Source organism: Impatiens glandulifera, chromosome 3 (genome assembly GCF_907164915.1).
Source record: "Impatiens glandulifera chromosome 3, dImpGla2.1, whole genome shotgun sequence".
Lineage (NCBI taxonomy): Eukaryota > Viridiplantae > Streptophyta > Magnoliopsida > Ericales > Balsaminaceae > Impatiens > Impatiens glandulifera.
Genome location: NC_061864.1, coordinates 54,230,110 through 54,374,288, shown reverse-complemented (window position 1 = coordinate 54,374,288; position 144,179 = coordinate 54,230,110). Strand labels below are relative to the sequence as shown.

The window sequence follows — 144,179 nt, the reverse complement described above, 5'->3', positions numbered from 1 at the left end:
TCTCAACCAATGTTTTGTTCATCCGCTCTGCTAAGCCATTCAACTGTGGTGTCTTTGGAGGAGTCTTTTGATGCCGAATACCATGCTCTCTACAGTAAGCATCAAATGGTCCAATGTATTCACCTCCATTGTCTGTCCGAATAAACTTGAGCTTTTTTCCAGTCTCTCTCTCAACTGAGGCATGAAACTGTTTAAACACATCTAAAACTTGATCTTTAGACTTCAAAGTATACAACCATACCTTCCGGGAGTGGTCATCAATGAATGTGACAAAATATGAGCAACCACCAAGTGTTTTTGTCTTCATAGGACCACAAACATCGGAATGAACAAGATCAAGTATGATCTCTCTTCTGTAGGGAGGATGGCTCTTGAAGGAAACTCTGTTTTGTTTACCTGCAAGACAATGAGAATACCCCTTCAACTGGACATCATTTACACCTGATAACACTTCCTTCTTTGACAATAAAGTCATGCCTTTTTCACTCATATGACCAAGTCTCTTATGCCATATCTCAGTCATGTCATCATTCTCCACAACATTAACAATTCTCTTGGAGATCTTCGGTTGTACCACATACAACTTTGAGCACCTTTTACCTCTTGCCACGATCAAAGAACCACGAGTGAGTTTCCATAAACCATTACCAAAGTAATTGTTGTACCCATCATCATCAAGTAAACCTATAGAAATCAAATTTAATCTCATATCCGAGACATGTTTTACATTTTGTAAAACCAACTTCATCCCAGTATCAAATTTCAAGCAGACTTCTCCAATGCCAACAACCTTTGATAGCTCACTATTACCCATCTCGATATCCCCAAAATCACCTAGAGTGTAAGATGAATAAAAATCTCTCTATGATGTAACATGACACGAAGCTCCACTGTCAATAACCCAACTCGCCTCATCATGTGCAAAGTTCACCAAATTATCATCACAACAAATAAAGAAATCATTAGTGATAGTATTCACTTCAACCTTGTCACCGCCATCATCATCTTTCCTTTGATTGTTGTTTGGTTGTTGTAGTTTTTCTTCTTGTTCTCTTTCTTTGCCTATATACATAACTTTATTGTGTGCCCCTTTTTACCATAATAGTAACACTCAACATTAGCATACTTCCCTTTACCGGAGCTGCTAGTACCACGCTGATTTCCTTTATTACCCGGACCTCTACTCTGACTTCTCCCCCGCTTTTCAAAGACCAAGATATCTGATTGTGAAGAGGAACACTATGGCTTTCTTCTCATCTCTTCATTCATAACACTACCCTTAGCCAATTCCATGGTGATAATACCATCCGGTGTAGAGTTGGACAAGGATGCCTTAAATGTCTCCCAAGAATCCGATAATGTACCAAGTAGCCATAGACCTTGAATCTCATCATCAAACTTGATATCCATTCCTGAAAGTTGATTCACAATGCCCTGAAATGCATTTAAGTGATATGTAACAGGAGTGCCATCTTTGTACTGTAACTTGATCAATTGCTTAATCAAGAACAATTTATTGTTCCCAGTTTTCCGAGCATACAACTGTTCAAGCTTGTTCCACAAAGTACGAGCATGTGTCTCCCCAATAATATGATTCAGCACATTATCCTCCACCCATTGCCGAATATATCCACAAATCTGTCTATGCAAAATAGTCCTTTCTGCATCAGTTTTATTCTCAGGTTTATTAGTAGCAAAAACAGGTAAGTAATAATCTGTTACGATTCACGAATAAGAAAGCGCACCCTCCTCGGTCCTATGGTGCATTCAGGCCAGCTTTGTGTTCTGTTTAATAATTCATCTTTTATCTTCTCTTATATTTCTTTAAAACCAAATTCTGTTATTTTGTAAGTTGTTATAACAAGTTGTAACCGACTCTTGGGTAATTCAACATCTTTAAATGCTGATGCCCACCCCACTTTTTGGGGCTATGAATTGAATCTTTTGAAAGTTGGCTCTAAGTTATTCTACCGGTCTTTGACCCCTATCTTGGACTACTAGGTGTAATCTAGTAATATTTCTCTTCTCACCTTCGGCTATTCTCTCCTTAACCTCGAATTCTCTTCTCATTCAATGTTCGCTGCGTTTGAGTATTGAATTCCACCATCGGTCCCGATCATCAAGAACCCGTTTCTTGAATTAAAAAACTCGAAAGACTCAATTATAGTTTAAAGCTTAACATAATCTTTCACATATAGGAGATCTTCCATTTTTGCCTTCCAAACATGATAATTAGAACCATTCAAATTAATCATCCTACTTTTATTAGTTTCCATCGTTCAAACAGTTCAATTCACGAATAAGCAACCAAGGCTCTGATACCACTTTGATGGAAATGCACCACAACGGTAAACAACAAAATGCGGAATTTATCATTCGTTTGGCAACACTTTCCAAACCATTTAAACCTGTGAGGAAGCTAACAAATAGGTATACAAAATTCAATCAACACAGCCCTAAAACAGTGAGTAACACACCAAGCAAGCACACACAAACAACACAGAATTTTAACGTGGAAAACCCCTCAATGGGTAAAACCACGGGATACCTAGTGCCGCTTAAAATCCACTATTACCAGCAAGAGAGCAATACAAAAGTCTTCTCTAGACAATACTAGAGGCATTTAAATTCATAATACCCTTGGAAACATGCACATCAAGGATATATAAACAACAAAGAACAAGAAAGGAAAAATATTAATAAAAATAACTACTACTGTTGCGGCAACTAAACCCCGACCTGCAGACCTCAGAATCCGATCTCCACCGTCCAGAATGTTGGCCCAAAAGTTGTGAATCTGCTGTCCAAAAATTAGGACGATCCAACGGTGCAAACTCCGGCACTCATCAAAACATTAAGGCTGCTGGAACTTGAAGTTTTTCCCTCTTTTCTTTCTTGATTTTTTCTCTCTTTCTTTTGCTCTTATTTCTTGCAAAAGAAGCTTTCTCCCTTTTATATTGCTCTCAAATAAGTGAATTAAGTGGGGCCCAAAATGAGCCTATTTGCTGGGCTTTTCCTCATGGACTAAGGAACACAAAAACCCAACACTTATTTAGGACCATGACCTCATGGAATAGTTCAAAAATTGATTGAATTTGTGATAATCGTCGGTCTGAAGTTAGTGAATGGGCTGGAAATATTCTTGAGGATGTACAGGTGATAAGTCCAGTAATGATAAACATAAAAGTAGGGTTGGGCTTCAACAGGTTCTGGTCGGAAATAATTTGACCGAGTTACTTACTAGCCAGCGTCATACTCCTAGTCCTAAATCTGTAGGGTCTAAATCTGATCGGTCTAAAAGGGCTATTTCTGGGTCGGCTATCTCCATAACAGCTATTGTTGGTTTCTCTAGTTCAGTTGGGTCTGAATATATTGAGTCTGGGGCTGCAGGTTATGGTCCAGATCGGTCTAAATTGGTTGTTTCTAGGTTGATAGTTCCAATGGCAGATTTGGTTGGTGTCTCTGGTTCAATAGTGTTTGATTTCGCAGAATCTGGTTGGTCTTTATTGGAAGATATGTTTAGCACTATTGTTTTTGGGTTAGCAGTCTCCAAAGCATTTTTGGCTGGTTTTTCTAGTTTAGTGGGTCCTGATTATGTTGGGTCTGATGGGTCCGATAGGTCTAAAAGGGAAGATTCTGGGCTAGTTGTTTCTTTGGCTATTTTGGCTGGTTTTTTTGGTTCATTTTGGGTTGAAATTTTAGGGTCTGGATCTGATGAAACCAAGTTGGCTGATTCTGGGTTGACTACCTCCAAAGCTCAGCGGTACCTTGTGATGATAATCCTGGGTTGGCTAGGATTTGTGACACAGTTATCAAAAGAAGACAGGGTCAAATTCCTAGAAATTTGATTGATGGTCGTGAGCACTTTGCTGTTAGTTTGATGAGTGAAAATTCATACAATTCTAATAGGACTGACTCTATTTCCACAAGCAACCTTAACCATGACATGAATCAATCTGTGGCTATTGAAGATAGCCAAGATAGTGAAGCCTATGAGTTTTCTGAAGATGAAGGTAGCGTTAAATATCATCATGGAATGCTAGGACAGCTTGCTAATCATGATGATAATGAAGTGGTAACTCGGCTTTGGATAGAAGACTATTGTGGAGTTGTTTGAAGGCTAGAATTGATGATGAAGACCCATGGGCTGTTTTGGGGGATTCTAATGTTAATAGGGTCGAGAATGAGAGGAGTCTGGAATCTAACTTCACCCAAGACATGATAGACTTTAATGAGTGTATTCATGATATTGGCTGTGTTCAACCGACTAATTCTGGCAACTTTTTTACTTGGTCTTCGATGAGTGGTGATGAGCATATCAGAATGAGCATAATTGATAGGGGCCTTATTAATGCGGTTTGGGCAACTAAATATCCGAAAATCCACAAAATAGAGCAATATAGTGGCGAAGATATAGGACTCCAGATACAGAAAGAAGGCAAGTGGGTAGGTAGTTGAGCATGAGAAGTAATAATGATATAAATGTCGTACACTATACGCGCATATAAGAGAATATGCATAACCAACAACAATAACACAACCAGCGAGTTTTCTGTAAGGAAAGTAGGTATCATTTTTCATGCTACAACAGCAGCAACACGACAACAATCAACAAAGAGCGAGACAAAATTGATAAACTCAGAAACATAGAAAGGCTTTTAACCCAAGAGTGTCATGAACATATGTCTACAGCAGTCATTTACTAATAACAAATTGAAATTAACCTAAAATGATCTAAATTAACTTATGTCTTTATTGTAAAACCTCAATGTATTCATTATGTTCATCACATAAAGTCATTTCAACATTGTTATGTTGTTGTACATAATAATTTCAGTAATAAAAAAAACATAATATACAAAATTAAGGAAAATTTATCTCAAACTACTAAAGATATACAAAATAATAGTTTAATTCATATGTTAAACACCTAAAAGTCAGATAAGATCTATGCGGGAGAAATGAAATCACTTTGGTAAAGTTCATGTCGTTACTCTTGAAAGCATTTTTAATTGCTTTTTCTACACTTTTCTCTTCACTCTATATAACTATAAGATAATCAAAGAAACAAATAAACAAATGAGAAATGAAAAGAATGTGATTATGAACAACTGAACAGATCGGAACAAACAATAATGAATTTTCTTTTTACCTCGGATTTGACATTTCTGACAAATATTTGTTGTCCGTTCTTCTCACTCTTATGAAATATGAATATATAAAAATTAGTAAAGTTTTTGAATGTATAAAAGGTGTGCAAAAATTTTGTTTTTATTTTTAGTCATAAGTGGCAAATAAGGGTTGTCAAAATAGGGAAATTTGATCAAATAACCTCAAAGATGAGGCTATTTGATCTGATGGTAATTTGTTAATTTTATTGCGCCTGTGGTGATTTTATTTTTTTGGACGATTTTGTCCTTGTCGCGAAACGCTAAGTGACTTAGCGTTTCGCGAAGTGACGATATGTGAAATGTCCAGATTACCCTTACTATTTAATATAACCTCCGTACTTTTTTTTCATTTCTTTTCTTCTCCTTCTCTCTCTTCCCGCTCTTCTCCTCCTTCTCTCTAAACTCCGGCGGCGGCGAACTTGTCGGAGATCTCGGCGGCGACGGTTCGTTCGAAATCCACTATGAGCTCCACAACGAGCACGAGCACTGTTCCAATAGGTATGTCTATAAGCATGTTTTATTGATGTTTGGTTTTTGAGATTGATTAGGGTTTACTTCCCGTTTCGCTAAGTGCCTAGCGATTCGCGAAGGCCTTCCCGTTTCGCTAAGTGCCTAACGATTCGCGAAGGCCTTCCCGTTTTGCGAATGCCTTTCCGTTTCGCTAAGTGCCTAGCGATTCGCGAAATGTTAATTATCTGTCTCTAAATCAAATCATGTTTTTTTATTGCAGTTGAAGTTTTCGTTTTCTATAATGGAGAGTGGAAACTTGATGCTGATAGAATACTGTTAGATAAATTCATACCGGTTCAAATAAACCTAACTTAAACAAACTCCCTATGCAGGAACAAGGAACCGGACCGGATGAATGAGAAAACCAACTGAAGTAACCGAACCGGTCAAGCTACCAAACCGATCGAGTATACTTAGAACGTGACCGAACAAAGGAAGGATCGGCCAAAGCTCAAAACCGGAACCATCAAACAGCCGATCAATCCACAAGACAAGAATAACCGGAAGAAGTCCGGTTACCTTACTATCAAAAGACATTCGGCCAAGTCAAGTGGCCAACCTAGGCCAAGTCAAGTGGCCGACCTGTACAAGAAAGACACTTTGGGCATCTATTGAGAATGATACCAAAGGAACAGACTGAATACTTCCATATCCATGCAAGTCTGAGGAAAGACTGTAGGCTGCAGAAAACAGTACTACCGGATCCTTCTACTTCGGGATAAGTCAGAAAGGAGATCTTCAAAGTACAGACAACTGTCGAAACAGACAGTGCCTACATTGAGTAAAAGACAAACCCGGCAGGTTTGCTTTACAGACCGGCAGGTCTGAAACATGACACCAGGTCTGAGATTGACCGTCAGGTCTGAGGAGACGACCGCAGGTCTAAGACACTGAATCACTGCACCTCTGATCAGCCAATCAGATTCAAGGCAGTGAAATATGACCGTTGGCATATTTCACCTATAAAAGGAGGCAGTTGAAGAAGAGTAAATGCAGTCACTTGGGACACAAAAAGCGTGATATACAGACACAAGTGACATCAAGGAGACAAAAGGCATTTACTACAAGTGATAACAGTGTGCTATTCTAGAAAGCCTAAGTGTTGAGAGCTTAAGTGTGATTACAATTTCGGTGTAAATTGTACGAGTGTTATCGAGCAGGAAATAAGTCTCGATCGGATTGTATTTGTATTCCTTAGTGAATATCCTTCTCGCGGTTTCGAGAGGAAGGGGTGACGTAGGAGTTTCATCTCCGAACATCCACAAAATCTGTTGTGTTATTTACTTTCTGCAGGCTCTGTTACATAACCGACTAATCTAACAATACCACTCCAAACCGAATCTACATTAACCATACCGAGTATCCAGATTGCCGAAACCGACCCACCATTCTTCAAATCTCCATAATCCGAAACCGATTCCGCCTATCATACAAGCATACCGCTTCAACCTGAAAGCAAACCTCTTCCGCTCTTGAACCTAGTTCAAGGGTTTGTGACAGGTTGTGTAGTATTGAAACCCCGGTGTTAATCTCTAACAGGATTAACCACCACCCTACGAGTGTGAACCGCTAACCGGTCCAACCCCCGGTCCACCAGCGGCGATCTAGATCCTAACAATTGGTATCAGAGCAGTTAGTTTCAATACTCAAGCAAGCATGTATCAAGATAGGCCTCCAATGCTAGAAGGTGATGACTTTGCCAACTGGAAGGCACGCATGCACCTACATCTAGTCACCTTGGATGATGAAATGGAATCCATTCTAACCGAAGGACCGATATTCATTGATAAAGATAGAAAAGAATGGACGGCTGAAGATAGAAGAAGAAACAATCTGGACAACCATGCAAGAAACCGGATCTCCAACAGCGTGGACAGAAACACATATTGCAAGATCAGAGACTGCCAAACCGCGAAGGAGACATGGAACACGGTTATCCAGATCTTTGAGGGAAATGAAAGAACAAAGGAGAACAAAATAATGGTGGCCACACAGAGGTTTGAGAGCATCAAAATGAAACCAGGAGAAACTATGAAGGAATACAGTGACCGGTTCACTGGTGTGTTAGATGAATTATCAAATCTGGGCAAGAAGTACGACAACAAAGAGGTCATTATGAAGGTTTTAAGATCTCTCCCAAGTGCTTGGGACATAAAGACAATGGTCATGAGAGAATCAAAGAGCCTACGTAAGATGAAACTATACGACGTATTCGAAGATCTTAAGGCATATGAGTTCGAAATGAATTCCAGAACTGAAGAGGAAGTCTCGGCCTCAACATCAACTAGAGCACTGATTACATCTACGGAACCGGCTGCACCTGCTCCTGCCCCTATACCTACACCTGCACCGATACCGACTCCTGCACCTGCACCGATCAGAACCGCCGAACAGTTTACTGAGGACGCCATGGCAATGCTTGCACAGAAGTTTGGGAGGTTCATGAATAGAAGCCAACCTACGAACAACTACTATGGTGACAAATCCAATGTAAGATGCTATAACTGTAACTGTTTGGGACATTTTAAGTGGGAATGCAGGAAACCAAGGAGAGATACCCAGAAACCGGACTACCAAAACAACCGGAACAACTACCAACGAATCGGTGAAGGGAGTGGTAATAACCGGAATAACTATCAACAAGTCGAAGGGAGTGAGATACCGAAAGCACTGATAGACGACGATGGAGGAAGTCTATGGGCTCACAGTGACAGTGACGATGACCTCACATGTCTCATGGCAAATGAAGAACAGGTATTCGATTCTCCTTGTGAAGAATTCACTAAAGATGAGTTATACAATGCATTGAATGACATGGTAGAAGAATATAAGAACCTACTGACCATGTTACCTAAGCAACTCAACTTTAGAACTGAACCTATAGTACCTATCCCAGTAGAACCAGAGGTACCCATCATAACCGAACCAGAGGTCATTGATACCCACACTTTAGAAACCGAATTAGACTCTAAGATCGAACAACCTAGTGAACCGACTAGAGAACTAACCGAGAAAGAGAATGCCCGATTTCAATATACGATGGCCGCCTATAGGAGATCTAGCGATATAGTAAAGAATTTGAATAAAGAATACAGGCATCCTCGTTGTAAGAATGGCCTAGGATACACAGAGAATAGATCTAAAGACCGAAAACCCATATGGAAAGCAAAGCTTACAAAAGAAAACCTTCCCTTTGTAAAATTCCTTAAGAGCACCTGTACAGCTGAAGAAGAGGAAACCGCATATTATAGGGAAGAAAAGCTAAAATACGATTATGTTGACCCAACCGACTCATGGCTTGACCTTGAGAAAAGGAAAGCAGAAATCCTCAAATATAAGAAAGATTTTCCTGAGCCACGTAGGTCAAACTATAGATCATCAAACCAAAGACCATCACCATTTAGGTCATCTGTAGGGAAACCGAAATACACCAGACCAAGTGTCAAAAGGACATTTAAAACTTTAGCAAAGAAGACCGTCCGAGTTATCAAAGTCTGGATACCTAAGGGACTAATCGCGTGTGGACCCAAGTAAATGTGGGTACCAAATAGTTGTAAATATGTACATTTTGCAGGACCCAAAGAAACGGCTAGGAAACTCCGAATGGTTCTTGGACAGCGGTTGCTCCAGACACATGACCGGAAATAGCAATCTGCTAACCGACATTAGATCAGCAACCGGTGCTCTAATCACTTTCGGTGACAACTCTAAAGGTAAAACCGTGGGCAAGGGTAAGATTGTCCATGACAACCTAACTATTGATAATGTACTTCTCGTTGAAAACTTACGTTTTAATCTACTTAGCATTAGTCAGATGTGTGATGCTGGATACACGGTAGAATTCCTTAAACATGCATGCTTAGTTAAGAACTCTCAAGGCATAGTCCTACTAACCGGAAATAGGATAGGTAACATCTACAAGGTAGACTGGAAAACTAGAGTAGAACATCCTATATGCATGATAGCTAAGACTGATCAAACCTGGCTATGGCACAAAAGACTAAACCATCTAAACATGAAAACCTTAAACTACATTCGTGGTAAGAAATTAGTTGAAGGCATCCCGGATATAGTATTTAACCAGGATAAGGTTTGTTCAGCATGCCAAATGGGTAAACAAACTAGGTCATCGTTTAAAAGCAAAGGAAATATCCAATCTAGCCGATGTCTAGATCTTCTTCACATGGATTTATTTGGACCAATTCAGGTCATAAGCCTAGGAGGTATGCTTTACACCATGGTAGTCATTGATGATTACTCTAGATATACATGGGTAATATTCTTACCATCTAAACGTGAAACGGTATCAAACCTGATCACCCTTCTTAAGCGTTTGCAAAATGAGAAATCAACTCGCATTAACAGCATTCGAAGCGATAGAGGTACCGAATTTACTAATAGCACATTAACTGCATATCTTGATGAATCCGGTATTAGACACGAGTTGTCTAGTGCTAGGACTCCTCAACAAAATGGCCTGGCCGAGAGAAGAAACCAGACTCTCAAGGAAGCCGCACGGTCCATGATAGCCGACTCCGGCATTGCTCAGAAATTTTGGGCTGAGGCTATCAACACTACATGCCATACACAAAACCGGTCATTGATAAACAAATTTCACAATAAAACACCATATGAGGTCTATTTTAACAGAGTTCCTAAACTTAAATACCTCAGGATTTTCGGTTGTAAATGTTATATTCATATGAATGGTAAAACCCAACTCACCGTTTTTGATGCAAAGACCGATACCGGCATTATGCTAGGATACTCGTCAGTAAGTAAAGCATATAGAGTATATAATAATAGAACTGCAACCATGGAAGAAACAATACACGTTGTTTTCGATGAATCGGTTGAAAGCAATACTGCTTCATGCTTTGATCTACACAACAGATTGGTAAATAACGATATCCATTCTGACAGTGAAGAAGAGACCCCGGTCTTCAGGCGATTTGTCCATGACCTAATGGGTAATATTGATACCCAGCCGGATCAAGCTGTTTCACAACAGGAAGCTGACACTTCGGTCCAACCCGAGGAAGCCGGTCGGTCTGACAATGTTGCTCAGCCTACCGACATGTCTAGCCTTGATCAAATAAACGGTAATTTGGTAGACATTCCTGAGCTGAATCTCAGAAGAAACAGTAAACATCCTCCTGAGCAAATTATAGGTGACCCTTCAAAACCTGTTCGAACTAGGGGTCAACTTCTGGAAGGATATTTCAACTCTGCTTTCATATCCCAGATTGAACCGAAAAGAATAGATGAAGCATTGTCAGATCCGGATTGGATCTTGGGAATGCAAGAAGAACTAAACCAGTTCGAGAGTAGTAAGGTCTGGTACCTAGTTCCTAGACCGAAGGATCAATCGGTCATAGGAACAAGATGGGTATTCAGAAACAAACTCAATGAGGACGGTTTGGTCACGAGGAACAAAGCCAGATTAGTGGCTCAAGGTTACAAACAGGAAGAAGGCATTGATTTTGAAGAGTCATTTGCTCCTGTAGCCAGGATTGAAGCCATTAGGATTTTTCTTGCTTTTGCCGCTTTCAAAAATTTCAAAGTTTTTCAAATGGATGTTAAAAGTGCATTCTTGAACGGTGACCTACGTGAGGAAGTGTACGTTGAACAACCACCCGGTTTTAAGAACGCTGCACTTCCAAATCATGTATACCGGCTGAACAAAGCTTTATACGGTCTAAAGCAAGCACCTAGGGCCTGGTATGATACACTGACCGCATTTCTATTGGAACATGATTTCACCATCGGTTCAGTGGATAAAACTTTGTTCAAATTTGAAAAGAAGGAACATATCCTACTTGTTCAAATCTATGTAGACGACATCATTTTTGGCTCAACCGATCCTAAATTATGTGATAAGTTCTCAAAAATGATGACTGACAAGTTTGAAATGAGTATGATGCGAGAATTAAGTTTCTTCCTAGGTCTTCAGATTAAACAACTCAAGGAAGGAACCTTCATAAGCCAACCTAAGTACACCAAGGAGCTAATAAAGAAGTTCGGGATGGACACCTGCTCCTCGGCGGCTACTCCAATGAGCTCATCAGTTAAGCTGGATAGGGATGATGAAGGCCAATCGGTAGATCAGATTGCATACCGGGGCATGATCGGTTCTCTACTATACCTAACAGCGAGTAGACCGGACATCCTGTTCGCAGTCGGTGTGTGTGAGAGATTTCAAGCAAATCCCAAACAATCCCACTACACAGCCGCAAAGAGGATACTGAAGTATCTAAAGGGCACTCCTGATGTCGGTCTGTGGTACCCAAAGGACTCATCATTCAATCTAACAAGTTACTCAGACGCAGACTATGCAGGTTGTAAAATTGACAGAAAGAGCACCAGCGGAACATGTCAGTTCCTTGGTGACCGGCTTGTTTCATGGCATAGCAAGAAGCAGACATCGGTGGCCACGTCCACTGCAGAAGCTGAATACTTGGCGGCCGGAAGTTGCTGTTCTCAACTTCTCTGGATCCAACAGCAGCTGAAGGACTTCGGTATCATAGCCGAAGAGTCCCCGATCTTCTGTGACAACACAAGTGCCATAGCGATTACCTACAACCCAGTTCTCCACTCTAGAACCAAGCACATCGACATAAGGCATCATTTCATTCGAGAGCATGTCACGCTGAAGCATATCCGGCTGGAATACGTACCGACCGATCAACAAGTAGCCGATATCTTCACGAAGCCTCTACAGGAAGCTAAGTTCTCTCAATTCAGACTTACTCTCGGCTTAACCGACATTAGTCAGATCCTTCCTAAGGATGCCTAAAAGGAAAACCGGCTTCGACAGATAAAACAGGTAGTTCCTCCTAAGCTGTTGATGTTTGAATTCTCAAGATGCCTATGGAAGAACCGCCCAGCCCATCAGACAGAGTAAATCGACCGGCTACTTGGTGGAAACGCCAACTAACCGCACCGGTTCGGAAGCAGGTCATCCTAGATTATTTGAACTTCACAGATGTGGAACAACTACCAATGTTTGTAGATATCTGTTCTGAAGTGTTGCCTTTTAAAGAAAACTGGTCGCGCCTAAAAAGACGTGAAGATCTTCTGATATCTTTCACGGTTCAGGCCTATGACCGACACCTAGACTGCAAACATGCCTATTTTCATGCAAAATCTTTTATCCTGCAGTTAATACATGTCATTCCATTTAATGCCTGGACAATAGGTTAGCCCCTAAACTAGTATTTAAGAGAGGCTAACACTCACCACAAAACTCACAAGTCACAAGAACACCCTCTCACTAAGGCAACCTAACCATGTCTCAATTCCCAAACATCCTCCAAGTCGACTTTGAATCTTGTACTGGTACCGAACACTATGAAGTGTATCGGATGATCAAGAAACTGGAAGACACTGGCCTCCAGTATTTTCTGGATGACAAGCAAAATATCTACCCTGAATCCGTTATGGAATTCTACTATAATGCCAGGGTATTCCGGGGGACACCTCATTTTGAGACCCACATCCAATCAAAGGTTGGGGGTATAATTTTCGATTTCACCGAGCAGGACTTTGCTCGGTGCTTCAGTCTGCCTAAGCGAGGGATCACAGATCTCAACCCCCCTGCAGACATTAAGGCTGAGGTCTCCCTCGCCTTTGCCCGGTCGGATGAGCCTGTTAATGATCATGGCTCTAAGTCTCTCTTGAGGGCTGAGTATCAGCTCCTCAATGATGTAATAGGAAGGGGGATCTTTGGAAGAGATGTCACCAACACTTATTGCGTGGCGAGTTTCAACATGATGGCGGCCATCATTACCGGCACGCCGGTAAATTGGTCCCGGGTGCTGTTCGACACCTTAGCTTGGATGATTAACATCCAGTCAGTCGGTCTTATTCCCCAAATAAGCACCCTTCTGGTGGAACTTGGTGTTCCAACTTGTCCTGGCGAGGGTTTGAACCAGGCCCAGGTGTTAACCAGAGAGATGACCGATTCTTTCTATAGTCGGTTTGAAAGAGAATGGAGGAGGAGAAACTTCAACCCCCCTCGTGATGTGAACTCAGGCTCTCGCTAAGTCACTTCTTCTAGCATCCGGTCGTTTTGCTTCATGCACCGGATGTACTCTTAGCCAACTCAAATTTGACCATATCGGCTTCATCCATGTCTACTTCAGTTTTATTTATGTCTACTTCATCTTTCGCATATGTCATTTTCGGCATTGTCTCTACCATCGTCGGTTTCTATCTAATCAATATCAATTACGTGTTAAATGCATTTAATGAGATAATCCCAATTAATGCAATTAATGAGACAACTCCCAACCACCCGCATAATTAATTTCCAACTAATCTGGTTACTTTCCAACAAACAATTACCTCGGGCTTTGCAAACCGCCGTTTCCCCATGCGCCTTGAAAAGAGAAAGATTCTTTTCATTAATAAAACAAAACTGACCATCAATGCCCAGATTTTCCCTCCAAAACCGATCCTATATAAGGAGCCATCCTCTTCTCATTCTATCACATCCAAAAGTACAAATTCACTTGTATTCCCCTTGAATCTCTCTCTCTCTATACCATAATCATGCCGAGCCGAACATTGGGAAACTTTCTAAGTGTCGATTTCGACTCATGTCTGGCAGAATGGGACTATGATCACCCAAAGAAACACATGTTTGAAAGCCTAATAGTTACCGGTCTCCAATCCTTCCTTAACGAATCCGGTCCTATACTGACTGAGGATGTCAAGGAATTCTTCAGAAATGCCATCAACTGGGGAGATCGCATTGTCACAACTGTACGGAATCACACCTTCCGGCTTGATGAAGCCGAATTTGCCACCCTCTTCAATCTGCCCAAAGAAGGGTCGTCTGATTTTCCGGCCTTTGAGGGAACTGATGCGTACTACTATGGGTTCCGCTGCTCTACAACCTTTGATACGGTAGAACCCCATGGGTTAAAAACCCGTCTCGGTCGTAGTACTCAGCTACTTCTTGAGATTGTCACTCGGTCCATTCTGTGCCAATCTCTGAATCAGCGGTATTCAAAGAATACCTACAATATCATGACCCACATCTACCACCACTCGCCCATCAATTGGGCAGCGGTCCTCTTTCAAATCTTGAGGAAAATGGTGCGGACCAAGAAAGGACTCGGCTTTGCACCTCACCTCAGCAAGTTCATTCTCAAGTACCGGCCAGATTTTGGACCGGGCACACCGGCATCCGCCTCAAACATTCTTGATAAAGATGCGGTGGTGGACAAGTACTCCAAAATGGTGTGTACTGCTTAAATGTCTATCTTTTGTATCATTCTATCGGTTTCTATTCTAATAAAATATCGTTTCAGTTTCAATAACCGTCTCTTTTTTTCTTTTTGCACACCTATCTAAGTAACCGACTTAACCTCGTTCTTATTCGGTATCATAAAATCTACTTAAAACTGTTAAACACCGATCAATCAAAATCTGAATAGAACTAGAAACCGATCAATCATTCGGTCGCATAGAAAAGAATGTGTCATCCATGACATAGACAAAATTTTGGAGGGAAATCTCCCGCTCAAAGTAGCCGCCCACCGTTTCGTACGTAACCGCCTAGTCTGGCGTCTTTTCGCTTTGGAGGGAAAAACTCCCGCCCATTCTTGATGGGACGGTTGGGTTTCCAAACCGTGCCTATAAAAGGGGGCCTTCGGTCATATTTTTCATTCTCACGCAAATTCACTTTCTCTCTCTAAACTTCCTAAACTCTCTGAAGCCGATTTCTCTCAATTCTTTAAAATCTTCATCATGGGTCGTGATTCGGCGTTGTTCAAACTATACTCCCAAGTGGACTTCGAGGAGATTCGGCAGAATGGAACGACCGAGGCAAAGGAAGTCATTGACCGGCTGGTTAAAACCGGTCTGGAATACTTTCTAGACGGTCCTCACGTAATCTACAGAGAAGCGGTCGAAGAATTCTTCAACACCGCAATCATCTCCTACGACAGGATCATCGCAACGGTTTGCGGTTCCCAAATCGAGATCACCGAAGCAGTGGTGGCCGAGAGTTTGCGTCTCCCAACTACCGGCGAGGACGCAATGGCAGAGATGGACGATGACACTTTTAAGACGGCTTGCCGCCTCTTATCGGCAACCAATAAGCCGGTCACTACATCCGGAAAGAAACAGATGCTGAAACCGGAGTATATCCCGGCGTGTGACGTCTTTGCCAGGGGAATACTGGCAAGGGGAGGAAATTTCAGCAACCTCACCAGAGACAAAATCAAAATGATTTTCGGTCTGATGGAAGGAAAGGAGGTCAACTGGGCAAGATCAGTGTTCAGCAACCTCATGGAAATGGTAAGACCGGATTCAGCCAGGTCGTGGGGGTATGCCGTGCAACTCGGTAAGATCTTCTTACACTTGAACCTCAACGTCGGTCCCGGTGTTGGGCTAATAAGACGCTGCATCATTCGATCGAGGCAATTTCTTCCAAGAACGCAGTCGGCCTCCAGTTCCACAGGTGGCCGAAAGAAGACAGCCGCAAAGAAAGATGCCTCGGCAAAAGCAAAGACCGGAGAAAAGAGGAAAGAAAAGATAACCTTCGAAGACCCACCGCAACAATCGGAAGATGAGGAGTGGGCTCCTGAGGAAACCGACACGGAGTGGACCGAAGATAGAACGGTCCATGAAGACGATCATTTGGCTAGAAGTCCAAACGATGCCGAACAAAGCATCGATCCTGAGATCACCGAGGGTGAAGAAGGGATTGATACAGGAGCTGATGAAGGCTGCAATAGGGAGGAAGCCGATGAGGCCGAGGCCGAAAGATTGGCCCAGAATATCTTTCGGGGCATTCACAACCGAAACGAGGACGTTATAGACTTGTATTTGGAGTGGCATGAGCACCGGTTCAGTACAAAATACAAGGATATCCTACCGCACCTCCCGCAACAGAAATGCTTAAAGAGATTGGAGGAAGTAGAGGACATGATCCTACGTCTCACAAGATCCAATACAATTGAGGAAGTACAATGCCGAACCTGTCTTTTGATACCGAGAAGCCACCTTCGGAAACTAAGAAGGCGCATCCGAAAAATTACAGAGGAGTATACCGAAGGAGGATCGGTGTCTACCGTAGCGCCGCGAGTTTTAGCAAAGCTCGAAAAAGGCAAACTGGAAATACGTCAAGAGATAGAGCGGCTAGAAGCAATATGCAATCAAAAACAAGTTCCGGTATATACCGCTCCGGTCATCGAAGAATTTCCAATTGACTGGGCAACACCCTCCAGAGAGGATACTCAAACACCAAGGGATGTTGAGGTACCGATGCCAGAAGATGTTGAGGTACCGACTTCAAAAATTATTGAAGAACAAATTTTAGAAGATGTCGAAGTACCGATCCTGGAAGATGCGGTATTGAACTTGGAGGATGCGGCAACATTGGAACCTCCTAATGAGAATGCTGCACTAATGGACTCCGGTGAGAGAGCCGATCCTGATCCAACCGAGCAATCAACTCCACCACCGGAAGCCGCTGCTTCGGTCCCTTCCACAGAGCAGATTGAAGACCGGATTGAAAAGTTTGAAGCATCTGTTTCGGGGAGGATTGATGACCAACTTCAGAAGTTTGAAATGTCCTTATCGGGGCAGATTGAAGACCGGCTTCAGAAGTTTGAGGCATCAATATCGGAGCAGATTGATGACCGAGTCCTTGAACATGAAGTGTCCAAGTTTCAACCGCTCAAGAATAGATGCGAGACCGTATTCGATTCGGCCCTGCAGTTCACCGACGCGACAAGGCAGCTTCTGGATCAACATCAAGCACGCCTAGCAGAACTCAGCACCGGATTGTGGGAAGAGGCCGGTGAGCGAGAAAATTGTGCTCAAAGAACCGCAGCCCTAGAAGGTATGACCTCGGAGTTAAAGAAGGATCTCGAACGGGTCGACACGACAATCGACCGGGTCTCGGTGCTGGAAAAGACTAATGAGAATCTCGTGGCCGAGGTAAAGGCGCTCACCGAACAGATGGCCGAAATCCTGAAAGCTAAGGAAAACGCGGATGCCGCGGCTCTAGAGGCTGATGCCCAAATAGCTAAAAGGGTTCAGGATGAGCTAAACGCCGAAGCCAGCAAAGATAAAGAGGCGCCGCGAGCGTCTCAGCTGACCGAAGCAGAAGTAGAGGCCGAAAGAATACGAAGGGCCGAGATCCTATATCCGGGGTATGCTGCGCAAGTGGCCAGTCAGGCTGCGGAAGATGCCGCACGACTAGACAGGGAAGCACGAAGGCTGGCAGGCTATGCAAAAGAAAACGAGAAGAAAAAGAAAGCATCCGCCTCCACTTCCCCACCGAAGAAGAGAAAGAGGCCGGCTACTAAGAAAGTTCGGATTGTGGAGATGCTCAATGAAATCTCTGAACCGGTCACCACGGGTACTTCGCAGCAAGCCGACCCAGTCGAGGACGAAGTCGAAGAACATCTGCGGTCCCGATCTAAAAGACCACGATCCTCCCAGCAGACAAGGCAACCGCAACCGCCACCGCAACCGAAGAAAAAGAAGAGTGCCTATGAATTCACGGACTCGGAATAGGGACTATCTTTCTTTTTCTTATTTGTCTTAGTACTTATGCTTTGTCTTTTCCGGTTTCTCTATAAATATATATAGAAAGTTATTTTTGAATACCGGCCTTACTTTGCATTTCTACTTGGTTTTGATAATTTTAAATAAAATAATCAAAAAAAGGGAGAAATTGTTAGATAAAAGATAGAGATTCTTCCAAAACCCCTCCCTCAAAATTTTTCGAAAAATTCTCTAAGTCTTCTTTTTCAAAAACTGGCCAAACAAAACAACCGGCCTACGGTTGCAAAACTACTTGGTTTTGATAATTTTAAATAAAATAATCAAAAAGGGAGAAATTGTTAGATAAATTCATACCGGTTCAAATAAACCTAACTTAAACAAACTCCCTATGCAGGAACAAGGAACCGGACCGGATGAATGAGAAAACCAACTGAAGTAACCGAACCGGTCAAGCTACCAAACCGATCGAGTATACTTAGAACGTGACCGAACAAAGGAAGGATCGGCCAAAGCTCAAAACCGGAACCATCAAACAGCCGATCAATCCACAAGACAAGAATAACCGGAAGAAGTCCGGTTACCTTACTATCAAAAGACATTCGGCCAAGTCAAGTGGCCAACCTAGGCCAAGTCAAGTGGCCGACCTGTACAAGAAAGACACTTTGGGCATCTGTTGAGAATGATACCAAAGGAACAGACTGAATACTTCCATATCCATGCAAGTCTGAGGAAAGACTGTAGGCTGCAGAAAACAGTACTACCGGATCCTTCTACTTCGGGATAAGTCAGAAAGGAGATCTTCAAAGTACAGACAACTGTCGAAACAGACAGTGCCTACATTGAGTAAAAGACAAACCCGGCAGGTTTGCTTTACAGACCGGCAGGTCTGAAACATGACACCAGGTCTGAGATTGACCGTCAGGTCTGAGGAGACGACCGCAGGTCTGAGACACTGAATCACTGCACCTCTGATCAGCCAATCAGATTCAAGGCAGTGAAATATGACCGTTGGCATATTTCACCTATAAAAGGAGGCAGTTGAAGAAGAGTAAATGCAGTCACTTGGGACACAAAAAGCGTGATATACAGACACAAGTGACATCAAGGAGACAAAAGGCATTTACTACAAGTGATAACAGTGTGCTATTCTAGAAAGCCTAAGTGTTGAGAGCTTAAGTGTGATTACAATTTCGGTGTAAATTGTACGAGTGTTATCGAGCAGGAAATAAGTCTCGATCGGATTGTATTTGTATTCCTTAGTGAATATCCTTCTCGCGGTTTCGAGAGGAAGGGGTGACGTAGGAGTTTCATCTCCGAACATCCACAAAATCTGTTGTGTTATTTACTTTCTGCAGGCTCTGTTACATAACCGACTAATCTAACAATACCACTCCAAACCGAATCTACATTAACCATACCGAGTATCCAGATTGCCGAAACCGACCCACCATTCTTCAAATCTCCATCATCCGAAACCGATTCCGCCTATCATACAAGCATACCGCTTCAACCTGAAAGCAAACCTCTTCCGCTCTTGAACCTAGTTCAAGGGTTTGTGACAGGTTGTGTAGTATTGAAACCCCGGTGTTAATCTCTAACAGGATTAACCACCACCCTACGAGTGTGAACCGCTAACCGGTCCAACCCCCGGTCCACCAGCGGCGATCTAGATCCTAACAAATACTGTATTTTGATGCATCTTTAATCAAAACATTTGATTTACCCCAAAGTACTCGTTATGCTGAATTACTTGATATACTCTACGATAGACTTAATGTGCAGATATCAACATACGATTTAGTGCTCCAAGTGAAGTATGATATTCCGAATATCAGAAATCCAAAACCTGTTTTTATTGATAATGATGGGGATTTGAACACATATTTATCACGCTTGATTTTGGGTCGAACAGTGTCACCATTGTGTGTATCTATAGTGGAGAAGTCAACATTTACTAAAGAAAAGATACCACTACTTACATACCCAACTCAAGAAAGTATACTACAACCACAACTTACTCAAAAATTTGTTCCACCTGTTGTACCCTCGGAATTCTTTGTTGAAAGTCAAAATGAAGCCGGAGAAACCTCTTTGCCTCACATCCCACTTACTCAGGACTTGCATGTTAATAGTGGTGAAAAAGCATCAATACCTATACAACCAAGTGCAAGAAGATCATCATTGGGTACACCAACTAGTGCAAGAAAGGCATCAATGGGTACACCAACTAGTGCAAGAAGATCATCAATGGGTACACCATCTAGTGCAAGACGATCTTCAATGGGTACACCATCGACAGACCCGACAGACACATCACCGCCAGACCCCACATTTGCGATGGCATTAACTAGTGAAATCGTATTGGAAGCCGGTTCGTTGTTTGAAAATAAAAAAGAACTTCAACTTGCTCTATATAAATATGCGATGACCAATCATTTTGAATTCAAAGTGGAGAAGTCAAGAAAAAATCTTTGGGAACTCAAATGTTTGGATGAGACATGCAAGTGGAGCTTGCGGGCTGTGAAAGGTAAGTTTTCTGAGATGTTTGAGATCTGGAAATTTGAGCAACAACACTCATGCTCAGTTTTGTCGAGGCCAAGAAAAAAATGCAAACACCAGCATGGGTTATTGGGCAGTGCGTGAAGAGAAAGTACATGGACCATCATCATAACCACTTGCCTAAGAAAATAATTGAAGACATGCAGACAACTTATGGGATATTTTTGACTTATAATAAGGCATGGAGGGCAAGGGAAAATGCTTTAATAGATGTGCGAGGAACGGTAGAGGATTCCTATGGAATACTGTCATCATACCTTTACATGTTGGAGAAGTGTAATCCTGGTACCATAACCGACATACAGACAGACGAGCTCGACCACTTCAAGTATATGTTCATGTCCCTAAGCCTCTCAATTAGGGGTTTCAAATCTTTTTGCCGTCCTGTATTATGTGTTGATGCTAGTTTTCTTAAGCACAATGTGGGTGGTCAATTATTGGTGGCTATTGCATTGGATGCGAATGAGCAACTATATCTTGTCGCATTCGACGTTGTTGATTCAGAGAATAATAACTCCTAGACTTATTTCATGCAAAAACTGAGAGACGCAATTGGATTAGTTGATGATCTCATCTTCGTATCCGACAGACACCCAAGCATCGCTAATGCCTTGTGTGCTGTTTTCCCAGAAGTAGACCACGGTGCGTGCACATATCACATAAAAATGAATATTGTGGCCAAATTCAAAAGTGATAAGTGTCATGCGGAGTTTGATTCGGCTTCAAGGGCGTACACTATCCACGAATTTAATCGGTGGTTTGACAAGATCAAGGTTAAAGATCACATGATTGCTGCCTATTTGAAAGAAATTGGGTTCCAAAGATGGAGTAGAGCATTTTTTCCCGGTAAGCGATACAATCAACTCACAAGCAATTATGCTGAGAGTTTCAATAGTCAGAGCAGGGAAGCCAGAAAGTATCCCATTTCAGAAATGGCTGAGTATTTAAGATTCACAATACAACATTGGTTTAACGATAGAAGAGAAAGAGCGTCTAATCACGAAGAAGTTTTATCTCCAAATTATGAGAAGGTGTTACGTGAGGAATTCGAGAAGGCCAGATTCTATACAGTCCAATCGCTTAACCGATTCGAGTTTTATGTGCATGACAATCAGTCCCATTTCAAAGTCAATTTGAAAGACATGAACTGCACTTGTAGAGTATTTGAAGTTTCGGGTCTTCCTTGTACGCATGCAATGACTGCTGCCCGTAGTCGGAATTTGGTTTCTTATGACTTCTGTTCAAGGTATTAATATTTAGCTCACGTGTTCATTCTGTTTAACCAATTAATAATTCTTTATATTTTCCCTGCACACAGGTATTACACAACTGAGTGTTGGATAAATTCATATGCCGAGACATGTTATCCTCCCGGTGATGAAGAAAATTGGGATGTTCCCGAACATATCAAGCAACGTTCGTGTCTTAAACCAAATGTGAAGGTTAAGAAAGGCAGGCCACAAACAAAGCGTAGGTCATCCCAGGGTGAGGTCCGTAAGGTCCCGAAACGATGCAGCTCATGTGCTGGGCTTGGACATAATAGGGCAACATGCAAAGCAGTGATGTCTGCACCATCTACTGCAAGAGCTTCATCATCTAAGCAGCATGACTCATCATCTCAACAATATGAACCTTTAGCTTGATAGATACTATGTTGTAATATATGTTGTTAATTGAACTATGGTACTAGTAAGATACTATGCGTAAGATACTATGTTGTTAATTCATGTTTAAAGTTTATGTTGTATGTTCTAGTAGTAGTATATGAGTAGGGAAACGATGAGTAATAATTTAGCGAAACGGGAGGTACTTAGCGAAACGGGAGGTACTTAGCGAAACGGGAGGTACTTAGCGAATCGGGAGGTACTTAGCGAAACAAAGAGTACTTAGCGAAACGAGAGGTACTTAGCGAATCGAAGAGTACTAACTTAGCGAAACGAAGAGTACTAACTTAGCGAAACGATGATCCTAACTTAGCGAAACGAAGAGTCAATTCGAGGTTATCTTTTTTGTACGTTGAAGGGTCAATTTAAGGGTTACACTTGTTTTTTACGTTGAAGGTTTTCTGCAATTCAAGTTCAAAATAATTTATCATCCAACTTCCAAAATATTCATCAAGGTTTACAATACATCAAAATAAGTTATCCAATTTACACAATTTACTTCAAAATAATGTTTACACTAAGGTTCGATAATCTGATAGAATAACCTGACCGCCATCTTCTGCCTAAAAAACTCCATGTTTTCTGAGGTCACATTGTGCACGGCTTGATTAGCGGTCAAGTGTTCCATATACATTAGCGTGAAGACCCCACAGTCCCCGCTCTCTGTTGCCCGTGGGACTTCTCCAACCTTAGCTGCAGCGGTTTTCACTTTGGGGTGTGGTAACCGTTTGTAAGTCATTGGTTGGATGGGGCCTTCGAAGTTGAATTTAGGATACCTTACCCTCTCACCAGGAGTGATTGTCTTTGCGAATATATGTGGAATCATGTCGCAGAAGGGTTTCAAATAAGGATCCAGATTCTTATAAAGATAGGCATCACAGTCGTACACGTCAATGCGGTACTTTTGAAGACGTGCTACACACAAAATCCAGTGTTTCTGGTTAATGTTCACAGGCATGTAGACATCGTCAATTGTTGACCATTCTGGCATATATCTATGTGGTGATGCCATGTAATAGTCTTTGAATTCGGCGACTGAATAGTTAGCAGGATCCTTAATAAAAGTCATGTGCTCTCGCCTGATTCTGTCCGAAAATAAGCAATCCCCAATTGCCACATGTGAATTTTTATATGTCTTGGGATAGTAGGAAATCCTTTTCTGCAAAAGATGGCAGAATGCATCGATTTCCTGCACAATGGGAGTATACAACATACATTCAGTATATATCAAACAACATTGACTAAGTACTTAGCGAAACGGGAGGTACTTAGCGATTCGATAAGTACATAGCGAAACGAAAGGTACTTAGCGAATCGATAAGTACTTGGCGAACAAGAGGTACTTAACGAATCGATAAGTACTTGGCGAAACGAGATGTACTTAGCGAATCGATAAGTACTTGGCGAAACGATGAGTATTAATGAATAATGAATTGATTTGCACGACTTATAGTGTCTTCAAGCCATGTCAACCTTGTTATAACTCTAACAAACACATCCTTCTTTGCTTAGCAAGTATGTACATCCGTTGTCAAATTATCGGTTTCTGGATCAACCAACCACGCTTTTATCAGAGATTTTCTGCAAATATGAACAAATAACAAATAATAACCTAACGAAATGCTCAAACATTAACCAATATGAACCATTTACCTCGAAGACCTGCATACCCTAAACCCTAGAATCGGAAACCTGCATGCAAAATAGATTTAAGGTTAGATCTTGTAAATCCGCAATAGATAAAAACATAAATGAATTAGTTAGGTTAGAATATCTTGTAAATTTGCATGCAAAACATAAATGAAACTCCGTCGTCGTCGCCGCCGGCCGTGAAATGAAGGAGAGAAATGGAAAAGAGAGAGAAAGAAAAATAAGGAAATAAAAATATTTGAGTATTTATACAAACCCCTAATCCACTTCGCAAAACGCTAACTTAGCGTTTCGCAATAAGGGAAAAATCGTATTAAAAAAAATAGAGCACCATGAGCGCAAAAAAAATAACAAATTACTAACAGATAAAATAACCCAATCTTTAAGGTCATTTCGTCAAATTTCCCGTCAAAATATGTTTTTATTGTAGTGTTGTGAGGATAGGATAGAAAATAAGAAATGCATCTCGGGACAATTTGAGAAATATTTTAAGATGGCTAAAATTATGGCATGAAGGAGGTTTTGGGAGTTCCTCAAGGATGTGCTCTCCAATCTAATCTGGTCCAGTCCTTTAAAAATCCCACTTATTTCGGTTCATTCGAATTCCACTCAATCGACTTTTTAACATCTACATGCTGCTCAATTTGAGTAATGTTTTTTTCTCTCTTTCTAATTAAAGCAAACAACTTATTAGTTCAAAATTTTGTTAAAATAAGTCTTGAAAAAGTTTTATATAAAATAGAAAAAGATAATAATAAAGATAATTATAAGTAATTATTTTATTTTTTAAAGTAATTATTTTATTTTTTTAACTGTAAAAAAATAATCATTTTAAAAGTTAGATATACTTGATATTTGGAAAATTTATAGTAATATTATAAAAGTAAAATAATTTAGTTACCTATATTTTGAAGTTCATATCATCTATAATATGAAGAAATCATAACATTGCTGAGTAGAAGAAAGTGAGGAAGGAACACTAAGCAGTATTGATATGTCTTCGTTCATGAAGTATTCCTGCAAATAGATTATTAAGCAAATCATAATAAATATTCAAAGTGATTAAGAAATTAAATAAAAAAATGAATTTAATTCAGATTGTTACGAAACCTGAAAAACTGAGGAAAAAGAAAGGATTGTTAGAGAAGGAAACCTTAGGAATTGGAATTATATAGAGAGAGAAATGTTAGAGCCTGTTTGATTTTGGTTTTGATGCTGTTGTTTGTTTGGATTCAAATTTTAAATAATTTAGTTATTTAAGAATTAAAGATGGATCAATATTAAAAAGTATTAATATATAATACTAAAATAAAAAATATTTATATGTATTTTTGTAGGAAGAGAGTGATATAATATATAAAATAATGTTTTGTTAATTAATTCAAATTAATTAATTTCGGATTAATTTGATATTTTTTTATAAAAACTCAATAATTTATCTTATTTCAATCATTTCATTAAAATACCAGAAATACCCTATATATATTTAAATTTTATTATTAATTAAATTATTGTTTATCATATTAATTATTTCAATTTATAAAAAACATATTTTATTTGTATAATAATTTTGATAAATTTATTTAATAATCACTAAAATAGTTTAAATGATAAAAATATTTCTTCATCAACAAAAAAAAAATATTAATTGAATTCTCACGGAGTCTTAAATTTATATTTTAAAAAAATAAAACTATAATTACATCAAAATAAAATATATTATATACTAAATAAAAAAATATAATTTAATAAAAATAAAATTATAATATGTAATTAAGTGATTTAATAATTAAATTATTTAGGATAAAGATATATTTTAAAAAATATTAAAAACCTTCTAATCAAATACATTCAAATCAAATAATTTTATATTTAATCTGTAGAAATTATTTGTTATATTTATTTTATAAATATAATTTTAGAAAAAATATGATTGAAATGGGGAATTTGAGAGAGGTTATAGAAGAGATAATTATTTGACATAAATTTATTATAAAAAAAAATTCTCCCTTAAATAAAATATCACTCTTCTTTCTTTTTTTTCATATTTTTACATTTTTTTCAATACTTCTAATTCTTTCTCAAATTTTTTCTCCTAATACTTAATTTAAATTATAAAAGTTTAGTAATTAATTGATTTTTTTTTATAAAAATATTAATTGATAAAAGTAGTTTAGGTTTAAATAATTATATAATTTTGTATTAAATACGGTAAAGTATTATAAATAATTAAAAAATTTCAGACCTAAAAACTAATAAATAATTGCGCTGGTTTAATCTGTACGTTTTAATATGATTTTGAAGAATTTTTTATAAACACAACAATCACTTTATATATTTAATTACAATTTTTTTTATTAAAATATCAAAATTATTTTTTATTAATAAATTAAAAATGAAATAATATCTCTTATAAATAGAATTAAACTAGTCTAAACTAAAAAAATATATATAATGCTTTCTATAATAATTAACAATAAACTAATCATTACTTTATTTTATTCATATAATGTTTTACTGCTACTATTTTATTGAATTTATTTAAAAATTTCTCTGTTTTTTAAAAATCATTATTGGTGCTCTTCTTACACTCATGTAGAGTAATAATGATATACTGTATGAAATGAAAGGTCACATGGATAAAGCCCTGCTTGGTTAAAATTATTTGAGAATTATGTATCGTTCATATATTTTCTAATCAATCAAAAATATTTTCAATTTTTAAAATAAAAAATTTATATTATAAATTTATAAAATTTACTTCGAATAATTCATTTTCATTAATCTAAAACAACAAATTATTTATAAATAACTCACTACTAACTAAGATGAACCGGTCGGTCTGGTTTATGAGACGTCCTAGAAGGTCATTCTTTTGATTATTTGAATAAACAAATTGTATTCATTATAGAAGTTTTTAATTATTATTAATGTATAAACTTATCATTAACTCGGTCGGTCTGATAATATTAAACTCGTATATTTAAAAATAATGTGATTCATAATAATTATATTAAATTATTTAAATAATTCTAACCAAACGAGCCTTAACTATATTAGACATCTTTCTTTTTCCTTTCCCGTGACCTGACCGACCACCTGCTCCTCTGACAACCTGTCTTGACCATATTCTGCCATCCTGACCATCCATTCTATTATAATCCTACGGTCTTGTTATCTATCATGTTGCTTTTCCTTTTTGAGTTATTAAAAATTATTTATTTGAATAAATATAATAATTATTTTATAAATGATATATAAAAATATTTGTTTATAATAAAAATAATTAATTAAAGAAAACACGCCTTGACCCATATTCTGCCATCCTGACCATCTATTCTAATTCCAATCCTACGGTCTTGTTATCTATCATGTTGCTTTTGCTTTTTGAGTTATTAAAAACATAATTGTTTTTATAAATATATTAATTATTTTATAAATGATATACAAAAATAATATTTGTTTATTATTCAAAAAAAAAAAAATTTAATTAATGAGAAGATGTATAATTAGATAATGAGACTAATACATAATATCTTTAATCAATAAGGCTAAAGAAATACCAAAATAAAGCGTTTAAATATAAAAAATTGAGGCTTGTTCGGATATCACTTCCTCTCTCGTACCCTCGCTTAAAAAAAACTATTTGAGCTTGTTTCTATTTCAAATAAAAATTTAATTATTATAATATTTTAATATTTAATTTTTTTTTTAAAATATAGATACAATAATATTTCGATTAATAATTAAATTATTTAATAATTAAAAAAATAATATTTGATAAAAATATTTATTTATTTTTGTAAATATTAAAAAAAATAAACATGAAACCAGCTTGGAAAAAGATATATATTATAAATTTAAAATTATTTCAAATAATATCTGTGAGTTAATTATTTATCTTATTTGAACCGTATGAAAAAGAAATTTAATATTAAATGTTATTAAATTTGTTAATATATAATTAATTAAAATATATTTTTAAACATTATAATTTGTTAATATATAATTAATTAAAGTATATTTAAAAATATTAATTTATATAAATTATTATTTTAATAAAATATTTAAAATAAAAATAATTTGTATATTATTTTTTACTGCAAGACCACTTCTCAACAGTAATAAGAAATGAGAATATTACAGATAAAATAAAAGTAAGAAATGACCGTCCATTCTAATTCCAATCCTACGGTCTTGTTATCTATCATGTTGCTTTTCCTTTTGGAGTTATTAAAATAAATTGTTATTTGAATAAATATAATCATTTATTTTATAAATGATTTTATAAAATATTTGTTTATGATTAAAAAAAATTAATTAATGAGAAGATGTATAAATTAATATATAATGATAAAAATAAACAGTTTAATTATAGAGAATTAAGACAGTTTTGAGTTCGGTTACTAAGATGTTGAGATTAACTTATATTTTATATATTTTTTAATCAATTAAAAATATCCTTATTTATTTTTTAAATAAATATTTTATGGTAACTAGTTACACGATGACTACAGAAAATACACTTCAACCGGCTATAATTTGGAATTGTCTTTTTCCTCTAAATTGATAGTAAGCTCTTATTTTATTCCCTTCAAAACAAATAATAATACAAAAAAATTAAATCTATAAATTTAAATGAAATTTCACTGATTTATTTGGAGTATGTATTATGTTTAGAAGCATCATTAATTTATTCCTATTTTGATATATATATATATATATATATATATTTAAGGATAATGTTTTTATTTTATTTTTCCTTTTTAAAATAAGTTTGATATTTTAATTTATTATTTTTAATATATTATTATTTAAATATATATATATATATATAATTATTATAAATATAAGTTATAAAATAAAATTTATATAAAATAAATTCTTAATCTTTTATTTCATCCCTCCTTTTTGAGTATTGAGAAATAAACAATAAAAATATAAATTAGAATGTTAATCAACTAACCAATCTAATATAAAAGTTAATTGTTAACTATTTTAGAGATACTCAATAAAAAAAAATAACAAGTTCTTCATAATAATCTATCAAAAAAAAACAACAACGAGTGATATAATAAATATTCAATTAAATATATTCATAAATACTTACTAAATATTTTAAATTATATTTTCACACAAACTTTTATTTTCACAACTACTCAGTCCAACTTTTATTGTGATATATTTTCAAAACATTTTTTTTTTATTATTATAAGTGGTAAATTTAATTTTTGTTTAGTGTTATACATAATGGACTTTGCAACAGTAAAACTATGGATCTTCTTCGAAATTAAACCTGTAACAAATCAGTTTCCAAATCGACTATGACGATAAACAGATTACAAAGACTGAAATAGCACAAATCAAATAAATGACAACACAATATACGTGGTTCGATCAAAATTGACATACATCCACAGGAGGGATAAATTTCACTAAATCAAAGAAATGTCAATAGTAGAAACTTAAATGCCCTGTTCTCAAATGAAAGAAGTGATTACACTATGAATGATTGGACTACTCCACAATCAAAAGCTCCCCCAATCTTTCTCTCTGGATCAGCCAAAGAACAAGAAGAAGAAGAAAACCAGAAAAACCTTAGATCTGTAATTCACTCTCTCTCAACCTTACTGTGTTATGAGAAAATACCCAAAAAAAGTATTTATACGCTAACCCGTTTTCATAACAGAAAACCCTGACCCGTTTACCCGGAATTTAAAAAACCCGTCCGCAATGGCAAGGAACACCTCAACAATTCTCCCCCTTCCGAGCCATGGGAGAATGTTGCTATAAACATTCATCATCGTGACGCTTCTACCAGAACCATTCCGGCTTTGGCACAACATATCTCATGCTTGCCTCTTGGCAAACTTCTTTGTCATCATATCTGACCCGTTCTCATCTATATGCAATTTCTCTAAGTATAACTCCTTCTTCTCGAGCACTTCACGGATCCAATGGTACCTTCTTTGGATGTGTTTTGAACGTGAATGGAAACTTGGATTCTTGCTCACATGTATAACACTTTGTGAGTCACTAAACACCACAAACCTGTCTTGTGCAATGCTTATTTCTTTTAACAATTCTTTCATCCATCTCATTTCCTTACAACATTCAGTAATGGCAATATATTCAACTTATGTAGTAGACAAAGCAACACATTTCTGTAGATGAGACTTCCATGATACAGCTCCTCCTTTAAAGGTAAACAAATATCCTGAAGTTGATCTCATAGTGTCAATATCACCACTCATATCTGAATCAGAAAAACCTTTCAACATGTGGCTTTCCAGTACCATAACACAAAGCGTATTTGGAGGTCCCTCGAAGATATTTCATTAGCCACTTAACCGTTTCCCAGTGTGTCTTACCGGGATTTGAAAGGAAACGACTAAGTACTCCAACCGCATGAGCTATATCCGGTCTTGTACAGACCATTGCATACATCAAACTGTCTATTGCTGAAGCATATGGAGCACTGCACATTTCTTGTCTTTCCTCTTCATCCTTGGGAGACATTGTCTTGTTTATTTTCAAGTGTGTAGCCAATGGACAAGCAAATGGTTTTGCCTTGTCCATACAGAATCATTTTAAAATTTTCTCAATATCTCTCTCTTGAGACAACCATAGCCTTTTCTTCACCCGATCACGAATGACCTGCATTCCAAGAATTTGTCTTGCTTGACCCAAGTCTTTCATCTCAAAAGACTTAGCAAAATCCTTTTTCAACTTGGAAATCTTGAGTTTGTCTCTCTTAACAATCAGCATGTCATCAACATATAGGAGAAGTATAATAAAATCATTAGAAGCAAACTTTTGTACAAAGACACAGTGATCTGTAGACGTGTTCATGTACCCATGGATGATCATGAACGACTCAAACTTAAGATACCACTGCCTTGGTGCTTGCTTCAAACTGTACAGACTTTTGACAAGTTTGCACACCTTGATTTCCTCACCTTTCTTATTATAACCTTCAAGTTGCTCCATATAAACATCTTCATCCAAATCACCATGGAGAAATGCAGTCTTGACATCAAGCTGTTCAACCTCAAGATCCATACAAGCAGCTAGACTTAACACCACCCGGATAGAAGTTATCTTCACTACCGGTGAGAAAATCTCATCATAATCGATTCCATGCCTCTGGCCAAAACCTTTGACAACCAGCCTAGCCTTGTATCTTGTCTTGCTATAATCACCTTCTTGCTTGATCTTGTACACCCATTTATTTTGTAATACTTTTATGTTCTTTGGTCTTTCAACTAGTTCATATGTGCCATTTTTCAGCAATGACTTCATCTCTTCATCCATGACAGTTAGTCATTCTTCCTTATGAGCATCCTCAAGAGCCTGCTTATAGCATATAGGTTCCCCACAATCAGTTAAAAGGACATACTCAGTAGCAGGGTACTTAGAACTTGATCTTTTCTCCCTAGTACACCTCCTAAGTACCTCTATTTGTTGATTTTCATCTTCTTGTTGAACTTCAAAATCAACCTCAATATTATCACCAAGATCAGTTGTTGTATCATTTCCATGGCCTACAGCTTGACCCTGAGGAACATCATCATCACTATCTGAGTCTGAAGCTACATGTGGCCTTGTCTCCTCAACATCATGAGGCAGCTCAAGACTAGAAATGTCACGTATATATGCATCAAGCTTTTCACCATCTTCAAAATTCTCAATAGTCTGATCTTCAAGGAATACTACATCTCGGCTTCTCAAAACATTCTTGTCAACTGGGTCATAACACATGTATCCCCACTTTTCATCACCATAACCCAAAAATGTGCATTGTATGGTTTTTGCATCTAACTTAGATCTCTCATCTTTTGGAACATGCACAAAAGCTCTCCAACCAAAAAACACGTAAATAGTCATAATTAACATCTTTACCTGACCAGATGCTTTCTGCACACTTATTATTCAATGGCTTGGAGGGAGAACGATTGATCACATACACTGCAGTGCTCATGGCTTCATCCCAGAAATGCTTAGCCAACTTGGCATGGGAGAGCATACTCCTCATCCATTCCAACATTGTTCTGTTCATCCTCTCTGCCACACCATTTTGTTGTGGTGTCTTGGGCACAGTCTGTTCATGTCGAATACCTTTCTCTTTGCAATAATCATCAAATGAGCCTATGTACTCTCCCCCATTATATGACCCCGTCCTCATCAATTTTCTTCCCGTCTTTCTTTCAACCAGCTTGTGAAAAACCTCAAACTTTGATGCAACCTCATCCTTGGACTCTATAGCATAGGCCCAAACTTTCCTAGATGAATCATCTATGAAGGTTACAAAATAGGAAGCACCACCTATGGATTTAATCTTCATAGGACCACAAACATCTGTATGGACCAGTTCAAGGACATTCTTTTTCAGTTCCACTTTTGACTTACTGAAAGAGACTCTGTTTTGCTTACCCTTCAAGCAATGCTCACAATTTTCAAGATGAGTATCCTTGAGATTCAGCAACTCATTCCTCTTGATCAAAATATTCAGCCCATTTTCATTAATGTGACCTAGTCTCTTGTGCCACAACTCAGAGGATGACTCCATCAAAACAGAATATATTGTATCATAGACAGTTTTCAAATTTGTCTTGTATAAGGAACAACATTTCTTACCTCGTGCAACAACCAATGAACTCTTGCTTAACTTCCATGCTCCACCACTGAAAACATTATGGCAACCTCCATCATCGAGCTTACCTGCTGAAATCAAATACATTCTCAAATCAGAAACATGTCTTACATCTCTCAATGTCAGGAAACAACCCATGTTTGTCTCGATTCTAACATCACCAAGGCCAACTATCTTGGACACACCACTATTACCCATGTGAACCTCACCATAATCACCAGCTTTGTAGGACTGGAAGTAACCTTTGTGTGGAGTAATATGTAATGAGCCACATGTGTCAACAATCCATGTTGTTTCATTTGAAGATGTGCTAAGACAGGAGTCTTGACAGTTAAAAGCATATGTTAGTTCACCATCTGAAGCATAAGCAGATGTATCTGCACTCTGTTCTTTCTTTTCTCTAGGCTTCACCGTACCCTTCGCTTTATCATTTTTAAATTTCCAGCACTCGTTTTTCTAGTGACCCATTTGCCATAGTAATGGCAAGCACCATCCTTCTTTAGAGCTCTAGACTTGCTTCTAGACTTGCCCTTGCTCGAACCACTTATATTATTCTTTGATCTTCCTCTATCAGTCACCAACATATCAGACTTAGAGGGTTTATCCCCCTTTCGATTCTCCTCATCAATTAAGGAACTGGTGACAAATTCCATGTTGACTTTACCATTTGGTGCTGAGTTACTGAGAGTGATAATAAGTGTCTCTCAATTTGTAGACAAAGATCCAAGGACTAAAAGTGCTTGCACCTCATCATCAAAGTTTATCTTCATACTACTCAGCTGATTCAAAATATTTTAAAACTCATTCAAGTGCTCAACAATTGATTTATTATCAATATACTTCATATTCACCAACCTTTGTACCAGTACTGCTTTATTCTCTACTTACCTCCCAGCATAGAGAGCTTCATGTTTGCTCCACACACCATACGTCGTAGTCTCGTTCTCAACATGGTGCACAACATTTACACCAACCCAGGAACGAATAAAGCTGCAGACCTTTCTATTTGTCTTTTTCCAATCAGTCTCTTTTGTAGTCTTAGGTCTAACACCCTCATTTTCAATTGCTTCATTCAAATTATCTGAAACTAACAGATCAATAATCATCAATTTCCATTGCCTGTAGTTTGTACCATTCAGACTCACCATATAAGGTCTAGATTTCCCCATTATTACTGCCTTAACAACTGACAAAAACCACAGCAAAGAAACCAGTTGATCTCCTCTTTGAATTTCGTCAAGTAACCAGCAGAGCACTCTGCTCCAATGTTAAAATAGATAATCAATCAATACTGCTCTGATACCACTGTTGGGTTTTGCAACAATAAAACTACGAATTTTCTTAAAAATCAAATCTGTAATAAATCGGTTTCCAAATCGTCTATGACGACAAACAGATTACCAAGAAATGAAATAGCACAAAGAAATAACAACGCAATATACGTGTTTCGGTCAAAATCGACCTACGTCCACGGGAGGAATAAGTTTCACTAAATCAAAGAAATATCAATAGTAGAAACTTCCATGCTCTGCTCTCAAATGAAAGAAGTGGTTACACTAAGAATGATTGGATTACTCCACAATCAAAAGCTCCCCCAATCTTTCTCTCTGGATCAGCCAAAGAACAAGAAGAAGAAGGAAACCAGAAAACTCTAGATTTGTAATTCACTCTCTCTCAACCTTACTGTGTAATGAGAAAAATACCCAAAAGAAGTATTTATACTCTAACCCGTTTACATAAAAGAAAACCCTGACCCGTTTACCCGGAATTAAAACTTGCTCGCAATGACAAGGAACACCTCAACAATACGTGCATTCATTTAGACAACAAAACTGCAATGCATATAACACAGATTATATTTCATTAATGAAGAAAGTATATTGATATGCAATGCATATAACACGAAATTTGATATTTCATTAATGAACAAAGTATATTGATATTATTGTATATTTGTTTCTAATTTACAAAATGCATATATATTTATCAAAAACACTTGAAGTCAAACAATTTTAAAATTTGAGATTCAAGTTATTCTTACAAGATTAGGGAAGTGAAGAAATAATTGATGAATATTAATCTTTAACTTATAATAGTTAAATATATTGTTTATAATAGTTAATTAAATACCAAGTGTTGTTAAGAATAGTTAATTAACTGTTTAAAGATTTGAAATAAACTAAGAATTCAAAAACTTAAATAAGATAGTTGAGAATTATATACTTAATTCAACTTTGTTTATGCACCTAAATTTTAAATTGAGAAATTTGAATGTTATCAACATTAAGCTTAATGAAGTTACTCCTCTTTCGAGTAATAAAGAACTTTCCCCAATTATATGTTTTGTACTTTGGAGGATTTTCTTCCGATATCATCTCATCTAGTGGTTCCACCATTACATGGTGTCCCGGATGGAAGAAAAACGGCATTGAGAACCTCTCCTTCTCCGTGTTTACCGTCACCCTGTGTTCAACACTCTCGTATTTGTGGTTGCTCCAAACCTCATGAATCAAATTATAATCAAATTCTAAGCGGAGACACACCCATTTAAATTTATTCTTACATTCTTATTTGTATTTACTTACTTGAAGAACATCACCAATGTTGATAATGTAAGCATCCACATCAGACTTCACACGGATCCACTCACCGTCGGTCTTACGTTTGACTTCCAATCCTTGGACCTCATCTTGAGCAAGGATGGTCAATGCTCCACTATCCTTGTGTCGACCTATGCCAAGAGCTTGGTCGGGAAATGGACAAGGAGGGTAGTGGTTCAACCTGATATAGCTTGTCTGTTTCTCGCTAAAGAATTCATTCAATCTATCTTTTGCCAAACCCAAGCTCAAACTAATTAGCTCCAATAGTTTATAGGCTAACTTCTCTACTTCTTCTGCATATTCTTCAAATATTTTCCTTGAAGTACATATTAAGATATATAAACAACATACAACATTAATTACATTGAAAAGAATACAACATTAAATAGTTTCAATGATTAATTTTTTTTTAATGTTCTATGGAATGATATTATAATATTAATAGTAGTTTAAACACAAAAGCAGAATAATAATAATGGTGAAGAGAAATTAAATAAATTAATAAAAATCAACGAGACGTAAATCATTCAAAAGGGCAAGAAGATTTCCGACTGATATATCGATTTCTTAGATCAAACCTCGTATAATCTCAAGATAGTAACATTGTGAAAGATTCGCAATGAACGTTTAAGATGGTTGAAAGTTTTACAATCACTCTCTAATCAAATTATTCATCAGAAAATAATAAGGATATAACTCAAATATCAAATTATTCATCAGAAAATAATAAGGATATAACTCAAATATAGCAACATCAATTAATGTTTCCTAACACACAAATAGTTTTTGACATAACCCAATGTAATGCTCTACAGAAAACTACAAATACCGTCAACACCCATATTATGTAAAAAAAATATATAAGGGTCCTCTTCACCTTTTTGAGACACAAACTAACCAAAACAAACCATTTATGCATTGCATTCAATGATTACTTTTTTAGTTTTAACTTTAAAATATGATGGGTATCATTGACCATTTCAATTCAACTCATTCTTAGATCAACTATATACTACTCTGTGACTCAAGTAGTAAGAGTAGTTCGACACCTAGTACATCTTAAAATGAATTGGGATAAAAAAGAAACATACATTCTAAAAGCACATATATATTTGATTCTATTTATTTGCTTAATATTTGTTTTTAATATATACCTGAAATTGGGAGGTTGTTGAGGCCAACGATTGACAAGATGAATGAAATTAGAATCATTAGGGATGATGGTTGGTTCCTTGGTAGTGAAATCAAACACTTCTTTCCAATCTCTAACATTCTTTGTTAACTCTGCATCGTAATACCCCTGAGGATTCAATTCGTCTCTTTTCACCTTCAATTTCTCCTCTTTCGATAGATTGAAGAATTCCCTCGATGCCCATTCAAGCTTTCTGCGTGTTTCCGCCGGTACACCGTGGTTTATCACCTGAAAAAATCCCCACTTTTCACTCGCTTCGCCGATCGCCGCCACAAGAGCTTCGGTCGGAGAATTCGCCGGAGAGAGATCGATGATGGGTATGCCTTGGGCTTCGATTGGGGCGAGGTTTGGTCTGTGTTCGATTGATTGAATGAATGATGGATCAACTACTTCTCCCATGGCTCTGTTTTTTAGTTTTTCTTCTTTAAATTTCAATGATCTCTAGATGTAGAAATAGAGAAGCTAGAGAGGATTATTATTATTATAAGTGCATTGAATCTGGACATTAAATGTTTTATATGTTTGTGTTTTGATAACTTTTGGCGACTCTGAATCAACATTTTAGTGAGAGCTAAAAATATAATAATAATAAAACATTATAAATGGTGGTAGAATGGATTTATTATTTGATTCAGATTTAAAAAGGGACAACTCGATGAAACAAGAGAAAACTAATATTTTATAGAGTACAAAATTATTACTAGATTTTATATGTTGTTAGTTGTTACCATTTAAAAACGACAAGAAAATAAACTCAATATAAGGAATTAAAGACTCGCCCTATGTTTATTACTATTGTTACTCAATTTCAGAGTTATTTTTTTTTATTATTGTTCCTATTCGGTTTTCAAGAATTTCCGCAAAACACGGTTTATATCATATTTTTTAAAATAATACAAATAAATGATAAAAAATTATATAAACAATTTTTTTAATATAATATATTGTAATATATTGAAAAATTATATTATTATAAAGAAATACTTAAAAAATTAGATTATAAATATATTAAAGGTGTTATATATATATATTTAATTTTGTTTATTAGTGTTTGAGGATCGAGATACCATCACAAACCATACTAGTTAAACCAAATAAAAATGATTATTTGAATAAAGTTTAGAATTATAATAATAAGAATCCTTTATGATTACAATACTAGTAAGATATTATGTATATCAAACTTTCTTTATGACAATCCAATCCTCATAAAATATTATTTGTGTCAACTTGATTTAATTCATGTTATTAATTCAAAGTAACATGAGACTATATTTCAATCAAATATGATACTATGAAAAGAAAGTAAGATAGTTCAAAATTGGAATCAAATTAAAAAATTGGAATTAGTAATTCAGAGTAAGTTATTTCGTTTTGATTTTGGTTGGGTGAAGTTTAAATTTGTTTTTAAATAGGATTGAATTTAGTTTGAATGGAATAAAAATTATTCAAAATTCTTAAATAAATATATTTTATCTCGGTCTAAACAATAATATATTTTATCTCCTTATGAAATTGAATAAATAATAATCTAATTTTATTTTATTTTATTTTTTTTTATTTATTTATTTTTTTTTTTTAGTGAAAGTGATTTGAGTTTAAGCGGAATCATAATTGTAGAGGATTATATTAGTTTTCCTTTATTAAAAAAAAATAATCTAATTTTTGGATTTGTAAGGAAATGTACTACAATTTTTTGTTTTTTAATTTTACCTATATTACTAGATAATGTGTATAATAGTAACAAAAACATAAATAAAATAAAGGACACAATAAATTTAGTTCAAATGAAAATAACAAATAATATGATTTGAGTCTTGAATAAATTTAATTTTAATTAAATATTAATTGATTAAAATTTACTAAATTTATTCATTTTACCCCTAAAAAAGCTTATAGGCAGAAAAATAGCAACATGGGTCAATATTTTTTTTTTTCATTTTTGTCAAAATTCAAAATAAATGTCTACAAAAATTGATTAATTCTTTATATTTAGTTTGATCTAAACAATAATTCCACTTAAAAAAAGATTATCTAATGAAATCATATATTTTATACCAAATAAAAATAATAATATTTCTATTTTTTACGTTGTAATTGTAATAAAATATTCATTTTCAAATAATCTCAATATATTACACTAAATATCCAAATATGTTAATATCTTATTTTTCAAATGGGTTTTTATTGTTTACCTAGACAAGTTTAATTTAAGATTTTGTTGTAGATAGGGGTAAACAATGTTCCAGAACCCCAACCGAACACCATTTGTTTTGTATTCATACAAGTAATGTAATTGAGGTTTAATTAATTAGTGATCATTTTATTCATTTATTTCCTTCTTCTACTTTTGATATATATATATATATATATATATATATATATATATATATATATATATATATATATATATATATATATATATATATATATATATATATATATCACATGTTTTTGCTAAAGTAGAGGAGGGAAATAAATTATTTGAAAATCTCTTAATATTACCCAAATGAAAATACCGAAAGACCAAGATTTATCATGCTTGTGCAAGTAGGTTCTAAAATGACTTTTTTAGTTTTTTTTGAGTTTACGTAAACTCATCCAAGTATCCCCGCGACCACAATCCAACCTGCAAACACATATCATTAGTATACCCTATTTAATCCAGTATAATACCATAATTAATCAAGTCAAACAATACCACTGATATCTTAATTATACTTAACAAATCAAATAGATCCATCAAATTAAATCAAACCTTAGAATCATCATAAATAAAGCAATCAGATTCAAAATCAAAATTCTATACTCAACAAGTCAAACATATTCAACAAATTAAATCAAACCCTAGAATCATCATAAATGAAACAATCAGATTCAAAATCAAAATCAAACACTAATTAATCAATCTGATTGAAAATCTAAGCTAAATGCTAAAAAATTATAACATAAATCTAAGATAAATCTAACTATAATATACTAAACTAGCCTTACAGCAGCGACGTTGAAGAGGAGGAAACGACGACATGAAGCAGCGGCGCGAGGAGCTCGAAGAGGCGACGGCGAGAGGAGATTGACGCCGGTCGGTTGGCGTCGATGGTGAGAGGAGATCGGCGTCGGTGCATCGTCGGTCGTCAATCGCTTGTAGAGAGCTCAGGAGAAGAGAGGGAGGCGCAATCGGGTAATAAGGGAAGAAAGGGTTTCAATATAAATTATAAAGGTTCTAACCGAGAGGTTTACAATTCTCTCGTTTTTGACCTCATTCAATGCTTAGAATTATTTTCGTGTGTTTTGGGATGAAGTCAATAACGAGAGATTCATATAAATCTCTTGCTATTGACCTCATCCAACACTTATAATTATTTTCGTGTTTTGGAATGAGGTCTCTCGGTAAAAATTCTTATTAACAAAAGTTTTAGAAACCTATTAGATTTTTTTTATTAACGAGTTCGATTTCATCTGGAAGCGCTATAAGTTTAAGCGGGAGGTCATGGCTGTGGAGGTGTCATGCTAGCTCTTATTTATTAAAAAAATCTTATTAACGAAAGGTTTCTTCCTGTCGGAACTTTTACCGACAAATATATATCTGTCGGCATAAATTACATTTTTACTAGTGTATATTTTCCAGATTTTATCTAACATAAATACCTACAGTTTTTGTATATTTTATCTAACATAAATATCTAACATTTTTACTAGTGTATATTTTACAGATTTTTACTAGTGTATATTTTCCAGATTGGAATAATTGATGCAGTTTTTACAATTATGAGTTATTTATTTATAATGTCAAATATAGTTTTTAAAAATTAACATTAATAAATTATTTGTTGCCGAAAAATGTTACAAATCGACAAAAAAATATTTTAATGTATACAGAGTATTTGAATTTTCAAATTCTTCTAACTTTCAAATTTAAGTCATATTATTTAAGATATATTATTTAAGATAGAAGGGTTTGGACGTAACTAATATGAATTTAACTAATTTATTGTTTTCTTTTAAATTTTTATTAAAAAAGGTTATCCTACTTAATTTCACTAACTAAGTAAAAAGTGAATCTCACTATAGGAACAATTAAACTAGGTAAATTTTTTTTTATAAAATACATTAATATAACTTGTTTTGAGGGAGTAATAACCCAAATTTATGAAAAAACGTCAAATAGTTGAATCATTGTGTTTAAAGAAAACGACAAAAATTAATGATTAATTTGATACGTGAGAATGAATATAACAATCTCGTTAGAGTTTATGATCAAACAACAAAATAATTGAATTGTAACATTACGAAAAAACGATAAAAATATATTATTTTGTTTTTAAACGTTATTATAAATGAATTGAATTATTATATAAATAGTTATTTCTATTTTGTAATAAATTTTGTACTCTAATTTATTATTTTTCTATTGTTGGTCATGTTGTAACTAACGAGAATGTTTTGAATAAGTTTGTTTTCGGATATAAGGGAGCTTTTATTAATAAGTAAATAAATTATTCAAATACTTATCATTTCTGAATTATTCTTTTTTTATATATTAAAAAGCAAAAATAGGATTATTGTTAGGTGGAGTGATAGGAAAGGATTTTAGGAGAAAGAATAGGGAGAAATGACATGTCACTAGGTGTGAGCAAACGGGTAAACCCAACCCATATTCAACCCAAATTAAATTTACCCAACCCATAATTCAACCCATATTATTTACTAATATGAGTTAGGTATGGGTTGGGTTGAGTATGGGTTGGATAACCCAAATTATTTTATTTTTATTTTTTTATTTAACATGTATTTGATTCATTTAACACATTTTTATTCGTTTAACACGTTTTTGAAATGTTTAACACGTTTTCCATATTTTTCATGTTTTGACACGTTTTAAAATGTTTAACACGTTTTTCACGTTTTTGACATGTTTAATACGTTTTTCACACGTTTAACACGTTTTTGGTACGTTTAACACATTTTGACACGTTGAACACGTTTTTCATATTTTTGGCATGTTTAACATGTTTTTAACATATTTAACACGTTTTTCACGATTATGACACATTTAACACATTTTGACACGTTTTTCACATTTTCGGGCACGTTTTGACATATTTAACATATTTTTCATATTTTTGACACGTTGAACATGTTTTCACATATTTTTCACGTTTTTAGCACGTTTAACACGTTTTGACACATTTTTCACGTTTTCGACACGTTTAATACGTTTTCATACGTTTAACACGTTTTTGATATGTTTTTCACGCTTTTGACACGTTTAATACGTTTTTCACATGTTTAACACGTTTTGACACGTTTAACATGTTTTTGGCATGTTTAACACATTTTGACACGTTGGATATTATTTTCATGTTTTGACATGTTTAACATGTTTTTGACACGTTTGACACGTTTTTCACGATTATGACACATTTTCACGTTTTTGGCACGTTTTGACATGTTTAACATGTTTTTCATATTTTTGACATGTTGAACACATTTTCACATATTTATCACGTTTTTGGCACGTTTAACACGTTTTGACACGTTTCACACGTTTTCTACATTTTTGACATGTGACGTTTAACTTGTTTTTGACACGTTTTTCACGTTTTCGACACGTTTAATACGTTTTTGACACGTTTAACACGTTTTTGACACGTTTAACATATTTTGACATGTTTAACATGTTTTTGGCACGTTTAACACATTTTGACACACTGAACACTGTTTTCATATTTTGATATGTTTAACACGTTTAACACATTTTTCACGATTACAACACATTTAACACATTTTGACATATTTTCCACGTTTTTGGCACGTTTTAACACGTTTTAACACATTTAACATGTTTTTCATATTTTGACATGTTGAACACGTTTTCACATGTTTTCCACGTTTTTGGCACATTTAACATGTTTTTCATATTTTGACATGTTGAACACGTTTTCACATGTGTTTCACATTTTTAGCACGTTTAACACGTTTTGACACGTTTTCCACGTTTTTTGCACATTTTGACATGTTTAACACGTTTTGACACGTTTAACATGTTTCTAACATTTTAACATGTTTAATATGTTTTTCACATATTTGACGTGTCAAAACATGAAAAACGTGTTAAACGTGCCAAAAACGTGAAAAACGTGTTAAAACTTATCAAAATATGTTAACGTGCAAAAAAACATATTAAACATGTAAAAAATATGTTAAACGTGTTAAAATGTCAAAACGTGAAAACGTACCAAAACTTGTTAAATTAACTAAAAATGTGTTAAATGAGCCAAAACGTGTTAAACGTGTTGAACATGTCAAAAACGTGTTAAACGTGCTAAAAATGTGAAAAAAATCTGTCAAATATATCAAAAACGTGTTAAACATGACAAAAACATGAAAAACATGTTAAACGTATGAAAAACGTGTTAAACGTGTGAAAACGTGTTAAACATATCAAAAACGTGTTAAAATATCAAAACATATTAAACGTGCCAAAAACGTGAAAAACGTGTTAAACTTATCAATAACATATTATGTATATTAAAAATGTGTTAAACGTGCCAAAAACGTAAAAAAAAATGTGTTAAACTTGTCAAAAACGCGATAAACGTATTAAACATGTCAAAAACGTGAAAAACGTGTTATTAGTGTGAAAACGTGTTAAACATGTCAAAAACGTGAAAAACGTGTTAAACATGTCAAAAACGTGTTAAACGTGTGAAAAATGTGTTGTAAGTGTGAAAACGTGTTAACAATATTAAAAACGTGTTAAACGTGTGGAAAACGTGTTAAACGTATGAAAAATGTGTTAAACATGTCAAAAACGTGTTCGATTTTAAGTTGGAAGATGATTAGTTTATATTTGATTAATAATAGAGAAATAAATTAAATTTATATAATTTGGGTAATTTGGGTAACCCCCTAACCCAACAACTCATACTCAACCCAACCCATATTCAACCCAACCCATATTAACCAACCCAAATTAATATTTTGGGTTTGGGTTAGGGTTGGGTTTGGGTAAACCCAAATTATGCTCACCCCTACATGTCACCACATCATTGGCTAGAAAAAGGATAAGAGCGTTAATAAGGGGAGGTAAAATAATAAGGGAAAAAATGAGGGAATGATATGGCAGTCTAGGTGGCCATACACCTCAGCAGATGACTCATCTACTCACTCTTCAGTTTAATTAAATTAATAATAATAATAAATAAAGAAGAAAAGAAAGAACCGAACCAAAGAAAAAAATAAACCAACAACTTTCCATCAAATTTACTGTTTATTTATTCCATAATGAAAATCTAAATCTTGGGGAATAAGATACTCGTCGTCATTGTCGTTATTCTTGCATCTCAGATCTAGCTCAGTATCCCGATTTATATTCCTCCGATATAGGTCGCTCAGTATCCCGGTTTATATTCCTTCAATCTAGGTCGATTAGCTTATTCTAGTGCCATCTTTCGCCCTTTCTTCGTCGCCTGTACAAACCTTTCAATATGTAGTATAGATCTCAATTATGCATTGTACTCTTGGATTTTATTATATTCCTTTCCTTTTATGTTTATGGTAATATGCATTTTCGTAACAACACCCGATCGTTTTCGATGATTTGTACGATTGGATCCCACATCCAAATGTTAATGTAGAGAACTTTATCTCCGAGGTTACGATACACGTTCAAAACTGTTCATTCTTTGTCACTCTCACAAGAAACAACTTAAATGTTTTTTCTTTCGTCAAATTGATAATGAAATTTCTTCATTTACTATAGATATGGGATGTGGATCAAAGGATTCAAATTAATACATTATTATAGAATGACAAAAAGTTCAAAGTATTTTAGTGCGGAGCAAAGGGACTTTTTATTGCCATTTTTTTCTAGGAGATGAGATTAACTGTAATTTCTAACCCAACACAAAATAGGGACATGGAAAATATGAATATACTAGTTGGAAGCTTATTGAAAAATATAGGTGAACCTGGTTCAGAAATCAGTTTATGTTTGCATCTATCACTTATGATGAGTTATGGAATTGTAGTGGATGAAGATAATATTTTCTCTATTCTCAAAAACAACGATTATGATCTGTTTCGATTATTACATCTTTCTCAAAGCTATAAAATGAGAGAATGAAACCTTAGAAGTAACATTAAGTAAAATTTTCAATATTTTAGTAGGAAGAAATAAATTATTATGGGTTGAGCTGATATTTGACATATTACGTGTATTTATTAACAAGCACCACTATGTGGTATTATTTAGTTAGTGGCAAAATGTTGTAATTGATTGGCAAAGATGGGGAAGGAAAGTTTTTTTCAAATAGTTTAAAGATGTTATACATGAAGTGACAGTTATGCTCTGAAAGCACCTAAATATGGAGCTTAAAGCTCTCATGATGATGATGATCGTGTAGCTAATATAATAAAACACTTTGGATGGGAATAAGAAGAAGAATAAACAAAAAGAATGATATGATTATCTTACTCTTAAAAAAGAGATTATATGATTCAATCCTTGATTTCAATTCTTTCTTCTTCATGTTAAGTTGTTGTTATCTAAAGAATATTCTCAACAAAGTCAGTCTTTTTATTGTAATACTTTTCATTCATTTTGTGTCTAAAATAGCACAATTAATAGCTTATAATTTTATTATTTATTTATGGTTATGACTTATATCTTTGTAGAGTTCTATAATTTAAATACAGGTCTTGAATTGGAATTCATATATTGAAGTCTTAGGTTTGAGTATGAGATCAACTATCTCCTAATGGTTAGAAATACATATAAGATTCAGTATAGTCTTGGTGAATTGTTTTTATAACAAATTGATTGTTAGATAATATTTAAGAGAGAATAAAGAAATTACACAGAATATTGAAAAAAAATATACACTCCAATTCATCATAGAATTTTGTAAAAAATCAACCTTAATTTGAATTGAACCCATTCTAAAATGTAGCTTTACAAGTTAAAATAAAAATACTTCAAATATTGTATTTTACATGCATCATACCATCAATATTAAATATATTATAACAATGGAACAATAACAAACTATTATATTTCATCATGTAAGGTCTAGAAATTGTGCTTTTTTCATCATTTTTTGAATTTCGGAGAGGTCAAAATTATATTATACAATTACGAAGTTGCAAAACTTCTCAAAATACCTCTCACACATAGATAGACAAAAGTATAATCTTATCACACAGCTACTACCCTTACACTTTCTATCCAGCATTTCTTAACTTGAATTAACAGACATAGAAATTAGGAGAGATGACAACCAAGTTCTTTCTTTAAATCACTTAGACTTTCATTTCTTTGAATGAATAATCCCACACATCTTGATCCAACAGCATCCACTATTACTATTATATAATTCTTTTAACCACAACAAACATTTCCTCAAGCACCACTCATAAATAACCCTACAAGTATCAGGTCAAATATCATAGAACGATAGATCATTCATTAAGTTATAATCTAGAGCTTTTAAAAGTTAATTGTTAGTTTTACCTCATGGATAATAAAAAAATGCTTTAGAAGTAATGACTTATGAGAAGAAAACCACAAGCATATTTCAATTACAAAAAATACCAATATATCATATCAATACAACAAAATACTCTAAAAGCCATATGAGAATCACATACTTTTCTACAAGCGTTCAAAAGACTTGAAGTTCCAACATTTGGTAGGCCAACTATTGCTATCTACAACATGAAGCAAGTTTACATATCAAAATTTAATGTTATCTAAAGAATATGCTCAACAAAGTCAGTCTTAAAATTATAAACATTATTTATATGAAGCAACTATAGGTTGCATTTATACTATAAACTTTCAGACATCCATATTTGGTGTCAATCCCATCAATGAAAATAATACATTAAAATTGAAGCTTAAAAACTATAAAATACATATTTAAGAAAAGGTTGAATGGTAACCTAGTTCGACAAACCTTAAGTGCGTAGCGTAGTCACACATCACTACTGTGACATTGCAATTAACACATCAAAACTCAAAAATAGATTGCAGAATCAATTCTAACAATCAAGACTCTGGGAACTTAAGATGCTTTCGGGTATTATTGTATGTTCCTATACACGTCATTCTTGGGAATATTTCCCAGTATTGCACTTCGAGGTTTTGTTACTTGTAACATGATCTTGGCAAATGATATTGTTATTTGTTCATGTATTTCTTTATTAGTATAGATGAGTGATTTGTGAAATCAGCTAATTAACTTTAAAATTGTTTGTTGATTGAGAGAATAAACCTTGTTTAGCTATTGCAGCAGTTTCAGTTCATTGTGAATATTGTAAATAAGAACTTCCAGCTTGCATTGTCTGATGTGATGAATGATGTAGATAAAAACCTTCGTATCGCTTGATGTGGGGCTGCCATCTGTCACAAAATTAGGTAAGTTAGATATTTAAAAACTTTTTATGAAGTTTAAATAGAAAATATTTATGAATAAGTGTTGTAAACATTTCAAAATCTTTATTGTTGATACATATATTGGTGATTATTGGGTAGACAGTGTTGTTGACTATTGTGGCTGAAATATATTTTGGATACATTTTACATCTTACCCTTTTTCAAGATTATGTCGCTTCTTTTTTTACAATCTCTCAACTTTTGACTGTTTTCTTTTTATTGGTGGACGTCCACGAGACCTTACTTTCAATGGACTATATAATTTCTTCTTCCCAACCATTGACTCCATATGTGCTATATTCTAACTTTGATCAACACCCAATGATAAAATAAGGTTATTATCCATTAGCCTCTTTTTTAATTCTTCCAATGTTTGTGTCACAACGAAGTAACTCTTATCATCTTTTGACCCAAGATCTAAGACTTAATGTAACAATAGTTGAATATTGTTTTTTCTTTGTCTTTCTTCCTTATTACAACATGAGTCATCATAAATATTGGTCATTCCTTGATAGCTACGCTTGATGTTTTTCCTCCATTGATGTAAAATATACTTTCCAAGAATTGTATGGACATCTAATTGGAACAAAACAGAAATCAAATGCCTGCACAAAATTCCTGGAAACTCAAAGAGATGACACAAGCACTTCATCTCACATTGTGACTCACTATAGTATACCTAAAAGGTAATGTCTATTTTATTATTTTCATCTTTCCCAAATACCTTTTCTACCACATTAAATACATAAGTTGAGCCATCTTGCTTCACTAATGAAGTGTTACAACATAAAGCCTCTCATTTCATTCTGGAACATCTTAAAGATCTTATTTGTGTACACAACTTGAAACTGCTTCTCAATTGGATGAACATTAATGGTTGAAAAATAATAATTAAAAGACGTTAAGTCTGAATTAGTTTCCTTTTCAATCTTACTTTTCATGGCACTATCATATTGTTCAACAAATTTTTTAAATGTTGTCTTCGAATGCACATAATCATCAAAAAATGAATTCATACTTTCACTTCTTCGACTAGTTGATATCCCAGCCCAAATTTATCTTTCATAAAAGCAGGCAACCACTTATGAAGAATCTTATACAAAGAATTCAACCAATCATTTTCCTCCAAATTAAATTCATCAATAAATCTCTTCCACTTACTATCACATTCTTCAGTTGTCAATGAATTATACACAATATTTTTCAAGTTCTTCTTTATTAATTTGTAAGTAGCATAACTACTAAATTTGACTGTAATTTTTTTGTGATATGCCAAAGACATAAATGATGATGAGAATTTGGAAATACTTCACCAATTGCAATTTCCATGGCTTTGCATTAATCAGTAATAATACTTTGTGGAGCTCGGCCTCCCATGCATGTCAACCAAGTTTTAAATAACCAGATAAAAGTTTCAAAATCTTCTTTAGAAATCAAACCACAACCAAACATCACAGACTCACCATGGTGATTTACTCCAACAAACGGAGCAAACGACATATCATAAGAATTAGTCAAATAAATAGTATCAAATGTAACAACATCATAAAAATACTCATACGCAGCTCTACATCTTCCATCAGCCTAAAATATATTTTTATACGACCAATGTCATCTACATCAATCATATAAAAGAAATTTTCATTCCTACTTTACATACGACAAAAGTAATTATTTAGAGCTTCTGCGTCACCATTCCCATGTCTTAGTCGTCGTGCCACAACCACATAGTTCCAAAATTTTCTCTCATCAAACGACAAATTTTCAAAGCCACCAGCTTCAACAACAAATGATTTAAAATTTTTACTCAAAGTAATTCCATCTTGATCATTCAACTCTAATTTTCTCTTTGTTTGAGAATCTAACATTTGTAACATCTGAAATGTCGTGACTTTGTTGGACTTAATACATGATTATGTTCAAGTTGCATACTTGTAATTTAAAATAATCCATCATTCTTAACTGTAATATTAATCTTTGATTTGCAACTCGTTTTACTAGAAAGTCTATGATTAAAAGCATTATTTCCTCTAGAAACAAGTTTACCTTCTTTGACGAATCCAAAACATAAATACTTCGGGTGTCCGTCATCTCCTTTTTTAGAACTCTGCTTTTTAATACCAAAACCAATATCTTGGGCATATGACCGATAAAAAGCACGAACTTCTTCTTCAGATGAAAAAAATATTCCCAATTGTGTTATATTAACACTTTTGGAGGATGACGAATCACACAACAATTGCAACCCACTTGAATTGTCATTTGTTTCCTACGTCATAGTTTTCAGATCTTCAATTCAATCAATGTATTGTTTCTCCATAAAAATGATATAAACTTATTTTACATGATTGATATAATAGAACTTTCATGATTGATATAAATTAACTCAAACTACACTTATACAAACAAATTTTGCAAAAAGTTTGACCTTACATATCAATAAACATAAATAATATATAATATTGTCACATAAATGTTGACATATTACCATAAACATAAGACTAAGTATTGAAAAGAACGCACATGCGACGGAGAAAGGGCGGGAGGTGAACCTAGAATAAGCTTATAGGCATTAGGTTTTAGAGCTTCCGTCTTATTCACCTCCATTGACATTTACAATCCATATTCAGATAAAAGAGTTCATAACATCCAAAGCTACCATTAATAATTTGAGATAAGGACTAAATATTAAACTGAAACGCACTTGTTATAGAGAAAAGGCGGAAGGTGGCCCTAGAATAAACTTATAGGAGGCGGAAGCCTATCTTCATTTCATTTAAGATTCAGAGTGAATATCAACCTGGATATTGACCGATCTAGATCGAAAGAATATAAATTGAGATACTGAGCGACCTAGATTTGAGGTGTAAGAACAACGACAATGACGAGAATCTCATTCTCTAAGATTTAGGGTTTCATATATTAAGAAACCAACAGTAAAATTTAGGATTTAGGATTAGAAGGAAAGTTTCTGATTCTTGGGTTCTTATTTGCTTCGTTTGGTTCTCTAAAATTTAGGATTTAGGATTAGAAGAGAGAAAAAAATTGTTATTTTTTAGTCAATCAACGTCACGTAATTTCCTCTAAAATTCTCCCTCTCAATCATTTCTCTATTGCTAATATGTCAAAGAGAAAGAAGTGTCACTACTTGTTGGTAACTCTCCTACTGTTTTGACTTCTCCCAAAGCAAGTTCAATTGTTATCTTAATATATATATATATATATATATATAAAATATAATATGATGCTTAATTTCAAAGTGTCCGGATTGCCGGGTCGAGATCTGTGGTTAATTTAGATATATATGTGAGAGTAAATGAATATTTGTATCGTATTGTAAGTTGACTCGCCCATAAACTTAAAATACTTAAAAATAAAATAAAAATGTTATATGTATGTTTTGAACTTGTAATACAACAAAACAAGTACAAACCTTTAACTAAGTTTCATTGAATGTAGTTTGTTGAGGGTTAATAGACCGATATCAATTGAAATTTGTTAAAAAAAATATGAATCAAATATTTGATTGACCAAAGTGAAAGTGTAAGGTCACGAGTTTAGAGGTTTAATTCAGAAAAAATATGATGAAATATATAAAAAGATAAATTATTTTACCAAGTGAGTAAAATGTAGAATGAAAATGTTTTATTTTTATTTTAATATTTTATCCGTGATTTATTAAATTTTTTAAAAATGAAATACATATTATTTTATTGTTTAAATATTTTTATCCATATGTACTCCTAGTTTATTTAATAAAAATAATATATTTCTTATTTAAGATAATCCATAAATAAATCATGACACAGTATTATAAAATATAATTATTTAATAAAATATCAAGATTTTATTTATGTTTGTTGGGTCAAATATGATTTTGAGCCCATAGAATAGAAGGCCTTAGGCAACCCAGGCTTAAATTAGGGTTTCATGTTCTATTTAAGCAACCCGCTTCATAATTCTTATTCATCCAAAGTCGGTCCATCGTATATCCTTAAGTTAGGTTTTATCTCAATTACAATGAATCGTTTTCGTTCTTCCCTCGTATCTAATGCCTTCTTTTCGTCTATTCGAATCCATGTTCTTCAAGTAAATGTAGGTTTTCTTAATTTCTTCAATCTGCTTGTTTTCTTGTCAATTTCGAACCAGCTGATGAGGAAACAAAACTGCAACAATATGATGGAATATTTCCATGATTCACCTTATATTTAAATCTCTGATGGTTCGAATTTACTTGAGAAAACAATTTTTTATCTCAATTTATTTTTATTTGAATTCGAGATATGATGAGTATTCATTGGTCCGTGTTTCTGATTCACCGTGACAGAAAATCCTATTCCAATCTCTGATCTCCATTCTTTTTTCTTTGATTTGATTTTCTTATATGATCTGATTTTCATAATTCATTGACTTGTATTCATAAATTCTTATTTTGAATATTAACTTTTAGATGTTCTCTTTGGCTGTGATTCTTTTAACTATCATTTTTGGTTCAATGATTGCTTGCCCTTCTTTATTGGGGGTAATATACGCTATTCCGATTATTACATGACCGGATAATCTTCATGAATGAGAGTCAAACTTTATTTATTAATTATTTTGTTTATAGTAGTTTTAATTTAATCTTTATTTGGCTTCTGCAGTGATGAATTACGAATTATATTCACATTTCAGACTTCAGAGATTTGTAAAAAAATCAATGAGAATGAAAATTCAGTTTTCTGAGCAGATTTTTTAATTTGAATTTCTTTGATATACATTTTTACTTTTTAGGCTTGATGTTACTAACAATTTCTACGTCTGTTCTCATTTTGGATGATGAAGAAGTTTGTATTTGACACCATAAATAATGCAATTCAAGGAGTATTGAAATAATGTTGTTATATTCTTGTATCTTATAAAATTTTTATATTAAAAACACTTATTAAACTAAATATCTAAGAACCGGTGGTGACTTATAGACAGAGAATTAGAAGAACTCCGGGCCTTGGTGGCATGAAGAACCGTAGAACTCTGATCCTTGGTGGCATGAAGAACTGTAGTGACTCTAGATAGACTTTGATTGTCAAAAATTTGTTGACAAGTTTCATCCCATTGGAATTTTTGATCATTTTTCAGTAGCTTGAAAAGAGGATCACAAGTGAGAGTCAGTTTACTAACAAATCGACTAATGTACTAGATTTTGTCGGGAAAGCCTCAGATTTCTCTCATTTTGAGGCGCAAATATAACCGTAATTGCCTCGATTTTGGAGAGATCGATCTCTATTCCACGTTAGATAATGAGGAATCCTAACATTTTTACCGACGATGAATCCAAAAGCACACTTATTTGGATTTAATCGAAGCTAGTCTGCAAAAATTTGTTTAAGTTGGGCATATGACTCTGGCGATCTTTAGATTTCACGTTATGTCGTCAATGTAGACTTCCACTTCCTTGTGGATCAATGAATGCAAGATCATATTGACTACTCTTTGGTAAGTAGTCTCGACAATTTTGAGACCGAAGGGCATTGACTCCAAAGTAAAATGTGTGTACCTCTGTGATAAAGTTGGTTTCTCTTTGTCTTCTTCAGCAATCAAGATTTGGTTATATCCTAAAAATTCATCCATGAAAGACAACAATTGATTTCCACTGCCGTGATTGACCATAATGTAATGCGAGATAAATGAAAGTTATCTTTAGGACTGACTTTGTTCAGATCGTGGTAGTCTACACGCACGAGCATCCTTTCGTCTTTTCTTTAAGACAGTAATCACATTGGCTATCCATGTGGGATAGTCCATAGTTTCGAAGAATTTTTGTTTTCAATTGATTATAAATTTCCTCTTTAATCTTGGCAACAACTATTTTTATTCGTCTTAACTTATGTTTGATGGGCTTGGCCTCTGGATAGAGGGGAATTTGATGTCGAACGATAGCATGATCTACTCCAGGCATATCTTTATAAGACCATGCGAAAACGTCTTTGTTGGCTTTTAATAATTCTACTATTTCATGACATTCGTTCTCACTCACGCTTTGTCCAATTAATATAATTTGAGGATCATCAGCCGTATTGAGTTGTATCTCAATCGTTGTTTAAGCAGCGGAAATGATTTCGTCCTCATATTACAAAAAGTTTTTTATTTCGAAATTAATATCAAATTGAAAAGAAACATCATTATCATCTGACATATATTTGAAATTGTACTATGCTATTTTATTGGACGCTTTATTACAAAAAGACGAAGACATCCCATCAGGATTGTCTTTACAGACTTCTTTATTTATTACAACATCATACACTATTTCATAGTCCAAAAGGGATATGATGTTGTTATCAACTCTAAGGTTGATTTCAGATGTTTTACTAGTTGCTAGTAGGTTTGTGGAGTTTATCTTACAAGAGCCTTCATTATTCAAGTATTTCTCCGTTATAGAGAGATCGTATCTAACCAGCTTTTCTAGAGTTGCGTGCTAATAAACAGTCATTTTCTTAATAATGTTAACAAATTAATTATGATTAAAAGAACAATCTAAAAAGATTTTGAAACCTAGAGAGCGGGTTTGTAAAACTTGATTGAAGAATGGTTTGGAGAAATCAAAACATAGTGTGATATCCCCTAGTCGCACAAATTGTACATTTAGGGTTGAAGGAATAAGTATATATTACTTAGATATTTTACCTTTCTTAAATTCTTCATACCTTGTCGGAGTATAACTGATATCGATATCGAAGTTGTCTAAGTCATAATAAGACCAATGAAAAGAAGTCATGCTAGTAGCGTTTGGTCATATACCCGTTCTTGAGAAATATCCCATTTTCTGCACTAGACACATGGAGATAACACTATATGGAGTAAAATCAGGAGTGTCAGATGAATCATGGCCTTGCCTAAATATATGACAGATATCGAAGTCACTTAACTCAATCTCAAGTTTAGTGGAGTGAGTTGAACCGATAACATTTGTGACGTAGTTATCACCTCTTATGGTGATGAGTTTACCATTAGGCGTCAACCATATTTTCTGATGTAGGGTAGAGGCCAAAACCTTAGCCTGATGTAACCAAGGTCGAACCAAGATTAGGTTGTGTTGGGTCAAATTATTTTGACTAAGTGTTGAAATAATTTAACAACTGAGATTTTGATGATGAAATGACTTATGAGTTTTGATGCAGGTGTATTGAAACAATATTTCATAAGACTTGGCTCTAATAAGGGTCATTAGACCGATTTTGGCATTCAATGCATAGAATTAGACGTACAGTCTAACTCATCGGAGTTAGACGTGTAGTCTAATGAATTCATAGAATTAGACGTACAGTTTAACTCATCGGAGTTAGACGTGTAGTCTAATGAATGTAAAGAATTAGACGTAAGTCTAATTAATACACGGAATTAGACGTAAGTCTAATGTGTTCGAAATTAGACGTACCGTCTAACTCAACGGAGTTAGACGTGTAATCTAATTGACTTGTAATTAGACGGATGGTCTAATAGATGTTCGGAATTAGACGTACAGTCTAACTCACCAGAGTTAGACGTGTAGTCTAATATATTTACAATTAGACGGATAGTCTAATTTGTTCGGAATTAGACGTGTAGTCTAATTAATGAAAGTTAGACGCGCGTCTAATGGTTATTGGATAATTAGACGTGTAGTCTAATTAATAAAAGTTAGACGTGCGTCTAACTCCTTCAGACAACTCTGAGGTAGAACCGGAATTAGACGTGCAGTCTAACTCAGTGGAGTTAGACGTGCAGTCTAATGGTTATTTGGAAAATTAGACGTGTAGTGTAATTAATGAAAGTTAGACGTGCATCTAACAACTTCAGACAAGTCAGAGGTAGAACCGGAATTAGACGTGCAGTCTAACTCAGTGGAGTTAGACGTGCAGTCTAATGGTTATTAGATAATTAGACGTGTAGTCTAATTAATGAAAGTTAGACGTGCGTCTAACTCTTTCAGATAAGTCTGAGATAGAACCGGAATTAGACGTGCAGTCTAACTCAGTGGAGTTAGACATGCAGTCTAATGTTTATTGGATAATTAGACGTGTAGTCTAATTAATGAAAGTTAGACGTGCGTCTAACTCCTTCAGACAAGTCTGAGGTAGAACCGGAATTAGACGTACAGTCTAACTCAGTGGAGTTAGACGTGCAGTCTAATGATTATTATAATTAGACGTAAGTCTAATTCTATTAGACCAGGCGGTCTAATAGACGCTATTATTAAAAGGAGATGTGTGATTTCATTAGACTGATTTTACAATCCGTCTAACTAAAATACGTCTAATGCTTTGTTTAAGCAGTATGTTTGAAGCTAGCATTTCTCCTACCCACATGCTATAGCTGTACCATACTCCTGCTCCACTTTCTAGTGAAGATTAGTACAACAACTATATGCAACCAACCAAGGAATGCCACGTAAGAGAATTTTCCTCACATTACTTGTTTTACAGGTACATCCTTGATGGAATATTCGACGCACTACCAGTGATGTATGACTACGATCTTTGTGCTCAGAACCTGCTGTGTACAATGGAGGCTTTCCCATGGAAGAGTGTCACGTATCATTCTAAAATATTCGATCGTTAGTTCCTGCTCAGTATTTAACAAATCTAAAGGACAACGGACAATCGGTCTTACGAATTTGCCTTAGACAACAAACAAGCAATCTGATTTTGCAGAGAGAGAAACTACTCAATCATCTTATTTACTGAATTCATACTGTGAAACTTGGCTCTTGATGTTCTGTGCAGATCTCTCGATGACAGTATGTTCAACTACATTATCGAATGCGATACTGCCAAAGAGGTCTGGGACAGACTCACTCAATTGGCTTAAGAATAAGCTAGAAGCAGCTATCAAGTCTGGCAATCTAAAACCTGACTCTAAGTCAAGGAGTTTTAAAAAAAAATATTCTTCAAAAGTTAAAGAATCAGTGGCTAGCAGGAAGTCATCTGCTAAGTCAAAATCTTATGCATTAATCACAACACAAAATGAGAAGTCAATCAGAATAACTCAGATATGGATTCCTAAGGGACTAATTGATCGAGGACCCAATTAAGTATGGGTACCAAAATGTGTAAATAGTTTTTTTTGTAGGTGATGTAGGAGGATTGTAGGAAGGAAGCTAGAAGAGTACTCTTCTGAGTACACAGCCTGGAAGATCAACAATGGCATTTGCCATTCTAGAAGAATAAATGTTTTTTCATTGTTTTTATTTGTTAAAAATATTTTTGGTCTTTGGACCACAAAAATTATTTACTACATTCTTATGTCCATATACATACTGAGAAGGAAAATTACTTTGGAAGTAAAGATACTCTCCAGACGAATATCCTTAATCGATCTAATTAGACAAGGGTGTCTAAAAGAAACAGTGTGTACTTAGACGTATTTTGCTCAAAATCCATTCATCTAAGTCTACATGTTGAGGTGTTATATCTATGCAATTAGACGGACACGTCTAATAGACGTTAGACGTTTTTACGTCACGAGCAAGAGGATGCTCACGTCTAATCAAACACACGTCTAACACGTGGTGTTTATGCGGAATTAGATGTACACGTCTAATAGACATTAGACGGATTTTTATAACACGGAATTAGACGTATGAGTCTAATAGACTCATCCGTCTAATAGATGTTTTGTTATATAGATTTTTGGAGTAAGAAAAACGTCTAACTACGTGCCGATTAGACTAATCAAGAACAGCTGTCCCACGATTGAGAGTTATTTACTTTTCCCGCTCAAAATATCAAACAGTCATCTCTTATTAACATGAAGACACGTGTCTCTAAAGTTTAGAGAAAATGACTGATATACCCTCATTTTTAATAATGACTTCTTAAAAAAGGACGTCTAACACTTATTAATGGGCCATACCCTTAAGAAGAGACGGTTATTCTGTGTTTCCCTCTTCTGTCTATATAAGGATATTAGTGCATGAGTTTGAAAGCTTTCAATCCCTCGAAATCCTTAAGAACCCTAGCTCTCTTTGCATTTCTCTCACTAAATCTCTCTAAAATCTTGTGTCGTTTCATATTCGTTTGAAAATGGTGAAGAAAATCACTCTGGGTCACTGTACTTTGCATGTGGACTTTCTATCTGTATACACGTTCGATCAACCGGAGGTGGTGGAGATGTTCCAAACCCTAGAATATTCTGGATTAAGAAAGTATCTAGGCGGACCGTTCATATTCTACGAAAACGAAGTTCGCGAGTTCTTCAAAACGACAACTATGGTGGGTGAATCCATTGTAGCAACCGTCAACGGAATGGAGTTCTCATTCGATGAAGCAGTTTATGCGGAGTTCTTTAAACTTTCAACGGAGGGGCACTTATTCGACCTTATTCTTTCTTCAGAAATCATGGAGGAGATGAAGAGAACCTTTTCTGCCGATGGTTCGATAATCCATGTAAATGGACTCAAGAAGACGTTCAAACCGCATTTCATTCTACTGAACGACGTGGTGGCAAAGGCACTACAAGGGCAATCTGGCTCTTTACATCTCTATAGTCAAGACCGTTTTGACTATATGTGTGCTATTTCAAAGGGAATCCAGGTAAACTGGGTTCATACCCTTTTCCAAAACTTGTGCTTTTCTATCTGTCAGACGAACAAGGAAAGCATAACGTTTGCGGCTCAACTGAGTCATCTATTGAAGCATTTGGGGGTTCCTGTTGGTGAACCTGTGCAGATCAACTCTCCAAGAGTATATACTGCCCTTATAGTGGCTAACACACTAATGAGGTTGAAGAACAACCTTGAATTTGCATCTGGTGCTTCTAGTTACCAAACCGGTGGAAAGCCTTCTACCCGATCCAAGCCTTCTACTTCTGTTATGTCAACAGGGGCAAAGAGAACGAAAACGGTGAATGAGTCAGAGGTCAGTTCCTCCAGTCTGAAGAGTCCAAACAAGAAGGACTCTAAATCTGTCGATTCAAGGTTAAGGCAAGGTCTAGGCGTACTTGCTGCAACTCCGATGTCCTCATTATCCACTCCCTCAACCATTTTGAGGAAACATTCGAGATCCCATGTCTTAAAGGAGAAGAAGACGAAGGCGCCCCACGCATCTAAATCTGTAAAGGTAAAGTCTTCCAAATCTTTGGCCGCTGTGCCTAAGTTTAATGTTCCCGTAGTGGAACAAGCTGAATCTATATTTTCTTCCTTAAGGGAATGTGCTGAAGGGCCTGATGTTGAGTCAGCCGGTCCAAATGATGAAACTGTTGACAGGATTGAGTCTCCTGTTGTTCAAACTGATCTAGTAGCTGTCGGTGCTACAGAGTCATCTCAACTAGATCAAGGTGCTGCTCTTACCCTTGTTGCTAGTCAGTCTGCTGAATGAGAAGTTTCCGTTCCAGTTCCTAAAGATTCATTGGTAGCTGAGAAAGTTGTTCGTATGGAGCTTCCTGCTGAGCTCTATAAGAAACCTCAATCTACGTTTGAACTAATGCGTTCCAGAAGACAGACAGGTGGAATCGTGATCGGTGAACCGAGACCTACTCCAAAACCCGTAGAGGTTGTTGGAAAAGGCAAGAAAATTGCAACTCAAGCTCCTGAAAAGGTATCGGAGGCAACAAGGATTGTTGACCTCATTTTAGAGCAAGTTAAAGTTATTACAGCTGAGAAACTGGAGATTTATGAATCTTGGTCCATGGAGAGACTGTCATCCAAGTATAATGAATCTTTGTCAAACTCTGCTATAACGAAAGAATGGAAGAAGCGGGTGGCAAACAAAAAGAAAGTTCTGAAATGGGCAAGAACTTCAGAGGTTGCTGAGGCTCTTAAGAGAAAAGATTTAGTGGAAGCTTGTCTGTATGAAAAAGCTCTTTTCCCAATCTTCGAAGCCAGAAAGGCTAACTTCAATCCTGCTGAGAAAGGATCTGAAGTGGAAATTAAGGTTTTGAAGAAGCTAAACGATATCTTGGACAGTTACGTCTCTGTAGCTTCTCGACACATTTATGGCGCCGATTGCTCTGGCGCAGAACCTCTCAATGATGATGAAGCTATGGATATTCCAAACGCTGAGAATGATGCTGATGAGCTAGATGCTGCTCTCTTGATCAAATTCGGGAATCTTTCTGCCGAAGAGAGACGCATTCTAGATCAACCTATTCAATAGATTCCGAATAAAGAAGAAGAAGAAGTGATTGTCCAAGAGCCTGAACAAGCTCTTGAGATAAATGAAGAAGAAGTTCTTATAGAAGATGTGATTAAGGAGGCTATTCAAGCTCCTATTGAAGAAAATGAGATGATAACCCCTATTGCAAGAACAGAGGTTGTTCAAGAGAAAGTTGCCGAGGTTACTCAGCCAGAAACTGTCAGGTCTGAGGGGGAACCCTCCAAAGAAAAGAATGTTGAAGAAGGGAGTTCCTCATCTGAGGAGGAACAGGATCAAAATACTACATATAAGAAGCCCCGTCTATTTCCCGACACCATTGTGGGAAATGTTCATGAAAATATCAACATTCCTCTTCACTACACTAGAAATCTGTATGAGAGATTTCAGAGAGCTAAAGAAGAAATTGAAGAGACAGAGCGAGATGAAGCTGCTAGGAAAGCCGAAATGAATCAACCGGAGAAATCATTGCAGATTCACACTAACTTTGAGCCAATTCAGAGCATGACAGCAGAGTCGGAAGAGATTTCATCACATGAAGAATCTTCTGCTGGAGGAAACAAGATGTTAAAATCTATGAGGTCTATGCTCTCATCGATTCAGAAGAACATGACACAGGCCATGAACTCGAAGGAAGAAGAAAGAGAGGGCTTTAGCAATATTATCAAGGTCCTTACTGAATTGGACAACACTTTGAAGAAGAACACATATGAGAGTCATGTCGCAAATCTAAACTTCTCAAAGTTTGAAAAACAACTCTTTAGCCGTCAAACTGAATTACTGGACATTGAAAGGCAATTGAATGATGAACGTCACAAGGAGACCTTAGAAGAATTTTGTCTAGTGAAGAATCAGATGGTGGAAATTCAGGGATGTTTGAGTAGAAATGACAATGAACAACAAGAGTTTCCTGACTCCATTGCAAGGAAGTTTCAAGCAAAGGAGGACGCAAAGGCCAATGCTGAATGTGCTCAACCTCGACCAGATCAAGGTGAGTTAAGTATAAGAAACGATGGTGTGTCAACCGGCACAAGATCCAAGCGATCTCCAAACACTGATGACAATCCTAGGCCAACCAAGAGAGGTGTAGGTCGAAGCGGTGGTGAGCGTGGAGGTCGAAGTGGTGGTGGCCGGAGTAGGCTATCCAATGTTGATCAAGGTGGACATGCCAGTGGTGGTGAACGCGGTGGAAGATCAAGTGGAGGCAGTCGTGGTGGTCGCGGCTATCCTCCTTATCTCAACATGCTTCCCGGTCAAGAAATGAGTCCAACCGATCATCGAGTTAAAAGGGAAGAACAATGATCTCTTTTCTTCTACTTTATTTAACTCTATCAAACAATATTTCTTTGATGGTTTTTCGAATACTGGTTTTAGATGTATGATGTAAGTGAACAAGGGTTTTGTTTATTTATATGATGAATGCATGTTTTGGTATATGTATGCAGGTTTCCAATTTCTTCATCAAAAAGGGGGAAATATTTAGGTCAAATTATTTTGACTAAGTGTTGAAATAATTTAACCACTGAGATTTTGATGATGAAATGACTTATGAGTTTTGATGCAGGTGTATTGAAACAATATTTCATAAGACTTGACTCTAATGAGGGTCATTAGACCGATTTGGGCATTCAATGCATAGAATTAGACGTACAGTCTAACTCATCGGAGTTAGACGTGTAGTCTAATGAATGCATAGAATTAAACGTATAGTCTAACTCATCGTAGTTAGACGTGTAGTCTAATGAATGCATAGAATTAGACGTACAGTCTAACTCATCAGAGTTAAACGTATAGTCTAATGAATGTAAAGAATTAGACGTAAGTATAATGAATACACGGAATTAGACGTTAGTCTAATGTGTTCGAAATTAGACGTACCGTCTAACTCACCGAAGTTAGACGTGTAGTCTAATAGACTTGTAATTAGACGGATAATCTAATAGATATTCGGAATTAGACGTACAGTCTAACTCACCAGAGTTAGACGTGTAGTCTAATATATTTACAATTGGATGGATAGTCTAATTTGTTCGGAATTAGACGTGTAGTATAATTAATGAAAGTTAGACGTGCGTCTAACTCCTTCAAACAAGTTTGAGGTAGAACCGGAATTAGACGTGCAATCTAACTCAGTGGAGTTAGACATGCAGTCTAATGGTTATTGAATAATTAGACGTGTAGTCTAATTAATGAAAGTTAGACGTGCGTCTAACTCCTTTAGACAAGTCTGAGGTAGAACCAGAATTAGACGTGCAATCTAACTCAGTGGAGTTAAACGTGTAGTCTAATGGTTATTGGATAATTAGATGTGTAGTCTAATTAATGAAAGTTAGACGTGTGTCTAACTCTTTTAGACAAGTCTGAGGTAGAACCAGAATTAGACGTGCAGTCTAACTCAGTGGAGTTAGACGTACAGTTTAATGGTTATTGGATAATTAGACGTGTAGTCTAATTAATGAAAGTTAGACGTGCGTCTAACTCCTTCAGACAAGTCTGAGGTAGAACCGGAATTAGACGTGTAGTCTAACTCAGTGGAGTTAGACGTGCAGTCTAATAGTTATTGGATAATTAGACGTGTAGTCTAATTAATGAAAGTTAGACGTGCGTCTAACTCCTTCAGACAAGTCTGAGGTATAACCGGAATTTGACGTGTAGTCTAACTTAGTGGAGTTAGACGTGCAGTCTAATGGTTATTGTAATTAGACGTAAGTCTAATTCTATTAGACCAGACGGTCTAATAGACGTTATTATTAAAAGGAGATGTGTGATTTCATTAGACTGATTTTACAATCCGTCTAACTGAAATACGTCTAATGCTTAGTTTATGCAGTATGCTTAAAGCTAGCATTTCTCCTATCCACGTGTTATAGCTGTACCCTACTCCTGCTCCACTTTCTAGTGAAGATTAGTACAACAGCTATATGCAACCAACCAAGGAATGCCACGTAAGAGAATTTCCCTCACATTACTTGTTTTGCAGGTATATCCCTGATAGAATATTCGGCGCACTACCAGTGATGTACGATCACGATCATTGTGCTTAGAACCTGCTGTGTACAATGGAGGTTTTCCAATGAAAGAGTGCCACGTATCATTCTAAAATATTCGACCGTTAGCTCCTGCTCAGTATTTAACAAATCTAAAGGACAACGGACAATCGGTCTTACGAATTTGCCTTAGACAACGAACAAGCAATCTGATTTTGCAGAGAGAGAAACTACTCAATCATCTTTCTTATTGAATTCATACTGTGAAGCTGCTTTCTGATTGTACTGTGTGTGAATCAAGAGAGAGCTAGAATCAAAACACCTTTAGCTGTGTGATATTCTTCATCTTGTAATTGAACAGAAAGTGTTTTGTTCAATAGTGAGCTAAGTGTGTGTAAACTGTATTTGATTCGAATCATATTATAGTGAATCCTTCCGGTGGTTGGAAGAAGGGGTGACGTAGGAGAGTTTCTCCGAATATCCATAAACAAATTGCTGTGTTATTTCATTTCTGTCATCTTTTCATATTTAATCTTGTGCTTCAAACCCAATTAAACAATTCCGCCTTGAATCTGTTTCAAGTGTTTATAAGTGTTTGCGTAGAATAGAAAGCGAATTAAATCCCTAACATGATTTCTTTCAAACCTTTTTCATAAGCCTTCATCCTTAGCCAGACCCCCGTCTCTATCGATAAAACCGATCCTATCAATTATTTTGTGACGTACTTATCACCTCTTATGGTGATGAGTTTACCGTTAGGCGTGAACCATATTTTCTGATGTAGGGTAGAGGCCAAAACCTTAGTCTGATGTAACCAAGGTCAACCCAAGATTAGGTTGTATGACGATCGCATATTGATTACGTAGAATTCTAACTCAAAAGGTGTTTCGGCTACGTAAATCGTTGTTCGGAAGCTACCCATAATCTCTCGAAGAGAATTAGCAAAACTTTGGACGCACAAGTCTGAGGGAAGAACTTTATCTGTAGAAATGTTCATTTCTTGGAAAGTCTTCCATGGACATATGTTCAATGTTGAACCATTGTCGATTGGAGTCATTGGAATGACTTTATTAGCCAATTTTACATAAATATAAAATGCTTTAACATGGGTTTCGTTAGGAACAAGTAGATCTTTATTATCAAAACCTATCATGTTGATTTGAAGAGTTGCCGAAATGTTTCCAACCAACTATTTAGGAGTCGTGTTGGATGGTACACTAGCCTAGCTTAGTTCGTTTAGAACAACCTGCATGCGTTCGATAGAATAAATCAGGATTTCCCAATTAGAAATGTTGACATTTGTCTTCTTAAGTTGAGGAAGAAGAGTATCGCTTGGGTTTTGAGCTCGGGGTTCGTTTTCCCTCCTTGGGTCATTAGATGGTCCAAGAAGGTTAGCCACAAGGGTTTTTTTCATGAAACTGAGTTGGAAGTCAGATCCACTTTGAGTTGCTAAGACTTTATGCACACCTCTTCTTGGAGAATTAGTGTTAGGATTATCGGAAATCCACCAACTTCGAAATACTAATGGTGGAGGTGAGACTTTCGATCCTTCTTTTTAGGCCATGGATTAACTATATTAACTTCAAGATTGTTAACAGGTTTATCCACAAAGATCATATTTACCTGATGATCAGGCAATGTATTATTTGTGATGTCAAGTTTAGAGATGATCTTTTGATCGATCATATATTGGCACTAATGCTTAAGGAAACTACAATTATCAGTAGAGTAACATTTCATTTGATGGTATGCACACCATGCAATTTCAAATTTTCTAAAGAACTCTTTACCTTCTCGAGGAGTCAAAGGTTTGATCAGGTTCATTTGTTGGAGGAGAGTAAGAGCTTAACTTAGGGTCATTCCAAAATCATCAAAAATTCTAAGAGATCTTGGGACCCTTGGAATTGGCGGTTAAAATGTCATCGGGACATTTGTTTTAGACACCACTAGTTTGCTTGGACTTTACTTAGGAGAGGCTGGAGCTTGCCAAGCAACCGCAACTTGGAGGACTTCGGCTTTGTCCATCCTCTGAGGTCGAGCAGGAGCAACATACGTCTTCACGGTTTTACCATCCTTTCTTTCCTTATCAAAGACTTCATCGAGGTTATTGCCCGTTTTGAGGAGCTTCTTCATGTTTTGGAAAGTTTTGGCGGCGAATCCAATAGAATGTCGACTTTTAATATTATCCAAAATTATGTCGATTTGTCTTTGTTTGCTAGGTAAAGAATTAATTTCTTCAGCAAAAACTTTCCACCTTTTGATGAAGACCGTGAATTTCTCTCTCTCGCCTTGCTTCACATTCTTAAGATTCTTATCGGGTCGTTCTAAGATGAGATGCATGTTGAAACGTTCTATGAAGGCTGTTGCGAGTTCTTCGATAGTTTGAATATACACTATCTTCTTTTGGTGATACCAACACAGGGTCGCACCATTTAAATATTGTGGAAATAGATGGAGGATAGTTGGTTATCCCAAGTATAAAGGTATCATAGCCATCATGTATATTTGAAAGAAAGCAGAAGGGTCACTCTTACTTACCTACATACTTTCACAAAGAGGGCAGTTTTAATATCGCCAACTATTCAGTTACTTTCTGGAGAGTAGCATTTACTTCAGTAAACTCAGATGGAGCTATTGTATCCTTATGACACATTAGAGTTCCTTCGGTCATTACTTGGTGTATAAAACATCCATCTCTTGGATCTCTTCTTCGTGGGGCCGTACCGTCTTGTTGCATAAGACTGTGATTATGAAGAGAGAAATAAAAGATTTTACATATATATATATATAATGATACTTGATTTCAAAGTGTTCGGATTGCCCGATCGAGAGTTGTGGTCAATTTGGATATATATATGTGAGAGTAAATAAATACTTGAGTCGAATTGTGTGTTAACCCGTCCATAAATTTAAAACGGTTAAAAATAAAATAAAAAATGATATATGTATGTTTTGAACTTGTAACGTAACAAAATAAGTACAACATTTTAACCAAGTTTGATTAGAATATGGTTTGCTGAGAGATAATATGCTGATATCAATTGAAAGTTGTTAAAAAATAAGAAACAAATATTTGATTGAACAAAGTGTGAGGTCATGATGTTAAATGTTAAAAATATGAATCAAATATTTGATTTACCAAAGTAAAAGTGTAAGTTCAGAAAAAATATGTGATGAAATATATTAGAAAATAAAGTTGTTTTACCGAAATAAATTAAATATGGAATAAGAGTATTTTATTTTTTATTTTAATATATTATTCGTGATTTATTAAGAATTTTAAAAATTAAATACATATTATTATTTTATTTATTTATATTTTTATACTTATGCATCCTAGTTTATTTAATAAAAATAATATATTTCTTATTTAAGATAATCCATAAATAAATCATGACATAGTATTATAAAATATGATAATGAAATAAAATATCAAGATTTTATTTATGCTTGTCGGGTCAAATATCATTTTGAGCCCATAGAAGGCCTTAGGCAACCCTGGCTTAAATTAGGGTTTCATGTTCTATTTAAGCAACCCGTTTCATAATTCTTATTCATCCAAAGCCGGTCCATCAGGGTTTAACTCAATTACAATGAATCGTTTTCGTTCTTCCCTCATATCTAATGCCTTCTTTTCGTCTATTTGAATCCATGTTCTTCAAGTAAATGTAAGTTTTCTTTCTTCAATCTGCTTGTTTTCATGTCAATTTCGAACCAGCTGATGAGGAAACAAAACTGCAACAATATGATGGAATATTTCCATGATTCACCTTATATTTAAGTCTCTGATGGTTCGAATCTACTTGAGAAAACAATTTTTTATCTCAATTTATTTTATTTGAATTCGAGATATGATGAGTATTCATTGGTCCGTGTTTCTGATTCACCGTGACAGAAAATCCTATTCCAATCTCTGATCTCCATTCTGTTTTTCTTTGATTTCATTTGATTTGCTTATCTGATTTCCATAATTCATTGATGTGTATTCATAAATTCTTATTTTGATTATTAACTTTTTAGATATGATGAGTATTCTCTTTGGCTGTGTCTTTTTATTAATTTTGAATTATAAAAATATCATTTTTGGTTCAATGATTGCTTCCCTTCTTTACTGGGGGTAATATACGTTATTCCGATTATTACATGACTGGATAATCTTCATGATTGAGAGTCAAACTTTATTTATTATTTATTTTGTTTATAGTAGTTTTAATTTAATCTTTATTTGTATTCTGCATTGATGAATTAAGAATTATATTCACATGTCAGACTTCAGAGATTTGTAAAAAATCAATGAGAATGAAAATTCATTTTTCTGAGCAGAAATTTTATTTATGTGAATTTCTTTGATATACATTTTTATTTTTTATACATTTAATATTTATGTGGTTTGTTTTTACTAACCATTTCTATGTCATTTTAGATAAATCAGATCTTCAACCTTCCCCTATTCCTAACAAATCAGAACTCAACTTTATTATTTTATTATTAAATTAAACAGCAGCTCAAAAAGAAAAGATACCTGTAATTTGGATTTATGTTCGGGGGTCAATGGGAAGTGCAAATTAGTGAAAGTGAAGCTTCTTTCACTTCATTCTGTTTACATTAGCAGAAAAGAAAACACACAATTTTGTTTTTACATGAGTTTTTCCATTAGTTACTTCATTTGATTCTTAATTAATATGAAGCTTGTTTCAGTTGACTCATACTCCTCTCATAAAATAAAACATATTAAAGATTTTATATTATACATAATTATATATTAAATATAGTTATATATAAAATCATATTTATTATTTTATTTATGATTTATTATATTAATTTGTATTAATTAAAGCATACATAATTACTTTGTCACATATTTACACCCTTCATCCAAGCATCCCTTCCTTTTTGCACACAAAACTATAATTATTCTTCTGATCATGATCATATCTATTAATTGTTGTGAGGCTGGGTATATATATTTTGGAAAATTGTCTGGAACCATGAGTCGATGACTAACATTAGTTAGACTTTGTTGGTTTAGAGTTCGGTTGGGAGGTTAGAGGTGATTTCGACGAAGGATTTTGACTGAAAAGTTTTGCAGGAGATGAGAGGAGGGATGGGGATGAAACGGGGTTATGGGAAGGATAAGGGTTGTTTTTTCTTATGTCAAACATGTTAATATGACTTTTACAACATGTCAAAATTGTAACTCCGTTAGAGATTTCTGTCAACTTGAATAAAATTGGCACATTTAAACAAGTTCATATATAAAAATAGAATTTTAATACTTAATGGGTATATTTGACACCTTTCTTCAACTTCATGCTTAAAAGTGACATTATCCCATATTTTATTTCTATAAATTTTTAGTTATTTTATGATAAAAATTTATTTGTGATATATATAAATTAATTTGTATAAATTATTTATAATTTATATATATATATATATAACAAAATATTTTTAAATATTTTAATGATTTTGTTTAAATTATTTTATAATATATATATATATATAACAACATATTAGAAAATTTCTATTTAAAATATTTAAATAAATTTGTAAAACAAAATATTTAAATGAATTTATTTTAATTATTTTATATTTTATATAATTATATATTAAATATATATAAACGTTAATGTGAAAACATTTATACGTTTATGTAAATAAATTATCTTTATGTAAATCTGCAATAGAATAAAAAAAAGATGAAACAAGCGTTGGTGAGGATTACTTCATAAGGTATTTAAAACACTTAAATGAGTGAAACAAACATTACATATTGAGACTTCCTTCTCTAAGTATTTACATAGCTCAAAAGAGTGACACAAGCGTTAATGGTAAGACATGGTAACACTTGCTTCACTAGGTATTTACAGCACTGGTAAGAGTAAAAACAAACGCTACATAGTGAAGAAACCTTCATTAGGTATATACATTAATCAATCACTCATTTATGCTTGCTTTATTTTTATTTACATTGTTAACAAAAGTGAAACAAGCTTCATTGAAATAATAATTTAAATAAATAAAAAAATTCTTATTGTACACCCATTATTCATTTTCTCTCATCGATTTTTCAAACCCTAGAACGAATCTTCTACTCTACAATCTTTATACTCAACAAATCAAATAGATTCATCAAATTAAATCAAACCCTAGAATCATCATAAATAAAACAATCAGATTCAAAATCAAAATTTTATACTCAACAAGTCAAACATATTTATCAAATTAAATCAAACCCTAGAATCATCATAAATGAAACAATCCGATTCAAAATCAAAATCAAACCCTAATTACTCAATCAGATTGAAAATCTAACATAAATGCTAACAAAATATAACATAAATCTAACAAAATCTAGCATAAATCTAACCATAATATAAACTAAACTAACCTTGTAGAAGTGAGGTTGAAGAGGAGGAAATAACGAAGAGGCGGCGACGAGAAGAGATTGGCGTTGGTCAGTTGGCGTCGACGGTGAGAGAAGATCGGCATCGATGCATCATCGGTCGTCAATCACCTATAGAGAGCTCGGGAGAAGAAACGGAGGCAAAATCGGGTAATCGGGGAAGAAAGGGTTTCAATATATATTATAATGGTTCTTAACGAGAGGTTTACAATTCTCTCGCTATTGACCTCATCCAACAATTAGAATTATTTTCGTGTTTTGGGATAAAGTCAATAACAAGAGATTTATATAAATCTCTCGCTATTGACCTCATCCGACACCTAGAATTATTTTTCGTGTTTTTGGGATGAGGTCTCTCGGTAAAAATTCTTATTAACGAGTTCGATTTCATCTAAAAGCGCTTTAAGTTTAAATGGGGTTCATGGCTGTAGGGTGTAATGTTAGCTCGTTAGCTCTCCTTTAATTAAAAAAAAATCTTATTAACAAAAGGTTTCTTCCTATCGGAACCTTTACCGATATATATATATATATATCGGTAAAAATTACATTTTTACTAGTGTATATTTTCCGGATTTTATCTTACATGAAAATACCTTGTTATTGGAATAATTGATATAGTTTTACAATTATGAGTTATTTCACTACAATGTCAAATATAGTTTTTAAAAAATAACATTAATAAATTATTTTTTTGCAGAAAAATGTTGCAAATCGACAATTTTTTTTGTAATGTGTAAGGAGTATTTGAATCTTCAAATTCTTTCAACTTTCAAATTTAAGTCACGTTATTTAAGATGTAATGGTTTGGACGTAACTAATATGAATTTAACTAATTTGTTATTTTCTTTCAAATTTTTATAAAAAAAAAGGTTATCTTAGTTACACTAACTAAGTAAAAAGTGAATCTCACCATATGAACAATTAAACTAGGTAAATTGTTTTTATAAAATACATTAATATAACTTGTCTTGAGGGAGTAATAACCAAAATTTATGAAAAACTTCAAATAGCTGAATCATTGTGTTCAGAGAAAATGACAAAAATTAATGATTCATTTGATAGGTGAAAATGAATATCACAATCTCATTAGAGTTTATGATCAAACCACAAAACAATTGAACTATAACATTACGAAAAAACGACAAAAATATATTATTTTGTTTTTAAACGTTATTATAAATAAATTGAATTATTATATAAATAGTTATTTCTATTTAGTAACAAAATTTGTGCTCTAATTTGTTATTTTTCTATTGTTGGGTCATGTTGTAACGAATGACAATGTTTTGAATAAGTTTGTTTAAATTAATGTTTATGTATTTTTCTTGTTGAATTTTAAGTAGAAAATTGTAATGGTTTTGTTTTTGGATATAAGGTAGCTTTTATTAATAAGTAAATAAATTATTCAAATACTAATCACTTCTGAATTATTCTTTTTTATATATATTAAAGAGAAAAAATAATATTATTGTTAAGTGGAGTGATAGTGGAAGGGAATTTGGGAGAGAGAATGACATGTCACCATATCACTTGCTAGAAAAATGATAAGAGCATTGATAGAAGAGGTAAAATAGTAAGAGAAAAAATGAAGAAATGATATGGCAGTCTAGGTGGCCATAAACCTCAGCATATGACTCATCTACTCACTCTTTAGTTTAATTATAATAATAATAATAAATGATGAAGAAAAGAAAGAACCGAACCAAAGAAAAAAAGAAAACAACAATTTTCCTTTAAATTTACTGTTTGTTTCTTCCATAATAAACACCTAAATCTTAGGGAGATACTCGTCTTCATTGTCGTTGTTCTTGCATATCAGATCTAGCTCAATATCTCGATTTATATATTTTGATCTAGGTCGTTCAGTATCCCGGTTTATATTCCTCCGATCTAGGTCACTTAGCTTATTCTAGGGCCATCTTTCGCCTTTTCTCTGTCGTATGTGCAAACCTTTCAATACCTAGTCTAATTCTCAATTATGCATTGTACTCTTGGATGTTATTATATTCCTTTCCTTTTATGTTTATGATAATATGCATTTTCGTAACAACACTCGGTCGTTTTCAATGATTTGTACGATTGGATTAGAGATGGCAATGGGTACCCGTATACCCGATATCCATGGGTACCCGATGGTCAGGTTCGGGTTTGGGTATTTCAAATTGGGGTCGAGGATGGGGAGTGAAAATGATTACCCGCTTGGGTTTGGGGTTGGAGACAGGTAGTGTGCAAAATCCAAACCCGATAACCGATACCCAAAATATTAGTATTATATATATTAAAATTTTAAATGACTTTTCAAATTTTACATTAATACCATCATTACAAAATTACATTAAATATATTAATTAATTAGTTATACCAACACTCAACCACCCACTCCACCACGTCATCATTAATTTAATTTATATTCCCCATGACTCTTAATCTTTCATTTCTTTAATAACAAATATTTTCGCTCTCTATTCACTTCTTATTTCAAAATTAACATCTCTTTTATCTTTCTTTTGTTTCAATATTTTCTCTAATTTTTGTTAAACTTCTCTCTATTTCTTATTGAAGTTCATGTATGTATATTGTTCAACTTCTACAATATAACTATACAAATAAGTAATATTTTTATATGTGTTTTTAATATTTTGTATTTAATATATTTAGAAAATAATAAATAAAAATTCATATTTTAATCGGGTAATGAGGTACCCGTCGGATATCGGATACCCGACGAATCGGGGATGGGGATATAAATAGATATACTCGTCGGGTTCGGGGTCGGGGATGGGTAATAAAATAAGAATCGGGTTCAGAGATGAGTACTTCACTACCTGGCGGGTAGGGTACCCATTTCCATCCCTAAATTGGATCCCACATTCAAACACTCATATAGAGAACTTTATCTCCGATGTTACGATACTCGTTCAAAACTATTCATTCTTTGTCACTCTTGCAAGAAACAACTGAAATGTGTGTTTATTTCGTTAAATTGATAATGAAATTTCTTCATTTACTATAGATATGGGATGTGGATCAAAGGATTCAAAGAAATGCATTATTGTAGAATGACAAAAAGTTTAGAGTATTCTAGTGCGGAGCATAAGGGACTTTTGATTGCCATTTATTTCTTGGAGATGAGATCAACTGTAATTTTTAACCCAACACAGAATAGGGACATATAAAATATGAATAGACTAGTTGGAAGCTTATTGAAGAATATAGGTGAACCTGGTTCAGAAATCGGTTTATGTTTGCATCTATCACTTATGATGAGTTATGGAACTATAGTGGATGAAGATGATAGTTTCTTTATTCTCATAAACAACGATTATGATCTATTTCGATTATTACGTCTTTCTCAAAGCTATAAAATGTGAGAATAAAACCTTAGAAGTAATATTAGGTAAAATTACCAATATTTTAGTAGGTAGAAGTAATTATTATGGGTTGAGATGATATTTGACATATTACATGTATTTAATAACATGCACCACTATCTGGTATTGATTAGTTAGTGACAAAATGATGTAACTGACAAAGATGGGGCAGAAAAGTTTTGTTTCAAAGAGTTGAAAGATGTTATACATGAAGTGAAATTTATGCTCTGAAAGCACCTATATATGGAGTTTAAAGCTCTCATGATGATGATGATCGTGTAGCTAATAGAATAAAAAACTTTGGATGGGAAGAAGAAGAAGAAACAAGAAGAATGATATGATTATCTTACTATTAAAAAAGAGATTATATGATTTAATCCTTGATTTCTAATCTTTCTTCTTCATGTTAAGTTGTTGTTATCTAAAGAATATTCTCAACAAAGTCAGTCTTTTATTGTAATACTTCTAATTCATATTTTGTCTAAAATAGCACAATTAATAACTTACAGCTTTATTATTTATTTATGGTTATAACTTATATCTTGATAGAGTGCTATAATTTAAATACAGGTCTTGAATTGGAATTCATATATTGAAGTCTTAGGTTTGAGTATGAGATCAACTATCTTCTAATAGTCAGAAATACATATAAAATTCAGTATAGTCTTGGTGAATTATTTTCATAACAAATTGATTGTTAGATAATATTCAAGAGAATAAAGAAATGACACAGGATATTGAAAAACAATTACACTCCAATTCATCATAGAATTTTGTAAAATGATCAACCTTAATTTGAATTGAACCCATTCTAAAATGCAGCTTTACAAGTTAAAATAAAAACACTTCAAATATTGTATTTTACACGCATCATACCATCAATATTAAATATAGTATAACAATGAAACAATGACAAACTATTATATTTCATCCATGTAAGGTCTAGAAATTGTGTTTTTGTCATCATTTTTTTGAGTTTTGGAAAGGTCAAAATTATATTATATAATTACGAAATTGCAAAATTTCCCAAAATATCTCTCACACATAGATAGACAAAAGTATAGTCTTATCACACAATTACTACCCTTACACTTTTTATCAATCATTTCTTAACTTGAATTAACAGACATAACTAAGAAATTAAGATATATGACAACCATGTTTTTCCTTCAAATAGACTTTCATTTCTTTGAATGAAGAAAATCCCACACATCTTGATCCAGCAGCAACCACTATTACTATTATATACTTTTTTTAAACACAACAAACATTTCCTCAAGCACCACTCATAAATAACCTTATAAGTATCAGGTCAAATATCATAGAACGATAGAGCATCCATTATGTTATAATCTAGAGCTTTTAAAAGTTAATTATTAGTTTTACCTCATTGATAAGCAAAAACTGCTTTAGAAGTAACAACTTCTGAGAAGAACACCACAAACATATTTCAACTACAAAAAATATCAATACAACATCAATACAAAAAAATACTCCAAAAGCCATATGAGAATCACATACTTTGCTCCAAGCGTTCAAAAGACTTGAATTTCCAACATTTGGTAGGCTAACTATTGCTATCTACAACATGAAACAAGTTAACATATAAAAATTTAATGTTATCTAAAGAATATGCTCAACAAAGTCAGTCTTAAAATTACAAACATTATTTATATGAAGCAACTATATGTTGCATTTATACTATAAACTTTCATACATCCATATTTGGTGTCAATCCCATCAATGAAATAATACATTAAAATTGAAGCTTAAAAACTGTAACATACGTATTTAAGAAATGGTTGAATGGTAACCTAGTTCGGTAAACCTAGCCACAACTTCTAGACAAACCTTAAGTGCATAGCGTAGTCACACATCACTACTGTGACATTACAATTAACACATCAAAACTCAAAAATAGATTGCAGAATCAATTCTAACAATCAAGACTCTGGGAATTTAGGATGCTTTCGGGTATTGATGTATGTTCCTATACATGTCATTCCTGGGAATATTTCCCAATAGTGCAGTTCGAGCTTTTGTTACTTGTAACAGGATCTTGGCAAATGATATTGTTATCTGTTCATGTATTTCTTTATTAGTATAGATGAGTGATTTGTGAAATCAACTAATTAACTTTAAAATTGTTTTGTTGATGGAAAGAATAAACCTTGTTGAGCTATTACTACAGTTTCAGTTGATTGTGAATATTGTAAATAAGAACATCCATTTTGTAATGTCTGATGTGGTGAATGATGTAGATAAAAACATCCAGCTTGTATCGCTTGATATGGGACTGTCATCTAGCAAAAACTAGGTAAGTTAGATATTTAAAATATTTAATGAAGTTTAAATAGAAAATATTTATGAATATGTTGTAAACATTTCAAAATCTGTGTTGTTGATACATATATAGGTGATTATTGGGCAGGTAGTGCTGTTGACTATTGTGGCTGAAACATATGCTGGATACATTATACATCTGACCATTTTTCGAGATTGTGTCGCCGCTTTTTTACAATTTGCTCAACTTTTGTCTGTTTTCTTTTCGTTGGTGGACGTCCACGAGACCTTAATTTCAATGGACTGTATAATTTCTTCTTCTCAACTATTGACTCCATATGTGCTATGTTCTAACTTTGATCATCACCCAATGATACAATAAGGTTATTATCCATTAGCCTCTTTTTTAATTCTTCCAATGTTTGTGTCACAACGAAGTAACTCTCATCATCTTTTAACCCAAAATCTGAGACTTCATGTAACAATAGTTGAAGATTGTTTTTTCTTTGTCCTTCTTCCTTATTACAACATGAATCATCATAAATTTTGGTCATTCCTTGATACCTACGCTTGATGTTTTTCCTCCATAGATCTAAAATATACTTTTCAGGAACTGTATGGACATCTAATTGGAACAAAACAAAAATCAAATGTCTGCACAAAATTCCTCGAAACTCAAAGAGATGACACAAGCACTTCATCTCACATTGTGACTCAATATAGTGTACCTGAAAGGTAATGTCTATTTTACTAGTTTCATCTTTCCCAAATACATTTTCTACCACATTAAACACATAAGTTGAGCCCTCTTTCTTCACAAGTGTTACAACATCAAGCCTCTCATTTCATTCTAGAACATCTTAAAGATCTTATTTGTGTACACAACTTGAAACTGCTTCTCAATTGGATGAACACTAATGGTTGAAAAACAAGAATTAAAAGACGCAATGTCTGAATTAGTTTCCTTTTCAATCTTGCTTTTCATGGCACTATCATATTGTTCAACAAATTGTTTCAATTTTGTCTTCGAATGCATGTAATCATAAAAAAAATGAATACATACTTTCACTTATTTGACTAGTTGACATCCCAGCCCAAAATTTATCTTTCACAAACGCAAACAACCACTTATGAAGAATCTTATACAAAGAATTCAACCAATCATTTTCTTCCAAATTAAATTCATCAATAAATCTCTTCGACTTACTATCACATTCTTCAGTTGTCAATCACAATATTTTTCAAGTTTTTCTTTATGTGATTATAATTAGAATACTACTAAATTTGACTGGATTTTTTTTTTGATATGTCAAAGACATAAGCGATGATGAGAATATAGAAATACGTCACCAATTACAATTTCCATGGCTTTGAATTGATCAGTAATAATACCTTGTGGAGCTCGGCCTCCCATGCATGTCAACCAAGTTTTAAAGAACCAAATAAAAGTTTCAGAATCTTCTTTAGAAATCAAGCCACAACCAAACAACACAAATTCACCATGATGATTTACTCCAACAAACAGGGCAAACGACATATCATAAGAATTAGTCAAATAAGTAGTATCAAATGTAACAACATCATAAAAATACTCATATGCATCTCTACATCTTCCATCAGTCCAAAATATATTTTTTATACGACCAATGTCATCTACATCAATCATATAAAAGAAATTTTTATTCCTACTTTGCATACGATAAAAGTAATTATTCAGAGCTTCTGTGTCACCATTCACAAGTCTTAGTCGTCAGGCCTCAACCACATAGTTTCGCCATTTTCTCATCAAACGACAAATTTTCAAAGCCACCAGCTTCAACAACAAATGATTTAAAACTTTTACTCAAAATTCCAACTTGATCATTCAACTCTAATTTTCTCTTGGTTTGAGAATATAACACTTTGTAACATCTGAAATGTCGTGACTTTATTGGACTTAATGCATGATATGTTCAAGTTGCATACTTGTAATTTAAAAGAATTCATCGTTCTTAACTATAATATTAATCTTTGCTTTGCAATTCGTTCTACTAGAAAGTCTATGATTAAAAGCATAATTTTCTTTAGAAACAAGCTTACCTTCTTTGGCGCATCCAAAACATAAATACTTCGGTTGTCCGTCATATCCTTTTTTGGAACTCTGCTTTTTAATACCAAAACCAAGATCTTGGGCATATGACCGATAAAAAGCATGAACTTCTCCTTAGGATGAAAAAAGCATTCCTAGTTGTGGTATATTAACACTTTTAGAGGTTGACGAATCACACAACAATTGCAACCCACTTGAATTGTCATTTATTTCTTGCGTCATAGTTTTTAGATCTTCAATTCAATCAATGTATTGTTGCTCCAAAAAAATGATATAAACTTATTTTACATTATTGATATAATAGAATTTGCATGATTTTGATATAATAGATATATGTACATATTCTACATGATTAGTATACTGATATAAATTAACTCAAATTACACCTATACAAATAAATTTTACAAAAAGTTTGACCTTACATATGAATAAACATAAATATTATATAACACTATCACATAAATTCTAACATATTACCATAAACATAAGACTAGGTATTGAAAAGAATGCACATGCGATGGAGAAAGGGTAGGAGGTGGCCCTAGAATAAGCTTATATGCATTAGGTTCTGGAGCTTTCGTCTTATTCGCTTTCATTAACATCTACAATCCATATTCAGATAAAAGAATACATAACGTCCAAAGCTATTATAAAAAATTTGAGATAAGGACTAAATATTATATTGAAATGCACCTATTACGGAGAAAAGGCTGAAGGTGGCCCTAGAATAAACTTATAGGAGGCCAAAGCCTATCTTCATTTCATTCAAGATTCAGAGTGAATATCAAACTGGATATTGACCGATCTAGATCGAAGGAATATAAATCGAGATACTGAGCGACCTAGATTTGAGGTGCAAGAACAACGACAACGACAACGACGATAATCTCATTCTCCAAGATTTAGGGTTTTCATTTAGTAAGAAACCAACAGTAAAATTTAGGATTTAGGATTAGAAAAAAAGTTGCTGGTTCCTGGGTTCTTATTTTCTTCGTTTGGTTGTCTTTCTTTCTTCATTTATTAATTATTGTTATTTTTAATTAAACTAAAGAGGGAGCAGATGAGTCATCACTGAAGTGTATGGCCACCTAGACAACTATGTTATTCTCTCATTTTTTCCCTCACTATTTTACCTCCCCTAATCATTTCTTAAAGAATAAAGGGTGAGGAGAAAGAAAAGAGTGAAAAAATTTGTTATTTTTTTCATCCAATCAGCGTCACGTCATTCTCTCTAAAATTCTCTCCTAAATTTTCTCTCTCAATCATTTCCCTATTGCTAATATGTCAAAGAGAAATAAGTGTTACTACTTGTTGTTGGTAACTCTCTTGTTGTTTTGACTTCTCCCAAGGCAAGTTCAATTGCTATCTTAATAATATATATATAATATATAATATGATACTTAATTCCAAAGTTTCTGGATTGTCGGGTCGAGAGCTGTGGATAATTTGGATATATATATATATATATATATATATATGAGAGTACATAGATACATGGGTCAGATTATGGATTGATCCATCATAAACTTAAAACGGTTTAAAAAAATTAAAAAAATACTATATGTATGTTTCGAATTTGCAACTAACAAAAATAATACAATTATTTAACCATTAGGCTAATAAGACATTATATTTTAAATTCAACACCAAATTTGATGAACATAGGACATTTTAATAATATAAGTTCAACTTTTTAACTATATAATCTATATATATAATAATGCTTAATTTCAAAGTGTCCAGATTGTCGGGTCGAGAACTATGGTTAATTTGGATATATATGTGAGAGTAAATGAATATTTGGGTCGGATTGTGGGTTGACCCGCCATAAACTTAAAACGATTAAAAATAAAATTGTAAATGTTATATGTATGTTTCGAACTTGTAACATAACAAAACAAGTACAACATTTTAACTAAGTTTGATTGGGATGTGGTTTGTCGATGAATAATAGGCCGGTATCAATTGAAAGTTGTTAAAAATATGAATCAAATATTTTATTGACCAAAGTGTGAGGTCAAAATGCTAAATGTTAAAAAATATTAATAAAATATTTGATTGAAGAAAGTGAAAGTGTAATGTCACAAAATAAGAGGTTTATTAAAAAAAAATATGTGATGAAATATGTAAGAAGATAATTTGTTTACCAAAATAAATAAAATGTGGCATGCTAATGTTTTATTTTTTATTTTCATATATTATTCGTGATTTATTAAGAATTTTAAAAATTGAATATATATTATTATTATTCTTTTTATTTATATTTTTTTTTATCCGTATGCATTCCTAGTTTATTTAATAAAAATAATATATTTCTTATTTAAGATAATCCATAAATAAATCATGACATAGTATTATAAAATATGATAATGAAATAAAATATCAAGATTTTATTTATGCTTGTCGGGTCAAATATCATTTTGAGCCCATAGAAGGCCTTAGGCAACCCTGGCTTAAATTAGGGTTTCATGTTCTATTTAAGCAACCCGTTTCATAATTCTTATTCATCCAAAGCCGGTCCATCAGGGTTTAACTCAATTACAATGAATCGTTTTCGTTCTTCCCTCATATCTAATGCCTTCTTTTCGTCTATTTGAATCCATGTTCTTCAAGTAAATGTAAGTTTTCTTTCTTCAATCTGCTTGTTTTCATGTCAATTTCGAACCAGCTGATGAGGAAACAAAACTGCAACAATATGATGGAATATTTCCATGATTCACCTTATATTTAAGTCTCTGATGGTTCGAATCTACTTGAGAAAACAATTTTTTATCTCAATTTATTTTATTTGAATTCGAGATATGATGAGTATTCATTGGTCCGTGTTTCTGATTCACCGTGACAGAAAATCCTATTCCAATCTCTGATCTCCATTCTGTTTTTCTTTGATTTCCTTATAATCATCAGTAGAAAAAAATTGATTTTTATTTATTTTTGAACAAATTATTCTTTTATATCTCTATATTTTATTTTATAATTAATTTATATTAAAAAAGTAAAGAGTTAATTTTGTTATTTTAAGAGATAAATAGATGATTTAAATTGATGATGTAATAGTTCTGTTTGAAGATAAAAACTGAGTTTTATCCTGGGGTAATATAGCTATTCCGATTATTACATGACCCGGATAATTTTAATGAATGAGAGCTACATTTTATTTTTTAGTTATTTTGTTTATAGTAGTTTTAATTTAATCTTTATATGACTTCTGCAGTGATGAATTACGAATTATATTCACATGTCAGACTTCAGAGATTTGTAAAAAAATCAATGAGAATGAAAATTCAGTTTTCTGAGCAGATTTTTTTTATTTGAATTTCTTTGATATACATTTTTACTTTTTATACATTTAATATTTATGTGGCTTGTTGTTAGTTGTTACTAACAATTTCTATGACTTCTCATTTTGGATGATGAAGAAGTTTGAATTTGACACATGAATAATGCAATGCAAGGAGTATTGAAATAATGTTGTTATATTCTTTTATCTTATAAATTTTTTTATATTAAAAATACTTATTATTTTTATTATTGAAGAGGGACTGTGAAGTTAAGTTGGGAGAAATCATGAGAAACCACAAATAATTAAATAGTTGTGTCAAGAGAAAACAATAAATTAACAATTAAGTAGCTGTATCAAGAAAAAACGATAAATTAGTAGTTGAATATAGTTGAATATAGTGCCGCAAGTAAATCATAAAATGTGTATATTTCATTTTAAAAACATATATCATTTGACAAGTTTTGTAGTTATTGCAAATTAATAAATTGGTAATTTATAATAAAAATGACAACTAAATGAGAGTAAAATTATTAAATTATAGTGAAACAATAAACCATCACTACAAAAAAAATTCCAATAGTTTGCAATTAAAATTGACTCAATACAATTTTTTATTATTCGCAATTATTAAAGTAACTTGAAGTTAAAATATTAGAAATATTGTAACTTATTTATCAAAAAAATTAGTACAAACCTGAAAATTTATAATTTTAGTAAATATATTGGTAAAATAGTTAGTAATTTTTAAAATTTATTTCAGTAACATTTTTTTAAAAAAAATTATATAAATAAAACATAGCAACCAAAACATCAAATAAAGTTGCTGAATAATATTAATTTTCCTATTTTTCTTGTTTTTTTCCGTCTTATCATTTCCGATTTTATTTGTAACAAAAATATTTAAAGATGAAGGAGAAGATGTGCTGCAAAAGTATTCAAAGAAATCTAAAACCTCAAAAGAAAAGGATCCAATAACATATACAAGTTTTAGAAGTCATCAGTTGGATAAAATTCAATCGGATGAGGCCCCCATTAGTAAAAGAAAAACAGTACAAAAAGGAAAACATGTACAACAGATGCAAGCTCCTAGTAAATAAGTCAACCGAGTGCAAAAACTACCCACTATTTCCAAAAAGCAGAACATCAGTACAAAGGGGAATCCACACAACTCTAATGCTCCTACAAATCTCAATAATTTTTGACAGACACTACAACTGAAAATATAAACTCAAAGAGTACAATCACTAAACAGCCAAGTAAGAAGCCGAAAGTTGTGTCAACTGTCAACCAACCTAATAAGGCCTCAACAAACAACAATCCAAACGTTGATACTACATCCGTGATCATGAGGACTAAGACACCTAAAAATGTCAGCAACAAATCAAGTGTAGATACTACATTGAACAACAATAAGAAGGCCCCAACAGTCGTGAACAACAATCAGACGCAAAAATCAATTGTTCCCCAGAAGAGAACAATGATGGGGCAGTCGTCAAGGCAACAAGAAGTAAGGTCTCAACCAACCTTCCAGTTGATTAACTCTGAAGGATTTGAAAATCAACTAGAAAATGACAATTCTACAACAGTACCTGAGACACAAGTTGACACTAACTTAACGCAACCAAAATCAGATGATGAAGAACAAGACATTGTAGAATTGCCTACACATAGGAGTGAAGAAGAAACAGTAAACATGAAGCCTTACATAACTATCAATGGGGAAAAGTGAGTGTTTTGTTTTCCGTTAACCTCATTTATGTATTTTCAACCAAAATTTAATATCATTATAATTATTGTGATTTAACTAATCATGCAGTTTTGAACCTGACATCACAAAGGATGTCAACCAAATTATTATTGGTTATTGGAGGGGTCCATATTTTAACTAGAACAAGGTCCCTCAATACATAAAGGACATTTGATGGGCAGAATTTGCGGTTAGTTACAAATAAAGTCTTCTCAATTATTAGAAATGTTTCATTCCTATGAGTGTATGTGATAATCATTATAAAATGTGGATTGTTTGAGTAGAATAAATTCCAATGGGAGCAAACACTAGAACATGCTTTTAACAAACTGTTTAAAAAGAAAGGCAGTGCAAAGATTCGAATTTTTTTGAATACGACGAAGGTCCATATGAAGAAGCCCTCCCATGTGACAATCGAAGATTGGGAGATAATGAAAATTAATTTCATGGACATGAAATACATAGAGAAGTGTACAAAAGTCCAGACTTATAGAAGGAAGTACATGGACGATGGGGGTGCAACATACTGTGGGGATCGATAAATGTCAATGAACATCGAAAAAGATTGGTGGGTAACATTTTCTATATTTCAAATTTGTAGCTAAAATAGTCATTCACTCTAAATGTGTTTAAATTATATTTCATGTAGGCAATTGAACTTAAAAGGCAACCCACGTCTTGGAGGTTTTCCGAAAAACACACCAGAGAAAATGGGGGGTTGGAGTGGAAAGAGAGCTGAGGAAGCGACGATTTGTGTTAAAAAAATCTATTAAATAAATGTATTCAATCTAAATTCTCGACATGCTAATAATTATGTGTAACACGATATCTTTATTGTAGGAAACCTATGAGGATTTTAAAAAAGCAAGATACTATGGAGGATACTATGGAGGAAGGGGAAAAGAAAACAAATTACGAACTATGGGTAGAAGCTGTTGGAGGTCCAACGAATGGAAGAGTATTTGGAATTGGATACATTGGGAAGAGTAGATCTTGGGATTTGGGTCCATCCAACAATGTGCTATCTTTGGAGGTTTCTCAACTAAAAAAATGGAATGACGAAAAAGAAGCGATAATCGCAGCCCGGGATGAAAAGATTATAGCTCAGGAAGAAAAGATTATAGCTTAGGAAGAAAAAATTATAGCTCAAGACAAAAAGATTATGGATCAAGATAAAAAAATTACTTATTTGAATGTCAAACATGAAACTTTTACACAAGAGAACAAAGAGCGTGACATTAAATTTCAGAAACTGAACGAGAAGTTTGAAATGATATACCGGTTGTATGAGAACTCGGGTCAACCTATAACCAGTGATTTTTTATTAACCCAAGAAAAATAGAAGGTATGTAATTTCTCTATACATTTATATATGACAGTATGCATATAAAATTAGAATATACTTAATTATAATTTATATATTATCAAATATCAGTTTCAATGAAATTTCAAAACATAAGTTCATTAATTGTGTTATGAAATTCTGAAACTGGTTATATTTTGGGGAAGTTCAAATGTAATTTATTAGAATATCTAAATAGTTGTGTTGTTGTGGGTTATCTTATATTATAGGTTTGAAATATACAATATTGAAAGAGAATTAAAGCAAATGCCATGTGGAATATTTTTGGATGTGCATTCGATAGTTTTTTTTTATACAAGTGCATATATATTTTTACACTTGGTCTATATGCTAATTGGTAAGTTTACTTTGACAAATTATTTGTGTTCAATATGTAAGAATATTGTGTTTTATGTATGTAAGGAGACTTGAAATTAACACAAGAACCATGAAGTGTGCTTCATTTACACAAAAAAGTAAAGGTTCAAGAGAAATTGAAACTGCTACTTTGTGTTTTTTTGTAAACCAAATACCTTTAAAAGGTTTAAACATACTGTAATATGGATGGAACAACTTATGAATGCTTACCTTTGATGATTTTGTTAAATGGTTAATGTTGATTCAATATTACATCTATTAATTTATGGGATGATAAGGTTATAGATATTATATATATTGGCATTTTGCTAATTCTAATATTTAAAAAACAGGAAAAATAGCATAGAATTAAAACTAATATTTACTTAATATTCTTATTTTTGCAATTAAAATTTCAACAATAAACGCAAAGGAGGAAATTAAATATAGATCTTGGAAAATCAATCGCTAGGGAATTTTTGCAAAATCAATTGCTAGGGAATTTTTGCAAAATCAATCGCTAAGGGATTCATGCAAAATCAATCGCTACGAGTTTCTTGCAAAACCATCGCTAACTATATCTCTAAATGAAGTAGGCAATTCCAATTAGTGTCTTTTATCTTTTCATTACAAATTTTAAAACAATAGTAATGGTAAATATAATTTGTAAAGGAAATTTATTCATTTTAATTTATATCGCTAAAAATTATTATAAATTCTCATATTTATAAATTATAGTCGAAAAAAATATTCTACTTAATAATGCTAAATTTTATATTCGAAACTCATTTTATAACAAAATCAATCGGTATTCTCTACAAAAGTTTTATCTCCCAAAATAAAAAATTTCCAATAAATAATATAAATAACAAATTTATTGTTATATAAATAAAAATTGTTTCACTGCTATTTTAAAATATTCAGATAAATAAATAACAAGTCGCAACTTTTATTAATAATAAATAATTCCAAAGTCTATCGCAGAATAAATGGTAACTTGAGTTGTAAAGTTAGCCACTTCTATTATACGACTGATTTGTGAAATGTCATAAAATTTATGGGTAAAGTTACTTCTCTCGCTGAACAAGTTGTAAAGTATCACTTTAAATGAAAATGCAGTCGCAAAGACCAGTGTCACATTTTAACCTTATTTTTGTAGTGAATGTTACTTCATGTTTAAATAATTGTAATTATTATAAGTCAATTGAATTATTATATAAATAAAGTATTATTATTTAGTAACAATAGATTATATTGTGCAGTAACGTAATTAAATTAACAAAGAATAATTTAGTGTTCATAACAAAAAGTAGTGGAATCACTAATGAAGAACATATTCTCTTAGAGGAAGAAGTAATTGGAAATGTTATTTGTCAATAGCACTACTAAAATGAAGATAAGTAGGTTTTGAATTAAAAAACGATAAAAGTAAATAAATAATTGTGTCGTTGTGTTTGTGATGAAAAGATTGTGAAGATCATGCAAATTGACATCTTTTCTTCAATGTTCCCGAGTTTTTGTTATTTTATTTGAATGATCCATATCATAACTTATATCATGGATTTTGTTTGTTAAAAAAAATGATATTAGAGATACTAATGAATATGCTTTTTTAAATATGTATATTAATTAGTGAATCACTATCAAGAAATTAAAACAATTGTGTATTTAAATAACAAGTGGATATTTTTATATTCATGTTTTAAACATTATCATTAGGAGTAAGTATAAATTAATAATGCAGACATGATAAGGAAAGAGAAGGGGACTTTGGCGAGTATATTTTAATCGTTTGTGCACAATAATTTAATTCAAGCTCAAATGAACCATGTGATTTAACTAATAATTGGGGGTTAAATGTTAATAAACAAAAAAATAACACTTTCATCGGTGGATGAGAAACAGATTCATATCGGGATTGTATTACCTTTCTAATACTAACAAAAAAAAAATTATTATTTATCAAATACTGAATGTAACAAAATCTTTTAACTTTTTTTTTTTTTTTTTGTCTTACTAAGCTCTAATTTTGAATTGTGTAGATAAGACATCAACTATCATAATTTGAAACATTAGTTTATTTTAAATGAACAAACTCATATGTCTTCTTATTTTGACATATTATTTTTTCACTTTTAACTAATTTACTATATTTGTAAAATAAAATAGCAATTATCTTTTTTTTTTTTTGACTTTTCAACTATTTTCACAATTTACTGTAAGCATAAAAATTTGATATACCCTATTTTATAAATATTATTTTAGTAATATTAAACTAATATTTTGAATTTTTAAATTCAAAATAACTCAAATGAGAAATTAAAACATAATTAAGGGTTAATTATTAGGATAATTAAACTCTAATTAGTAAAATATTCAAAATCTAAAAATAATTTGAGGTTAAAATATTGTATTCATTTTACCCAGTTTAAAACAATGAAGGAGTTAAAAAGATTTAACTATAATTAAATCGTGAATTATGTGTAATTTATGACTTATAAAACAATTAAATAAATGCCCCAAGATTCCCAAAAATACCCAGAAAATAAAAATATGAACATAATTTTTATTATGCTGATAGAAATATTTTTTGTGAAATTTTTGGTGAAAAAAAACCTAAAAAAGGATTAAAAATCGATTTCAAATAACGCTTGTATAAAAATTAAATCGAATAATCCAGTGTGACCGAAATTTTGTTAAATTTATGTAGTAGGAACGTGGACCATCAGATGAGCACTCAGATATCATCCAACAGCCCATACGCTCCCACGTAGCCCGCTACAAGAAAGCCGAGCGCGCCCGCCAACACCGGAACGACTAACGGGATGGATTAACCTCGTTAGTCAAAGACGTTGAACGCAGACGGAACGCAACGGAACCCCGTGTCCTGTTAGGTGAAACGACATTGTTTCAATCGTCTTCCTCCACGAGATTAGACGCTTGCCAAATTCGCGATCATCGCCGCCACGTTTCCTCTAAAAGTCGTAGCTTCGTCATTTCTCCACCTTATCCTTTGATTTCTTCACCAACGTGTTCGCCTTATCCTTATCTACAATAACCATATACCTAGGTTAGACACCTCGACTTAGAACTAGACTTCCATAAATAGATAACAGTTAGGGATAGGATTGAAAATCGGCAAATTCGATTTGAATTGGCCTTCCCTCGACCGACCTAAGCGACTATAAATAGTCTTTAAGTGTTCCTCTACCTAAACATCAAACATTTACAACCTAATACATCATGAATCAAAGATTGAAGAATCTGACCAATATCAGTTTATGTGCAGACTTACTTCGGCCACCACAACTTCGATTCAGGCTTCTATATAGTCTCCAACACATCCAAGGAGTGTTCTCCAGTTGTTGGTATGAATCTAGAAGCTTTGAATTTCAATTTGTAATTGAAAGTGATTTTTTTCAAAATTTTCTAGTTTCATCGGTTTGATCTAGTTTAGGGATTATTCATGTGATTTTATTTTCTTTTTTGTATAGAATCAATCCCTATATCATGTATAAACTTTTTATTGAAAGAAATCATATCAAATCAACCTGAATTAAAAAATTTGAAAAATTAAGCTTACAAACTAGATTTTTTAAAAGGAAAAAAGCTCACTTAGATATATGTACTTGCACAACTAGCTCATTTAGACGTATATACTAATAAAAGGTCATTTAAACATATGTACTATCAAAAATTGGCTCATTTAGCATCTTTTAACAACCATGGTTAATTTTTATTTTTAAATTTATATATTTATTAATTAAATATTAATATATTTTCTCTCTCCTTCTTTTTCATTAATTAAACTAGGTAATTTATTTTATTCTTAAATATTTTAATATTAATTTCTCTTTTATATTTTTATCTTCTTTTTTTATTAGTTTTTATTTTTCATATTTTTTAAATTCTCATTTTCTTTTAAAAATTTAACAACTTATTTATGAATTTTATATTTTACTGTAATATTTTTTTTAAGGATTTTTTCTTATTTAATTTAATATAATAAAAATAAAAAAAAGGTTTTTTTTCTTATTTAGTTTAATATAAATAAAAATAAAATTAATAAGTTTTTATTTAATTTTTATTCACGACTTATATTAGTATTAAAGGAATTGTTTTGTCTAATATTTGATTATTACTCTTTTAGTATTTAATGAATGAGTTTTTATTATTATTCAATTCTTAATTAATTTATTTTTGTGTTGAAAGATTTTTATTGCTGAAAGAATTTTCATTGTTATATTCAGTTATTGGGATCAAACAATTTTAAAATAATTAATAATTAATGTGAATATAAAAAAATAATATAAAAAAGAAGAAGAAATATAGAGTTAAAATAATTAATGATGAATGTTCATATATATAAAATAAAATTAAAATAATCAATCATAAATACTCATATAAAAATAATAAAAAATTCTAAAAAAGATAAAAATAGAGGGTTTATTTATTAGTAATAAATGAAATAATAAATGAAAAGGAAAGAAGGAAGAGAAATATATTAATATTTAATTAATAAATATATAAATTTAAAAATAAAAGTTAACCATGGATACTAAAAGAGGTTAAATGAACCAATTTTTGATAGTAGGTACGTTTAAATGACCTTTTATTAGTACATACGTTTAAATGAGCTAATTGTACGAGTACATACGTCTAAGTGAGCTTTTTTTCCTTTTTAAAATCTTGTATACTTGAGTTTAATCTGGATTTTTTTTATTCAAATAGTTGAGAAACATATTTGTAAACATGTTATGATGAATATCCAATGACTTTAACAACGTTTTGATCATGTTTGATGAAACTGTGTTTTCGAAATTTTTTGGATTTTGATTCACTCTTAAAAAAACTGTTTTAATGTTTGAATGATGTTCTTGTTTTGGTCGTGTTCAATTATATTAATCATTTTAAAGCTAATGGAACAAAAATCAGGCATTGAAATAACCTAATTTAAAAGATCTCAAATTTTGACATAGAAATGGTTTAGAAATTGATCTTTGTAAAGATCAAATAATGGTGATTTATGTTAGGTCTTTTGTTCTTCATGATCATATGAACTAACTATAGCTTACAGATCATGATTCCATGATCTAAGTAAAAAGATATGAGACCTACAATTCTTCATACCAAATGAAGAACACTTAGTCCTAGGACTAAGTCTTGTAGGACTGAGACCAAGGACCGATGTTCTTGAGTTACGACCGAGACCGAGGATCGATGTTCTTGAGATAAGACCGAGGATGATGACCGATGTTCTTGAGAAAAGACCGATCCCCAAGACCTAGGACCGATAAATCCAACCAAGTTTTCTAACCTAGGACCGAGCCCTTTCTTAGCATAGGACCAATGTTTCTAACCCTATGACCGAGTTCCATCATAACCTAGGACTGAGTACCTCTAGCTCTAGGACCGAGGACCAGGACCAATAAACTTGACCTAGGACCGAACCTCCCAAGTTTATGACCGAATAGTCTGAGTTCGGGACCAAGCCTCCCTTCCCAAGGCCGAGCCCTCTAGTCCCTTGACCCATGCACCAAAGCCGTAGTCTAGACCACCCTAGTCTAGACCGAGCCCGTCTGAACCCAAATCCACCAAACCGGACCCATACCCTAGGACTTGGGTCCTAAGGCCTATTTGGTTCCACTTTTCAAAATCCAAAATATTTTTGTAATTTTTGAACCGCGAATCCATTTTTAAATAATCACGAAAGGTCAGAAAATGATAGTTTAATATGTTAGGATACTTCATAAACCAATATTTTAGCTAACGTCATTTTTTATTTTTTTTAAATTCTATTTGTCCATATAAAAAAAACCCTTATATTGTTAAAATTTTGGTAATTCGAGTCTTATATGCTACCTTTTAAAATTCAAATATCATTTTATATAAAAAAAAAAAAAAAAAAAACAAACTCAAATTTGAGTCCAACATAACAATTGAGTATTCTACTAAATTTAAGCCCTAAATGTTTTTATGAATTTTTTACATTAACTCCCAATTCTAATTTGAATTTGCGTTTATATTAATTTAAAGCTATTAATTCTAATTTTTTTTATTTTGTTAGTAGTTATAAAATTTATTTAGTTTAATCTCTTTTGTTTAAAATTAAGTGAGATTTAGGTTTAAATTATGTATGATTGAGGAGATTTAACATTCTCCATTGAATTGGTCAATATATGGTGGATTGACTTTCTAATTTATGATTATTTATGAAAATTTTATTTCGAACAAAACAAATTAATGTTTGATCTTATGCTAGAGTTTAGACCAAAATTGGGCCGTTCTAGCTGTTATTAATACTGGTCATCCAATTCTCATTTTCTTAAATCAAACTTTGCATAGTGTTAGTAAAAAAACACCTCAAATTTTTGTGACCGTATCATGCAAATTAATTATTCATTTTCTGTATTAAAAGTAAGGCATGGGAAATTTGTTTACATCTTCTTTGTTTAATAAAGAAAATAAGCCATTAAGGTTGGTTCAATTGATTTCATCTCGTTTTAATTCATACTAAAAATGTTATAAGTTGATGGGAGGATATAATAACTATATACGATGTTTTATATTTTTAAATTCAAAAATAAAAAATTATATCATTTTACTTGGTTGAGAATTTGGCACAACATATTGTTTCCTGTCTGTCCCTGTTTTTTTTATTGGACCCAACATATGGTTGATATTTAAAAAATAAAATGTATATGAAACAACAAAAAATGTGCAAATTCTAGTGAAGCTTTAAAATTTTATTTTATTATATATATATATATATATATATATATATATATATATATATATATATATATATATATATTCCATGGTTGGCAATTGGGGTATCCGAATCAACTTTTTTTTTTTCATCATCTAGACGGGCCATAAATGATTGTCTAAATGAGTTTAAGAGGATAGCTGGGAAAATTTGGTATTTATTTCTACAATTAACCTCTGAAATACATGTGTCTCAACTTCAGTCAATTTGGATATCAGATTTCTTATTTCTGTATTGTTTAAAGATATACCAAATTAGTTTGTCATAACAGTTTTTATATGTTACAAATTAAGACTTCTTACTAGCGTAAAATTTGATTCTACACATCTTCTTCAAATTAACCTCATAATTTACGGTTCTTTAATGTTAAAGATATACCAAACAAGGTTTTGTCGTAGCGATTTTCTAATATAGTTAACCTAGTATCTATATATATATATATATAAATAATACACCTCACTAATTGATATGTCACTTTTTTTTAACTAGTTAATAATAAGTTCAATAACTAGCTAGTTGATGAAAGTTTAATCACAATTTTGAAAATGGCAAAACCCTTTTCTTTAGTTTGAAAATAAATGTTTATACAATATAAATAATGAAAAAAAAAATCATTATTTGTTTTTTTGTAAGTAAAACCAATTTATACATTAAATTTTTTATTAGTATTGTTCCTTTTTCTTAAAGTTAAATTTACTCTTTTTCTTAAACAAAAATTATTCTCATTAAACAAATATTAAGTATATTTGCATTATATATTTAGCTCAATTTAGTTATGCATGTGTAGAATCGTAACGAAAACGTTAACATAACTTGGACCCTTAAATTGAGCAAAATAATAATAAAATACAAATGTCAAATTGGGGTGAAGTCTGAGGTTTGATATAGAATATTTTCTTTAAAACATTATAATTTATTTTTTTGAACGATGGTACCACTGTGTTTCCTAACCAAGCGGGATAAATACAGTCCTAAAATACAATTAAACGAACTGGCTCGAAATTAAATTCGTTTAACTTGAATATCTATATCCGCAAAATGTAGAATTAAAATATCACGTAGTGAAAACTCTTCAATTTACTTTTAATTGATCCAACACGAAGTCCAACAATTCAACCAAATACAAGTATTAATCATATGAGATTAATAGAACGTTAGGGATTGAGAAAAATTAAAGAACAAAATGATCCAAAATATCAAATAAATTAACTTACAGATCTACATATAATTTAACAAAATTGTTGCAAATTAACAAAAATATTAAGGGAAGAACCCAACATAAGGAATACTCTGAACATTATTTAGATGCGGCGGCGCCACCGCTCCTTTAGGATGAAAGACATCGCCGACAGCTCCGACGAACATAGCCAATAAATCCAGACCTAATTTCATCATTTCCATACATATTTCCAATTTCTTTATCATCATTATTGCTGATCAATTATTGAATTTGCTATCTCTCTTTCTCTCTTTCTGCTTTTAGTGTCTTTTTCCTTTAATTTTCCACTCCATGAAGATTGAAGACACGTTTATATATTGGCATCCTTAAAGTGGCCTTTGAAGATTTCAAAGGACGGTTTAATCACTTTCTCTCTCTAGAAAGACATGAATCAACATTTTAATGTGGAAAGGTACAAATGATAATTTTTGACGGGCCTTCCATCGTTCCACGTAAGCTGTAAAGCGTTGCAGATAGGGTCGATCTTATCCCAAATAAATCCAAATAATGAAATAGTGGTAGGGTTTAGATTGAAATAAATAAGTTAGATAATTTGAATCAAATCATAAAAACAAGTTAAATAATTGAGCGTATCTTCTAGTTTGAAGGGTCAAATTAGGGATTTTATTAGGGTTAACAAAATTTCATAACTTTTCTTTTAACCATTACAATTTAGATTTTGTAGTGTTAAAAGTTATACAAAATTAAGGTTTTATCGGTTTAAAACACAGTTAAGTTATTAAGCACTTTAATTCAATGTTTAATCCGGGCGTTAGTAGATTTGCGTAATAAGTTAATATAAAAAATTATAATCAATCACATTTTGTATTTAAACAAAAAAAAATTCTATATTTACCTATCTTAACAAATAAATTGAATGTTATCAAACGTACACATTATTGAGCTGAAATAAATAAATAGTTATAAATAAATAAATGATCAATATTATTAGTTTAAGAATTTCAACAAATAAATATTCATAAATATTCAAATTAGTTAGCAAATGTATTTTTAAAAAATTGTCAACTTTTTATTTAAATTAAAAAACTATTAATCAGTTAAATACCAAACAAATAAACAAATAAATAACTTTTTATATATTGATTGAAGGACTTTGGAAGATAATTATTTTGTTCCATATCTGTATTTGAGTAAAACAAATGTATATAATAATATTTCTAATGAAGTTTATGCGGTTGAGATCATGAGTTTGATTTAAAATTAAATAAATGTTTTTATTGTATTAATATAATTAATTTAGAGTTAATTTAATTCAATTTATTATCTAGAAACCTTTTTTAAAATGGATGAGGTGAAATTTCGAATTGACATATCACTTAATTATGAGTCTCTACCTTCAACTAAAAAACTAAAAATAAGTTTTATTTTTCAAAAATTAATATCAATTTTTATTTTTTTTTTAATTTTATCTCTTTTGAGATCTAAATAAATATGATGTAAATTGGTTTTATCTTCTAGAAATGTTACATATAATAACTTGAATATTATTTTAAGAAACAATTAAATTATGAAAACATGTCATCAGTTGTCATTATGATATAAATAACATTTCTTTGTATATAAAATAATTGAATTTGGGAATATGTTGAAATTTTTAATTTTTCTTAAGTATCCTTTTAATGACAAGTGGACTATTATTATTATCTTGGTGAGACAAGTGGACTAATTGACTACAAGCCAAAATAATTTAATAGTGGAAAGATAAAAGCAAAACACTAAGCCAATGAATCATCCCGGATAATATTATTAAATAATATGAAAAGTGTAACACTTTTGTTAACTAAATAAATAAATCATACTATACTATATATGGATAGTGAGGCTTTTAGCCGTCTGAAATCTAAAACACACTAGCAGAAATATATATATATATATATATATATATATATATAATATATATATATATATATATATATATATATATATATATGCACGTTTATCGAAAATAATTGCTGAGAGCTTTCTTCCGCTATTGAAAATATTTTTATCGCCGAGAGCATTATTCTGCCTACGTTGATAGATAAAATGTTACCGAAAGCATTCATCCGCCCTCGGAAATAAATATTATTGCCGAGAGCAATTACAATCAGCTCTCGCTAATATCTTGTTATTTTCCTAGGCGTGTCCGCCGCTTTTTTCCTTTCTTCCTCTCTTATTTCTCTCTCGGGTGATTTTCAGCGCTTCTCACCAATGCTACAATTGAACGAACACCAGCTCTCTACATACTCTCGATCTGTAACTCTCTTCTTCGGCGATCATACGGTAAAGTATCTAATTAGAGAAGTCTACAATTGTCCTATTTTGAGTTGCATAGTCTCAAGATCTGAATCTTGGCGATTCACAACTGCAATTCTTTCTTTCTCCTATCTCCAAAAGTCGGGATAGTTTGGAAAGACACTCGTTATCTTAGTCGCGATAGTCTCAAAAAAAAGGTAATCTTTCCCTCTTTCATGGATAAGAATGCTAGATCTTAGGTTATGATATTTTCTCTTGCCCGAACAACCTCGCAACAAGGATCATGTAAGTTTTAATCTTTTCCTATCAATACATAAGTATGTTTTCACTATTATGTAAACAAACACCTGTTAAGTCTTGTAATCTGACTGGGCTTATATAGTCTTTATACGAATCAAAGTCTTCTACTGAAATCCTTCTAGAAACAGAAGAAGGGGTGACATAGAAGTTTTATCTCCGAACATGCATAAAACTTTTGTGTTATTTCATTTTTGTATCTAACAGTCTGTTATCTGCCGCTTCAAATCTAACAAACATTTCTGCACTTGAATCCGTTCAAGAGCTTACGATGATTTGAGAAGAATAGAAACAGATTTTTATCTCTAACAATATTAAAATCGAATTGAAAGTGATAATTTGTACAACAATATTCAACCCCCTTATATTGTTGTCACCGATCCTAACAAGTGGTATCAAAATCAATTTCTCTATTCTCAAGCAAAGCAGATACCTAAATCATGTCTCTTCTAAACAAAATTCCAATGTTCTCAAAAGAAGATTATGATGAGTGGAAGATCAGGATGCAAGCTTATTTGGCCACTCAAGATAATGATATATGATATGTCATCACTAATGTTTCAATGAAGATTCTGAAGGTCAGCACAACCACAACTTCAACTGATGGTTCTCCTGAGATGAAGGAGAACCAAGATTTGAGTGAACTACTGAAGATAAGAGAAATGCCAACTTTGACAATGTGGCCAAAGACATTCTCTAAAAAACTCTTAACAAGAACATGTTCAACAAAATTAAGTTATGTTCCACTACCAAAGAGATTTGGGAGAAGCTGACTCAACTGTGTAAAAACAACGACCAAACCAAAGAAAACATGTTGATGGTTTCTACACAAAAGTTTGACAGCATCAAGATGCGTCCTAGAGAGACAATAACTGAATTCGATTAAAGATTCAGTAGTATTGTCATTGAACTCTCCACTCTGGGAAAGACATATAGAAATGGAGTTGTTGCCATTAAAGTAATAAGAGCTCTGTCTAGAGAATCAGACATCAAGATGATGCCGATGAGGGAATCCAAAGACCTCAACAAACTTGAGCTGCATGACCTGTTCGTCGATCTGAAAGCCTATGAGTTTGAAATAAACTCAAAGAATGAAGAGGAGTCATCCACATCCATCTCAACAAAAGCGTTGGTGACTTTTTGCAAAAGCCACATGCCGTGACAGCTCCGAAGTTTGCTGAGCAAATTAGCTTTGATGTAATGTCACTCTTCGTTAAGAAGTTTGGCAAATTTATGAAGAAGACTCATTCTAACTTTAATTCTAATAATAATAATTATAAGAATAATCCAAAACTAACTTGAAATATTTTAACTGTGACAAACCAGGTCACTTCAAGGTGGACTGCAGAAAGCCTAAGAGGGATGATAAGAAGCCTTATTATAAGAAGAATAAGAATGATCAAAAAGCTTTGATGGCTGAGGAAAGCAAGAGCAAGTGGGCTTACAACGACTCAGTTGACATCTTATCTAGCGAAAATGAGGATGAAGGTGTTAAATGATTCATGGTAGATGACAATGAGGTATTTGACTTCTCTTCTGATAAGTTCACAAGAGATGACTGGACTACTGCACTCAATGACATGGTCATTGAATACAAGATGTTGTCAGACACTTTTAATGAAATATATTTGAAAAACAAAATTGATAGCACTTCTTTATCTCAAAACAATGAAAAGAAGTTTTGAAAATAACTGAGAATGAGAAACTCAAGGAATTAAACAATTTAAACTATTTTTTCTGAAACCAAAGGTTAAACTACGTGGTTAGTTCCTGAACAAAATATGGAAACGTCGTTAGACGTCAACAAAGGCCTTCCAGATACAAATTCGATTTTGGATTTATTAATGGCAACCTAGACGAGTCCAACAAAAAGTTGAACTCAGTAAAAGACGAGCTTATACCCATAAGCTTTGTCAAGGGAAATTTAACTGATAGTGGAACTAATCAAAGTTGTGATAACTTGACTTTAAAATATTAACTTAAATATGTTAAACCAACTAACCAAAAGTCAAGGTGGCTTAAGCTCAAAAAGAGGGCAACCAACTGGTTTGGAAAACAAAAACTTGATAGAAAGTCAAGAAGTTCTCTTCAAAACTCATCTCCTAAATTCAAGGGATCAACAGTAGGCAGAAAGACGTCTGCCAAATCTAAATCATTTTTATTTATTAACCACACAAAGCGGGAGATTCATAAAAATAACCCAAATATGGATTCCCAAGGGACTGATTAACCACGGACCCAAGTGAATATGAGTACCAAAGCTATAAATATGTAGGTAATTCAGGACAGCTACCTGGAAGGATCTGTTTGGTATCTGGACAACGGTTGCTCTAGACACATGACAGACAACAGCCGACTGCTGACTGAAATAACGAAATGCACATGACCTAAGATCACATTTGGTGATAACAACAAAGGTAAAACCGTGGGTAGGGATAAGATTATCCATGGTAACTATTAGATTAAGTTAAATAAAAAAATGTAAAATTAATTAAAAGAGAAATAATTAATTAAGTTGAATTAAGAATGCTTTGGAATATTCCATTCTTGTAGCAGCCACCGCTTCGGATCTTGCTCCTCTACAATCTCTTGCCCCATATTCTGGGTGTGCCATGGGGGAATATTTCCGCGATAATGGAATGCATGCATTAATAATCTATGATGATCTTAGTAAACAGGCCGTGGCATATCGACAAATGTCATTATTGTTACGCCGACCACCAGGCCGTGAGGCTTTCCCGGGGGATGTTTTCTATTTACATTCCCGTCTCTTAGAAAATCGTGGAGATCAGGACAAGTGGGTTGGTTCGTTTCGTCCTCCTATGCAATTCTCTGTCTTCGTTCGTGAGAATGTTGGGCAGAGATTGTTGGGAAAGAGGCTGGACCAGATACAAAGAATGAATCTATATTTGTGCACGGAAGGACCGGCGGCCGCTCAACTCTTCGAGCGCAAAGTAGTGGTGGTTGGTTCTGATTCGACAAATAACGGCTCACGCTTTTTTAATGATATTTTTTATGGTTATGCCGGCGATGATTGATTAAAATAAACTTAGGTGAATAAAAATAAGTTTAATCAATACGACATAGTTTTAATGATGTGTTCGTGAATAAAACTAAGTTGTGCAAATGTTTTATGCGCATGTACAACTCAAGAAGCGCGAACAGATGTCTCTCTTCAACAGTAGTGTTGAGGAAGTGCGAGAAGACGCTTTACTTCAGCAGCAGTCCGAAGAAGTGCTAGAAGACGCATAACTTCAGCAGTCGTCTGAAGAAGCATTGACAACAGCCTTACTTCAGCAGCCGTCTGAAGAAGTGCTTGCTAATCTGTATAGCTCATCAGCATAACGAACATCAGCGTTTGTTATCAACAGTCATCCAAGTTAGCTTAATACGACAAAATGTTCAATTGCCACGCACATTATTATTCCACTAGTCAACGCAGTATCATCCCGTACGACACGATCCAACAAATATATTCTTGTGTACGATCCCGTACATCTGGCGTACATCTAACGGAAAGTTGACACATATCCAAGAAAAAGATTGGACCGTTGTTACACTTCAATATAAAAAGTGATTAGAGTACAACGACGAATCTCTCGATATCTCTCGCGCAATTCATTCTCTCTCTAAGTCATCTTTCTCAAGTGTATTATGTAATTCACTATGTTAAGCTGAGAGATAATTTCATTGTTCTACTTGAGTGTATTTTCAGTATTATAAGTTGATTAGAACGTTGTCTGTTCAATGAAGTGATATCTAGGAGTTCAGAATAGGCAGTTGTTAAGTCTTGTGTTTCGACTGGGTTTGTGTACTCACTATACGAATCAAAGTCTTCTAGTGAAATCTTTTTGGAAACAGAAGAAGGGGTGACGTGAGAGTTTTATCTCCGAACATCCATAAAATTCTTGTGTTATTTCATTTCTGCATCTAATAGTCTGTTATCTATCGCTTCAAATCTAGTAAGCATTTCCGCACTTGAATCCGTTCAAGAGCTTGCGGCAATTTGAGAAAAATAGAAACAGATTTTAATCTCTAACATGATTAAAATCGAATTGAAAGTGATAATTTGTACAACAATATTCAACCCCTTCTATTGTAGTCACTGATCCTTACAAAAACATCAATAATTTTATATTATATTTAAACCTGACTCAGCTAGATTAGGCCATAGCCGAGCACTTTTTTGTAAAAAAAAGCGAAGTAGTTTAATTTAGTTGGTTAAATATTATAATAGTTTTTAAGAGGTCTTAGGTTCAAACCTTGCTAAGTTATATATTTTTTTTTATATATTTTTTTTTATAAATTTTTAAGGCCATAGGCGCCTTGGTTACCTTACCCTAGGGTCGTCCCTAACACTCACACATAGTTGATCTTGGGTAAGCCTAGGTAACTGTTGTGTATGTGGCTTAAATATACACATGTTAATTAAATTTAGAGTTAATGGGCTGACAAATTTCAGCAATTGTAACAAGAAGTAGACATCTTCTTTGTTAGTCGGTGAAAAGCTGAAAATAAAGTTTTTGATTTTCTATCTATTACTGGAAGATCAACATAATCTGAAGAAAAGAGGAAGATTTTTAAATATGATTTTTCAATCTAAAAAAAATAGAGATATTAAGATATATTAAAAAAATGTTAAAGAACATAGTAGCAACAACTTACATAGGAGAGAGAAACAAATGAGAAAGCTTAGGACTTTCTAATTTAGGTCCTATTTGTTTGTCAAAATAAGCAAGAAACTTATTTGATTCCAGATTTCAGCAAGTTCTTGAGGCTTTATTTAGCATTGGTTCTGAACTTGTTTGATTTATATTGAAGTTTGTTGAGATGTCTTATAGTACCAGATTTGAAGTTGGAAAGTTTAATGGAACGAATAGTTTCGGTTTGTAGCAAACAAGAGTTAAAGATATATTAGCGCAACAAGAAATACTAAAAATCTTGCGTGCTGAAAAACCAACAGAAATGGAGGACGAAGATTGTGAAGAGTTGCAACAACGGGCATCGGGACCATACAACTTTGTTTGACAAATGAAATAATGTATAATGAGATGAATCTACAATCTTTAGTTGAAATATGAAAAAAGTTAGAAGGTCAGTTTATGTCTAAATCGTTGATGACCAAGTTGTATCTAAAGTAGAGGTTATATGGTCTGATGATGCACGAGAGTTTGGATTTGGCTTAGCATGTGAATATCTTCAATCAGATAATCATGAATCTACCCTAACTTGATGTAAATATTGATGATGAAGATAGAGCAATGATTGTTTTATGCTTATTACCGTCTTTCTATGAGCACTTGGTGACTAATCTAACATATAGGAAAGAAACTATCAAAGTTGTAGAAATTAATGTAGCATTGTTGGCTCAAAACCAACAAAAAAGAATGCAGGGGAAGTTCTCAATTCGACAATTTATATGTTACATGAAATCAATGTCGTGGAAGAATGCAAGAAAAAAATCATTTTGGAAGAGAAAAATCTAGATCCAAGTCAAGGAGAAAAAAGACGTTTCGTTTCTATAATTGTAGAGAATCAGGACATATAAAATAAAATTGTCCAAAAACGATTAATGATGTTAAATCTTCCAAATCGGTGAACGTTGTCTAGAAAGACGACTCAAAGCAGAATATTGGTGATGCACTTTCAATTACAAATAGTCAACCAATGATGCATGGATCTTTGATTCAGGATGTTCTCATCACATAACTCCTAATAAAGAGTGGTTCCGTTCATACAATTTAGGTAATTTTGGTTATGTTCTATTACGTGACAATAGATGTTGTAGTATTATTGGCATGAGTGAAATCAAATTTAAGATGTATGATGGTATTTTAGAACTCTTTGTAATGTTAGGCATATACCTAAAGTGAAGAAGAATCTGATCTCGTTAGGTACTTTACATGAAAATGGGTATTCTCATAAAATATATGAGGATTGAGAAACCATTAAAATTCGTAAAAGTGTGTTGATTATTATGAAAGAAAAGTGAATTAAAGAGAATATCTACACATTGTTGGGGAGTTCAATTGTAGGTGAAGTACATTATGTTGTGTCAGATTATATCACAAAATTATGGCATATGCGTCTTGGGCATACAAACGAGCGTGGAATAATTGAATTACATAAAAGAGATCTATTGAAAATTTGTAAAATCATGATTTCACCTATAATATTTCAAATAAAAAAATATTCTAATTGAATAACTATGTCAATTTGTTTAATAAATAAATAAATTAGTACACTAATAATTTTCAAAAATAAAAAATATGAAAGAACGAAATATAATTGTGATCAAATATATATGGATTAAATTGCAATGGCTAAATATATATTAATTCAATGTTTTTTTAATAACCTTAATTTCTCTTCTAAAGGTTATGGTTATTTATAGGGACCCTAAACCCTAAACTATTAAAATTCGTAAAAGTGTGTTGATTATTATGAAAGAAAAGTGAATTAAAGAGAATATCTACACATTGTTGGGGAGTTCAATTGTAGGTGAAGTACATTATGTTGTGTCAGATTATATCACAAAATTATGGCATATGCGTCTTGGGCATACAAACGAGCGTGGAATAATTGAATTACATAAAAGAGATCTATTGAAAATTTGTAAAATCATGATTTCACCTATAATATTTCAAATAAAAAAATATTCTAATTGAATAACTATGTCAATTTGTTTAATAAATAAATAAATTAGTAGACTAATAATTTTCAAAAATAAAAAATATGAAAGAACGAAATATAATTGTGATCAAATATATATGGATTAAATTGCAATGGCTAAATATATATTAATTCAATGTTTTTTTAATAACCTTAATTTCTCTTCTAAAGGTTATGGTTATTTATAGGGACCCTAAACCCTAAACTATTAAAATTCGTAAAAGTGTGTTGATTATTATGAAAGAAAAGTGAATCAAAGAGAATATCTACACATTGTTGGGGAATTCAATTGTAGGTGAAGTAAATTATGTTGTGTCAGATTATATCACAAAATTATGGCATTTGCGTCTTGGGCATACAAACGAGCGTGGAATAATTGAATTACATAAAAGAGATCTATTGAAAATTTGTAACGGCGTGATTTCACCTATAATATTTCAAATAAAAAATATTCTAATTGAATAACTATGTCAATTTGTTTAATAAATAAATAAATTAGTAGACTAATAATTTTTAAAAATAAAAAATATGAAAGAAAGAAATATAATTGTGATCAAATATGGATTAAATTGCAATGGTTAAATACATATTAAATCAATGTTTTTTTAATAACCTTAATTTCTCTTCTAAAGGTTATGTTTATTTATAGGGGTGGGTCGGTACAGTATACCTTAATTTTGTATTCACACCTTAAACCTTACCTAAAGTTTTGGTATAGAAAAAAATGCACACTTTCACATTACATTGATTTCGGTATACTTGAATTTCAGTACGGTACCAATATTGTACATTTGTTACCTAAGAAACATATTAATTTAAAAAAAATTCAACTAAGAATAAATCAAAAACCATACCTGCAACTTTCTTACGATCAGGAACCTTGAACCTCGGTTGTGCTTCTTGTAATAAGCTCACAAACTCCTTTCCTTAGACCATTTTAAATGAAACTTCATCGAGGATCACCTACTCGGTCAATTTTATTTCATAGCTTTTCTGGTTAAAACAATGTGGAACCAAAGCACTTTCTTGCCCCCATCGCCTCGTTCGTCAATATAGTTTGACTTTTATTACCTCTACAGGCTCTACTTGTTTCATGGAGTGAACTCAACTCACGCCTTTATAATAAATGGTTTTTTAACCTACTAGTACTTTAAGAAACAGCTGAAATCTTAACTTGACAGTACTTGCATACCCCGATTGGTTGTATTCTTCTATCAACCAACTTTCTTGTCTTCTTTTCATAGTGCTCCCAAAATATACTTTTAATATGTTTAGGAGTTAGAAGGAGTTTTATTTATGAAATTATTTTTACTCTCTTTCGAGTGATATTTTGTATTTGAGATAACTTGACAACATATTAAACTTCATAAAGTCTGTTTTGAAAAAGAATCAAACACTTTATACCGAAATAAAATTAGTTTTATATTTTATAAAATATAATGTTTAGAGATGGCATATATTGAATTATATTGCAATAAAATTGTATTTTAATTTTCAAAAATTATGATTATGTAATTAAATTAATATTAAATTTATTTATTTCCTTATAAGTATTATATAATATATATTTTTAATTTATAAATATTATTTCGGTAAATACCTCTTTAACCCCCTAGAAATTCCCTCATGTAGCTTAGCACGTGTCAGACGACACATGACAATACAGGGAACATAGGGAGGCTCGAGGTTCAATGATTTCAACATTGGTTTGCGTTCCTGTCATCTTTTTAAAATAAAACATTATTTTTAAAGATTTTGACAGTACCTGGTAACTTTTAAAATTAATTTTGTAAAAATAATTAATTTTATTCAAATTTTAATAATCTAGAGATTTGTTGTAACCAAATGATAATTTGATTTGAAATCCGGTTTAAATTAATTAAACATAATTAAATTAAGAAACGATTATTTGAAAACAGAGTCGGTAATTGATTATAGAAAAATCAATAAAAAGATGTACGTGTACAAACGTACTAGAATTTCCATAAGGGTTCGTTATTTAGTTATGCTCGGGAAAGGGCTTGCTCGCTATGTCCTCCGCGCCCGTTGAAAACTATTTTATATTTTAAAAGCTTAACTAGCAAAAGATTTTCTATAACATTTATTTTCTTTAAATTTGTAGTCGGGTCCTAAATAAGGATAAGTTTGGATTACGTAAATAATTGTACAAAATTATTTAGAGGTGCGTACCTGAGATTGTGATTAAGAAGATTGAGTAAAGAACCTGAAAAATATCAGAGAATAGTGTTAGAATAAATTCCAAACTAGGCTTAGTCAGAATATTTGTTTGGGAAATTCCTGAAAATATTTTGAATCATTTTTCGATCTCTCGGGATTATTTGAAAAATACTTGTTCCAATAATTTTAGGTTTTGAAAAATGGAACTAAACAGGCCTTAGGATCGAAGTTCTAAGGGTTGGGGACTAGAGAGACTTGGTCTAAATCGAGGGAACTCTCGATCGGGGTTCGTGATACTCGGTCGGAGGACCGGAGTCCATAGGTTAAGGTTCTAGGGACTCTCAGTCCTTGGTTGAAATTACCAGTCTAAGTATTAAAGCCTATCGATCTTGGACTAGCCTAGGGCTAGGTTTCTCGATCAAGGTGTAGAAACTTCTATGTCCGGGGCTAGCTCTAGACTGAGATCCTTGGTCCTAAGACCTATGAGTCTCGGTCCTAAGTCAAATTTCTCGGTCCTAGCTCAAGAACACTAGTCTAAGGCTCAGTCCTAACTCAAGAACATTGGTCCTTGTTCTCAGTTCTAGGTTGATTTTCTCGGTCCTTGGTCTCGGTCATGATCGAGGATTCTCGATCCTCAGTCCTTCAAGACTCGGTCCAAGAACACCAAGTGTTCTTCATTTGGTATGAACGTTGTAGGTTTACAACTTTTGATATAGATCACAAAAATGTGATCGGTAAGTTGTTGTCAACTCGCCTGGATGTAGGGATCACAACCCTAATCCTAAAATCGATCAATCGAGCCCTAAGACGATCAATTTCTTGATATGATTCTTGGGAAAATTTTGGGAACTTTTAAATTAAGTTATCTCATGGCTTAATTCTTGTTCCAACAACTTCTAAATGATGTTTATAATCAAACATGACGAAAACAAGAACATCAATCAAGCTTTGTAATAGATTCAAAATTTAAATTTAAACTTTTATTTTGAAAATTTTTAGTTTGATCAAACCTGATCGGGATGTATGTTTTATGATCTGTGGAATGATGGAATTCCCGTCAAAAAACATATTTACAAACATGTTAGGGAACTATTTAAATTAAAATTCAAGCTTAAAAACTCAAGAACACTAAATCAAAATTTCCAAATTTCCAAATCAAACAATTGAATTGATAAAATCTCTTTAGACAGAAAGCTTAGAAATTATCTAAGGATCAATTTCAATTATAGAAAGTACAAAATTAAACCATGAATAAGATCAACCCGATCGAAATTGAAAAAATTCAAGTTTGAATCACAACTTGAATTATAGATGGTCTAAAAGCTTACTTGTGATTTGAGAACACTCCTATGATCTTAAGGAAGCTTTCCAAAGCTCTTGATCGAATCTTAGAACACTAGAGCAGTTTCTTAAAAAAACAGTCGTCGAAACTCCTTTGAAAATCTCCAAGAAGGCTATTATTCTTGAATTGTGTTCGATGAATTGAAAGAAGAAGACCTAGGGAGCATCTATACACAAGCTAGGTCAATTTCGAAGCCGAATTCGTATCCAATTTGTCTTCTAAAGTTCATCCTTCGATTTCTGTTTTTGTCTTCGTAAGCCTATTTCTAGGGTAGGATTGAATTCAAATCCTAGGCGAATTGAAGGTGATAGAGAGACGTATACGTAGTCAAAGTTTGAAGGGATAATGATGAGTAATGGCGAAGATAAGATTTTTGGAAGGATTGTCGGCGTCGAATGCGACTCTCCAGCGTTTGCTTCGTCTCAACGGAAAAGATGATCAAAACAACGTTCTTTCATTTAATATGAAATGCGTCGTTACGTTCTGTCAGTCGTTGGCATTCAGTTAGTGTCTTAGCTAACGAGGCGTTAGTCGTTCCGATGGATGAGATGTCTGCTATAACCGATTTCTTTATTTTCGGCCACACAAAATTATTAGTTTTTATTTTTATTGAAAGGGTTATTTGAAAATCAAAATTTTAACCCTTTTTTACATTCTCCTTCACCAAATTAATACACAAAATATTTTTGAAAACATAATAAATTTTATTTTATTTATTTTAGTTTTGGATATTTTAGAGTATTTATTTAATTATTTTAAGGCATAAATTATGCATAACTTATATTTAAAATCATAATTAAATTATTTCAACCACTTTGGGTTTTATTTGGGTAGAATGAATGCAATATTTTATTCTCAAATTTATTTATTTTTTATTAGTTTTTCTAATTAGGATTTAATTATCATAATAATTAATCCTAAATTAATTTTAACCTCTCCTTTTGATTATTTTAAATTAAATTTTTTTAATTATTATTATATATTATTAATATTATTATAAATTTAGGTATGTCAAATTTTAATGCTTACAACCTCGATATACCAAAATTTTGAAAATATCGAAAAAAAATGTATTCTTTCATTTAAAAAAATGGTAAGTTAAACCAATTTATACATTAATTATTTTTTTATTAGTATGGTTCCTTTTTCTTGAAGTTAAATTTACTATTTTTTTAAGCAAAATTTATTCTCATTGAACAAATATTATATATTTGTATTATTTAGCTCATTTTAGTTGTGCATGTGTAGAATCTTAACAAAGAAGTTAACATTTTGACCGAATAACTTAGACCCTTAAATTGAGGAAAATATTTATAAAAATACAAACGATAAAATTATAAAATTTGTACTCCTTATGAGAGTTAATTGCTATTTCAAATATTTTCTTCTGACATCATAATTTGTAACTCATATTCTTATAATTATATAAATAATTTTTTTTATTAATGTTTCAAACGCCGTTAACTTATTATTTATGCGGCATGAGAGCATCTCCAACAGTACTCGAAACGCATACCCAAAATGGGTTTTCTCCTCCAACCGAACTGCAAAATCAAACTCAGAATGAGATTTCTCATTTTCCCTCTTCAAAACACGCAAATATGCGTTGCTACTGTTCACAATCGCATATATTTTTATTTTTTTGCATTTTAGCCCTTTAACTTTTACTTAATTAATTTTATATATTAAACTTACTTATATAATTTATTTATATTTTAATTTATTTATATTTTAATTTATTTATATTTTAATTTGTTTATATGTTTTATTTATTTATATGTTTTATTTTTATTTTATTTTTATCTTATATTTTATATTAAGTTTATTTATATAATTATTAACTTAATTTATATAATATTTTTTATATAACATAAATTTATAATATAATTTAAAAAAATTATAATAATATTAAAAAAATTATTTTAATATATATATATATATTATATTATATATAATTATAAAAATTACCAAATACATTACAATAATACACAAAATACAAAGTACTTCATAAACTAAAATAATACATCAACACAACAAAATAAAAATACACATACAAATTATGAAACAAACAACTAATATTTAATAAGTGCTTCATGATATAATAACTACGTGCATAATTTTGCATAACATGATTGTGGAGGATGAACGTGATCTAAGTGTACCAATTGAGATTGAGTTGGAAACACTACCACCGGAGGTTTAACATGATAGTAGATGAAAATACTCGATTTGAAGAATTCATATCTCGATATAAAAAAATTATAAATAAAGATGATCACATTGCACTTCGAAATGCATTGATTGATCATTTGTGGGAGAAATACAACAATTTCAACATTTAAAAAATTATCTGCTTTTTATTTGTACGAATAATTTTTTATTTCAATCTCATATGTATTTTTTTTGTTCGTGTAGTGTAATTTTTGAATTTTTAATAAATTTTTATAATTAATTTATATTTAAGTTTAAAATATTTGGATGATATTATAATATTGTAGTGTAATTTATAAGTTTGTAAAAGATATGGGTGATATTAAAAAGTTATAAAAGTTGATGTAAGAAAGAATATTATAAGAATATTCTTTTGGGTTTGAGAATGAGTTTTTCGGTTAGAGTAGAATTACTGTTTGATGTGACATTTACACCAAAATGAGTTTGAAAATGGGTTTTTCGGTTGGAGATGGTCTTAGTAAATAAATAAATCACTAGACTAGTTTAACTACCAAATTTCAGAGGACTGAGAATTTTCACTAGCGATGACAATGAGACGAATCGAGATAGAGAATGCGTTTACCATCCCGCCCATTATACTTCGAGGATTTTTTTACTATTCTCGCATGCCCCATTATACTTCGAAGATTTTTTTACTATTCTCGCTCCATTCTACTTCAGAAAATTCCCGCGGCGCACCGTTAAACCATATTATATAGAATAAAAAAATATATATATAAACAAATATTTTAATATTATGTATATTAAAAAAATTATATTATTATAAATGTATATATTCAAAATCTAGTGTATCTAGCTCCCTAATTTTAATTAGGGAATTTCAGAAAATAAATTAACTATTCGTCTGTCCTATTTAGTTTATTTTAAATTAAATTGGTTTTTTTCTCTCCTTTTTTCTATTATTTTAATATTTTCAAACATTCATTTCTCTATTTAAAATACTATTTTATTCTTACCAAATTTTTTTAATTTTAAATTATTAAACCTTATTATCTAGTGACACATTCCATTATTTTTAGTAACGGAGATTTTAATGTCTTAAAATCCATTCTATCCAAATAAACTTATCTATATTTCATTCAGGTTTTTATTTAAATTAATCAAAATAAACCCAATTTAGGAGAGGCCATGTATAATGAGACCGTTTGAGACAAAATCTGTCACCCCAATAACATATTCTACGCAAATAGAAATACTAGCTAATAATATGAGATCATCTTAGAACGTTTGGGATTGAGATAAAATTAAGAACAAAATGATCCAAAATATCAAATCAATTAATTCACAGATCTACATATAATTTAACAAAATTGTTACGTACTGACAAAAATATTAAGGGAAGAACCCAATATAAGGAATACTCTGAACATTATTTAGATGCGGCGGCGCCACCGCTCCTTTAGGATGAAAGACATCGCCGACAGCTCCGACGAACACAGCCACGAAATCCAGACCTAACTTCATCATCTCCATACATATTTCCAATTTCTTTATCATCATTATTGCTGATCAATTATTGAATTTGCTATCTCTCTCTTCCGCCTTTTTAGTTTCTTTCTCCTTAATTTTCCTATCCATGAAGACACGTTTATATATTGGCATCCTTAAACTGGCCTTTGAAGATTTCAAAGGACGGTTTCATCACTTTCTCTCTCTAGAAAGACATGAATCAACATTTTAACGTGGAAATGTACAAATGATCATTTTTGACGGGCATTCCACCGTTCCACGTAAGCTGTAAAGCGTTGCAGATGGGGTCGATCTTATCCAAATATACATCAAAATAATGAAATAGTTGTAAGGTTTAGATTGAAATAAAATAAGTTAAATTATTTGAATCAAATCATAAAGATAAGTTAAAATAATTGAGCGTATCAAACATAGTGACTTTACTTTTTGTATATTGATTGAAGGACTATTGTTATAATTATTTGGTTCTAGGTCTGTATTTGAGTAAAATAAATGTATATAATCATGTTTCTAATGAAGTTTATGTGGTTGAGATCATGAGTTTGATTTAAAATTAAATAAATGTTTTTATTGTATTAATAGGATTAATTTAGACTTAATTTAATTCAGTTTATTATCTAGAAATTCATTTTTGTAAATGGACTAGCTAGGTGAAATTTCGAATTAATGAGTGATGATTCTCCACCCTCAACTAAAAATATTTTTTATTTTTTCACTTTTTTAGAAATTGATATAATTTTTTGGTTGTTTTTATTAGTTTTATCTCTTTAAATATGAGGTAAATTGTTTAAAAAAAATAGTAATAATGATTATTATTATTATTATAAGAATTAAACATCCGCTAACATTAATATCTTCTAGAAATGTTACATATAATAACTTGAATATTATTTTAAGAAACAATTAAATTATGAAAACATAGTGTCATCAGTTGTCATTGTGATATAAATAATATTTCTTTGTATATAAAATAATTGACGTTGGGAAGATGTTGAATTTTTAATTTTTCTTTAGTATCCTTTTATGGACAAGTGGACTGTTATTATTATTTGGCTGAGACAAGTGGACTAATTGACTCCAAGCCAAAATAATTTAATAGTGGAAAGATAAAAGCAAAACACTAAGCCAATGAATCATCCGGATAATATTATTAAATATTATGAAAAGTGTAACACTTTTGTTAACTAAATAAATATTAAAATAAATAAATCATACTATGGATATTGAGGCTATTTTAGCCGTCTGAAATATAACTAAAGAATTATATTTAATTTTGTTTTGAATTTTGGTTTGGTTGGAATATAGGAGATTTAGCATTACAATCGCTAGATTCCGAAGGTTGAGATTCTGAATCATGGTTTCTCTTGGCTATATTGTGGATTGGCGATCCCAGATAAGATCGGTTCAGGATCATGGGATCCTTTTCTATCAGATAAGAAAGACGGTTGCACAAAATATACTTCTAAACAATTGTCCCAATATTATCCCTTGAGGAGGTCTCGAACCTCGCTTTAACCATTCAGCCATGAATGCTTAGCGGGGATCCTCGTACATAGTGAATAACCAAATTCCAATTGAAATAAAATCTTTTGGATAAATCGAAAAAAAATTGTTCTTAATTTTTATTTAATTTTATTATATTTTATGTTATATTAAAAATATTAATAATTTTATATTATTTTTAAATTTATGTAGTTTATTTTAGTTGATTAGATGATATAATCGTTTCTAATAGGTCTTAGTTTCATACATTTTTAAGGTATTTATTTTTTTATAAATTATTTTTCATGCATTAATTGCCTTATCTTAGGATCGATCCTGATACTTGCACATAACCGATCTTGGGTAAGCGGATAGGACAAATTCATCCCGTGACAGTCTATTGAATTTTTAGAATTAAAAATATGAACTTTCCACATTAAGCAGTTAAATGATATAATGTAAGCCTAGATGGGCTACAACAAATTCACAGTCTATTGAATTTTTAGAGTTCAAAATATGGACTTTCCACATTAAGTTTATCTTACTGTAGTTAAATTATATAATCGTTTTTTTAAGACGTCTCAGGTTTAAATCTTGTTTATTGTTTATGTATTTATCTTTTTATAATATTTTTGGGGTCTTAGGTGCTGCCTTGGTTGTCTTACCCTAGGATCGGCCCTGATACTTGCACATAACCGATCTTGGGTAAGCCTGGATGGGCTATGACAAATTCATCCGTCACAATATTGATTTTTTAGAATTCAAAATATGGACTTTGGATATTAAGCTAATGTATTTTTTTTTTTTTATAAAATATTAATGGTGGAGTATTATTATCATTCTCGGGTTGATCAAGCCAGATCATGAGTAAGCAAACAATTTGTGGAAAATACTGAAGACCAGATTAACCCATTCACAACCCTATCAAAGATATTGTTCCTTCTTTACAGAAATCCAATCTTATTTTTACATAAAAAACAACAGAAACTAGTAATATATATATAAGATGTATCGACTTTTCTTTTTAAAAGCGCATAATAGATTATCCAAAATACCTTTTCGGATTTATATGCTTTATGATTATCGTATGGAAGTTTTGATCATCTATATACATATTTAAGATATGATAGATTTCAGAAGTGAGAAACTTAAAAAAAAAAAAAAATTATTCTAGATAAGGACTACGATAATTGCAAATGTCAAGTTAGACCCATTGTCATTGTTATTTGCAATGTTTAGACCTATTGTTATAATTGTTATATATGTATAAGTTGAAAATGTATGAATTGTATAAAGCTATTAAGATATATAAATTATATAATTTATTAGTGTTTGGTTAAGAATATAAAATATGTATAAATTATATAGATTTTATTGTTTTGTGTTTGATTGATAGTATAAGAAAGTAGTAAGAAATTAATATAAAAGACTATTTTACCCTTATATTTATATAAATGTATTTTTAATTATTATTCTAATATTTATCTTAAAAATAGTTTTAATTATTAATTATACTAAAATTAAAAAAAATATATATTTATATATTATATAAATGTATTTTTAAAATAAATAATACTAATATTATACTGTTTACACTATTTTATATATAATTTCTTATAATTTAATTTATGTAGTTATAAATAAAATTTATATATATTAATTAATATATAATAATTATATTTAAATTTTATGTATTATTATAAATATTTGTATATTAAAAAAAATATGAATTGTTTGTATAAAATAAAATATTAATAATAATAATAATTTTATAAAATAATATTGAAATTATAATGGCATAATTGTTTATTTATTGTTATTATTAGTTCAATTAGAAAATTAAATATAAATTAATACTTTAAATATAAAAGAAAATAAACTTTGAATAATTACATAAAATTAAAGAATAAAATAGGAATATTAAATTTTATAAAATCTTATACATCCTTATACTAGGCTAGGTAAGAATATATATTATATAATATCTTTTTAAGATATAAATAATAATGTTTATATAAATATTAATCCATCAAACAATTATTATAATTTACTATACTATATCTAAATTATATACCTTATAATAAACCTTAAAATTACAATGTACAAACGGATAAAACATTATAAATATATATATATAGAGATGATTAGGTGAGGGAATTTGGTGAGGGAATTTGGTGAGGGAATGATGTGCATAATCTTATTCGCTGAAAAAATCAAATAATTTCTCTCTTTTCTCTCTTTCCTCCCACTTTTACATTTTTCAACCAATGAATGTGATGACACGTCATTCCCTCACCAAATTCCCTTACTCTATCAACAATTATTATAATTAAAAAAGTAACTACCAATAAAAGAAGTAATCAAAGGAAAGTTGATAAAAAAAAAAGTACATATTTTTCCTTTCCATTCAATTTCTACACTAAACAATATTTACAAATACACAATAATATTGTTAATCTTTCGTGCTTCAAAAGGTCAAAATTTATATATTATTATGGAAAATAATGAAAACGTTTTAAATCAAAAAAAAAAAAATAGAAGTACATAGAGAAAAATAAATTAACAAAATTTGAGTTTTCAAGATAGGTTTAGGCTTAGATTGACTAAGGTTTAAACTCTACGATTACATGTGATTTGACCCTATTAGTATAATCGCTTAAAAATTGAAATGACAAATGAGATTTATTTTTTTAATTAATTTATTTATTTTGAATTAGTTAGGTTCAATCCTAGAAAGTTCCGGTTTTTTTCTTGGTCATTTGAGGTGGGTGGCCGCCCAAATAGTAATCATAAATTAAAATAACTAGAGCTCGCTTGACCACATGTTGATGATATGTTTAGGCCTTGTTTGATATCATTTTTTTTTTTGAAATTCAGTGCAACCTTTTTAGTTTATTAATGGCCAAATTTGAAGACGCCCAAATGTGTAGTTGTGTCTGGGTTTGGTAAAAAAAATATTTTTTAATTTAAAAAAATTATATTATGATATTAATTTTTAGATAAAATAATATTGTGCTAAAATATATTTTAATTATTTATATATTAACAAATTTAATAATATTTATCCGTTCAAAATCTTCCAACTTTAATTTCATGAATTCATGTATTCTAATAGCGGCTTGATTTGTTAGGTAGATTTACTTAAATGTTTCAAAATATAGTCTGAAGTTTCTTAGGCTCTTAGGCTCCACCTTCTTTGGATTTGCAGATTTCATAATACAAGAAGTAAAGTTAGCAACTTTCAAGTATTTGATTGTGATTTGTTTTTTTTTTAAGATGATACACCACAATTTTTTTGAAAATTTTCTCATTTTTCTTTATAAATAAATAATTGTCAATGGAAATAAGATAATTTGTTAATTTAAATTTGTGGTTGACACTTAATTATTTCAGACCATATATACTTCTATATTTATATATAACATATACATTACATATTTGTTATATATATATATATATATATATATATATATATTTTTTTTTTTTTTTTTGTTATAAATATAATTGGTTTTATTTCGATTATTTTTTTTAGTAATAATGTATTTTATCTATGTATAAGAAACTGACATTTTTTAGCTCTCTCAAAGATATTTCTTAAATTTAATGTGTCGGTATGCTAGATTTTTTTGCGTTTCGATATAATCATCAATCTTGGGTTGCGATGTTTAAAGCCTATTAAGCTTGTGGAGGCCCTTCTTGTGAATTTTAAGAAGTTCTTCGTATAGTAGATATGTGTAGGATTTCTTACTTAGAGGAATTGCAAAGTTAAGAAGGTATAGGAAGAAACTTTTCTTTATGCTCGTCAAAGGAACTGTTCACCTGGTCTCATTGAAGAGGAAAATTTGTACCCTCATTGGTAAGGAACACTGGATGATAGGGTTTGGAAAATCTTTCGCAAATCAAAATTTGGATATGGAAATATTTCGCATGAGAACAAGACTCTAGCAGTTTGGTGACTACCTCTAAAATTTTTTATTCTATATAACTTTTTATGTGAGCGTTATAATTTAATATTTATTTTAAGTGTAGGTTCTTGTAACCATTGTTAAAATAATTTTAACATTTTAGATCTAGTTTTTCCATAATTTAATATTATGTTTTTCTTTTTTATTTTATTGGTTTATAATGACCATATATGTTTATACAAAATTTTTGTAAGTCCAACATTTGAAGTTATGTTTATCAATAAAAAAAAAAAAAAAATTTTTAGGTCTAAAATTTTAAGATATATTTATAAAATAAGTAGACTTCTATAATAGTTGTTTGTCTGGCTAGTGATATTTATATTATGTAGTATTATTATCAATTTTTTTTATAAATACATAAATATAAAAAATTCAAGATTATTTTGACAATTATTTCGATATATATATATATATATATATATATTAAATGTAGTTATAAATTAATATATATATTTTTATTTAGCTCTTGCAAAACAAAATGCCGATTCAAGGAAAGAAGGCAAGGGCCTTGCGTAAATAGTGCATTCGGCTAAAAAAATTTATGAGTTTGTTACCTGCTTTCGTTGAATACAAATGTGTGTTACTATCGGTCGGGCACAACAATTAAATAAATCTCTTGCTATGATAAGAGCACGCTTGAATGCTTTCATAAACGAAATATGATGAACAATGAGAGAGAAAATAAATATAAATTAATTCTAATTATTATTATTTAAAAAAAAAAAAAAAAAAATCAGTGGACATCTTTTCATTAATTTTCAAGTACAAGTCATTCATAACTATAAGCTCTCTTGCATTTTTTTTCTTAATTATAATATCTTATAGTATAAATTATTTTAAAGAATACATAAATACATTCTTAATTTTTGTATAAACCTTTCAAAGATATTAAAAAATTCTAACTTAATTGTATTTTAATTTTATTAAAAAAAACTATAAGAGACTTTGTTAACTTTTTAAATAGTTAATCATTATTATTTTTATATTAATTTTCATTATTTTAAATAGAATAAAAATACATGCATATTCTTCAATTTAGAATATATTAGTTAAAATTATAAAAAAAAAAAAAAAAAAACTATTTAAACGTACATACAAGTAGTAGTATGGTACGAATAGCTCAAATATGTTCATTTAGCCTTTATTAACAGAGTTAATTATTTTTTAAAATTTATATATTTATTAATTAAATATTAATATATTTTTTTATTAATTAAATTATTTAAAATTATTTAATTCTTAAATTTTTTATTATTTTTATAATAATTTTCATTCAATTCTTATTTTTTTTTATCAGTTTTTATTTCTTTTAGTCCTCAAATTCTCATATTTGAAGAGATTTTAACAACTTATTTATGAATTTGGTTATATTGTAATATTTTCGTGAAGAATTTATTATTATTTAATTTAATATGAATAAAAATAAAAGTAAATATTTTTTTTTTTAGTTTTTGATTCATAACTTATAATAGTAATAAGAAATATTGTTTTGTTTAATATTTGATTATTACTCTTTTATTGTTTAATGAATGATTTACTATTATTATATAATTATTGATTATTAATTAATTTACTTTTGTGTTTAAGAATTTTTGTTGTTAAAAGATAAGTTTATTCAGCTATGGTAACCAAATATTTTTAAAATAAATAATAATTAATGTTAATATAGAAAAAAATATATAAAAAAGATATATAAAATTAAAATTTAATTAATAAATATATAAATTAAAATATAAAAATTAACCATGTTTAATCATAGGTTAAATGAACTTATTAAAATATATAGATTTAAAAGTGTGCTTTTTTTTTCTATTTAAAAGGTTAATCATTTTTTTCATTCTAATTATATTTATTAACTATATTATTGAATAAGTTAATATTTATTTCTTTCTAACCTCTTCATAATCATCCACATTATCCATATAATTTCTCTTTCATAATCTATATTAATAAAAACAATTCCTAATATATATATATATATATATATATATATATATATATATATATATATATATATATATATATATATATATATATATATATACTCTCTTAATTTCTTTTTTATAATTATTTATAATATACATAATAATAATAACTCCTAAATTTTCTTTTATAATAATTACAAATTTATCTCTCCTTTTATAATTAATATTTTTTTTCTAATTAATATTTTTATTATTTTATCTCTCATATATATATATATATATATATATATATATATATATATATATATATATATATATATATATATATATATATATATATATATATATATATATATATATATATATATATATATATATATATTATCTTTCTTTATTAATTTTAAATAAACTTATTAATAATTTTTATATTTATATATTAATAATAAATATTTATTTATTTTTATATTTAAATATTTATAATATATAAAATAATACTATATAATATATATAATAACGTTTAATATATATGATTTATTAAAAGAATAATTACAAAAAAAAAAATTCCTAAATAATAATCATACTCCCATCTATCACATATTTCCTAATTAATTTTCTTCATTACATCTATTTTCTTTTTAACTTATAATATAATATTTTAAAAGATAATCTTTTATTTCTTTTTTTAATTATATTTATTGATTAGGGAGTCTTGTGACATCTTTTATTCTTGAAAGCCCTATTATGAGTGTGGCTCATGTTGTGTTATGATGTGGTTTGAGGAGAGGTCACCTAATATCGCAAATAGTTGCTTGCTCTCCTTGGTTTGGCCTTTATTGCATTGGTGGTAAGGTGATATTGTTGCTATGGAGAAAACTTCTTATCTACTAAACAATTATATAATTATGATGAAGATGATAGGTCCAAAAATTTTCGCGAAAATGTTAGGAGTTACAATTGAATGTTTGCTTTTACGTCATTGTGTGGAAAAATAAATGCTGAAACAGGGGTGTTGGTCCTTTTGTGTTCAAAATTAGTGGACAAAATCATCATAAATGAGTTCTTTGTTGCCCCTGTTGGTGAATCACCGAAGTTTGCTCAGTTATACATATACGATACTCAGAATGAAGTTTAGAATCGTGTGTTAATGTTATGGGTCAAATATACTCAGAATGAAGTTTACAATTCTAAATTTCATTTTGAGTATTGTAAATGTATAATTGAGCAAATTCAGTGATTCACCAATAGGGGCAACAAATATCCCATTCTATGATGATTTTGTCCACTAATTTTGAACACAAAAGACTAGCACTCCCTGTTCCAACATCTTTTTTTTCCACCCAATGATGTAAAATCAAACTTTGAATTGTAACTCTTAATATTTTCGAGAAAATTCTTGAACCTATCATTTCCATCGTAGTTATATAATTGTTCAAACAATATAGGAGATTTTCGTAATAATGACAATACCACCTAACCACCAATGCAAAAAAGGCCAAATCGAGGAGAGCAACTATTTGCAGTCTTAGGTGACCTCTACTCAAACCACATCCACTAGTAAAAAATTGATTTTTAACAAGAGCAAAAATTTTTGGTGAAAGCCAATATGTCCTTGGTGATAATTTTCATCGAAGGTGACAAACGCTCTCAGAAGGTGTCAGCGATATCTCTATAGGTGAATAAAATAATAATATCACCGAGAGCATTTGTCGCTCTCGAAAATAATTGATATTTTTTAACGAGAGGGCTCTTTGCTCTCGGGCTCTCGGTTATAATTTGTCTTTCTAAAAAAATTTTATAATCTTCCATTTCTCTCTCCTTCTTCTCCAATTCCCCTTTTCCCTATTCTTCCATTTCTCTCTCTTTCTTCCCCACATCTCCGACCATGGACAGTCTCCAATTAGACCAAATCAACCAACTAAATGACATTCCGACAGCAATCAAACCCACCTCGAACTCGACGCCCTCCTCCGTTCTCTCGGCCCTAAACCGACCCGCGACCAGATCCATAAACTATTATCAAACATTGATGCAAATCGAAACGGGTCAATCATAATTCCCATATCTATCACGAACAAATAGAAAAATAAGAAAAAATCATAATCATAAACTGATGGCTAAGTTTGGAATGAAACTAACCTTGCCATAAAGCGCTTTCCAAGCATTATCATCATTCGAGCATGGATCATTAGATGAACTATGAAATGGGAATCCAAAATACATAAATAAAAGAAGGATGAATGGTAGAGAGACCTGTCAGAGTTGTCAACGTCAAATCTAGCACAAAAATAGAAGGTTACTACTAGTAACCAGGCATCACTATTGACTGAAACAAGAGCCAACCATACTTTTTCTTGCATCCCGTCTCTTGCAAAATTAATACCTATAATAGGCTCAGGAAGCTCGCACCTATTTAGCAGGTAAATTAATTTCACATTGCTCATTGGGAAATCCATATAGACAAACGTTGTCCTTCTCTGTTATTAATGTCAATCGTCAAAAGTGACAGAGGTTAGAAATCAGACACAATTAATCGAATACCATCAAACAAACTAATGCAATCGAAATTTCATCAAACAAAGATCTATATAATATCATTTAAGGACAAACTAGAAGGATGATAAGTTTTAACATCATCAATAAACCAATGCATTACTATCAGTAAGAGAGAAAGTAATCGAATGAAAACCCTAACTACAGACCAACATCGCACTGTGGAAAAAAATCTTAAACATCTGTCAAACAAATCAAAAATATCGAAATCAGGAGGAGAATTAAAATGTATGAAAAAACTAATCTTCCAAAAAAAACCTAACATTAGTAGAAACAAAAGATAATACCTGTAGTAAGTGCTTTAATCAAACTAGTACGTCGACCTTTAAAATCCTTGAAAATCTCTTCAACCGTACGAAAGTTATAGTGTTTGGCTCCTCCGTCCATGGCTGTAGTAGCATATACATGGAGCTCGCAAAATATTTGTGCAGAAAGAGAGGTCGAAATCGAGAAAAACTGAAACTAAAGTAGAGCCGGTGTCGTCGCCACTACTATAGACAACATAGAAGAGATGAAATTCAGGTTTAAAAGAAGAAAATGGAGAGTGATTGAGCTTGCTGCGTGAATTTAGATATTAGAGAATCTGCAAAGAGATGAAGAAATAGTTTGGCAGAAGAAAGACTTCAAATGGAATTAAATTAGGTCAAAATATATATTTTAATCATAATTATCACCCAGAATAACTTTTTGCCTACCAAAACTATTATCACCGAGAGCATTATTTCTCTCGACAATTATGCATTTTTTTTACAATCATAGCACCGCATGATCACACACTTAAGAGGGCTTCCCAAACTAAAAGATGTCACCAGAATCTCCTAACCAATAAATATAATTAAAAAAGGAAATAAAATATTATATTTAAAAATATTATATTATAAGTTTAAAAAATAGATTTAATGAGATAAAACAAATTAAGAAAGATATATTATATTAGAAAAGGAAATAAAATATTATATTATAAGTTAAGAAATAGATGTAATAACATAAAATTAATTAGGAAAGATATATTATAGATATGAGAAAAGATATATATATTATTATTATTATTATATATATGATTATTATGTAGGGAGAAAATGTTATTATATATATTATATAGTATTATTTTATATATTATAAATATTTATATAAAAAATATTTATTATTAAATATATAAATATAAAAATTATTAAAAAGTTTATTTAAAAAATCTCGGTTATAATCATAATTATCAACGAGAATAACCTTTTGCCTTCGGTAATACTATTATCACCGAGAGCATTATTTCTCTCTCGACAATTGTGTATTTTTTTTACCATCATATAGCACCGCATGATCCACACACCTAAGAGGGCTTCCCAAACTAAAAGATCTCAAGAGAATCTCCTAGCCAATAAATATAATTAAAAAAGGAAATAAAATATTATATTTAAAAATATTATATTATAAGTTTAAAAAAGAGATGTAATGAGATAAAACTAATTAAGAAAGATATATTATATTAAAAAAGAAAATAAAATATTATATTTAAAATTATTATATTATAAGTTAAAAAATAGATGTAATGACAGCAAATTAATTAGGAAAGATATATTATAAATATGAGAAAAGATATATATATATATATTATTATTATTATTATATATATGATTATTATTTAGGGAGAAAACATTATTATATATATTATATAGTATTATTTTATATATTATAAATATTTATATAAAAAAATATTTATTATTAAATATATAAATATAAAAATTATTAAAAAGTTTATTTAAAATTAATAAAGAAAAAGAATATATATATGAGAGATAAAATAATAAACATATTAATTAGAAAAAAAAAATAGTAACTAAATAAGAGATAAATTAGTAATTATTATAAGAGAAAATTTGGGAATTATTAATGAGAAATAAATTAGTAATTATTATAAGAAAAAATTTGGAGATTATTATTATTATTATTATTATTATTATTATTATTATGTATATTATAAATATTTATAAAAAATAAATTAAGAGAGATAAATATATATATGTATATTAGAAAAGAGAAAATAATTAATATAGATTATGAAAGAGAAATTACATGATGTTATGATTGGAACAGTTTCCTAAACTAACCTTGTTTGGCGTTCACTTTCCCAAACTAACCTAGTTTGTTTATTTATTCTCAAACTAACATAATTTACTATTCAAACTCAGTTTTTTATTTATTTATTTTTTTTTTTTTTACATTTCAAATTTATTATATATATATATATATATATATATATTTAAATTATTATTTATATAAACTAAATTATTTATATTTTGATATATATTTTAAATTATTATTTTTATAAATTTGATTATTTATATTTTGATATATAATTTAAATTATTTTTTTATAAATTTAATTATTTATATTTTAATATATATATATATATATATATATATATTTACATTTCAAATTTATTATATATATATATATATATATTTACATATATATATACACGTGGCAGTATGATTTTCATCCCTATAAATTTATTTTTTACTATTCAAATTATTATTTATATTTATTGGGTTGTCTTTTATTAAAATAATTTTGACAACTTTTTATTCAAATTATTATTTATATTTATTGGGTTGTCTTTTTATTAAAATAATTTTGACAACTTTTCATTGTGATATAATTTCACAATAAAAATTTTATCAATTTTTATTGTATTGTCTTCCTAAAAATATGTCTTAAGTTAATGAACCATTAAATATTTATATTAAAATATAAATAATTAAATTTATGAAAAAATAATTTAAATTATAAATCAAAATATAAATAATTAAATTTATAAAAATAATAATTTAAAATATATATCAAAATATAAATAATTTAGTTTATATAAATAATAATTTAAATATATATATCTATATATATATATATAATAAATTTGAAATGTAAAAAAAAAATAAAAAAAAATAAAAATGAGTTTGAATAGTAAACTAGGTTAGTTTGGAAATAAATGAACAAACTAGGTTAGTTTGGGAAAGTGAACGCCAAATAAGGTTAGTTTGGGAAACTGTTCGTTATGATTGTGGAGAGATTATAAAGAAAAAAAAATGATTAACTTTTTACATAATATTGTGAATAAATATAATTAGAAAGAACAGAATTGTAAGGGTACCCCGATCTATGTCCCGTTTTATAGTTTTGCACGCGTAAAAAGACACGTGGCAATATGGAATGACTACCGCGAGGAAGCTTGAGGTTCGATACTTTTTAACCTTAGTTTGTGTGTCAGACATTTTTTAAAATGAAACATTTAGTTTTAAAAAATTTTGAAAATACGTAAGAAATTAATTATGTAAAAATAGTTAATCATTTGTTCAAATTTAATAATCTAGGTGGCTAGATAAGAATTTAACTTGAACCCGATTTAAATTAATTAAACATAATAAATTTAAAAATTATTTATTTGAAAATCAAAGTCGCTAAGAGATTTTTGAAAATTAATAAAATGATACGTGTACAAACGTATTTATACCAGAGTTTCTGAAAAAAGTATTGTTCGTTATCGTTTACGCTCGGGAAATGACTTTCGTGCTATGTCTTATGCACCCGTCTAAGGACGATTTTCAAAATTCTTCTAAAATAAACAATGTTTGTCTTTCATAAATCTAATTATAACATTATTTATCTTTAATTAGTAGTTTAGGGGTCCTAAATGAGGATAGGCTTTAAATAATTGTACAAAATTATTTAAAGAAGGGTGTGTACCTGTTTTGTCGATGTTGAGATTTAACAAACTTGAAAATGTCAAAGGAGAATGTCAGAATTTAAAAATAAATTCCAAACGGGTCCTTATCCAAAAAAATAGTTTAAGAAATATCTCGAAAATATAAAAATAATATCATATTTGACATTTCGGGATTATTTGAAAATGGGTTCAGTTCCAAAATTACAAAAATAATTTTGGATTTTGAAAAGTGGAACCAAATAAGCCTCTACTAGAGTCCTAAGGTCTGGATTCGATTTGACCGATTTAGGCTCGGTCGAGATCGGTGGGGTTCGGACTATGGCTCGGTCGTATGGGTCAATGGACCGGAGAGCTCGGTATTGGGCTCGGGAGGCTCGGTGCCAAACTCGGTTGGCTCGGTCGAAGACTAGGAGGCTCAGTCCCGGGTCAAGTCTATCGGTTTAGGTGCTCGGTCCTAGGGTTAGGTAGTTATCGGTCCTAGGTCTAGGGTTATGGTCAAGTTTAACGGTCCTAAGTTAAGTGAGGGTTCGATCCTAGGGTTAGGTTTATCAATCCTAGTCCTTGGTCCCAGGGTTAGGTTTATCGGTCCTAGTCCTCGGTCCTAAGGTTAGAGTGCTCGGTCCTAACCCTCGGTCCTAGCTGAAGAACATCGATCTTGCTCCATGGTTCTTGCTAAAGAACACCGGTTCTACTCCATGGTCATAACTGATGAACATCGGTCCTATTCCACGGTCCTAGTAGAAAATCGTCGATCCTGCTCCACGGTCCTGGTAGAAAATCACCGGTCTTGGAAGAAAATCATCGGTCCTATCCCACGGTCCTAGGCTAAAATCTTAGGACCATGTGTTCTTATTTTGGTCCAAAATTAAGAAGTCCATAACTTTTTATTGGGACCATGAAATTATGATCCGTAAGCTACAGTAAGTTTATATGATCATGAAGAACAAAATCTCCAACATAAATCACGATTTTAAAACCCTTACAAGGATCAATTTTAAAACACAATTTTTAGGTCAAATTTTGGGATCTTTTAAGTTAGGTAATTTCAAGGCCTGAATTTGTTCCATTATCTTTGAAATGATGAATATAGTTTATCCAAATCAAAACAAGAACATCATTAGAACAGTTTTTGAAGATTGAATCAAAATCCAAATTATTTTAAAAACTCAATTTGATCAAACATGATTAAAGTGATGAAACAGTTGCTTAGAATTCATCCTAACAGGATAACAAACATGTATAACAACTAATTGGATCAACAAATCCAGATTAAAAGAAAGAACATGAAATTTCAAAATTCAAAATTTTCAAGATTTTTTTCTAAAATTTCAGTTTGATAAAATATGATTATAGTTGTTTAGAAATCATTCAAACATATTAACAAACATGTATAGCAACTATCTGGATCAACAAATCCATATTTGAACCAAGAACACAAATATTTTAAAAATCCAGTTTTCAAACTTAAATTTTCAAAATTTTAATTTTGGTGGATTTGATTTGGTTTCTTTTTATAGGAAGCTTATACATGACATACACAGTGATCCTCAACAAAGAAAACATATAATCAAGCATAAGAACAAGATCAAACTGATTAAACTAGAAAATTAAAAAAATTCGAAATTTTCAATTTCAAATCGAAATTCAAAGATTCTGGATTCATACCAACAACTAGAGAACACTCATGTAAGGTATTGGAAGCTATCTATAAGCCTGGATCAAAGCTTAGACCACTGGAGAAAGTTTTGAAAAAAAATATTCTTGGCCGGAATCTTCAAATCTTCGTTTAGGGCGAATTGATGTCTAATTCTTGGATATTGTTTGTTGATTTGTTCTACATATCTTAAGTAAGTATTTATAAGGTAGATAGGTCGGTTGAGGAGGGGTAATTTGAGACAGTTTACCCTCCAACGAACTTATCCCTAATATTATCTTCGGTAGCTGACAGCCTTATCTGCAGTGGGATAAGGCTAGAGAATAAGGGGGAAACGTAGGCAGTGAATATATAGAGGGTCTTGTGACCAAAAAAATCAAGGGATTTGATCGCTTGTGGAGAAGCTAGAGCTTCTAGAAGGCTGGACGCCGGCAAGGTCACGATTCCAGTGAAGAAGATGAGTGAAACCGTGTTATTTCATGTAATGGGACGCCGAGTTTCGTCTGGGTCCGTCCGTGGTCAGCCTGGTTGACTAACGAGGTTAGTTTGTCCCATTAGTTGATCGAGTGCGGGCGCGCACGTGGCTCTGCTACATCCCACCGTGTCGGAGCGTCTAGGTTGTTGAATGAAATCTAGGCGCTCATCTGATGGTCCAGAATTCTACTACAGAGATTAAACATAATTTCAGTTACACAAGATTATCAGATTTTATTTCTATTTAAAAGGTTATTAAAAATAAATTTTTAATTCTTTTTAAATCCATTTTCCACCTAAAATTTCACAAAAAATATTTCTGGAATCATGATCATAATTTATTTTTTGGGGAATTTTTTGGAGAATTTTGGGTATTTTATTTAATTGGTTTAAGTTGTGAATTAAACATAAATCATGAATAAATTATAGTTAAATATTTTTAACCCCTTTCCTAGTCTACATTGGTAAAATAAATACAACATTTTATCCTTAAATTATTTTTAGAAATTTTCCTTAATTAGGGTTTAATTATGACAACAATTAATCCTTAATTAGGTTTTAATTCTTTCTTTTAAGATATTTTGAATATAAAAATCTAAAATATTATTTGAAAATATGATAAGTCAAATTTTTATGTTTACAACAATGATTACTATTTTAAATATGAAAAAAACCCACTTAGAAACGTATGTACTTGTACAACTAGCTTGGCTTACTTAAACGTATATATAATAAAAGATCATTTAAATATATATATATATATTTATAGAGTTAATTTTTATTTTTATATTTATATATTTATTAATTAAATATTAATATATTTTATCTCTCCTTCTTTTTCATTAATTAATTTATTCTCTATTTTTATTTTTTTCATAAATTTCTTATTATTTTTTTTATTATTGATTATTTTAATTTTATTTATATATATATAAATATATATATAAGCATTTATATTATTTAGTTTTTTCTTATATTAACATTAATTATTAATTATCTTAAAATTGTTTGATCATATAATAGTGACTTATCTCTTTAACAACAAAAATTCTTAACACAAAAATAAATTAATTAATAATCAAGAATTGGATAATAATAACAACTCATTCATCAAACAATACTACTACTATAAGTCTTAAACCAAAAATTAAATAAAAAATTATTAATTTTATTTTTGTTCATATTAAATTAAATAATAAATAAACCCTCTACTAAAATATTATAGTATAACAAAATTCATAAATAAGTTGTTAAAGAATTTGAGGACTAAGAGAAATAAAAACGGATAAAAAAGAAGGATGAAATGAAAGAGGGAGAAACTAATATAAAAATAATAAAAGATCTAGGAATTATATAAATTTAAATAATTTAATTAAAGAGAAAGAAGGAGGGAGAGAATATATTAATATTTAATTAATAAATATATAAATTAAAAAAATAAAAATTAACTATGTTACTAAGGCTAAATGAACTTATTTTTTTATAATACACATGTTTAAATGATATTTTATTAGTAAATACAAAGTGAGTAATTTGTATAAATATATATGTATAAGTAAGTGAGCTTTTTCATTTTAAATAATTTATTATAAATTAAATGATATGTATGCATTTTTTTCTATCTAAAATAATGAAGATTAAGATAAAAAAAAATAAGGACTAACTATTTAAAAAGTTAACAAAATAATATGGACATGTCTCTTATAATTTTTTTTAATACAATTAAGTAGGAATTTTTTAATATTTTTTTTTGAAAGGTTTATACAAAAATTAAGAATATGTGCATGTATTCTCTAAAATAAATTATAAGAAAATGTTGATATCAGATTTAAGAAAGAAAATGCAAAAGAGCTAACAGTTAATAGAAGGTACATGACCTGAAACATAAAATTAATGAAAAGATGTCCACTAAATTTTTGTAAACAGTAATAATTAGAATTAACCAATCTTTGTTTTCTCTCTCATTGTTCATGATATTTCGTTTATGAATTGAACGTTCAATGCATGCTCTTATCATAGCAAGAGTTTTATCTAATTGTTGTGTCCGACCGATAATAACCACACATTCGCATTCAACGAAAATAGGTAACAAAGCTCGTAATGTTTTTAGCCGAATGCACTATTTACGCAAGCCCCTTGCCTTCTTATCTTGAATCGGCATTTTGTTTTGCAAGAGCTAAATAAAAAAATATATTAATTTATAACTATATTTAATATATATATATATATATCTCGAAATAATTGTCAAAATAATCTTGAGTTTTTTATGTTTATGTATTTATAAAAAGAAATGACAATACTAAATAATATCAATATCACTAACTAGACAAACAACGGTTAGAGAACAACTATTAGAGAAGTCCACTTATTTTATAAATATATCTTAAAATGTTACCTAAAAAAAAATAAAATTTGATAAACATTTCTTAAAATATTGGTCCTACAAAAAATTTGTATAAACATATATGGTCATTATAAACCAAAGGAAAAAATGTACACATTCCAAAAAAAAAAAATAAAGATTTAACAAAAATTAACCCCATAAAAGAGAAAAGAAAAACATACTATTAAATTATAGAAAACTATATCTAAAGTGTTAAAATATTTTTAACAATGGTTACAAGAGCATACACTTAAAATAGACATTAAATTATAACGCTCCACATAAAAAGTTATATAAAATAAAATAAAAACTTTAGAGGTAGCCACCAAAATGCTAGAGTCTTGTTCTCATGCGAAATATTTCCATATCCAATTTTTTTGATTTGTGAAAAATTTTCCAAACCCTAACCATCTAATATTCCTCACCAATGAGGGTACAAATTTTCCTCTTCAACGGGACCAAACGAATAGTTCCTTTGACAAGCATAAGAAATTTTTTTCCTATACCTCCTCAACTTATCTACTAAGTATGTGAAGAACTCCTTAGAATTAACAAGAAGGGCCTCCACAAGCTTCATAGGCCTCAAACCTTGTAACCCAAGATTGATGATCATATTGAAACTGCAGAGAAATCCAGCATACCAACACATTAAATTTAAGAAATATCTTTGAGAAGAGCTAAGAAATTTTAGCTCCTTCTACATAGCTAAAAGACATGATCACTAAGAAAAAATAATCAAGAGCAAGTGCATTTTTAACCAAAAAAAAATTATTGTTTATATATATATATATATATATATATATATATAAAAATAAAACAAATATTATATATAAATTATGAAGGTATGTGCATTTATAAAAAAAATTATTTATATATATAAAAAATAAAATAAATATGTAATATTGTATAAACATAAAAATTATAAAGGTACGTGCATTTATAAAAAAAAAAATAGTTTATATTTTGAATTAATATTAATATAGATAATTATATATATAATATATATGGTAATTGAAAATAAAATTTAATTAAGAAAGAGAAGGTTGGAGAGAAAAAATCAAAAAAAAAAAAATTGTTTATATATATTTATATAAATAAAAAAAATATAAAATTTTAATTAAGAAATAGATAGTATGAGAGAGAAAATACATAATGGCGTAGATTATACCTGATGACGTGGATTGCTGTGATGTTTGTTGACTTTAAGCATCGTTATATATTACATATCACTAGTTGAAGTCGTATAAGTGATATGCATCCAAGTTATATGGCCGTGCAATACCCTCTAATTTTTCCGTATAGTGAGGATGGATATTGGTCTGACATACCTAATGGAAATGCACTACAACGGTAAACAACAAATACAGAATTTATCCTTCGTTTGGCAACACTTTCCCAAACCGTTTAAACATGTGAGGAAGCTAACAAATAGGTATGCAAAATGCAATCAACACAGCCCTAAAACAGTGAGTAACACACCAAGCAAGCACACACACAAACAACACAGAATTTTAGCGTGGAAAACCCCTCAATGGGTAAAAACCACGGGACACTTAGTGCCGCTTAAAATCCACTATCACCAGTAAGAGAGTAATACAAAAGTCTTCTCTAGACAATACTAGAGGCATACAAATTCATAATACCCTTGGAAACATGCACATCAAGGATATAGAAATAATCAAAGAACAAGAAATGAAGAATATCACCAAAAACAACTGTTACTGTTCCGGCAACGAAACTTCAACCTCCAGACCTCAGAATCCGATCTTCACCGTCCAAAATGTTGGCCCAGAAGTTGTGAAGCTTCTGTCTAAAAATTAGGACGATCCAACGGTGCAAACTCCAACAATCATCAAAACACTAAGGCTGCTGAAACTTGAATCTTTTCTTTCTTGATTTTCTCTCTCTTTCTTTTTTTCTTATTTCTTGCAAAAGAAGATTTCTCCCCTTTTATATTACTCCCAAATAAGTGAATCAAGTGGGGCCCAAGATGAGCCTATTTGCTGGGCTTTTCCTCATGGACTAAGGAAACAAAAAACCCAATAAATCTCCCCTTTTTCCTGACTATGAGGAAGAGTTCGCCATCCCGGCAATCGAACAACACACCTTCAACTTTTCCCTTGCCAATGCCTTTGTCAACATATCGGAACCATTATCATCAGTGTGAACTTTATCAAGTTCAAACAACCCATCTTCAAGATATTCTCTAATCCAATGATACCGCACATCAATATGTTTCGTTCGCTTATGAAACATGGAATTCTTAGCAAGGTGTATTGCACTTTGATTATCACAAAGAACCACGTAGCGTTGTTGCTTGAAGCCAAGCTCCTGCAGAAATCTTTTCAACCACAATAGTTCTTTGCAAGCTTCCGTTGCTGCCATATACTCAGCCTCTGTTGTCGATAAGGCCACACACTTTTGCAATCTTGATTGCCATGAAACAGCTCCTCCTGCAAATGTTATCAAATATCCAGAAGTGGATTTCATGTTATCCTTATTTCCAGCCATATCAGAATCTGTCTATCCCATAAGCACTGGCTTTTCATTTCCAAATGTGATACCAATTTGGAAGTACCGCGCAGATATCTGAGAATCCATTTAACTGCTTCCCAATGCTTCCTACCAGGATTTGACAGAAACCGACTAACAACACCAACTGCATGAGCTAAATTCGGCCTTGTACACACCATAGCATACATCAAACTACCAACCGCTGAGGCATATGGAACCTTATCCATATCTTCAATGTCCTCCTTTGAAGTAGGACAATCTTTACCTGTTAGATTAAAGTTGGTAGTAAGAGTAGAACTAACCACTTTAGCTTTATCCATGTTGAACCTACAAAGCACCTTCTCAATGTATCGCTCTTGTGACATATGCAACTTCTTGGCAGCTCTATCTCGAGTGATCCGTACCCCAAGAATCTATTTCACTGGCCCCAAGTCTTTCATTGCAAAAGACTTGCTCAACTGTTGTTTCAACTTAGCAATTCTTCCTGCATTCTTGCCAACGATAAGCATGTCATCAACATAAAGCAATAAAATGATGAAATCATCATCACCAAACCTCTAAAAGAAAATGCAATGATCTGAAGTAGTCTTTCGGTAGCCTTGCTCCCCCATAACAGACTCAAACTTCTTATACCACTGTCTCAGTGCCTGCTTCAGCTCATATAGACTTTTCTGAAGTCTACACACATAGTCTTCTTTACCTTCTATCTGAAACCCTTTAGGCTGCTCCATATAGATTTCCTTATCCAATTCACCGTGAAGGAAAGAAGTCTTGACATCCATCTGCTCAACCTCAAGATCAAGACAGACTGCTAAACCGAGAACCACCCGAATAGAACCCATCTTCACAACCGGAGAGAAAATCTCATCGAAATCAATACCTTTTTTTTGGCTGAATCCTTTGACCACCAATCTAGCTTTGTATCTGGGTTATGAGGTGAACTCATCAGTCTTCACCTTATAAACCTACTTGTTCTTCAATGCTCTTTTGCCCTTAGGCAACTTCACCAACTCATAAGTATTGTTCTTATACAAGGAATCCATCTCATCTTGCATAGCTTCAACCCATTCTTTCTTGTGCTCATCTTCAATAGCTTCTGCATAACACTCAGGCTCCCCCTCATCAGTGAGAAGAACGTACTCATTTGCAGAATAATGTATAGAAGGATGACGATCTCTCGTAGACCGTCTGAGTGGAACACATGGTGGCATGTCTGGAACTGGTAACTCTGGATGAACAACTTCATCTACATCTTGCTCTTGAGCATCAACATCATCAGTACCATGGTAATCAATAGGAACATCATCTCCAACTTGTGTGTCAACATGTTGTAGAGGAACTGGACCCAAATCAATAAGATCATCACTATGTCGAGGAACTATCTCTATCTTCTCAACATCCTTCAAAATCTGATCTTCAATAAACACAATATCCCGACTTCGAACAAGCTTCTTCTGAACTGGATCATAAAGCCTGTATCCAAACTCATCATCGCCATAGACGAGGAACGCATAAAGCTTAGACTTCACATCAAGCTTTGACCTTTCATCTTTGGGAATATGCACAAATGCCTTGCATCCAAAGACTCGCAAGTGACTGTAAGAAACATTTTTGCCGCTCCAAACCCTGTTAGGAACTTCAAACTGCAAAGGAACACAATGGGTTAGATTAATAACATGTATCGTCGTGTTCAACGCTTCACCCCAAAAGGAACGCGGCAACCCTGAATGTGAAAGCAAACATCTGACTCTCTTAACCAATGTTTTGTTCATCCGCTCTGCTAAGCCATTTAACTGTGGTGTCTTTGGAGGAGTCTTTTGATGCCGAATACCATGCTCTCTACAGTAAGCATCAAATGGCCCAATGTATTCACCTCCATTGTCTGTCCGAATACACTTGAGTTTTTTTCCAGTCTCTCTCTCAACTGAGGCATGAAACTGCTTAAACACATCTAAAACTTGATCTTTAGACTTTAAAGTATAAAGCCATACTTTCCGGGAGTGATCATCAATGAATGTGACAAAATATGAGCAACCACCAAGTGTTTTTGTCTTCATAGGACCACAAACATCGGATTGAACAAGATCAAGTATGTTCTCTCTTCTGTAGGGAGGATGGCTCTTGAAGGAAACTTTGTTTTGTTTACCTGCAAGAAAATGAGAACACCTCTTCAACTGGACATCATTTACACCTGATAACACTTCCTTCTTTGACAATAAAGCCATGCCTTTTTCACTCATATGACCAAGTCTCTTATGCCATATTTCAGTCATGTCAGCATTCTCCACAGCATTAACAATGCTCTTGGAGATCTTCGGTTGTACCACATACAACTTTGAGCACGTTTTACCTCTTGCCACGATCAAAGAACCACGAGTGAGTTTCCACAAACCATTACCAAAGTAGTTGTTGTACCCATCATCATCAAGTAAACCTGTAGAAATCAAATTTAATCTCATATCCGGAACATGTTTTACATTTTGTAAAACCAACTCCATCCCAGTATCAAATTTCAAACAGACTTCTCCATTACCAACAACCTTTGATAGCCCACTATTACCCATCTTGACATCCCCAAAATCACCTAGAGTGTAAGATGAATAAAAATCTCTTCAGGATATAACATGACACGAAGCTCCACTGTCAATCACCCAACTCGCCTCATCATGTGCAAAGTTCACCAAATTATCATCACAACAAACAAAGAAATCATTAGTGATAGTATTCACTTCAACCTTGTCACTGCCATCGTCATCTTTCCTTTGATTGTTGTTCTGGTTGTTGTAGTTTTTCTTCTTGTTCTCTTTCTTTGCTTGTCTGCAGAACTTTACTGTGTGCCCCTTTTTACCACAATAGTAACACTCAATATTAGCATACTTCCCTTTACCGGAGCTGCTAGTACCACGCTGATTTCCTTTGTTACTCGGACTTCTACTCTAACTTCTCCCCCATTTTTCAAAGACCAAGACATCTGATTGTGAAGAGGAACCCTGTGACTTTCTTCTCATCTCTTCATTCATAACACTGCCCTTAGCCAATTCCATGGTGATAATACCATCCGGTGCAGAGTTGGACAAGGATGCCCTAAAAGTCTCCCAAGAATCCGGTAATGTACCAAGTAGCCATAGACCTTGAATCTCATCATCAAACTTGATACCCATTCCTGAAAGCTGATTCACAATGCCCTGAAACGCATTTAAGTGATCTGTAACAAGAGTGCCATCTTTGTACTGTAACTTGATCAATTGCTTAATCAAGAACAGTTTATTGTTCCTAGTCTTCCGAGCATACAACTGTTCAAGCTTGTTCCACAAAGTACGAGCATTGTCTCCCCAATAATATGATTCAACACATTATCCTCCACCCATTGCCGAATATATCCACAAACCTGTCTATGCAAAATAGTCCATTCTGCATCAGTTTTATTCTCAGGTTTATTAGTAGCAAAAACAGGCAAGTAATAATCTTTCACATATAGGAGATCTTCCATTTTGTCTTCCAAACATGATAATTAGAACCATTCAAATTAATCATCCTACTTGTATTAGTTTCCATCGTTCAAATAGTTCAATTCACAAATAAGCAACCAAGGCTCTGATACCACTTTGATGGAAATGCACCACAACGGTAAACAACAAATACATAATTTATCCTTCGTTTGGCAATACTTTCCCAAACCGTTTAAACCTGTGAGGAAGCTAACAAATAGGTATGCAAAATGCAATCAACACAGCCCTAAAACAGTGAGTAACACACCAAGCAAGCACACACACAAACAACACAGAATTTTAGCGTGGAAAACCCCTCAATGGGTAAAAACCACGGGACACCTAGTGCCGCTTAAAATCCACTATCACCAGCAAGAGAGTAATACAAAAGTCTTCTCTAGACAATATATACTAGAGGCATACAAATTCATAATACCCTTGGAAACATGCACATTAAGGATATAGAAACAATCAAAGAACAAGAAAGGAAGAATATCACCAAAAACAACTACTACTGTTCCGGCAACGAAACTCCGACCTCCAGACCTCAGAATCTGATCTCCACCGTCCAGAATGTTGGCCCAAAAGTTGTGAAGCTGCTGTCCAAAAATTAGGACGATCCAACGGTGCAAACTCCGACAATCATCAAAACACTAAGGCTGCTGAAACTTGAAGTTTTTCCCTCTTTTCTTTCTTGATTTTCTCTCTCTTTCTTTTTTTCTTATTTCTTGCAAAAGAAGATTTCTCCCCTTTTATATTACTCCCAAATAAGTGAATCAAGTGGGGCCCAAAATAAGCCTATTTGTTGGGCTTTTCCTCATGGACTAAGGAAACAAAAAACCCAACAATACCCTACATAAAGTATCAGAGTTTTTCTTCAACTCCTTATAAATATGTTACTCCAAGAGACTATTATACCTTTAGATTGCAACAAAGAAAAGAAAAGTCATTTTTACTCCTGTGTAGTGGTCGATTGTTGCATCAGTATATTGTTGATGTCTATACATGTTTGGAAGAGGCACAGTTGAGATGGGTTAGGCCCAATTAGAAAAATCTTTGTGTAGAGGTGTATAGTGGCTTTGTAGATGTTGTGGCACATGGTGACAATAATGCACAGTTTGTTGGCAAGAGAGTCATTTTGCCATCCTCTCATACAGGAAGGCACGAAATTATCAAGATGATATGGCGATTTGTAGAGCAGTGGGTTATCCATAACCCAGACATTTTCTTGTCTTTCACATGTAATTCTAAGTGGCCTGACATTCCTCACATGCTTGAGCACTACCCTGGTTAGAACGTGTACGATAGACCAGATATTGTGAACCTTTGTTCAGCATTAGACTGGGCGCATTGATAGGTGACATTAAATAAGAAAAATATTTTGGAGATGTAGTTTTAGGTATAAGAAAAATATTTTGGAGATGTAGTTTTAGGTACATGTCTCTATTAACTGTGTTATCCTACTTATTTAAAATTTATCTATTTAATGTGTATACTAACTTTAAAAATCTATTTGAGTTCAGTTTATATACAATTGAGTTTCTAAAGAGAGGAATGCCGCATGCACATATCTTGATTTTTTTGCATCCTAAAGACAAATGTCCAACTGTAGTACAAATTGACAATATTATTACAGCTGAAATATTGTGTCCTTGGAAAGATAATGCAGGATATAGAGTCGTTGAGGAATATATGATGCACGGTCCTTGTGGGATGGCTAGACTTGGATCTCCATTCATGGTAAATAAAAAGTGCTCAAAATATTACTCTAGACCATTTCCTGGACGAACAGAGATTGATCATGAAGGTTTTTCATTATACAGACGAATGGATCATGGAAGGGTTGTTGTAAAAAACAACATAAAACTTGATAATTGATATGTCGTACTATACAATAGAGATTTATTAGTTAGGCATCAGGCCAACATGAATGTTGAATGGTACTATCGCTCGAGATCAATAAAGTATTTATCCAAATACATTAACAAGAGTTCGGATAGAGCACGAGCCTTAATATTTAGTAACAATCAGAATGAAGAACCAAATATTGGTAGTCTCAATAATGTGTTAGATGAGATTAAAGCATAGCTCGGTTGTCGTTAAGTCTCTGCGAGTGAAATTTGTTGGAGGATCTTTGCATTTCCAATCAATCATAGGGAGCCTAGTGTTGAGTGTTTAATATATCACTTAGAAAACGAGTAATCTGTCACGTTCAACGATGAAACAAGTATATATAATCTTATTAATCAAGACAGGACGCTAAAAATAATGTTTACTGAATGGATGGTCGCAAATTCAACATACGCGGAAGCTAGAACACTAGCTTATACTGATTTTCTCGAGAATTGGGTTTGGAATAAATCACTATATGCTTGGACAAAATGTAAATGAGGTCGTAATGTGGGCCAATTGTTATATGCGCACCCAACTAGTGGTGAACATTATTATTTAAGAATATTGTTAAATGTTGTTAGGGGTGCTGTTAGTTTTGAGGACATTTGAACAATTGATAGTGTTGTATACTCATTGTATAAAGGATTTTATCATGCTTTAGGCTTGCTTGGTGATGATAGAGAATGGAATGAAGCGATAAAAGAAGCTTCCATTTGGGCTACAGGTAGACAAATTCTCCATATATTTTCTACACTCTTAATTTATTGTGAAGTCGTAGATCCTTCTATGTTATGGAAAACATAGAAGTAATAACTTTGATATACTTACAGAAGATGCTACAACTATTTTACGAAAAACGTGTAACTATAGGACCTACAATCCAGTTCGTAGTCAAGTAACAAGTTATGCATTAATGCAGATTAAAGAAATACTTCAAAGGTCACGCAAATCTTTAGCGGATTTTCATGGGATGGAGTTACCAAATCCGAATTTCTTACATGAACTTGGTAATAGTCTTGTATGTGATGAATTGTATTACAATAGAGATGAATTGTATGATCAACATCAAAATAATGTCAAGATCTAAACGAACTATAAATTGACATTTACAACTGTGTGGTTGACTTAGCTTTAAATAAATTAGGAAATTGTTATTTTATCTATGTACACGGGGGTATAGGTAAAACTTTTCTTTGGAAAACAGTGATAAATCAGATGCGGTATGATGGTGTTAGGATCTAAGTAGCCGTTGGAGGACCGGGGTTGGGCCGGTTAGCGGGTCTCACTCGAAGGGTGGTGATTAATCCTGTTAGAGATTAACACCGGGGTTTCAATACTACACAAAATGTCACAAACCCTTGAACTAGGTTCAAGCGCGGAAGAGGTTTGTTTCAGTTTGAAGCGGCGCACTTGTATGATAGACAGAACCGGTTTTGGATGATGAAGGTTTGAAAATTGATGGGTCGGTTTTTGTAACCTGGTGATCCGGTTTGGATATAGTTAGGTAGATTAGAGCGGTGTAGGTAAGTTAGTGTAGGTCGGTTAGAGAATGGAACCGGCAGAAAGTAAATAACAAGACAGATTTTATGGATGTTCGGAGATAAAACTCCTACGTCACCCCTTCCTCTCGAAACCGCGAGAAGGATATTCACTAAGGAATACAAATACAACCGATCGAGGCTTATTTTCTGCTCGATAACACCCTTACAATTTACACCGAAATTGTAAAATACACACTTCAACTTCAGCCCTTAGGCTTTCTCTTAGAGATAGAATACAATCTTATCACTTGTGAATTAAATGCTCGCTGTATCACTTATGTCTCGCTGTGTGTCCCGTATGTCTTACTTATCCCACATTTACTCTTCTTCACCTGCTCCTTTTATATGTGAAATATGCCAACGGTCATATTTCACTTACTTGAATCTGATTGGCTGAGCAGAGGTTTAGTGATTCAGTGATTCAGACCCTGCGGTCATCTTTTCAGACTTGCCGGTCATCTGTTCAGACCTGGCGGTCAACTCTGCAGACTTTGCAGTCTGTTCTTCCGGTGTGTAAGATACTCAATGTGGTAATTGTTGGCTAGACAGTTGTCTGTACTTGGAAGATTGCCTCTTGATTTATCCTGAAAGTGGAAAGATCCTGTAGGACTATTTTCTGCAGCCTGCAGACTTTCCTCAGACTTGTATGAATATGGAAATGTTCAGTCTGTTCCTTTGGTATCATTCTCAACAGACACCCAAAGTGGCTTCTTGTACTGGTCGGTCATTTAACCGAATGGCTTCCGGTGTGATTGGTTTAACCGGACAGCTTCCGGTTATTCTTTTGCCTTGTGGCTGATCGGCTGTCTGGTGTTTCCGGTTTTTAGCTTTGGCCGATCCTTTCTTTATGCGGTGATGTTCCGAATGTCCTTGTCGTAAATTTGACCGGTTTGTTTTCTTAGCCGGTTCATATGTTTGACCGGTCCGGTTCCTTTGTTCCTGCATGGAAGGTTTATTTGTTAAGTTCTGTGAACCGGTCCAATTTTATCTAACAGATGGTATGATGGACACATTGTACTCGTGGTAACAACTTCTGGCATAACATCTTTATTATTACATGGTGGTCGAATAGTTCAATATAGATTCGTTATCCCATGCAAACTAGATTCAGAGACTGTGTGTGATATCAAGCATGGGACTGTAGATGCTGAACTTTTACAAAAAAAAAAATTATTAATTATATGGGATGAGGCTCCTATGGCTCATAAATATTGAAATATTGTTTTGAGGCTTTAGATAGGACTTTGAGAGACATAATGAGTTTTTGTGATTAAAAAATGGTGATAAAGTCTTTGGTGGGATAACATTTTCATTGAGTGGTGACTTTTGTCAAATTTTACATGTAATTTCAAAAGGTAGTCGGGGTGACATTGTTAATGCTTGCATAAAACAATCGTACTTGTGGAAAAATTTTCATGTCTTCAAATTGTTGCGAAATATGTGACTTTTATTGGGTTTGGTTGAGGAACACAACACAGTCAAAGACTTTACTGATTTGTTGTTGATGATCGGAGATGGTGTGCAAAATTCAGTTCAATGTGACTCATGGATAAAGATTCCGAACGAGTTGTTATTGGAGCGTGTTGGTGACGATAATGTGACTTTGTTTAATGGTACCTATCAAAAATTTTCTATGGGAGAGAGCTATATTGGGCCAACAAATGAGGTTGTTGAAGTTGTTAATCAGTTCGTTCATCTTGGTTCAAGTAAATGCAGAAGAAGTGTTGTACTATTTCTCTAACTAGGTGTGTTCATTGGGTTATGGAGAAATTCTAAGACAATTTATTTTATCCACAAAAATTCTTCAATAGTTTAAAGTGTTCAGGATTTCCAAATCAAATATTAAAGTTAAAAGTTGGTGTCCCAGTGATGTGACTCAATCATCATGAAGGATTGTGTAATGGAACATGTTTGATTATTACTCAACTGAGAAAATGATGTGTTGAGGCGCAAGTCATAACAGGCTCTCATAAAGGTAATAAGGTATTCATACATAGAATATATAATAATGTTGCCAAATGATTCAAACTGGCAATTTGTGCTAAAGAGACGACAATATCCTTTGTCATTGCAAAACATTAACAAGAGTCAAAGATAATCTTTGAAATGTATTGGTTTATATCTTAAAAATCACGTGTTTACACATGGTCAATTATATGTGGTTGTATCAAGGGTTACCAGTAGAGCTGGCCTCAAAATATTGATAGTAGATGATGAATTAGAAGATCTTACATTGGCTAGAAATGTTGTTTATCCAGAAGTTTTATTCATATTTGACCACATTAAACTAATTATTATTTTATTGAGACATTCTAAATTCTAAGATTCATTCATCCTAAAGTGTTCTCAATTAAACAATTCCAACATTTTTAACTTGTATTGTTATTTCATTTTTAATTTTTTTACCACTTTTTATTTTTTTATAAAATAAAAAATTGTTGTACTATGCTCATTATTGTAATTCAATATATAATTATTGAAGTATGAGTTAAATATTAAATTTATTTCAAGATATTTAGCAACAATAATGAGTTTAAAATATTTTTTTATAATTTTTTTAATTATAATTATTCAGAAGAAAATTAATAAAAAGATCTTCAATAATTTAAGCTACAAATAAATAAATGTATATATACATTAGACTCTCTATAAAGTAATAACATTGGGCCAGTTAAAAAATATTATATTATCGAAATATTATTTAATCGATAAAGTAATAATTTATTATTTTACATGTACAATAATAAAATATAATTTTATTAAATGTGGTTGAATTTCAAAATTCTTTCATTTATTGTATAATTGTTAAAATATAATCAATTGTAAAGCATTTTCTATTTTCAAAGTCATTTAATATTTATTATAAATGGTGTAATATCACATGTTGTAAGATGATTTTCACATCAAAATATTCATCTTAAAGTACATACATATAATACACAATCTTTTATTACTCTTCTATCTTCTCTTCTTCTCTAATCAATCTTATATTACTCTCTTCTTTCGTGTTGTATTAATCTCTAATAGCTTCCTATCTCAAAGGGGTGAAGCATACAACCATAAAATGTGAAATGCGTAAAGCATTGTGTGAGTATAAAAGCGAGAATCCAACTTCGTCTCAAAAAGAGTTACAAAAATGGGTTTCTAAAAAATTTAACATCCAGATTAGTCAAACGACAATATCGAATACAATTAAGCGGTCATCGGAATATCTCTCAACTGATTTGACGAAACCTAATGCCAAATGACACAAATCCGCAAATTTTCCAAATCTAAAAAAGGCTTTGTATGAATGGATTTTTCAACATCAAGAGTGGGTAAATATATCGAGAGAGTTAATTCAAGAGAAGTCAAAAGAATTTATGGAAAATATTGTATGGTGATAATGGTCTAGAGTTTGATTACTCTTTTGGTTGGGTGGAGAGGTTTAAATCACGGAATGGTATCAAGTCCTTTAGGCATTTTGGCGAAAGCGGGTCTGTCAATATGGGAGATGTGGATAGCAACTTGTCAATAATAAGAGATAAACTAGATTTGTTTGCCTTGAAATATATTTTCAACATGGATGAAACTGAGTTGTTTTATAGATTACAAGTTGATCATTCATTGACTAAAAAACAACTTGAGGGAAGAAAAAAGGAAAAAGAAAGAATGACAGTAGTCATTTGTTGCAATGAAGACGGGTTAGAGAAAATGTCATTATGGATCATCAGTAAGCTTGTGAAACCACGTTGCTTCAAAAATGTTAATTTACAAAGTTTAAATTGCCAATATCGTGCCGATAAACGAGCGTGAATGACTTGAGTATTTTTTGAAGAATATGTTCGATGGTTCGCAAAAAGATGGATGGATGAAAGGTTGATTGGTTATTGACAATGTTCATGCCCATCCAAAGGTAATTCAAGGGTTACAAAATGTTGAATTGTTCTTCTTACCACCCAATACAACTTCAAAAATTCAGCCATGTGATGCAGGAATTATAAGAACATTTAAGATGTATTATTGTCACAAATTTTGTCATTATATTTTAGAGGGTTTTGAGGCTGGAGAAACAAATCCAGAGAAGATCAATGTTCTATATGAAATTAACATTGTTATCTCAGCTTGGATGAACAATGTTAAGAATACCACAATCGCAAATTGCTTTCAATATAGCAAACTTCGTTCGGTAGAAAATGTGGTTTCATAGCCTTTAGAAGAAGAAGGCATTAGAAAATTAGGGTCAACAATAAAGGAGTTACACTATCATAATGCAATGAATATGGATCAACTCTTGGATTATCCGAGTGAAAATGACACGATCGAAATTTTAACTGATGAAGAAATCATTGAGGGTCTTAGAGAAAACAATGAAGACAATGAGGATGATAATCATGTTTAGGAGTTTGTTTCTCGTAAAGAAGTAATTAGAGCAGCAATGAAACTTAGTAATTTTCTCATACAATATGATAGAAACACTCCACAAATTCATAAAGTTTTGCAAAAAGTGAGGGATGAGATTCAAATGGATATAAATTTTCATACAAAGCAGACAAACAACGATGTACTCATATTTCACTAGGCACTCTGAATTATTAAAAAAAATAATATATTATTACTTTATATATCGGTTGAGACTTATATGCGCAAAAAAATATATTACTTAATAAATTTATTGAAATTATTACTTTATCTATTCGGCCCGAGTCAGGACTATAATAATTTATTACTTTATTGAGGTTATAATTTTATCAAATATTATTTTATTGAGAGTCTACTGTATATATATAATCACATCTTTCAAATAAAATAAAAATCAAACTACTTTCACTCTCACATCTTTCAAATAAAATAAAAATCAAACTACTTTCACTCAGGATGATATATTTTATGCCTTCATTATAAAGGGATAATAATAATTTCGAAAAAAGAGCAGTATTTTAATAAGAAATATTTTAATTAAATTTGAGCAATCAAAACTTTTAATATTGAATAACCTCTCATTCTTCAGTTCATTTGCTCAACAAGAATCATATATTTAATATATATATATATATAATGATGCTTAAAGTCAATAAGACACCATCACATCATCAATTCTCTCTCCTAATAATTATTTTCTTTAAATTTAAGTGGTATAACGGTTAAAGTTTTCACATTTCATATTTAAGATTAGGGTTTGAATCTCAAAACATGCAAATTTAGATTTTCAAGAATGTATTATTGATTATAATATAAGGTTGCACAACTTTTAAACAAATGAGGCATATGAAAGTGTGAGGTCGGAATTAATGGTTAGTTTGACAAACATTTGAAAGTGTGAGGTCATGAGATGAATATCGGATGTTGGGTGGTTTGTCGAGTGTGAGGTCGGAATTAATAGTTGGTTTGTCGAGCATTTGAAAGTGTGAGGTCACAAGATGAAGGTCGAGTGATGGGTGGTTTGTCGGCTAAGGGGATAAAAAGACATGAAAGTATGAGCCACAAGATGAGGGTTAATGGTTGGGTTTTGACGATGGATAAGAAGTGTGTGATAATTGAGATTGGTTGTTGATTTGTTGAAGTGAGAGTAAAAGAGAGGTCGACTAAGATTGATGAATGGTTTGTCGAGGGATAAAGAGACATATGAAAAAGTGTGAGTCACAAGATGAAAGGTCAATTGGGGAGTTAATGGTTGATTTTTACGAAAGATGAAAGGTGTGTCATCAATTGAGATCGACTAAGATTGGTGGGTGGTTTACCAAAGAAATAAAAAAACATATAAAAAAAGTGAGAGTCACAAAATGAGGGTCAATTGAAGGGTTAAGTGGGTGTCGGGTAGATAAAATATATATTAACATTAAGTTTAGATTAAAATTAATTTTTATAAACTAAAACCAATTTTAAATTAATTAAATTTAAATAATATTAATTTTATCTAAAATATTTAAAGATAAATAATATTTTTTTTATATATTCTTATCGTGCACGGAATTCATGATATCATTCTAATTAATATATATATATATATATATATATATATATAATAATAATAATAATAATAATAATAATGAAATTATTTTAACAATTTTAAATGATATAATTGATAAAATTATAATGTTTACATTTCATTCTTAAAATCATTTAAATTTTTTACAACCATTTAAATTTCGAAGAATGTATTCTTGATTATAAATATAATTTATTTTATATTTTTTTCTAATTATTTTCTCTTTTATATATATATATATTCTAACTAATCATATAAAATATATATTTTATATCAATAATTTATATATATTATTATATTTTATTATTAATTATATATAAATATATTTTATATTTTATTATAATTTTTTTTTGTCTCATCATATATATATATATATAATATTTTCTTTATTAGTATAAATAATTTTTTGTTTAATATAAAAATAAATAAATTAATAATAAATATTAAATACAAAATATATATATACATAAAATAATAAAATTATTTCAATAATTTCAAGTAATCTAACGATTAAAGTGTTTACATTTCATGCTTAAGATGCTTAAGAGCAGGGTTCGTAATCCCAAAAATGCAAATTTAGATTTTTCAAGAATACATTCTTGACTATATATATATATATATGTTGGCGCAACTTTTAAACAAATATTTTCACATTTATACTTCAACGACTAATTATTCTAAGGATAAAAAGTAATTGTGAAACTAAATTGTTTAAATTAAAAGTTGAGTAAAATAATATAATGATGTTATTTAAATTTTATATTAGTTTTTTTTATTCATTTTAAAATTTGTTTGATAAATATATTTATTTATTGTAATATGTCAAATTATAATATTTTTAAGTCAATAATAAAGTTTTTATATCTGAAATTGATCATGATAATTAGGTGGACCAATTGGATATAAAAAGGCGGATCAAGCAAGAGAGAAAAGGCTAAGAAAAGCTCGGATCCTATTTTTATAAATTACAATAGGAACTGAACCAATTTATCCTGAGAGGCTCCCATGTCCCGTTGACCTTCCAAAATGTAAGGACGTAAAACGACTCATAGATAGTAAAAGTGGGTATCTCACATAAGCGGAGCGGCTTCCTGTGCTCTCCTTTCCTCTCACTAGTAAAAAATGTGTTTTTAACGGCGAAATTTTACGGCGGTATTTAAAACCGTAGTTAATACCTTATTTTTAACTGTGGTATATAAAACCGCCTTTAAAAGTCTTACATTTAACTACGGTATATAAAACCGCCTTTAAAAGTCTTATATTTAACTGTGGTATATAAAAACCGTAGTTAAAAGTCTTATTTTTAACTGCGGTTTTTTATACCGTAGTTAAAGTCTTATCTCTAACGGTGGTTTTTGTTTTTTATACCTCAGTTAAAAGTTTTACGTTTAACTGCGGTATATAGATCCACATTTAAAAGTATTATATTATTATAAATCATAAAAATAAATATTTATAAATTTTAATTTTTATTATTTTAAAAATTGATTGAGATAAGTTTTAAAAGAGAATATTAGATAAGTTAATTAAAATATATATACTTGTAAAATATTATTTGATCAAACATTAATTCAATAAAAGACGAAATAATAAAATATTAGATTGAGACTTCATATTTATATATAGTTTTTTATCGTACCACTTGATTTAGTTTATAAATAATTCTAAAAATAATATTAAATCTTATTAATATTTTTCTCTCTCATGATTAATGACTAATTAATAATAGACTAATTTATCACTAATTACTTTTATAAAATAATATATATATATATATATATATATATATATATATTAAGATAAAATATTTATTATTTTTTAACCTTTATAATTTGGCATGCACTATTATATTTTTTAAGTCAAATAAATTTTAAAAATATAGAAAATTAGTTTTTTTTTTATTTACATTATTAAAATATGTTTAATGAAGATTTGATATTGTCAAGACTATTGTTTTTATTAATTAATGGAGATAAATTGTTATCAAATATTTATTTAAAATTTTTGTTGTATTATTTTTTAAATTTATATTCTAATTATATTCCTAAAATAATATATATATATATATATATATAAACAAATATTAAGACTTTTAAACCGTAATGTAGTTACAAGTATATACTAGTATGTTTATTAATTAAAATGAAATATTGAATATATATATTATATATATTATATATATTATATACTATGAAAGAGAATGATTTGAAGTTAAAAAAATAAAGAGTGTAAGAATGATTTGAAGTTGAAAAAAATGACAGAGTGTTAGGAAAAATAAAAAAGAAAAGAGAAAGTTATTTAATTTTTTCAACCAATTAACACATCCTTCCCTCCCCTAAATTCCCTCACAATCCTCTCTCATATGTATATATAATTTTTGTATAAAAGTAAGTTAAAAATAAATATTGATTTAATTTTAAAAAGTTAAATAAGATTATTTCTATGCAATATCTTAGAAATTTATTTAAAATATAAGTTTAAAGAAGTGACTGAGTCAATAATTAAATATTATTATAAATTAAAATATTAACTTATTATATCGGTTAAATTTAAATTAAATTTAGTTTCATAATTTTATATACATTTAGTTTATAAATAATACTAAAAATAATATTAAATCTTATTAATATTTTTTCTTTAACTAATTTAATAGACTAATTCATCACTAATTATTTTATAAAATAAAATTCAAAATAATTAAAAAATCTAGTTTATAAGTTTATATTTATATATAACAAATGTCTTATACAAATAATTTGTTATGTGAATCACAGTTATATAACAATTACATAAAAATTTTAAATATTTTTTTATTTAAGATTAGTTAATGTAATTATCACAATTAATGGTAAATAATTTAATCACATTTACAAATATTATATCTAAATTTCATATAATATATATATATATATATATATATATATATATATATATATATATATATATATATATATATATATATATATATATATATATATATATATATTATATTCATTTTAATTGAAGATAAATATTTTATCATTTTAATCAAAATTTATATTTAAATTATGTCTTTTATAAAATAATATATAAATATATATATTAAGATAAATTATTTATCATTTTTGTATAAACCTTTATATAATTTGGTATTCACTATTATCTTTTTAAGTGAAATAAATTCTAAACATATGAATAATTAGTCATTTTTATCTCATTTAGATTCTTAAAATATGTTTAATGGAGATTTGATATTGTCAAGATTATTTT

General features: G+C 31.7%; 1 protein-coding gene, 9 non-coding genes and 1 pseudogene across 11 annotated transcripts; 9 read left to right on the top strand and 2 right to left on the bottom strand.

The window, feature by feature from the left end:
- Positions 1-34,519: 34,519 nt before the first annotated feature.
- LOC124932171 (flavonol synthase/flavanone 3-hydroxylase-like) lies at positions 34,520-36,940 on the bottom strand. 2 transcript variants are annotated; one of them, XM_047472787.1, is made up of 3 exons: positions 36,490-36,940; positions 35,321-35,651; positions 34,520-34,567 (listed from the first exon to the last, which is right to left on the bottom strand). In XM_047472787.1, exons 1-3 carry the CDS (start codon positions 36,924-36,926, stop codon positions 34,535-34,537), a joined length of 801 nt encoding a protein of 266 aa, XP_047328743.1. In that variant the 5' UTR covers positions 36,927-36,940; the 3' UTR covers positions 34,520-34,534. The 2 variants fall into 2 exon arrangements, with proteins under 2 accessions (XP_047328743.1, XP_047328742.1); XM_047472786.1 differs by lacking the exon at positions 34,520-34,567 and adding an exon at positions 34,982-35,236.
- A 14,167-nt stretch (positions 36,941-51,107) lies between these two features.
- Positions 51,108-51,190, top strand: LOC124933168. Its single transcript, XR_007098879.1, has one exon. It is a non-coding gene; the product is annotated as a small nucleolar RNA Z199 (small nucleolar RNA).
- Positions 51,191-51,243: 53 nt separating this feature from the next.
- On the top strand, positions 51,244-51,318 carry LOC124933137. Its single transcript, XR_007098848.1, has one exon. It is a non-coding gene; the product is annotated as a small nucleolar RNA SNORD18 (small nucleolar RNA).
- A 281-nt stretch (positions 51,319-51,599) lies between these two features.
- Positions 51,600-51,697, top strand: LOC124933180. The gene has a single exon (XR_007098890.1). It is a non-coding gene; the product is annotated as a small nucleolar RNA R64/Z200 family (small nucleolar RNA).
- A 14,076-nt stretch (positions 51,698-65,773) lies between these two features.
- Positions 65,774-65,856, top strand: LOC124933167. Its single transcript, XR_007098878.1, has one exon. It is a non-coding gene; the product is annotated as a small nucleolar RNA Z199 (small nucleolar RNA).
- A 52-nt stretch (positions 65,857-65,908) lies between these two features.
- Positions 65,909-65,983, top strand: LOC124933139. The gene has a single exon (XR_007098851.1). It is a non-coding gene; the product is annotated as a small nucleolar RNA SNORD18 (small nucleolar RNA).
- Positions 65,984-66,291: 308 nt separating this feature from the next.
- LOC124933178 lies at positions 66,292-66,388 on the top strand. The gene has a single exon (XR_007098888.1). It is a non-coding gene; the product is annotated as a small nucleolar RNA R64/Z200 family (small nucleolar RNA).
- A 12,484-nt stretch (positions 66,389-78,872) lies between these two features.
- Positions 78,873-78,955, top strand: LOC124933166. Its single transcript, XR_007098877.1, has one exon. It is a non-coding gene; the product is annotated as a small nucleolar RNA Z199 (small nucleolar RNA).
- Positions 78,956-79,007: 52 nt separating this feature from the next.
- LOC124933138 lies at positions 79,008-79,082 on the top strand. Its single transcript, XR_007098849.1, has one exon. It is a non-coding gene; the product is annotated as a small nucleolar RNA SNORD18 (small nucleolar RNA).
- A 334-nt stretch (positions 79,083-79,416) lies between these two features.
- On the top strand, positions 79,417-79,514 carry LOC124933179. The gene has a single exon (XR_007098889.1). It is a non-coding gene; the product is annotated as a small nucleolar RNA R64/Z200 family (small nucleolar RNA).
- Positions 79,515-115,486: 35,972 nt separating this feature from the next.
- On the bottom strand, positions 115,487-117,897 carry LOC124930390 (annotated as a pseudogene).
- Positions 117,898-144,179: the final 26,282 nt, after the last annotated feature.

Bases quoted from the DNA above. Each gene is read 5' to 3' on its own strand.
- LOC124932171 (XM_047472786.1), bottom strand. From the start codon at position 36,926: ATGGGAGAAGTAGTTGATCCATCATTCATTCAATCAATCGAACACAGA. The intron at 35,652-36,489 runs GTATATATTAAA...ATGTACTTCAAG, and splicing joins CAACAACCTCCCAATTTCAG to GAAAATATTTGAAGAATATG. The intron at 35,237-35,320 runs GTAAGTAAATAC...TTGATTCATGAG, and splicing joins ACATTGGTGATGTTCTTCAA to GTTTGGAGCAACCACAAATA.